The sequence below is a fragment of the Cricetulus griseus genome, chromosome 3, assembly GCF_003668045.3.
Source record: "Cricetulus griseus strain 17A/GY chromosome 3, alternate assembly CriGri-PICRH-1.0, whole genome shotgun sequence".
Lineage (NCBI taxonomy): Eukaryota > Metazoa > Chordata > Mammalia > Rodentia > Cricetidae > Cricetulus > Cricetulus griseus.
The window spans coordinates 208,321,201-208,465,379 of NC_048596.1; the positions used below are offsets into that span (position 1 = coordinate 208,321,201).

At 40.6% G+C, this 144,179-nt stretch overlaps 1 protein-coding gene across 5 annotated transcripts; it reads left to right on the top strand.

The window, feature by feature from the left end:
• The first annotated feature begins 5,738 nt into the window (after positions 1-5,738).
• Positions 5,739-103,962, top strand: Arhgap12 (Rho GTPase activating protein 12). 5 transcript variants are annotated; one of them, XM_027405470.2, is made up of 19 exons: positions 5,739-5,876; positions 22,678-22,714; positions 24,969-25,716; positions 65,497-65,757; positions 69,611-69,751; positions 70,983-71,063; positions 74,086-74,211; positions 78,727-78,801; positions 83,108-83,169; positions 85,114-85,195; positions 89,226-89,327; positions 92,135-92,233; positions 94,940-95,042; positions 96,278-96,394; positions 98,289-98,387; positions 99,972-100,049; positions 100,151-100,285; positions 100,531-100,633; positions 101,557-103,957. In XM_027405470.2, exons 3-19 carry the CDS (start codon positions 25,039-25,041, stop codon positions 101,729-101,731), a joined length of 2,517 nt encoding a protein of 838 aa, XP_027261271.1. In that variant the 5' UTR covers positions 5,739-5,876; positions 22,678-22,714; positions 24,969-25,038; the 3' UTR covers positions 101,732-103,957. The 5 variants fall into 5 exon arrangements, with proteins under 5 accessions (XP_027261271.1, XP_027261272.1, XP_027261273.1 ...); XM_027405471.2 differs by lacking the exon at positions 78,727-78,801; XM_027405472.2 differs by lacking the exon at positions 69,611-69,751.
• Positions 103,963-144,179: the final 40,217 nt, after the last annotated feature.

Consider the following 144,179-nt stretch of genomic DNA (forward strand, 5'->3'; position numbering starts at 1 on the left):
TCAATACAGGGTTTCTCTGTATAGCTCTGGCTGTCTTGGAATTCATTCTATAGACTAGGCTGGTTTTGAACTCAGAGATCCTCTTGCCTCTGCATCTGCCTCTGGGACTAAAGGCATTCAACACTACACCTGGCTGATTACACCTTTTTATTTCCAGTTTTTGTTTGTGTGTAGTACCCAGGGCCATGTGCATCTAGGACAGGACTCTACCAGAACCAACACCCTAGACCAGATCATCAGTGATACTGAGAAATGACAAGGTTATGCTTTCTGTAGCAACAAAGATGACAACATGCATTTTACATTCTAATAGTTTTTTTTCTAATAACTCGAAAACAATTCTAAGCCTGTAAGAAAGAAAATTTCATGATAATGATTTCTCAAGTCAATCCTGTGCACAATGGTAGGGGTGAATTGGTAGTACAAACTCTCACACAATGGAAATCTCACATTGTCAACTCAAAGCAGTCCAGATTCCAACTAGGATAGCTGGCTATATCCTATGCTATGTATTGAAAATCCCCCACAAAATCAAGTTCATATTTGAGCTGAGCAGGAAGCTCTAGGTTTGATCCACCCGAGGAACCCTTCCGTTCCACCAACAAAAGAGTTGAAAAAAAGTTTCTTTGACATTTCCTGTCCTACCATTTGCCCATGTTTGTTTCTGAAACTATTTTCCGGATCTGCTTCTGAGATTCTTGCCCTGTATTCCTCTTATCTCTTTCTCAAACCAAACCAAGGACAACCAACAAAGAGGAAGCTGTGCCCAGATAAGAATGTGCTGATGTGTTATTTTGTTTGGTCCTCCACACATCCCGACATACTGATTAGACATTTAACCATGTGATGTTTGGATGTTTTATCTGCTGGACCAAACAACGAAACTCTCTTAAAGTTTTCTCTTCAAATTGATGCATTGCTGGATATTTACTAGAGCTTCCAGTCAGTGCTGGGCTGAGTAGAAATGGCAAAAGTAGATGTCTTCACTCTGTTTCTGTATAGAGGAAACAAGCCAGACTATTTTTCTCTGAGCTGCAACCCAACTGTGACAAACAGTGACGGCTTACCTGCCATGTGTATAGGCTTAAACAACTTTTGTTGGTTTGTTTGCAAACAGGCTCTCACTGTGTAGCTCTGGCTGTTCTGGAACTTACTAAGTACCTTAGGCTGGCCTCTCACAGAGAAAGAGCCACCTGTTTCTGTCTCCTCAGTGCTGGGATGAAAGGTGTGCTCCATTAAGCCTGGCTTTAAAGCAGCAAAATTTTAATGGCTGTCTAGTGCCTTTATCTGAGATACATGTAAAACTAGAATGAGTTCACTTTTACTACAAAGGGCTAAGCATTGCTTAAAGTTGAAGGCCAATTACTGATTTTCTTTTTCTTTTCTTTTTCTTTTTTCTTTTTTTTTTTGTGTGTGTGTCGTTTCTTTTGAGAAAGGCTGACCTGCAATGCTCCTGCTTCAGCCTCTGAGTGCTAGGATTAAAGGTTAGATTCCTAGACATTGATTTTCTTTTATTAGGCAGCCCAGGCTATGAAGTTTTGGAAACAAAGCTCCATATAGCAGTTTACAAAGCCAATCATGTGAGTAAAAACAGTGATATTTCATAGGAAAATATTAATATTTAAAGAAATGGTATTCTATTAGTTGAGTTACTATAGTACACATAATTATATCTGAGGTTTTTAGAAATAAGCACAATCAAATATGAAACATCTCAGCTAACATAACTTACAGGACATCTGTGGTAACCCATGGAAACAAAAGGCAGTTGATGTTACAAAATGGGTGAGAGAACAGACACACAAAAACACATGGCCTTGGAGTTTTTCCCAAAGTATTTTTTTCTTGACCTTAATTAGCAGACCAAAAAATGGTCTGTGAAATTTTAATTTTAATGTTTACACTAGAGGAGCCAAGCAATTAAAACTTGTTTAAACAAGGTTCTGCTTAAAACACTTCTGATAATTTATAGGGGCTACGATGGTGTACAATGCCAAAGTACTTGCCTTCCTTGCATGGAGTCTTGTGTTCAATCCCCAGGAGTGGGAAAGAAACCAAGAGACCAGAAGTTAAACCAACTCTCTGGCAGGCAGGCAGTTAAGGAGAGGGACCATGGCTAGGTAATAGAGGAGGTGAATTCCCAAGATGGCTCTCTTCTTCCTCAACCTCTTTGTTGGGGTTTCTATTGCTGCAGCTATAAAACATTATGACCAAAAGCAAGCTGGGAGGAAAGGGTTTATTTGGCTTATATTTCCACATCCCAGTCCATTATTGAAGGAAGTCAGGACAGGAACTCAAACAGGGCTGGAACCTGGAGGCGGGATCTGATGCAGAGGCCATGGAGGGGTGCTGCCTACTGGCTTGTTCCTTATGGCTCAGCCTGATTTCTTAAAGAACCCAGGGATGCCACCACCCTTAAAGGACCACTAATTAAGAAGATGCCCTACAGCTGGATCTCATGGAGGCATTTTCTCAATTGAGGCCCCCTCCTCCCTGATGACTCTAGTTTGTGTCAAGTTGACATAAAACTAGCCTGTACAGCCTCCTCTCAGCTTTTGTCTCTCACTAGCTGGCCCTCTCTGTTGATGGAACTCAATAAGTCAAGGCCTGATCAGGACAGAACACACACAATTGGACCCTCAACTATCCAACCTGTTTTGTTAGGGGAGGAGGATTCTTCAGAGGCTGTAAAACCCCCAGGCCTCAAGAAGAGTCTGGAATTTCAGCTTTCTGAGTTCCTTTCTTTGTGTGTCTGCTGTATGCATGTTTCCTTATCCAAATAAATGGCTTCCTTCAACTGCTGGTTATGTTTGCTGTGCTTGAGATTTCTCTGCAGCTACCCACATATCGTTTTTGTTTTTTTTTTTTGTTTTTTTTGTTTTTTTATCTGCCAGAGAAAATGAACCTGATCAAGACCCCTAGACTGTATCATTTCTAGACTGTATTAGAAGGAAGACAAATTTACACATATTAGTTAAGGAACATACCTAGTCTCAAAACTAACTGTAGTTTGTTTTCTGTTTAGTGAGTTAGCCTACCCCAAATAAGTTAATTCATAAACTAGACCATTTCTGCCTTTTCACTTAAAAACTTGAAATCTTAATATTGAACTAGAAAAAATGTTCTCTTTTAGTTAATACACAATATAAAGCAATATCATAATTTAGTGTTCTATTGATGTACACTTATGTTGCAGCCAATCTTTTGCTAGTCTCTACAACAGTACATACATGTTAGTTTTTCATTACTATAACAAAATATAAGAGACAATTAACTTACAAAGAGAAAGGTTTGTTTTTGTTGCCAGTGTTGGAGATCTGAGTCCATTATTGGTTGGTCCTGTGCTTTGACCTTGTGATTAGGCAGCACATCCTGGTTGGAATGTGTGTTGGTGCAAAAAGCTGTTTGTTCTTATATATAGAAATGTGTCTTTCCCAAATTCATATTCATTTGTAATTTTGATCCTTCCAGTTCCTGTTTTGCTCTAGCCTCGCCAAAGTAGCAATGCTACATAGATAGACATTAATGCTTTTCAGTCAGAAATATGCCAAGTAAGTAGGTTTTCCCATTAAAGAGCTAGAAAGAAAGTAGGACAAGTATATTCAGCAATGCAGAGTTAATTTTCACTCAAAAATACACTCAACAAGAATTTCTTTTGAATCTATCCCATGTCAAGAGCTTCTAGGCACTTGAGATATATATACACCCCAACAATTTGAAGTCATATCTCTGCCTGTGTATGGAACTTACACTTGAGTTCTACATTCTGAAATTTTTTGCTGCTTCTTAAGAAGCCAGTTAAATGTCAAAATCCTGAAAAGGATCTGTTGAGACGCTCCACATGGGAGCCAGACATATGCTACAAAGTGTTATTTAAAAACCAACTAGGGGCAATGTTGCCTATGATTCCATCACTCCATCAGGTCCTCTTCCAACAACATACCAACCAGAGAGCTCTTTTTATCTGACTCCATCTGCTGTTGGTAGTGATCAGCATACTGTGGGCACTGTGGTATCATCTGAGATTAGGTTGTGAAATAGGAAGTGGAGTTACAAGCAGATTTGCAAGTGTATGCAAACTGTTCCCTTCTATCTCTTGCAGAAACTAAGGGTGCCCAATTCAGGTTTGGGAGTAGGCAAGACACGGCTATCAGTGCGTTCTTATCAAGGCAGTTTCCTCTTTGCTCGTTGCCCTTGCTTTGGTTTTGGACAGAGATCAAAAGGGGATTCTACAGAAAGTAGTTTCAGAAGCACACAGCATTACTGTGTATGCTGAACAATGGCATATTCTGTATATACTGAACAAGGGCATGGAAGAGGGAACATGTTAGAGACTGGGGGAGACCGGAAACATGATGAAAGCCAATGAAAGGGAATAGCAAATGCAAAGACATAGTAAGTCTTTTATTTTTAAACTCTCATCTTGAGCATCTAAGAGGAGAATTTGTTATAACATTAGCCGGGTTAGATTTAATAAGGATTATGAGACAGTTGTTAGAAACCTTGCCAACATCCCAATGGGGTTTATTTATTATCACTTAACAAACAATTGAGAGTTCAGCTTGTGCTAAGCTAGACATTGCTACATCTTTGTGGATGAAGCCAGAAAAGAGCTATATCCAGAACCTGGCTCTTGAGCCCTAGGCCGCCGGCTTTGCTTTCCCCTCTTCTCTGGTGTTGCTGAAATCTCATCTGGCCATCGTAACAGGCACAACCAACAAGTGGTTAATGAATGATTCCTGAATTCCCAATACTTATTATACTTTTTCAAAGTCTTTCAATTTTAGATCCGGAAGGTTTTAAATCAACACTCTTCACATGATAGTAGAGGTGCAGAAGGTTAAGCGGCACATAATGGCAGAGCCAGGCCTCAGCGGATTTTCATTCTAGCAACTCTCACCACATAATCACTACCCAAACCCTTCACTGTGGGCCACTTCCGGGTTCCACGTTGCCACACTGCAAACTTTGGACGATGACATCCTGGCCCACGGTGATTGCATTCGGCAGGCCCTGTGGGCTCAAAGAGCAGTCATGCCCTGCGTACTGCTCTGCCAGCACTGTGCGCAAGGTTCAGGCCACCACCAGTTCGGCATAGACCTAGTAGCTCAAGACCACCAGAGTTCCATTTCGTGCCAATATAAGTGCCGCACGTTCCCCCAGGGTTGCCAGCCTGTGGACCCGTGATCCAGGGCGCCATTAAGTCCCAGAAGGCAGACTCCCTGCCGCCGTAGCACTTTCCGTTCTCCCGTATTCCCACTACCGTTTTCCCAACACTTCCCACTAGATGTTTACGAAGTGTTGACACCCACTCGGCCGCCGGCTTCCGCGCCCTCCCTAATGCCTGCGCACCCCCCCACAAGCCTGCCTAACCAACCTCCCGGCACCCCGCCCAACTGGAACTCCGCGGCCATCTCTCCCCGCGCGCCCTTTGCTGCCTGGAGCCTGGCGCCCCGCCCACTCCAGCCGTCACGTGAGTCATCTGCGCTTCACAGCACTAACCCCGGGCCCCCACGTCACGTGACCCACACCATTCCTGCCCAACGACAACACCTGCCACGCCCTCACTGTATCACGTGGGTCCTGCGCCCCCGCCCCTTCTAAGGAGACACGCCCCGCCCTCTCAGCGGGCGCCCGGCCCCTGTCCATCACGTGACGAAAGTCACGCCCTCCCCTTAGAGCCCGCCCCGCCCCGCCCCGCCCCCGCGCCGGCGCGCTCCGACGTGCCCTGGAACTTACCCTCCCTCAGAGACCAGCCTGCGGGGACGCCCGGCGGTGGCGGGTGCCGATTGAGCGCTCGTCAGGTAGTCTCTCCGTCGCTCGGCCGCAACGCCGGCGGAGGAGGGAGCTGCCCGTCGCTAGGTCTCCGACCCTTGGTAAGAAGGCCGGGCGCGGGTTCCCGCGGAACGCACAAAGGCGCTCGGGGGCGCGGGCTTTGCCTGCGGAGGGCTGCGCTGGGGAGGGCGGCGGCCGCCTGGCGCACGGGGCGAGCAGGTTTACATGACCCGGGTCTCAGCCTGCGCTCCCGAGCTTCCTGCTTGCGGGCAGCGGGCCCTCGGGAGGGCGGGAGAGCCGGTCCGCCCTCCGCGGCTGCTGCCGGTGGACACACCTGCCTCCTGGGCCGCGGCGGGCACTGTGGACGCGAACGGCGCGCTCTCCCCGGCCCGGAGGAGTGCGTCTGCTGCCCCCGGCTCTGCTCCGAGATTCTCTTCTTCCGAGCCCTTGAATCAAAGAGAAACAACAGACCCCGCTGCCAGCGCGCTGTCTACCTCCCGTCTCGGGCGCTTGTTTTGTCTTTCCGGAAAGGCTGCCCTTGACACGTTGTGTCTTAAGTTACTGCAGACCCTCGCAGACAGAATGGCCACAAGGTGGTCATTAGAGAGAAAGGCACGCCCTTCACTTTCAGAGGCGGGTGATGTTTTCCTTTTTTCTTTTTTTTTTTTTTTCTTTTTAATTTTGCCTGCAGCAGCAGTTTAAAATGCTTTGCAAAGGCGAAAGTTAAATGTTTTTAGTGTATCATTTTTTAAAAAGTTGAATGCCATTCCAAGTGAAATGCCACCACGGGTAAAGGTTTTTAACACTGGTTACAAGGTTGGCCGTGTGTGGTTCAAGTTGACACGCGGAAGTAGATTTTATTGCCCATTTAGGCACACATTCCTAAAGGGAGGTACATTGGAGGAAGGAGCATTAACAAGGAGTCACCTGGGTTCTCATTCAGATTCTGCTGTCCGACTTAACAGAGGTGAGACCTTGGAAGACTCCGAATGTTGCAATGTGAAATTGTTCAGAGTGTCTAGCCTGTAGCAGTGCTTCTTTTGTACTTAAAGGTGAAAAATGGTGGCCTGGAGGTATTTATTTGCTCACGTCCGGTTTTACTTACCTGATCTCTAAGAGGGTGTACTGTGGAATGGATCATCTTTCCGTTTCTCCGCTGCTCTGAGTCTGGCTGCAGGTGCAATATTTTCTATTTTAAAATTGCATTGGAAGCCTTTCAGAACAGCTTTTGGAACCCAAAGCCAGAGGGGTTCGTGAAGGTATGATTTAGCTGTGCCATGGAAGAGTTAGGCCAACAGGGTGTACATAACTTTCCACCTTTTTCAGGTGTTTTTCTGTCCAGGAAACAAAGCATAATGCGCTCTCTCTCTCTCTCTCTCTCTCTCTCTCTCTCTCTCTCTGTGTGTGTGTGTGTGTGTGTGTGTGTGTGTGTGTGTGTGTGTATTTGTGTGTGTGGTCCTTAGTATTTATTGACAATCTCCTGTTCCTTATCAACCATAGGGTTGGAGACTGCTCATTGAGTCATGATTGACGCCACTTGTGTAGATTAGTTGTGGTTATATAATTATCAATCTTTTTTGAATATACTACTCTAGTTGTGAGGCATAAATAAAATATATAAATGTTGCAGAAAAGCTTATTAATTGTAATCATTTGGCTTTTTTAAATCAAAATATTTATCCAATGCTTTTAAAAAATGGCCTGATTAAAAAAATGAGCTTTGTAATTTAGGTCCTAAAAGTGCAAATGACATTACTGGGATTAACGGTAATAATTCTATTTATTTATTTTGAAATAGGGCCTCACTTTATAGCTCTTGCTGGCCTAAAACTCACTATGTAGACCAGGCTGGCTTTGAACTGACAGAGATCTCCCTTCCCCAAGTACTGGGATTAAAGGTGTGCACCCACCATGTCCATCTAAGAACAATAATTTTAAATAGACTAAAGTGAGATAGTGATCTGTAAAGTTACGACCTAGTATTATTTATCTGAGAAAATGGATGTTGCCATTTTGTAATAAACAAAAGAGAAAAGTGAAATTAAATTTCTATCACACTTTGTATTTAACAGTTTCAATCTTAATTAGGGGTGTGTATTACTAGAAGTCAAACCCAGGGCCTTGGCGTACTAGGTGAGTGTTTTCTAATAAAACCAACAACCCAATAAATATTATAATTATAAACACGTTCTATTCTGTAGAATAAGTCAGATGTAGAAATTAATTTTGTAACACAGGGATTCATTGTACTTTAGGTCACCATCAGTTGAAAACCCAAATATTGGACCACCATCTTTGTGATTCCACTTTTCTTTGGTTAACTGGTTTAGTTGTGCCAGAACCGAACCATGTGATTGAGCCTTTGCCTTGTTGCTTTCATAGACCCAGTGAATATCCTGTGGTTTCAATTTGTAGGTGATTTGAACTGAGCCAGCAATGGTGATGCTTCATCTGTTGACAATGCTGTTGACAGTCTGGGGCTTCTCTTACCCTAAAGTACAGGGTGGGGAAAAACTCTTCTAAGAAACCCCAGGTCATATGTGTACTGTTGGCATCCAGACCACCGACAACTGTAGTATCCTAGAAATGCACTGCCAGCTACCCTGTGATTTTAATTTCTAGTACTCATGTTACAAAAAAACCAAGTGTGCAAACTACATGTAACATAATTCTATTTAACCTAGTATATTAAAAATATCATAATTAGCATGAAAATTATTCTCATTTTTTGATTCACTTTCTGATAGAATGTATAGCTTATACTTTTTCTATCCATCTTTCAAATTTTCAGTAGTCACATATCAATAGTGGCTCTTGTGTTATTCTGTATATTGTTGGTTAATCTGGTCTCTTTTTAATTTTATTTATTTTTATTTTACATGCATTGGTGTTTTGCTTGCATATATGTCTGTGTGAGGGTGTTGGATTCACTGGAACTGGAGTTATAGACAGTTGTGACCTGCCATGTTGGTGCTGGGAATTGAACCTAGGTCCTCTGGAAGAGTAGCTACCACTCTTAATCACTGAGCCATCTTTTTAGCCCCTAGTCTGAATTCTTGATAATTCTGTTCTGAGTATGTTTGCAGATTATTGCAACAGCAGCCCTTGGCAACATGTCGATTTTGAAGTGTAGATTTTGGAGCTATAGTTTCATACTGTCACTAAAATTTCTGGAACTGGGACTCAGTACCCTTTAGTTTAAAATGAAATGTCTGTCTGGATGGGATCCTAGATGAGAAAGAAGGGTGGGAGAAGTGGGGAAGCACTAAGGAAATCTGAACGAAGTATGGGCATTGTTATGCATCAATTGATTTTGATTTGTAGACTAAGAAAAGTCTGCCAAGTGTAACATTTAGTGAGCAGATCGGGTCTAAGGCACATGGGAACCTTTCTGAATTATTTTTGTAGTTATTCTTTTTGAAACAAGGTTTTATGTAGCTTAGGCTGACCTTGAACAACTTTATATGTAGTTGAGGGTGACTTCCACCTCCCAAGTGCTGAGATTCTAGGTGTTTTCCATCATACAGTTTACCTTGTGCTGGGAGTGGAACCCCAGGGTCTCTTGTATGCTGAGCAGTTGTTCTACCTAAGCTATATTCCAGCCCTAATTCTATAAATCTTTGTTTTTGTTTTTTTGTTTTGCTATTTTGAGACAGGGGTTCTCTGTGTAACAGTCCTGGCTGTCCTGGAACTCTTATCTGTATTCCAGGCTGGCCTTAAACTCACAGAGATCCTCTTGTTTCTGCCTCCCAAGTGCTGGGACTAAAGATGTGTGACAGCACTGCTACCACCATCACCCAGCTTCTTTTTTTTTTTTCTTTTAGTTCTATAAATCTTAAATTTTTCTAAAATAAAAAAAAAATGTATTTAAAAAAAATAGATGATTCTTCCTGGATGATGCCATTGCTCTGAGTATGAGATTCAGTGCTGTGAGTCACTAATGACTTGCCCTTCTGCAGCTTGGATGGCAGAATGGAATTTGGTATTGAGTATTTTTGCCAGAGGAGATAAAATTTAGGAAGGATTTACTGTATTTACATAAAGCCAGGCGAGATGGCACATGTTTTTAATCCCAGCACTTTAATCCCGAAGAGGTAGGCAGATCTCCGTGAATTCTAGGCCAGCCTGGTCTACAAAGCCAGTTCGAAGACAGCCAGGGCTATTGTACAGAGAAACCCTGTCTTTAACTGTGCAACCCCCCCAAAAAAAAAAAAAAAGATAAGGTACCTGTGCATTTAATTCTCCCAATATGTGGTACATGTTACTAAGCAGCTTGATATGTAGCTGGAAACAGGCTTGGAGAGGTTCAGTGCCTTCTCTTAGGTCACACAGCCAATGAGACAGGGACTAGTTCACTGTATTGTGTTTCTCTGCTCATATCTTTTGCTTCTTAGGTATATCATGATTAATGTGGATACTGTGTATCATGCTTTCATTTACAAAGTTCTCTTTTTTCTCTCTCCCCATCTTTTGAGGTTTGCATTGTTTCCCAAGGAACTGAAATAGCACAGCCTGGTTTTAAACCTTAGGCCTTTAATCTTGACTTATGTGCTTTTTCTCTTCTGCCACATAGAATTTAGCTTTTGTTGTTGTTTGAGACAGGGTTTCTCTTAACTGCCTTGGTTGTCTCAAAAACAAAACAAAACAAAAAACTATGAAGGTGGACCCAAACAAATTGTAGTATAACCTAAAACAAGATGCTTTTGATTTTTTTGAGTTACGGTTTTTAAAAATCAGTTACACAGTTCTTGTTCTTGAGTGTGACTTTTGCATATGACAACATCATGTTGCAGTGATGAGAGATTTTGGACAAGCCAGTGAGAGAGGTAGGACCTAGCTGGAAATTATGAGGCTATTAAGTACATCACCTTCAGGAGGAATTGGTGTATTCTCTTTGCATCTGGCTAGTTTTAGAGAGAGGGTTATTGGTGAGAGAGCTAGCCTGGCTTCTCTTTGTCAAAGCTTTAGCTTTCTGCTTTGTGGTCCCTCCTTCTCCATTGCCCTTTCATTTCTTTGAAGCTTTGTTAAGAGCTCTCACCACAGCCTAGGCAGTGCCAGCACCATATCATTTAAACTCCAGAACCACAAGCTAAGTACCCAGCCTTATGCATTGTCATATGTAAATCTAATAACAGAACTCATTACCATTATCAAGACTGTGAACACATCTACCACTCTCTTACCCCCAAATATCTTCGAGTCCCTTTCCTTTGATCCCTGGCATCAACTCATCTGCTTTCTGTCATTATAAGTTTACATTTCCTAGAATTTTTTTTACAGATGGACTGTCATGCACTGCCTTGGCATTATCTCCATAAAAATTATTTGGGATTTACTCAGTTTGTTGTGGCATTAGTTTATGCCTTTTGTTATTGAATGGCATTCCTTAGGTGGATATATTGCAATCTATCTGTAAACTTATTTACTGGTTGTTGGGCAATCAGCTAAGCAACCTGCTATTGTTAAATGGAAACCGTGCTTTCTTGCTAAATCCCTAAAAGTAGAATCTTTGTCATGTGGTGTAGTTAAAATTTTAAGCACTTGATAAATGTGATCAAGTTTTTTTTTTCTCTCTCTTTTTCTTTCAACCATTTTACATCTTAGCAGCAGTGAGTTCTAGCTGATCCATATTGCCAGAAATATAAGTATGATGTGACTTAGGCATAGTAGATGTGTGGTGGCATTGGTTTTTTAATTTTTCACTTTCCTGATGACTGAAGATGTTGGTTATCTTTTCAGGAGCTTATTCAGCATCTGTAGAACTTTGCATAAGCTTGTTAAAACTATTTTTTTTGTTTTGTTTTGTTTTTTTGGATAGTCTCTCTGAATACCTTTGCGTGGCCTGGAACTTCACTTTGTAGACCACACTGCCTCTGACTGTACAAAGAGCTGTCTGCCTCTGCCTCCCAAGTGCTGGGATTATGTTGAGTTGTCTTCTCGTTAACTTGTAAACTCTCTATTTTCTAGAAGAAGAGTTCTTTGTTGAAATATGTTTTCAGACATCTGTAGCTTGCCTTATTCAAATTTTCAGTGGTGTCTCTTTTTTTAATGTTCAGTGGGAGGTCTCTACAACTACTGTAATGAAAACAACTGTTTCTTGGAGGCATTTTGCCATTGAGAATTATGACCTCTTAAATTGGTAGAATAGATGCTAAACACATGTGAGTTTTAAAATAAATTCTGTACCTGTGAATGACGTCTGGCTATGGGAGCAGCAATCTGTGGAGCATCCTGTAAGTTAGGTGGCATGATGCTGCAAAGGATGAACTATAGATAAAGTCTTGGTGCTACACCAGACAAGAAGTAAAGGGATGCATTAAGCCTATTACTTCACATGAAGCAAAGTGGACATGGCTAGTTTTGAGGGCAGTTAGCACCACCTCCCCAAACTAAGGAGCTCTAGCAAAACATTTTTAATTTTGGTGAAATCCAGTGTGAATTTTTTTTTTTTTTTTTTTTTTTTGGTTGTTGTTCATTAGAAGATACCATTGACAAAGCTGAGTGTGATTGTGCATGTCTGTAATTTCAGTAGTTGAGAGACTAAGGATGTTGAATTTGAGGCCAGATGGGCTACATGATGAGACCCTGTCTCAAAAAAAATAAAACAAAAATAAACCTTTGCCAAACCAATAATCACTAATATCTTCCTGATTATAAGCTTTTAAAAGTCTGTGATTCATTCTGTTTCCTATGAAGTATATGATACAAGAATGCTCTATGAATGTTGAAATTTTACTGTTTGTTGATATTGTCAGACTATGGATATGACTCAGCAGGTAAAGGTATTTACTTTCAAGCCTGACAGCCTAAGTTGGATCCTTAGAACTCCCTCCCCTCGTTATGAACATCCCACACCAGAGTGATATATTTCTAATTAATTTTTTTTTTTTTTTGAGGCAGGGTCTCTCTATATAGCTTTGACTGTCTTGGAACTCATGATGTAGACCAGGCTGACCTCAGAACAACAGAGATCCTCCAAGTGCTGGGATTGAAGGTGTGAACCACCACACACAGTGGTGTATTTCTTAAAAATCAGTGAGCCTATATTGTTGTTATCCCTGAGCAGTAATTACGTAAATGGAGTTTGAGTTTGGTGGTGTACATTGTATGAGTTTGGGCAAATACAAGATTTTGTGTATCCAGTGTTACAATAAAATGCACAGTATTTTCACTAAAAAAATCCCAAGTTTTGGGTACGCCTGCTCATCTTCCCATCTCATAGCCCATGCCAACCCCCAGTTGCCTTTCTTATTTTCACTGTTTCTTTTTTAGGATACTATATAGTTGGAATCATATAGCATATTTCATTTTCATACTGGCTTCTTTTCCTTGATCTCCATGCCTTTTTGTGGCTTAATTGCTCGTGCTAAAATTATTTTGTACTAAATTACTTATGAGGGTGGTCAGCCTGTGCTACATAAGGAGATTGTCTTAGCAAAACAAAACTACACTTCGGGTATTTCAGAGTTTATCCATTTGCCTACTGAAAGGTATCTTAGTTGCTCCTAGGTTGTAGTAGTTATGGACAATATTTGCAGGTTTTTGTGTAGACTTGAGATTTTATCTTCTGTAGGTAAAAATCTAAGCGCTAGCAGGTTAGTGCTTTTAATGCCTTTAATCCCAGTACTTGGGAGGTAGAGACAGGTGGATCTCTGAGTTCCAGGCCATCTTGTTCTACAGAGTAAGTTCTAGGACAGCCAGGGCTACACAAATAAACCCTGTCTCTAAAAACAACAACAACAAAACAAAAACCCAGGAGCACAATTGCTGCAGCATGTTTTAAACCATATATGTTTAGTTTTGAAAGAAATTTCCAGATTGTCTTCAATAGTGGCTGTACCATTTTACATTCCCACCCTGGAAAACTATCCTGGCTGGTACTTGGTGCTGTCAGAGTTCTGGACATTGCTCTTCTAATAAGTATGCAGTAACATCTCATTGTTACTTTAGTTTGCATTTCCTTGATAGCATATGGCATGGATAGTTTGATCCCCCCCCCCCCCCCCCAGGTTTCCCTGTGCAGTGCTTGCTGTCCTGTGTCATGGAGATTCAGCTTTGGTTCTACCAGACCAGCCTCATTCACTTGCTTCAGCATTTCTTAGATGGGGGTAGATGTTGGGATGGGCCAGCTCAAAGCCCTGGATCTGGAATTGGGTGGTAGCTAAGTTGGTCAGCCCATCCACACTTTTATGACAGTCTCACTAGGGCCGCTCTCCCACTTTGCCTTGGTGAAGGGTATAGGGCTGTCTCTCTTGCCCTTGGTAGCTGTCAAGGGGCAGGACTGGCTCTGCTGAGCTCATGCCATCAGGGCCAGCTCTCTCATACCTGCACCACCAGGACCATCTCTCCCATCACTGCCCTGGTGAGGGGTAGGGCCAGCTGTATCACATTGCCTAGGTGAGGTGCAGGGTCTGCTCTCCCAAGTGCTGCAGCTGGTGAGGAAACAGGATCAGCTCTCCTGCCCAGCAAGGAGTGGAGCCAGCTGTCCTACCTCCACACCTCCAGAGCCAGTTGGATGGTGGTATCTTGTTTAGGTTTTAATTTACTTTTTTTTTTTTTTTAAGGAAATTAAATTTGGGTAAAAATTATGAGCGATGGAGTAATTCTTTGTGAACATGTATGTGCACATACATGTGGTGGCCAGAGGTTGACTCGAATGTCTTCATAGTTCTTTACTTTTGTGACAAAGGATTTGTCTGTGACTCCCAGGGATCCTTCTGCATCTACCTCCTCAGTGCTGGAACTACAAGTATATGCCATTGTGTGTGCCTTTTTTATTTGGGTTCTGTGGGACCAAACTCAGGTTCACATGCTTGCATGGAACACAAACTGAGCTATCTCTTCAGTCCACTATTTCCATTTTTTGTTTGTTTTGTTTTTCGAGATAGGATTTCTCTGTGTAACAGTCCTGGCTGTCCTGGAACTCACGTATCAGACTGGCTTCCAACTCACAGATATCTGCCTGCCTTTGCCTGTGTGTGCCATCACCACCCTGCCAGTATTTTCTATTTAAACTTTTTTTGAATTAAAATTTTATATGTATGTGTGTTTTGCCTGCATGTGTTTATGTGCTTGAGGAAGCAGGAAAGTGGTGTCTAATTCCCCGGAACTGGAGTTGCAGCTGGTTGTGAGCCACCATGTAGGTGCTGAGAATCAAGTCCAGGTCCTCTGCAAGAGCAGCCAGTGCTCTTACCTGCTGAGCTCTCTCTCAGTCCCTATGCTCTTACTTGCTGAGCCACCCCTCCAGCCCTATATTTCCTCTCTCTGTCTCCTTTTAAGTTTTATTTATGTGTTTTTTCTTTTTCTTTTTTTTTTTTTTTTACTTCGGAGTTTGGAGACAGGGTTTCTCTGTGTAGCCCAGGCCTCCTGAGTGCTGGGATTGAAGGGGTTAGCCACACTACCTGGTTTATATTTTCCTCTTTAAAAAGATAGAGGACAGAAACCTCTAGGATTTGGAAACAATAGTTTGATCACTTGTGGGCTACTGAAGTTTTACTTTTTAGTTTTCTGAAAGTTTGTGTGCCTACTTTTAAAATATTTTACTTTGAAAACAAGTATGAGGAGTACTTTTATGCTGCACATTCATTACTATTAACTATTTCAAAATGTGTTCCTCATTCCAAACTGAAATTCCATACCCATTCAATAGTAATTCCTTATGGTTTCTCTGCCCCTCGATAATCACCATTCTCCTTTCTGTTTCAATGCATTTGACTACTTAGGTACCTCGTGAAAATGGAATCATGCTGCCCTATTGTAGATTGGCTCTTCCAGAGTGATTCCTCATTGTACTGTGTCAAACATTTTTTTTTTTTTAAATAACTCTGAGTACTCAGTGCTGGAGAGATGGTTCAGAGGTTAAGAGCACTGGATGCTCTTCCAGAAGGTCTGAGTTTGGTTCTCATCAACCACTTGGTAGTGGCACACAACCATCTATAATGAGATCTGATGCCTTCTTTTGGTACGCAGGCATACATGCAGTCATAACACTGTATAAATGATAAATACATGAATCTTAAGAAAAAAAGCTGGGTGGTGGTGATACACCTCTTTTCATCCCAGTACTTGGGAGGTAGAGACAGGTGGATCTCCGTGAGTTTGAGGCCAGCCTGGTCTACAGAGCTAGTTCCAGGACAGATAGGGCTGTTATACAGAGAAACCCTGTCTCGAACCTCCCCCCGCCAAAGGAAAAAGACTGAGTACTCATTGTGAGTGCATACTACATCTTATCTTCTCCAGTGGTTGTGGTATTTGATTTATGTGCACTTCTAGCTACTATAAATCATGCTGCTGTGAGTGTGTGTATACAAATACCAGAGTCACTGTTTTCAGTTCTTTTGGACATTTATCCAGAGTGGAATTGTTGGGTAATGGTAATTGTAATTTTATTTTTGGAGGAGCTATCACACTGTTTTTCCCACTATTTACATTTCTCCCAATAGTGCACAGCACTACTGATCATCCTGCTTCACCACCCAGTTGTTTATATATTAAAAAAAAATAAGGCTATTATGTGTGTGTGGTGGTATGGGGGCATGTGCCAGGGAGCACATGTAGAGGTCAGAGGTGGGTTCCTCTTTTACCATGTGGGTTCTAGAACAGCAGTTCTCATTATATGTCCTGTGTATCAGTTATTTACATTATGATTCATAACAGCAAAATTATCGTTATGAAGTAGCAACAAAATAATTTTTTGGGGGGTCACCACAACATGAGGACAGTATTAAAGGGGTCACAGCATTAGGAAGGATGAAAACACTGACCTATAAGCTTTCCCTGTCCTACTCTTTCCTGGCTTCCCCCAGCTCTGGTAGCTGCTATTCTCTCAACTTCATGTAAGTGACATCATACATTTGTCTTTTTTATGTCTGACTTATTTAATATGTCCTGTGGGTTCTATTCATGTTGTCACAAATGATAGGATTCCATCCTTTTTTCTTTGGCCAGCAACTTCATTGAGTATATACAACATTTTTGTCATTCATCTGTTGGTGGAAACAGGTTGATTCCATTTCTTGGCTGTTGTAAATAGAGCTGTAATAAAAATGGAATTGCAGCTGTTTCTTTAGCATGCTGATTTGAAGAAGTTTTTAATTTTAGTGAAGTCCAGTTTTTTTTCCCTCATGGATTATGAATTTGTTATACGTCAAAATTCATTGCCAAATCCAGGCGTGCATTTCTGTTTTATTTTGAAGCACCCCATGTGTACTCTAAACTTTGCACATGCTGGGTACTGCTGATTATAACTCCAGCCTGTGAACTACAATATTTTCTACATCCTAGTAGCCATTCCCAAGAAAAGTCATTGAGATGGCCCCATTTCTATCATTCATGGCACATAGATCTGCAGATACCCTGTGCAAAGTTTCTTTCTTTCTTTTTTTTTTTAAATTTCAATTAAATTTTTTTTTCTTTTTTTGAGACAGAGTCTCATTGTACCCTGGCTGACCTGGAAATTCACTGTGTAGACCAGGCTGGCCTTTGAGCTCAGAGATCCTTCTGCCTCTGTCTTTTGAGTGCTGGGATTAAATGTTTGGCTTACAGATTTCTTTTTATTAAAATATGCTTACTTCTCCACATGCTTCTTTTGCTGTTTCCTCATTTCTGTTTCAGACTTAAGTCTTGCTTTTGCATTTCCCTCACTGGTTCTCCTTTATTGCCTCCTTTACTATTTTACAGCTATCAGCTTTTTTCCTGTGTGCTAATTTTGCTATTCCTTTACAGCCAAACTGGTTTGTATTTGCCTTTCCTTCTTTACATTGCCTGTTTCATCTCAGAGAAGTATTTTATATTATGTATCAGTTCTTTCATAGAAAGCAGGGATTAGCCAGGTAGTGGTGGTGTACACCTTTATTCCCAGCACTTGGGAGGCAGAGGCAGATAGATCTCTGTGAGTTTGAGGCCAGCCTGGTCTACAGAATGAGTTCCAGGATAGACTCCAAAGCCACACAGAGAAACCTTGTCTTGAAAACCAAAAAAAAAAAAAAAAAAAAAAAAAAGGTTTTTTTATTAAGCCAAAATTTGAAGTGCTTACTAACTGGCTATGGTTATAAATGTACAGCTTAGAAAACTGGTTGGTATCTTCTGCCTGGTACCTCTGTAGATTTTTGTTGTTGTGCTCATTAAGTTTTATTTTATTTATTGGGTGCTTGTTCAGGAATTGTTACTATTTTTTCCCTTTTGTGGTGCTGGGGTACATACAGAAAAGCAAGCATGCTACAACTAAGCTACATCTCCAGTGTTTTTTTTTTTTTGTTTTTTTGTTTTTTTTTTTTTTAAAGAAATATTGATTTACTGTTTGGCAATTTTGTACTTGAATGTATATTCTAGTCACATTTGTCTTCCACTTTCTTATCTCCATCTCACCTCCTAACTCCCCATCTCCAGTTATTTTATTCTTTTTGTTTGTTTTGGGACCTTACTCTTTTTTTTTTTTTGGTTTTTTGGTTTTTTGAGACAGGGTTTCTCTGTGTGGCTTTGGAGCCTATCCTGGCACTCTCTCTGTAGACCAGGCTGGCCTCAAACTCACAGAAATCCACCTGCTGTTGCCTCCTGAGTGCTGGGATTAAAGGCATGTGCCACCAATGCCCAGCTTATGGTGCCATTTAAAAAAATAATTTTAAACAATATTTTTAAAAACTATGTGGAGAACATAGTGCTAAGAATTAATGATTTAGCTCTAATATTTTTAGATTGCTTAATATTTATAAGCTTGAGGCATATTATCATTTTATTGTTCTAAGTACTGGAATATTAGAATTACTGCATGTGATGTGCATACCTGGATTAGTCTTAAATTATAAAACTTTATTTATGGATGTGTTTACTTAAGTTTTTGTTTCTCTTTAAGATTTTATTTTCTGGTTTATTTTGTTTTGGATATATCTAGTAAGATGTAGATGGTTAGAGCAGATGTCCTGGGGGAGGAAGATAACATTTGCTGAGCTGTATAATTTGTGGTAGGCTTCTTAGTAGTTTACATGAGAAAGACAATTAAAAAATAACAGATGGGGGGGGGCAAGGTTATCAGGAGATAAAGTACCATGATAGAAAATTCCGAGTCGAGACTAGAGCAGTAGTAAATGTGACAGGGCTCATCAAATGGCTCAGTTGGGAAAACTTGAGTTTGGGCTACAGAACTCACATAACAAGCCAGGTATAGTGGCATGTGATTTTACAATCTCCCAGCCCTGGAGAGATGGAGACCGGCTGCATCTTTGGGTCTTGCTGGTCAGCCAGCCTGGACTAAATGGTGCATTCCAGACCAGTGAGAGACCCTGTCTCAAAAAACAAAACAAAACAAAGCTAGTGTGGTGACTCACATATTTAATCTTAGGCAGAGGGCGGAGGATCTCCATGAGTTCAAGGCTAACCTGGTCTACATATTGAGTTCCAAGGTAATCAGAGCTACTTAGTGAGAGATTGTCTCAAAACAAAACAAACAAACCCAAATCAAAACAACAACAACAACAAAAATTGCAAGATGGATGGCATCTGAGAATCCCTAAGGTTGGTATGGCAAGGTGGATGGTATACACACACACACACACACACACACACACACACACACACACACACATCCCCACCCCTTCTTACCTTCCACCCCACATACATACAAAAGATGTAAGTAGGTGCTTATGTGTGTGTATGCGTTTGCTAAAACATTAGGGAAAAAATGATTGCAACAAGGAGGGAAGAAGACTGGCAAGAGGCCTGAAAGTCTCATGTAGACATTTAAAAAATTGCTGAGAAAAGCAAGGGGATGTTCAAAGCAGTAGATAAGCAAAAACTGAATGTTCTGGTGATTGGGTGCTTAGCAATTTGTTTGGGATGAACATGGACAGAGGCATGTGGTGATAAGTACTGAATAGATTTCATTTCAGGAGTGTTCTAGTGAGAGAGTTCTCTAGTTAAATAAGCAAAATCCTACCTAAAGTTATCAGAATAAACAGCTTTTGACCTAATCTAAGGAGAAGTGGAAGAAACAAATCCAAATCAAAGTAAGCCTTCATTTTAATATAGCTTGTTCTTACACAAAATAGAATAAATGATTCACACAATTGTGTATAATTTTCACATAAATATTTGTTGTTGTTTTTCGAGACAGGGTTTCTCTGTATTGTTTTGGAGGTTGTCCTGAAACTCACTCTGTAGACCAGGCTGGCCTTGAACTCTTAGAGATCCGCCTCTTGAGTGCTGGGATTAAAGGTTTGAGACAGCAACAAATGGCTTTTTTTTTTTTTTTTCACATAAATCTTTTTATAGCTACCCATGAACATCTTAATCTTTCATTAGTTTATAATAAGACTTTTCTTTCATTTTATCTTATTTTTCTTAGAATTGCTTGTGGTGCATAGTCTGCTATGTAGCTTTTTAGATGTTTGATTTTAGCAATTATCTTAGGGCCTTCCAGTTTCATTACCTACCTCTTACCTGTTTTCACTAATAGTCTATGTGTAGCTTCTATTCCTCATTTCCATTGTGTTGTCTTGCTCATTTCATTCACTTCATCCTCCTTGATATGTGACTCCCTTTCTATGTAGATTATGTCATCCTGCAACCATATTTACCTTGGCTTATCACGTCTCATTGCCTTTATCTAAAACTATAGATTGGATGTCTCATGTTGAACTAGTGAAATCAACTCCCTTGTATAATCCTTCTCTTTCTAACTGATTGTGCCTACTTGTTTTTGTAGTCCTGGGTGGGTACAATGATAAGGCTGGCAGTAAGAGGGAACATGGATTGGTCTGTAATCACTGCTGTTCTCCAGTGCTACAACCTCTCTATACTAGCAGGGAGTCTAATACCATCTGACCAGTCCTGATGTTTCTAAGCTTCAATAACCTTGTGAAAAGTAGCTGCATGTTTCCTTATTCATCTCTGTTTTTAAAGGTACTTTTTATTTTCTATTTTCCTGAGGAAAAGAAAAACCCAAGTCTCCCCAGGATTAAGTACAGTATGCTTCTTTTATCCATAGAAGTGTGGGAATCTGTCATTGGCTGTTTCCCTCGTTGTTGGACCATCAGTGTGTTTACATAGACTTGGATTGTCACTTCATGTGCCTTCTTGATGCAGTGGGTGATGTGGTAAACACATGAGTATGATGGAGCTGCCAGTATTACCTGACATACTGTGTAGGAACTTTGTAAAAAAACAAATATATGTATTAGATAATAGTTTCTAAAATATCAATAAAATACAGTATAAAAACACAACTGTAGCAGCTATTATCAAGTACTATGCTCTGCATATAATTGTTTATACTGTACCTTTTATACTACTGCAACATGGTAGGTGCGTACATCAGTATTACCACAAACATGACTAGTGTGTTACACTAGGTTGTTAGGATGCCATGACAGCAGTTGCCAGCTTCATTGACATCTTAGGGACCACCATTGTATTTGTTGTCTGCTTCTGGTTTTTGTACTGTACATGACTATGATTCAGTATGAACTTTCTGGGTTTATTTTGCATTTTCCAGACAGGGTCTCTCTGTGTAACAGCCCTGGCTGTCCTGGAACTCACTTTGTAGGTCAGACTAGCTTCAGACTCACAGAGATCCACCTGCCTTTGCTTCTCAAGTACTGGGATTTAAGGCGTGTGCCATCACAGACCAGATGGTTTTTTGTTTTGTTTTTAATAATTGTGTGTGTGTGTGTCTGTGTTACTTCTGTTTGTGTGTGGCCATGGGAGCCAGAAGTAGTCATTGGATCTCCTGGAGTTGGAGTTCAAATAGCTGTGAGCCCAGTGTGAGTGCTGGGATCTGAACTCAGGTCCTCTGGAAGAGCAGCAGGTGCTCTTAATTGCTGAGCTATCTCTGCTGCCTCAGGATGAACTTTTGAAAATTTCTGAAAAATTTATGTGGGAGTAAAGCACAGAGTGACCAATACCAGTCATGCATGAAAGCAGATAGTACCACCAGTTCAAAGGTTGGAAGCTCTTTTTACTGTGATGAGCAAATGTGACAGGATAGGGGTGGTGGTGTAGACAGGAAGTAGATTTTGGATGTGGTAAATTTGAGGTACTTCAAACAGTTTTGCTTATAAAAATGTCTATTTTGAGGAATCTCTTCCCTTTTTTTAGTTTTCATGACACTGACTCTTTGAAGAGCTTAGTTCTGTTGTCTAATTGAATGTCTTGCATGAAGTAAAATGTGCTTTAAGAACACAGCACAGGTGATGGTCGTCTGTACTTCAGGTGTGTCTTATTTAGGTAGCCACTGTTGACTGGTAGGTGTGATCATCTGGTTTAAAACTCTTCACTGAGGGGGCTGGAGAGATGGCTCAGAGGTTAAGAGCACTGACTGCTCTTCCAGAGGTCCTGAGTTCAATTCCCAGCAACCACATGGTGGCTCACAGCCATCCGTAATGAGATCTGGTGCCCTCTTCTGATGTGGAAAAATACATGGAAGCAGAATGTTGTATTCATAATAAATAAAATCTTTAAAAAAAAACAAAACTCTTCATTGAAAAGCATTATGATGTCTGTTTCCCTTTCTGTAAAGAGTAAGTAATCTGTGAGAAAATGTGTTAACTTTAAACATAATTATTCTCTATGCCCACTGCATACTGTGAACTGGGAGAGACAATTATCTTAGTAGTTTTACTGAATTGGTTTATCATAAATCAAAAATTTAAAAAAAATTGCTGTTTGTCAGAATAAAAGTAACGGATATTGAGACAGTGATGGCAGCCACCGAAGGTAGTGGCCAAACTGATCTCAGTGGCCCCAGTGGTTTTGTTGTAGCGTGGCATTGAGAAATCATATAATGCTCCGTTGTGTTCCTTATCACTGTCATAAAAATTATGCTTCAGAATTATACACAACATTATGTGCTTAGCCTCCTTTAAGGAATCTTGGCTAGAGATAATAAAAATTTTTTATTTAATTTTATAGGTTTAAATGAAACACCAGATGTTTATAGCCTTGTAAGGTAAGTTTAATTTTTTTGAAACAATGTTACTGTATTTATTAACCCAAGTAACTTGTCTGGAAATACATTGCAGTTACTGAAATTACGTTGATAATTATTTTACTTACTACCTCAGCTTGCTGGCTCTATCTTAAGAGGTGATAGTCCTTAGGAGAGTGATTGTTTTCTATACATAGTGTACAGTAACACCTGCATCTGTGTTCAAACTGTGACCCATCACTTGAGAGCAGGCATGGAATTTCCCACCTGTGCCATGTTTGTGTACAAAATGTTTCAACATTTTAAAATCTTGGATCAGTGGTACTGACTATAAACAGGTGGTTTTTTATAGTGACATTAATCTCTTACAGTGGGAAGGCTGAGGCAGGCAGATCTTGATGAGGCCAACCTGGGCTACATAAGAGAACCTTTATCTAAAAATATCAAAGTGTTAGTGTTGACAGTGTGTTTGTCCTCTATGGACTTTAGAGAAGATCTTGCTTTACTTCATCATAGCTTCTTGTGGTTGCTGGGAATCCCTGATGTTCTGCCAATGTCTGCCTTTGTCTGCATCTGTTTCATTTCCCTCTCTCCTTCTTTCTTTGCTTTCTCCCTTTTTCTCTCTTTTCTCCCTTCCTTCCTTTTTCTTTCTTTTTTTTTAGGTTCAAAGCTGCTTGGCCAATGACTAGGATTTCCTTCCTTTTTCCTTCCTTCCTTTTCCTCCTTCCTTCCTTCCTTCCTTCCTTCCTTCCTTCCTTCCTTCCTTCTTTCCTTCCTTCCTTTCTCTTTCTTTCTTTTTTGAGACAGGTCTTTCATAAATCCAGGCTAACCACAAACTTGCTATGTAGCCTAGGATATGAATGAAAATGAGGACATGGCCATTCTTAGGTATGGTTGAGAAAGATTTTTTTGTAGATAAGAGGGAGAGAGTTTGGCTGGAGACATCTGGAAGGATCCAGACTGAACTTGGCCGTGAGAGAAGAAGAGGGCAAGAGGGCAAGCAAACCAAGAGATGGAGTGGCCAAAATGACAGACTTGTTTACAAATGAGAAACTGGAAGAGAAGGGAATTGAAGCCTAGCCCCTGGGCTGGAGAGGCTTAGGGTATAGGGGTTCAGGTAAGAAGTGCTGGGAAGAACTAGGATACTGAGTGGAATCTAGGCCTTTATGCTTGCTGTTCAAGCACACTACCAACTGAACTACTTCCCTACCCTCCCTTCTCTGTTTCTAAGTGTCTTCTTCCTTTTTAAAGACATGGGAGGGCTTAACAGCTGGAGGGTTGGGGTGAAGGCTTATTGGTAAAGTGCTTGCTATACAAGCCTGAGGGCTAAAGTTCAGATCCCTAGCTCATAGGCAATGCTGATTGGGTGTAATTCCATCATAGGGGAGGTGTAGACAGACTCCTCAGAACTAGCTGGCCAGTCAAACTAGTCCGACCTCTAGGTTTAGCAAGATATCCTGGAGAGTAATAGATACTTTGAGTCTTCACACGGACATGTACCTACATGTGTTCAAACACACACAAACATATGTGTACAAGAACACACATATCTTACAGTAATATAACAAAAAGACACAGACATGTTAGGGTTTTTATTTCTATGAAGACACAGAATGATCATGGCAACTCTAATAAAGGAAAACATTTTATTGGGACTGACTAACAGTTCAGAGGTTTAGTTAATTATTATCATGGAGGGAAGCATTGTGGCACACATGTAGGCATAGTGCTGGAAAGGTAACAGAGTCAGAATCTGAATGGGTAGGCAGCAGGAAGAGGGAGTGAGCCACTGGGCCTGGCTTGAGCTTCTTAAAAGTCAAAGCCTACCCACAGTGACACAGTTCCTCCATTAAGGCCATACCTACTCCAACAAGGCCACATGTTCTAATCCTTTCAAATAATGCCTATGTGCCTATATAGGTGCCATTTTCATTCAAACCACCACAATGACTTTGTCTTATTTGGAAATAATGATCTGTGCAGATGGAAAATTAAGATCACCTTTATAAGTCCTGAGGTGAGGACTTGACTGTACCATCTGTAGGACACAATTTATACCAGTATAGCAGTGCTTACACTTTCCTCTTGGATCATAAATAACTGAAGAATTAGAACGACAATGTCTTAAATGTTGGATGATACATGTGTTATTTTATATGTCTACTTTATAGGGCTAGAGGTTTGAAGGTAATCCTTAAGTGGTATGTATAATTTTTATGAATATCAAATCCATATTACATTAATTTTTTTACTTTATTCTCTTTCTCCTTTTAAGTTAATGCAGCAAGGCACAAGGCATAATGTGGCATACCATCTGTTTTGAGAGTGTGTTTTACTGAGTAAAAATGGCTGAGAGAAGTGGGAAGATTGCTGCAGGACAAGTATATATTGAGGTGGAATATGATTACGAGTATGAAGCAAAGGACAGGAAGATTGTCATCAGACAAGGGGAGCGGTACATCCTGGTGAAGAAGACCAATGATGACTGGTGGCAGGTCAGACTAGATGAGAATTCCAAAGCATTTTATGTGCCCGCACAATATGTCAAGGAGGTCACCCGCAAAGCGCTGATGCCACCTGTGAAGCAGGCAGCTGGACTGCCAAATAATTCTATGAAGACGATACAGAGTATGCATCTCCAGAGATCAACAGAAAATGTGAACAAAATGCCTGAGCTTTCAAGTTTTGGAAAGCCATCTTCATCTGTTCAAGGAACAGGTCTTACTCGTGATGCCAATCAGAATTTTGGGTCCAATTATAATTCAGGCCAGACTCTCAACCTAAGCCTGGACCTGACCCATAATAACGGAAAATTCAACAGTGACTCACATTCTCCCAAAGTTTCCAGCCAGAATAGGACACGCTTGTTTGGTCACTTTCCCGGGCCAGAGTTCTTGGATGTAGAGAAGACTAGTTTCTCTCAGGAGCAGTCTTGTGACTCAGCTGGAGAAGGCTCAGAAAGAACACACCAGGATTCCGAGTCTGGAGACGAGCTTAGCAGCAGCTCCACTGAGCAGATGAGGGTAAGAGAGAAGTTGGGTGAAATGCGAGCTTGCCTCAATAAAAATGGCATTTTAATTAAAACCATAGTGTTAAGAATTGGTTGTTTTGCTTTATGTGTTCAGAACACATGGATTCTATCCTGATTTAGAGAGAAAAAAAAACTGTGAACTAGCTTGTGACATTCACAGAGGATCCCTCTGTAGTATTCCTAATTCTTATATCTCTGTGGGGCTGGAGCTACTTTGGGCATGAGAATGTTTTTCTCCCTGCTGATGTGCATTAGGCAGGAAGCTCTTCCCTTAATGGTGGGTGATGCTTATTTAGTAGAAAATGTATTCTGTTTTCTGGTGGTATTTACTTGGCCTTGTTTCTGGCAACTAAGTGCTCAGGTGTACTACATGAGTGTACGAGGAAAGATGCCACTGGCATATTTGTAGCTAACTTGCTTATTGAAACTTGCTACCCTGGAACACCAAGCAGTTTAGAGCAAATAATCCTTCTTCCAGTCATATGCTTGTGTCTGAAATGTTTCCCCTTGATTGTACTCAATACTGACCCGGAAAGAAATGTGTTCCTGGTTTGGCTTTTGCTTTTTCCCTACCTGGCTTTCTTTTCAGATTGCGTATGCTGGTTATTTTTCAAATGTCATTTTAAAAGCTCATGAATGAAATTGAAATGTCATGCATGTATTTGGGCAATTCTGATTTTTAAGTAAATTTTTATTTCAATTTTAAAATAAATTTAAACATAATTTTTTGGTCTGAAGTTGTGTTGCCTTCTGGGTTGTTGTTTTGTTTGGTTTGGAATGAAGAGAACCTCCCTCTAACTCCCCTTCCTTCCTCCCTCCCTCCCTTCTTTTTTTGGTGCTGTAAACTTAGCCCTAGGTCTTGGGCTTAATAGGAAAGCACTCTGCTGCTGTGCTAAACTCTCCTAACCAGTAATTAGGCAGCTCATAGGTATGGTCCAATTCTATAAGTAGTAACTATTACAGCATTTTTGAGTGGATATAGGAAATGAGAAGATTCTGTAGAGAAACTTCCAGTGTTTGAGATCAAGGCATGAAGTAGCACTATCATTGTCTTCCATGGGCTCTTCAGTTTTAGTATGATACTCTGATATAGAACATACAGGGTTTGCTGAGGCTCGATGTGGTGGTGTATGCCTTTAATCCTAGCACTCATGAGGCAGAGGTATGTAGATCTCTTTAAGTTGAAGCCAGGATGGTCTATATAGCAAGTTCTATACCAGCTAGAGCTACATGGTGAGACCCTGTCTTTAAAATATGCTTATACGTTTACATATGTACATGTGTTTTCTATTCCATCTAATCACAGTCACTGTTTCACGAATAAAATAGAATTTTATATTTATTTTCACAAACAGTCCTGTGTTCTTTTTGTTCTGAAGGTCTTAAGTTCCCTGCACTGGAAGTTGATGGCTCCTGATCTCTTCTGTGTCTTAGCACTGTTTGAAAGTCTTATGAGGAGTTCTTTGGCAGGCCCTTAACTCTCCATGGCAATGGTCTCAAATCTTTTGCATTTTCTTCTTTTTGCTGAATCACTTACACTTTGTTCTGCTCTCATCAGACCACTTTGCCTTATATTTCACAGCAAAAACTAAATCTCCAAACAACACACAAAAAAGTCACAGTATAGAAATAGGGATCAAATTTGCACAGTAGTTAATAATGCTGGCTTCCATTTTAATCTGATTTTAGCATTGGGCAGCTGTGTGATAATTGGGGGAAATTTACTTATTTTGTAATTCTCTGAGTGAACCCTGGGCTTGGTGTATGCTAGGCAAACACCCTACCACTGAGCTATATCCCAAATGTAAGGAAATTTAATTTAGTATTTTGCCTGCATGTATGTATGTACACGTACCATGTGTGTGCCTGGTGCCTGCAGAGGTCAGAATCCAGGAACTGGAGTTAGGGATGGTGGCTAGCCACCATGTGTGTACTGGGAACCAAACCCTGGGTCCTCTGCAAGAGCTCATAATAGAGCTCTCTGGCTCTGAGGGGAAAATTCCTTAACCTGTGTTAAGGAGTAGTCACAGGGATGTTGAGGCACATAGTAAAGGCATTGGTTGTCTGTTGCCACTTAAATACCAAGTTTATCAGCTTAAAACAGAGAACACGCCCTTTCTCTATTTTTGTCAGTACATCAGTGGAAGCTTGGGGTCTCTTGAGGCTACAATCTTAAGCAAGCAAAGCTGAGAGGAGGAATTGCTTGTAATGGTGCCTTGCTCACAATGTTGCTAGTTAAGTCTCCTCATAGCTGTTTGAATACAGCAAGTAGACTTCTCTAGAATGAACAGTCAAGGAGTGAGGAATATGAGTAAAGGTTTTGAGGATTAGAGGGAATACTTTGGCTGACTGTTAACAGATACTCAGTAAATCACACTTGCCACTGTATTGTCATGCCCACTGTTATTCCCACCATCAAATCTGTAAGTACATCTGTATTGGCTGTTGCCTTTCTTCTGGTACAGTGCAAACATTTCTTTTTCTACTAAAGTGTACTTTTTTCATATTTGCTCTTTGTACTTTTCCACCAGCTGCTACAAGATAGGATGTTATTTATTTTCATTGCTTCAGATTCACTGTCAAATTTATTAGAAGAGAGAGAGAGAGAGAGAGAGAGAGAGAGAGAGAGAGAGAGAGAGAGATGTGTGTGTGTGTGTGTGTGTGTGTGTGTGTGTGTGTGTGTGTGTGACCAAACCACATGAATGTTAGAGAACAACTTCAGGGGCTTTGCCTTCCACCTTGTTTTTGAGACATGGCCTATGGTTTGCCACTGCACTGTGTTTTCCAGGCTAGCTAACTGGCCTGTGAACTTATGCAGAGTTCTCCTGTCTCTTGCTCCTATTTTGCTATAGGAGTGTGCTGGCATAATATATATTGCTACAGCATCCAGCTTTTTGTTTCTTTTTTTTCCCAGACAGGGTTTCCTCTGTGTGACAGCCCTGGCTGTCCTGGAACTCGCTCAGGCTGGCTTCGAACTCAAAAGAGATCTGCCTGCCTCTGCCTCCTGAGTGCTGGGATTAAAGGCATGTGTCATTACTTTGGGGGCATTCAGCTTTTTATGTGGGTTCAAAGAATTCAAACTCTGGTCATCAGACTCTCCGGCAGTCAGCATTTTTGCCATCTTCCCCAGAATTTAGATTTGCTCATATTTTCTTCATTTAGTAAAAGTCTTGTAACTCTGCTTTTCCTGTGTTGCACCATTACTCCTTCCTTTACTGTCTGAGCCATCTCCCCACCCCCTCAACACCTCCCATTTAAACAGGAATTTGAGAATTCTTAATAGTCTGGAGTACTAGTCATTTGTCAAGTAAATGGATGGCTTGCAAATATTTTATCCTGTTGTGTACTTTTCTTTTTATCCTTTTGGTTGGGTCTTTCCCAGAACCAGTGTTTCATTTTGATGAACTCCAGTTTATCAGTTCCCTATATGGGTCATGCTTTGTTTCAAGTGTAGGAGGTCATGGCTTAGCAATTTTAGGTATATTTGGAGAAACAGAACCACTAGGGAGGGAGGGAGGGAGGGGTGTGTGTGTGTGTGTGTGTGTGTGTGTGTGTGTGTGTGTGTGTGTGTGTTTCGCGTGTGTTCGAGCGTGCGCACATGTGTACATGTGTCTCTTCATAAATACACACATACACAAGATGGGGCTGTATTTTAAGCAGTTGGCTGCACAAGCATGCAGGCTTGCAAGTTTAGAATCTGGATTTCCTGGCAGGCTGATGCTCCAGGAAAACAAGTGTTGTTGCTGGTGTTTTTGTTGTTGTATCCAAGAATCCATCGCCAAGTCTGAGGTCATGAAGATTTACTCTGTGCCTTCTCCTGACAGTTTTCTAGTTTAGGTTTTAAATCATTTTGAGTTACTTTTTAAGTAAATGTGAAATAAGCACCCACTCCCCCAATCCCCCCCAATAGGGCTTCTTTGTGTAGCCCTGGCTGTCCTGGAACTTGTTTTGTAGACCAGGCTGGCCTCCAATTTCCTTTTAGAAGTGACTGTCTCTAGCCCATCTAGTGCAGTTTGTTTAAAGACACCTGCTCCATCAGGTAGCTTAGCACTCCTTGTTGAAAATCAGTTGACCATAGACTCTGTGGCTTGCTCACGGATATTTAGTGCCTACCTGTTAATTTATACACTCCCTTACACCTGTAGGGACAGTCTCGAGTGCTCTTATTTTGTAGCATTTTAAAATTGTGAAGTGTTAGCCTTCTTTGTTTTTTTTTTCTAAGAGTTGTATCTTTTTTGGTTCCTATAACTTCTCAGTATTAGAATTGGCTTGTCAGTTCCTACAAATAAACTAGTTGGGATCCTGGTAGGGATTATCTTTGAGGCTGTACAACAATTTGGGGAGTGGTATCCATTTTTGCTCCTCTTACTCCCCTCAGGCTGAAATCTTCAGATTTATTGGCTCAAGGAAAGGTTATGCTGGAGGGTGGTTCAATAGGTAAGAATGCACATTGCTCTTGCAGAGGATCTGAGTTCATCATCCCAGAATGATATCAGGTAGCTCATAATCATTTGTAACTCCAGTTCCAGGGGTTGTGACAGCTCTGGCCTCCATGGGCACCTGTACACACATGCACATACCTACACACAGATAAACACATATATAATTAAGATGAAATTTAAAAAGAAAGTATTTCATGTTCATATATAATTTCTTTAGGTACAGAAATCTGTTTTTTTGTTTTGTTTTGGTACTGCTTTCTTTCAAACTTTTTCTTTTTTAGCATGGTTTCTGGAGGGAAGTATAATTCTTGTCTTTGTTCCTCTATAAGGATTTTTTTCTCTGCTGTCCTTCAAGATTTCATTTCATTTTTGGTTTTTATAGCTTGAATATGATATGCTTATGATAGGTTTTTTGGTTCTTATCCTATTTTCAGTTTGGAAAACTTTTATTGGCACATCTTCAAGCAAATTTTACTCCTAGCCATGTTCGGTCTGCTGTTCATACCATCAGAGTCATTTTCTATTTATATTACAGTTTTTTAACTTCTTGAATTTTCATTGTTTGGTAGGATTTTTAAAAATCTGATTATGTTACTCGTGTGTCTTTGCATATTGTCCATTTTTCCGTAACAGCAAAAAACATATTAATAATATCTTAGTTCCCTGTCTTGGTGATTCTAGCATCTGTACTGTTTCCAAGTTTGATTGTGTTACTTGCTTTTGTTACTGTGTTTTGTTGCTTTTCAGCATGCTTTGTATTTATCAAGTAATAGTAACTGAATTGGATAGGCTTATAGTGTGAGGTGTTAGGCTAATTTGGCCAGAAATTGTTCTGTGTTTAATGTTTATTGTATATACTAGACACTTGAAATTCAAGTATTTGTGTTTTGGCTCAGTTGCTTTGGGTATTTTGGGGGGTATTTTTTTTTTTTGTTGTTGTTTTTTGTTTTTTGTTTTTAAAGACAGTCTCAATGTCTGCCCACACTGGCCTCAAACTTACAAGACAAGCCTTTAACTTCCTCCTGCTTCCCTCTCCCAAATGCTAGGATCACAAGTGTGTGTGACACTGTGCCTAGTCTCTTCTAACAGCTCCCCTCATTAGGTACTTGCTTCTTGAGGTCTTTCCTCTGTGGTCCACTGAAGCCCACAGCAGGGGAGGTGTCATTGTATTCCCTAATTCTGTGGTGAAGTCTCAGTCTTACACTGTTTGATATTGGGCTCTGAATATCCCGTGTCTCTTGATTTTATCCTTTACCTTATGGAATACCAGAGCCTCTTCTGAGGGCTTTGAAGTATGGGGACCACTTTGTCCAGGCTGGATAAACTCTGGAGAAGTTTTTTTTTTTCTTTATTAGCAGGACTACCTAGACTTAGATTGCTGGGTCACCTTTTCTCCTCTTATCAGAACCATAGAAATGTTTTTGTTGAATCTTTACTGAAGGAACCTGGTGGTGGCCTTGGAAATAAACCCCACCAAAATCCAGTGTCTCCCACAGTGTGTCCATTAATTCATCATGATTCTGTTAGGTGTTCCAACCAGTTTATAACTCTTATAGTGCTACTAGTTTCTATTTAGTTGCATCTCTTCTGCAACTCTGGATTTACCCTTCCAAATATTGGGGGAGCAGTTTGCCATGAGACGTTGGTTGTCTGATGGGTGCAAGAAATCATGAATTGTTTGATTTTTGGTTTTGTCTTGATGTTAACAGAGTGATGACTTTGACATTTTCTGCAAGTTAGAACTAAAATTGGAAGTCAATAAGATTGTGAGTAAAAAAAAAATTAAATATGTCTGTTGAGCATGGGTATACATGTGGAGGTCAACTGGATTTTTTCCTGCTATTCTTCCAGGGATCAAATTCAGGTAGTCTCTTGTGGCAAGAGCTTATCCACTGAGCCATTTTGCATGTTTGTTGCTGTTTAGCTTATAAATATACAATATATTGGTTGGCTTTTGAACACCAGCCATCCTTCTTAGCTAATGCATGTTCATGATCACAAGAATGGTCTAACTGGTCAATGATCATATGTATAGCTGAAATCCATCTATTAAGCTTTCTTTTGCATTTGTTCTAAAAAGATACTGGTTTGCCTTTTTGTGTGTGTGTGTGTGTGTGCTTGATCAGGATATCAATGAAATGAGTGGGGAAGTATTCCCTCTTTTGTGCTTAGTAAGGGGATGTGTAGTTTTGATAGTGTTTTCCTATGAGTCGCCCTGGGTATCATGTTTGTTTTCTTTTTTTTTTACTTTTTTTTTTTTTTTCTTTTTTTTTGTTTTTTTGAGACAGGGTTTCTGTGCATTGTTTGGAGCCTGTTGCTTTGTAGACCAGGCTGGCCTCAAACTCAGAGATCCACCTACCTCTGCCTCCTGAGTGCTGGGATTAAAGGTGTGCACCACTGATGCCCAGCTTCCATGTTTACTTTCTTTAATAATGTTAGAAACAAAGAGTAGTCTTGATATGTGACAAAGGAACACTGGAAAAAGTAAATGTAGCTTGGCAAGGCAATGTCTTTTTTTGTAAAAAGAGTGCACCAGAACCCATCTGGGCTAGCAAGCACACTTGAAAAGATGTTTTCTTTTTATCCCTGATGTAGGTGGTGACTACAACTCATCCCATTGGTGGAGATTGACTTCACAACCTGATTAAATTGGCTAATCAGTGTGACAGGAAGTTACTTGCTGGGTTAGTTACTTTTCATAGGAAAAAAAAAAACATTTCTAACAGTAGTTATTGGGGTATTAAATTATCAGTTTCGCTTTTGGGCAATTAGGACACTTGAAGGAATTGTTAGGTTTCATTAAAGTTATCACATCCTGGCAGTGTTTTTTTGTTTTTTGTTTTTATTTTCCTGGCAGTGTTCTTTTATTGCCATTTCCCTATGTACAGTGTCTTCATTGATGCTATTTCATTCACCATGTTTGTATTTCGTTTTTCTGTTAGTGTTGGAAGAGGTTTGTCAGTTTTATCAATCTTTTCAAGTAGTGCAGTACTTGTTTCATTGATTTGTTTTATTTTCCTGTGATAAATTTCACTGATTTCTCTTCATTGTTTTGTTTTGTTTTTGAGGCAGGGTTTCTTATAGCCCAGTTTAGCTCTGAACTGTGCTATAAGATGACCTTGAACTCCCAATCCTTCTGAGAAAATTAAGGCATTTCTCACTATGCCTAGCTATGTTGTTTTTCCTTTTCTTTTTTCCTTTCTTCTTTCCTCCCTCCCTCCCTTTCTTCTTTCTTTCTTTTTTGAGACAGGGTTTTTTTCTCTGTGTATCAGCCCCAGCTGTCCTGGAACTCGATTTGTAGATCAGGTTGGTCTCAAATTCACAGAGATTCACCTGCTTCTACCTCTGCATGCTGGCATTAAAGGTGTGTGCCATCATGCCCAGCTACTACTAGTTATGATTCTTTCATTGGTGTGTTCTTATTCTACTCCAGCTTCTTTTTTTTCCAGATTTTTTTTATTTGAATTAGAAACAAGATTGTTTTACATGTCAATCCCAGTTCCTTCTCCCTCCCCTCCTCCCCTACCACTCCCCCCAACTAAAACCCTACCTATTACATATCCTTTCTGCTCCCCAGGGAGGGTGAGGCCTTCCATAGGGGGGTCATCAGAGTCTATCATATCCATTGGGATAGGGCCTAGGCCTACCCCCATGTGTCTTGGCTCAGGGAGTATCCCTCTATGTGGAATGGGCTCCCAAAGTCCACACCTATGCTAGGGATAAGTACTGAACTACTACAGGAGGTCCTGTAGATTTCTGAGGTCTTCTCACTGAAACCCACATTCATGGGGTCAGGATCAGTCCCATGCTGGTTTCCCAGATATCAGTCTGGGAACCAAGAGTTCCCCAATGTTCAGGTCAGCTGTTTCTGTGGGTTTCACCAGTCTGGTCTTGACTCCTTTGCTCATCACTTGTTCTTCTCTGCAACTGGATTCCAGTTCAGTTCAGTGATTAGTTGGGGGTGTCTGCTTCTACTTCCACCAGATGCTGGATGAAGGCTATAGGATGGCATATAAGACAGTCATCAGTCTCATTATCAGGGGAGGGCATTTAAAGTAGCCTCTCCTCTGTTGTTTAGATTGTTAACTAGTGTCATCTTTGTAGATTTCCAGACCTTTCCCTAGTGCCTGATTTCTCTGTAAACCTAAAATATCTCCCTCTATTATGGTATCTCCTTTCTTGTTTTCTTCTATTCTTCCCCCGACTCAAACTTTTTGCTCCCTCATGTCCTCCTCACCCTTCCTCATCTCCGCTTCTCATTCTCCTAGCTCCCTCCCCTCTCTTCCAGTGCTCCCAATTTGCTCAGGAGATCTTGTCCCTTTCCCCTTCCCCCTTCTCCAGGGGACCATGTATATCTCTCTTAGGGTTCTCCCTGTTTACATCTGGTGGTGTGGATTGTAGGCTGGTATTCCTTTACTCTATGTTTAAAATCCATATATTAGTGAGTAGTACATACCATGTTTGTCTTTTTGTGATTGGTTTACCTCGCTCAGAATGGTTTCTTCTAGTTCCATCCATTTTCCTGCAAATTTCAAGATTCCATTTTTTTTTTTTTGTTTTTTTTGTTTTTGTTTTGTTTTTGTTTTTTCTGCTGAGTAGTACTCCATTGTGTAAATGTACCACATTTTCTCTATGCATTCTTCAGTTGAGGGGCATCTAGGTTACTTTCAGGTTCTGGCTATTACAAATTGTGCTGCTATGAACATCGTTGAACAGATGTCCTTGTTGTATGAGTGTGCTTATTTTGGGTATATGCCTAAGAGTGGAATTGCTGGATCTTGTGGTAGATTGATTCCCATTTTCCTGAGGAGTCGCCATACTGATTTCCAAAGTGGCTGTACAAGGTGGCACTCCCACCAGCAGTGGAGGAGTGTTCCTCTTTCTCCACATCCTCTCCAGCATAAACTGTCATTGGTGTTTTTGATTTTAGCCATTCTAACAGGAGTAAGATGGTATCTCAGAGTTGTTTTGATTTGCATTTCCCTGATGGCTAAGGATGTTGAACACTTTCTTATGTGTCTTTCAGCCATTTTAGATTCCTCTATTGAGAATTGTTTATTTAGTTCTGTATCCCACTTTTTAATTGGATTGTTTGGTGTTTTGGAGACTAGCTTCCTGAGTTATTTGTATATTTTGGAAATCAGCCCTCTGTCAGATGTGGGGTTGGTGAATATCTTATCCCAGTCTGTGGGCTGCCATTTTGTCTTGCTGACTGTGTCCTTTGCCTTACAGAAGCTTCTCAGTTTCAGGAGGTCCCATTTATCAATTGTTCATCTCAATGTCTGTGCTACTGGTGTAATGTTCAGGAAGCAGTCTTCTTTACCAATTAATCAAGGGTATATCCCACTTTGTCTTCTAATAGGTTCAGTGTGGCTGGATTTATGTTGAGGTCTTTGATCCATTTGGACTTAAGTTTTGTGCATGGCAATAGACAAGGATCTATCTGCACTCTTCTACATGCCAGCAACCAATTATGCCAGCACCATTTGTTGAAGATGCTTTCTTTATTCCATTGTATAGATTTAGCTTCTTTGTCAAAAATCCGGTGTTTGTAGGTGTGTGGGTTAATATCAGGGTTTTCAATTCGATTCCATTGGTCTACCTGTCTATTTTTGTCCCAATACCAAGCTGTTTTCAGGACTATAGCTCTGTAATTAATAGAGCTTGAAGTTGGGGATGGTGATGCCTCCAGAAGTTCCTTTATTGTAGAGGGTTGTTTTAGCTATCCTGGGTCTTTTGTTTTTCTATATAAAGTTGAGAATTGTTCTTTCATGGTCTATGAAGAATTGTGCTGGGATTTTGATGGGGATTGCATTGAATCTGTAGATTGCTTTTGGCAAGATTGCCATTTTTACTATGTTGATCCTATCTATCTAAGAACATGGGAGATCCTTCCATTTTCTGGTATCTTCTTTAATTTCTTTCTTTAGAGACCCAAAATTCTTATGGTACAGATATTTCACTTTTTTGGTTAGCGTTACCCCAAGGTATTTTATGTTGTTTGTGGCAATTGTAAAGGTGATGTTTCTGAGTTCTTTCTCCACAAATGTATCATCTGTATATAGTAGAGCTACTGATTTTTTTTAGTTAATCTTGTATCCTGCCACTTTGCTGAAGGTGTTTATCAGCTGTAGGAGTTCCCTGGTAGAGTTTTTCGTTCACTTAGCAGACTATCATATCATCTGCAAACAGTGAAAGTTTGACTTCTTCCTTTCCAATTTGTATCCCCTTGATCTCCTTTTGTTGCCTTATTGCTCTAGCTAGAACTTCAAGGACAATATTGAAGAGATATAGAGAGAGTAGACAGCCTTGTCTTGTTCCTGATTTTAGAGGAATAGCCTTGAGTTTCTCTCCATTCAGTTTGATGTTGGCTGTTGGCTTACTGTATATTGTTTTTATTATGTTCAGGTATGTTCCTGTTATTCCTGATCTCTCCAGGACCTTTATCATGAAGGGGTGTTGGATTTCGTCAAAGGCTTTTTCAGCATTTAGTGAGATGATCATGTGTTTTTTCTTCTTCAGTTGGTTTATATGGTGGATTACATTGATAGATTTTAGAATGTTGAACCAACCCTGCGTCCCGGGGATGAAGCCTACTTGATCCTGGTGGATGATTTTTCTGATATGTTCTTGGATTCGGTTTGCCAGTATTTTAGCATCATTGTTCATGAGGGATATTGGTCTGTAGTTCTCTTTGTAAGTTGTGTCTTTGTGTGGCTTGGGTACCAAGGTAATTGTAGCCTCGTAAAAAGAGTTTGGCAATGAACCTTCTGCTTTTATTGTGTGGAACAATTTGAGGAGTATTGGTATTGGCTCTTATTTGAATTTCTGGTAGAATTCTGCACTGAAGCCATCTGGCCCTGCACTTTTTTTTGGTTGGGAGACTTTTGATGACTACTTCTATTTCATTAGGGGTTATAGGTCTATTTAAATTGCTGATCTGTTCTTGATTTAATTTTGGAAAGTGAAATCTATCCAGAAAATTGTCCATTTCTTTTAGATTTTTGAATTTTGAGGAATACAGGTTTTCAAAGTATGACCTGATGATTTTCTGGATTTCCTTTGTGTCTGTTGTTATGTCCCCCTTTTCATTCCTGATTTTATTAATTTGCATGTTCACTCTCTGCAATTTGGTAAGTTTGGATAAAGGTTTGTCTATCTTGTGGATTTTCTCGAAGAACCAATTCTTCATTATATTGATTCTTTGTATTGTTCTCCTAGTTTCCACTTTATTGATTTCAGCCCTCAATTTGATTATTTCCTGGCATCTGCTCCTCCGGGGTGTATTAGCTTCTTTGTGTTCTAGAGCTTTCAGTTGTGCTGTTAATTCTTTAGTATAACTATTCTCCTGTTTCTTCATGTGGGCACTTAGCGCTATGAGCTTCCCTCTTAGCATTGCTTTCAATGTGTCCCATATGTTTGGGTATGTTGTGTCTGAATTCTCATTGAATTCTAGGGAATCTTTAATTTCTTTCTTTCTTCCTTTCTTCCTTCCTTTCTTTCTTTCTTTCTTTCTTTTTTTATTTCTTCCTTGACCCAGTAATTGTGCAGTTGGGTGTTACTTAATTTCTGTGAGTTTGTAAGTTTTCTGCAATTCGTGTTTTTGTTGAATTCTAACTTTAAAGCATGGTGGTCTGATAAGATATAGGGGGTTATTTCAGTTTTTTTTTTGTACCTGTTGAGGTTTTCTATGTTGCCAAGTATGTGGTTGATTTTAGAGAAGGTTCCATGTGGCACTGAGAAGAAGGTATATTCTTTTGTATTTGGATGGAATGTTCTATAGATGTCTGTTAAGCCCAATTGGGCCATAACTTCTATTAGTTCCTTTGTTTCTTTGTTAAGTTTCTGTCTGGTGTTCCTGTCCAGTGGTGAGAGTGGGGTGTTGAAATCTCCCACTATAAGCGTGTGTGGTTTTATGTGTGATTTGAGTTTTAGTAATGTTTCTTTTACAAATGTGGATGCCTTTGTATTTGGGGCATAAATGTTCAGAATTGAGACTTCATCCTGATGGATTTTTCCTGTGATGAGTAGTAAGTGACCTCCTCCATCTCTTTTGATTGATTTTAGTTTAAAGGCCAATTTGTTGGATATTAGGATTGCTACCCCCACTTGTTTCTTGGGTCCATTTGATTGGAAAATCTTTTTCCCAACCTTTAATTCTAAGGGACCGTCTGTCTTTGAAGTTGAGGTGTGTTTCTTGTATGCAGCAGCAGGCTGGATTCTATCTTCTTATCTATTCTGCTAACCTGTGTCTTTTTATAGTCAAGTTAAGACCATTAATATTGAGGGATATTAATGACCATTGATTATTCATTCTTGTTTGTTTTGAATTTGGTGGTGGTGGTGAAATTATGTGTGGTTTTCCATCCCTTTTTCCTTTGGCTGTTGGTAAAGTGGGATTATCTATTGCCTATATTTTTCTGGTTGTAGTTAACTTCCTTGGGTTTCAGTTTTCCTTCCAGAACTTTCTGTAGGGCTGGATTCCTGGATATGTATTGTTTGAATCTGGTTTTGCCATGGAATATCTTGTTTTCTCCATCTATATTGATGGAAAGTTTTGCTGGGTATAATAGTTTGGGCTGGCATCTGTGGTCTCTTAGTGTAGGTAGAATATCTATCCAGGACCTTCTGGCTTTCAGAGTTTCCATGGAAAAGTCAGGTGTAATTCTGATAGGTTTGCCTTTATATGTTACTTGACCTTTTTCCTTTGCTGCCCTTAATATTTTCTCTTTATTCTGTATGTTTGGTTTTGATTACTATGTGGCAAGGAGACCTTTTTATTTTGGTCCAGTCTATTTGGTGTTCTGTAGGCTTCTTCTGTACTTTCATTGGCATGTCTTTCTTTAGGGTGGGAAAGTTTTCTTCTATGATTTTGTTGAATATTTTCTGTGCCTTTGAGTTGGATTTCTTCACCTTCTCATATCCTCTTGGAGGCCCTCTATCATTTTCATGAAGGTGTTTTTAAGGTCATTCTCTTCTGCTTCGTCTGCATTGTGATGTTCAGGTTGCTGGTGCATGGTCCCTAGTCTCTGGTGGTGTCATTTTGGTTTTTCTGTTGTTGAATGTGCTTTTATATTGTCTTCTTCCCATCCTTTCTTCCGGTGGGTGTAGCAGGAGTCTCTTCCTCTCCTGGTGGGCATGGGACCAAGGTTCCCTTCTGGTAGATGCAAACAGTTCCAATATTCTGATGTCTGTCCTCTTCTCGGGGATGGAGACAGGACAGTTACTAGGGCCTTGGCAGTCTCTGGGTGTATTGGATCCCACAGGCCGAGTTCTGTTCCTGTGAGCAGACCCCCAGTGTCAGGTGTCCCTGAGCAGGGCAGGGGAACCCCTTACTACAGTTTCTTGAAGTGGAATCTTAGCTAAGTGGTTTGAAACTTTCCTCATTTCCTAATAAGAGCATTTGTTGCTGTAAGTCTCTCCAACACTGCTTTTGCTTCCTTCAGCAAGTGTGCTGTATTTTGTCTTCATACTGTTGAATTCAGTGCATTTTAAAATTCTTGAGACTTGCTTTTATGCTCATGGGATGCTTGGGGAAGTATTTGTTTAGTTTCCAAGTGTTTGAAGAATCTTTTACTGGTTTATAGTTTGGCTCCTTTGTACTTGGGTAACAATCTGTGATTTAATTCTTTAAAAAGTTGGTTGGGAGTTGTTTAATGTCCAGGATAGGATCTTGGAATATGTTCTATAGACACTAAAATAGTGTATTATGTTGTTGATTTATAATTTTGATGAGACCCCTTAGTTTCATGGCGTTGAGTCTTTTGTAGTCTTGCTGATTTTATGCCTGCTTGCCGAAGAATCCTGTTGGTAGGTGGATCTGTGTTCTCAAGTCCTTCTACTTGGGTTCATACATTTTCAGCATCATTTCCTGTGGTATACTTTGGTGCATACACTTTTCCAGATTGTTATGTTTTCCTGCACATTTGATGTCTTTATACATATTCATAATCTGTTTCTGGCAGTTTTCTTTGCTCTGAGAAACTACTTTGTCTGTTCATATAGAAACATATAGCTAGGCTTTTTAAATTCTCTTTAGTCTAGTCTGCCAATCTTTGTCTTTTACGGGACACAGACTGTTGAAATTGAAGTAATTAATGATAGCTAACCCTTAAGTCTGTCATTTTTCATTTTGTTTTTTGTTTCTTCTTACACTGGCTTTTTCAGAGTTCCCTTTTGGATGCTTTCATTTGTGTAGTTTTTAATGCTCCAAACATTGTGTATACTGGCATGGCTTGTCAGTCTGCTGGTGTCATATTGCCAGTTTGAGTAAATCATGAGTTCATCTTCCCTGGATTTTTTTTATTCTAACATTTGTAACTGTCCTGTCCTAAATACAAGAGAAGCCCTCAGACTGTATTGTTTTTGTTGCAACTACTAAACACAGTCTAGAAACTCTAGAGGTGAACTAAGAATTATTTCCTCCTCTCCCTTCACCTTCCAGGTTCCTCCTTTCATCATTTCCATTTTGCCTAGGGAACCAGCAGGCTTAATTACTCATTTAGGGAAAAGTCTTAGTTTTTAGTCATCTGATTTTTCTCTTATTCCTGAAGTTTTTGATGAATACACAATTCTGGGTAGGTCTTCTTTTAAGTCAGCTCTTAAAAACACTCATACCTTCTGGCTTTTATTGTTTTTGATGAGAAGCTTTCTTTTCTTTTTAAACTTTCTTTTACAAATGAGCCCTGTATCTCCTGTAATTGCTTTCATATTTTTCTTGTTTTTCAGTTTGACTGTGATGATTTTAGAGTGGATCTTTGTGGGTTTATCCTGTTTGTAGTTTGCTCAATTTGTACTTTGCTCTATACCCACCCCCACCCCAAGTGTGGTAAGTTTCTGACATTCTACAATTTTTTTTTTCAGCCCTGTGCTCTTTCACCCTCCCCCCTCCTTTTGGGACTTTGACGATATGAATGAATGTTATGGTTTCATGGGTACTTGAGGCTCTTTATTTTTATCTTCTGCTTTCTTTTTGTTGATGGGATTGGCTAACTATTGTTAATAGTCAGGAAGATCTGGAATTAGATATCAGCCTGGGCTGGTTCTTTCACCAAAAGCAAGTACTTAAGGTGGGGTCTTCATCTTTCCATCACTCTATTCTGATGTTGAACATACTGTATGGTATCTTCTTAATTGCTTCCATGATTTTCAGTTTTAAAGTATCTGTTTCTGTTTCTCTCCATATATATATTGTTCTACTTAGCTTTTTTCCCCTATGATAAAGCGCCAAGATTAAAAGTAACTTGAAGGAAAGGGTTTATTTGGCTTATAGCTTACAGCCCATTTTCAGGGGAAGCCGAGTCAGGAGCTCAGGGCAGGAGCTTAAAGCAGAAACCACAGAGCAATGAGGCTTGCTGGCTTGTTTCCCTGGCTTGCTCAGCTACCCTTCTTATACAGCTCAGGCTTACCTGCCTAGAGGTGGCCCTGCTCATAGTGGTTTGGGCCTTCCTACACCAAGTAGCAATTAAAGAATGCCCCATAGACATGTCCTCAGATTAATCTGATGGAGTTAGTTTCTCAGTCAAGGGTCTCTCTTCCTGGGTGTGTCAAGTAGTCTCATATATTTTCTTTTTATGTCCCCCCATCCCCCTGCCCCCAGATATGGTCATCAAACCCAGGACCTTACAGATTCTCAGCAAACGTGTTTGTCAGTGGGGGGACATTTCCTACCCTTCTAGGTTAGCTGCCTTACTTTGACAGCAGATATTTCCTTATTATTACTGTGGGGCGAAGGAAGTAGTTCTAATGGCCATGTCTTTACTAATTAATACCTGTCAGGTTTTGGCATGCCATGTATTTGGCCATGTGACTTTCATTACTGCTGGTGCTAATAAGAGTTCTGCTCTCCAAAAGGCCTTCTCTGACACTGGTCCAGCAAGGAGTGGGAGGAGCTACTCTTTATGGTCAAGTTGGAAAACTGGTCTGGACATGCATGTGTGCATGTGGTGAAGTAGATGTCTTATTGTTGACCCGAATTGATTATTCTGGTTCCTTCCTCTGCCTTTCTGACACTAGTCTGGCAGTGGTTGAGGTATCTTGTTACAGCCTGGTGAATTATCTACTTAGACATTTTTGGTAAGGTGTAGGTGAGGCTGATTCCTCCTCCTTACTGCCATTTGCCTGGAGTAGAGTGTTTATATGTGCAAGTTTTTATTTAGCTATGAAGACTCTTTTGGTCTCTGCCACATAGGGCAGGGATTTGTTTCAGGGACATTTTGGGTCTACTGTGCCTGTTGGTGTTGCTGACTTCTTCCATTCCAAGTCTTGGATGTGGGAAATCAAGAGTAAATGAAGATGCCTACAGTAGGAAGCAAAAACAAAACAAACAAAAAAAAAATGGCATCTTCAAGATGTTATTCAGAGAGGAAGGCATAGTTGTCCTAATGTGGTTTGTTTAATCTCACTTATTTGGTTTATAAACCAAAATCAGTCAAATGAACAACAAAAAAGGATCATAGACTCTTTTTTTTTTTACTCTCAGATTTCACTAAAATACCACTAAAGTAAGATTTAATTTAAATAGAACCAGCTCGTCATTACATAGAATCCATGAGCACTCTTGTGAAATAATATGGATCTTTTCTTTGCATCTTACTCCCCTCCATTAATATTTTCTATGAACAAAGCAAGAGGTAGTAGAGACAATGGAATGGAATTAAAATATCAACCATTCATATTGACTCAGAGGTGCAGTTTTTAAAGAACAATGAAAAAATTAATGAAAATACTAAAAACATAGCTATTTGATTATTTCCTTTTTAGGCTGCACATCAGTACGTTTACTGTCATATAGGCAAGCATCACTAAAGTACTACTACACATACCTTCAATTTCATATACTTTGATTCTTATTCTTACCAGTGGGCAAGGGCACTTCTACCAAACCTCACAACCTGAATTTGATCCCCAGGACCCACATGGTTGAAGCGCTAGACCCTAAGTTAACCTGTAAGCCTAAGTTAACCTATCTGCCCAAGGACCAGGAAACTTCCTGGGCTTCTGGGAGTTGTTCTTGGAAAATAACAACAAAGCCTCATGGGAAAGTACAGTGGCCAATGGGTTTTGTCCATATAAGCTCCATCAACATGTGTCTGGAGGCCACTCACTTGGCAAGTTTCCAGGTGATGGTCCTGATTAAATTCCATCTTGGTCACTATTCAACACTTTAAATACTTGGTTTAATTTGGCCAAAATGGTGGAACTGGTTTTTCTCTGGTGAATATCAGGATTAATGGAAGGAGAGAACCAATTCCTACAAGTTGTCCTCTGCCCTCCATATGTGCCATGGCACATGGGTATGCTTCCCAGAGCCACACACAAACAAGTGTATTTTAGAAAAAAAAAAAAAAACAAACAAAAATAAATTTAATGCCAGTTCTATTTTCCAGTTATACTTTTTAAAGATGCAAGTCACAAGATGAACCATTCATGGCTGTCTCAAACTAATTATTTCTACTTTTTAAAGAGCCAAGTACAGTCATCATGATTTAATACATTCTAGGCAAGGGGACAAAGGTATAGCTACCCTGCAAGCCACAGAAAATTATGTGCAGCATCAGTTAACCTGGACTCTGCCAGTCAAACATCACCATTTTGAGTGATGTTACTTCAGTTTCTCTACAAAAAGGACATCATAAAACAGAATCTATCAGTCATAATTAAGGGTATAATGTGAAGCTCACTTTGGAACTCAAGTGCTACCTTCTACTTTCTAAAACATTCTGAGTAATTGAAGAGTGTTTAAAACCCTACTAATCCTTTAAAATGATAGAAAAACAGTTCAGGGGGACGTTTACACTCATTCGTGCTTGGTCATTGTGATCTCTAATACCACAGTGTATGCACATTGATAAGTAGTAAATAGAGCTAACATTATACCACTTGGCTTCTCCTGGGCCAGATGAAAAAGTAATTTTGTACATACACCAGATCCCATTTAAACCTAGCAACAAGTAAAAACTTGAGGCTCTGAGATTAAATGGCTTGTCCAAGGTCATATGTCAAAGCAGTACAACAGTCAAAGCCTACATCTGTCCTAACCCAAATTCAGACATCATCCTGTCTTAAATTTAAAAGAAAGGAGATTAAACAGCAGTTACATTTGTGCTGGAAGACAACTGCAATCTACAAACAGGTTGCTTCCTAAGTATGACGATTAGAACTTAAACACCATAAATTAACAACAACTAAAGCAAACCACCTTATCCATACCAGTTTTGGGTCTCCAAACAAACTCATCAAATAGGCCGGGATCTGCTGCAGGAGTGCTACAGAGTAGTACTGAAGTAGCCCTCTCCCTAAAAAACAAAACATAAACAAATTTATATTTTAAATAGACCAAACATTTCCAATTTCAGGAAGAATAAGTATACTTTTTCCTATTTCCCATTAAATTAAATACAACTATAAACTCTGAGATTAACAGATGATACAAACCCACAAATTCTCTGATAGAAGACAGACAAAACAGTGATATGGGAAAAGTTGTTCATCTGACCGATTTTGGTTTATAAATCAACCTAAGTGAGATTAAGCAAACCACATTTAGACAAAACTGTGCCTTCCTCTCTGAATAACATCCTGGAGATGCTGTTTTCTGATTTTGCTTCCTGCTGTAGTCATCTTCTTTTCAAATCTTGCTGCTTAATTAAAACAGGAAAAAACAGTAATTCTTAGATTTTTATTTGGCTGTATATTCAGAAAATTAGAAGACTTGAAACTTCATGAAAACCGTGAACTCCTTTCTTAGGAAATTCACATTTATATCACATTTTACTGTAGTTTCAAGGTGTTCAGAAACCCAAATTAGAGTGGTCTGGAGCAAGTAATTACAGAGTAAAAAACAGCAAAACTTCAAGAAAAGTGAGGCTAGATGAGTAGGTGGAAGAGAGTTTGGGAGTAGAATAAGACAAGCCTGAAATTACATTTATATCTATCTGGAAGGTGAAGCTGACTCAGCTGGGAGGAGTGATCTTATTCCTTTGGCAACACCTCCCCCACCCCAGAAAGATAACAACTGGGGTCTTTCTGAAAGAACCTGTTGATAGTAGGACATAGATACTTTAGCCAGCTCCCCCAGAGCAAAAAGCTTCCTTTATTTGGAGATAGCTCTGTTCCTAAGGCTCCTTCTTTGGATCTAGCACAAAGCTGTGTATTATTTTCTGAGAGAATGCCTGTGTGTGCGTGTTCATACTTATGGTTTTATTAGCTCACAAACCACATGAAAAGCCCACTATGTGCTCTTTTACATCTTCATATTGTGTCAGTGATCCCTGCTTTTATCTTTCCTCAACATTTCCCCCTCCGTCCCTTCTTTCCCCTTTTTTCTTTGGAGACAGGATCTCATAGGTTGTCTCACAGGATAGTGCTTGTTGGCCCTGAACCTGTAATCCTTCTGCCTCCACCTTCCAAGTGCTGGGATTACAGGCATGCACCATCCCCAGTTCATTATCTCTTTGCTGAGACAAACTGGTGTGTTTTATCTTCTAAATTGTACTTGCCCTTTTCCCTTATGATTCCTAGACATAGTTGATTTTTATGTTTGTTTGTTCTCCCACACCCTGCTTTCATATTTGTGTGTTAGTCAGAATGCTTACTCAAGTACTAGAAACTTGTTGATGAGTAGTTTAGGTAAAAGAACTTCCTGGTTTCTGAAAGTGAACTCGAATGGGTTTCTTCACCTGGCCTTAGAAGGATTAGAACAGGGACCTGTACACTGAGAGGATTCTCCAAGCTCTTAGCCATGGCTATCTGTTCATGCTGCTGTTGTTTTGTCCCCATGACCAGAGGCAAATTAGCAGTCTTAGTTCTAATGAAGCAAACCTTGGAGGAGTCTGGCTTGGCTTGACTTGAGGCAATACTTGTACTGTTTTTAATGGCCAGGGGTTTGACTTATGTCCAGGGGCATGGTTGAAGCTGATCAAAACTGCTTAGCTAGAATTTGAAAAGAGTTCTCCCAAAGATACTGTAGATAGGGAGAGGTGCCAGACAGACAAAGTAATACTACACATCCTAGGTCTTCCCACATTATACGTACTCTCTGCTAGGATGGCAATTGGTACCAACTGCTATAAAGGCCAGGGAAGAGTGCAGGCAGGAAGTAAAGTTCCCAGGCTCACTCTAGGTCACATAGGAAATTTTGAAGATACAAGAGTTTTAAGTGATACAAAGTACGAAGAATAAAGTATCTTTGAATGAATATGTACATGTCTGATTCTCCAAGTTATAAAATTTTTGATGGCAAAGATTTTCTTTTTTATCATCACTGTTACAGAATATATCTGTTGTACATTGAAAGCAATGCTCAATTTAAAACAAGAACAAACAACCCATAGGGCTGAGGAAGTGTCTAGTTGTTAAAATTTGTGTTGCAAGCATGAGGACTTGAGCTTGATCCCCAGAACACATGAAAGAAAGCCAAGTGTAGTGGTGCATTTGTAATCTCAGCGCTAGGGAACTGGAGAGAGGTAGATTGCTGGGGCTAGCTGACTAGTATTAGGTTAATGAAAGACTATTTCAAACAAAACAAAAAAACAAGAGGTGAATGGTGCCTGAGTAATGACATCTGAGTTGTTCCCTGGCCTCCAAATACAGGTATTCATGTGTGTACACATATATACCTACATACACAAGCAGGCACATACAAAATACCTTAGTATGGTTTGTGTACAGTTGACATCAAACTTGTGATAGTTTTATGTGCTGACTCAGCTGGTCTGCACTGCCCAGCTATTTTGATTCATTATTATCCTAGATGTTTCTGTGAGGATGTCTCTTGTATGAGAGCAAACTGTAAATTTAGATTTTGAGTAAACCTCCATAATGTTTGGGCATCATCCGTTAGTGGAATGCTTGTATAGAATAAAGACTGATCGGGGCAAGAAGGAATTGTCTGAACTGTGCCTACTCCTATAATCTCTGCATCTCATTCTGCTAGCAGTGCAGCAGATTTTGGGTCTGCTAAGCTTTTGGTTGTGTAAACCAAATCCTTAAAAGGAATCCCCTTCCTGGTTGTGTATGAAACATACACATACACTCCCTGTTTGGTATGTTCCTCTGGAAACTCTAACTAATAAACAGAGTATAGCTGCTGCACACCCTTAAGTTTTTACCACCACTGTTAGGCGCTCAAGAAAGGACCAAAGTTCACATGTAGAATCCTTAGCAGAGCCTTGTGTCCTGGTTGATTATGTGCTATGTTACTTTGGTAGTCTAATGAGCACTCAGGAGGGTGTGAGGTATGCGGGCAATGTCATTAGCAGTGCCGTCAGAACTTTGTCATTGTGGAGAGAGAGCAGATAACCAGAGGAAAGAGAGTGGGAATGGTACCTGTGCAAAAATGTTACTTGGTCATAACAGCACAGTTATTTGCTATGCATTCAGCTACTACATCTAACATTCAGAGTATGGAATCAGTATATTCATTATGTCTTAGAGTTCTTGGATACCTTACAAAGTGATGACATATAAATTTCCTTCACATTCTGATGTATTGGAATAGTCATCGCTTAAACCTACAATTTGAAAAGTCTGAGATGCTATATTTAAAGGTTGGTTAAAGCCAGTGTCAGCTGGAGTTTGAGAAATCTCTCCGGCACATCAGTACTTAGCACATATGTATGTGCATTGTGTGCACATGACATAGATTGTGTGTGGAGGTGAAAGGACAATTTGCAGGAAAGAGGCAGTTTTTTTCCTTCCACCATGTATGGGGTTCTAGGGATTGATCTCATGTTGTCAGACTTTGCAACATATTTATGTGTTGATCCATCTTACTGAGAAAAACTTTAAAAACGTTATTTGAAGGCTGTCCTTTTTCCATCCTGTTTTCTTACCACTTCTCACAAAGACCTGTTTGCTGTGCTGGCTTGTTTACTTCCAGGTCCTCTCTTGTCCTGTGTCAGGCTAATGCTATGCTGTTTGACTTCTGCCTTGACACATGTTGTCACATAGTGTAAAGCCTCTTGCCCCTCTCCCCCATATTTCTTCTCTTTTGGTTATTGAAGTTTGTTACATGATTCTCTATGGATTTTAAGATCTTCTTTTCCTCCCTGGTGTTGAGAAGAATACCACTATTTTGTTAGGGATTGAGCTGAGTCTGATCACTTCGGTAGTTTGGAATTTCTAACATACTAATTTAGTCTGCCAGTCTCTGCACATTGGAGTCTTTTTCTGTTTTCTGTGTTTTCAAGTACTGGGCAGTTCTTGCTGTAGAAGGGCCAAACTTAAGGGGTCTGTCAGTTTGGGGGAGGGACAAAGCTTTAAATATTCAATGTCTAATTTCTTTTTTACTTTTTTGTTTTTTTGAGAGAGGGTCTCATGCAGCCCAGACTAGCTTGTGGACTTCTAATCTTCTTGTAACTTCCAAGGGCCAGGATTGCAGGTGTGCTCCATTAGGCTGCATATGTCCTTTATTCGCTTTTTTTTTTTTTTTTTTGAGACAGGGTTTCTCTGTGTAGCTTTGGAGCCTATCCTGGCACTCGCTCTGGAGACCAGGCTGGCTTCGAACTCACAGAGATCCTCCTGCCTCTGCCTCCTGAGTGCTGGGATTAAAGGTGTGCGCCACCAACGCCTGGCCTTTATTCAGCTCTTATTGATGGCATGTTAGGTTGTTTCCTAGCAGAACACACTTCTGTAGTGTTAATCATCCTGCTTTTACTTTCTATAGCAAAATTAGCTAGAGAGTTCTAACATGGCAGAAAAAATTCAGTCTTTAGAGTTTCTGCCCATAAGAACTCATAGTTTCATGAATTTTAGCCCACTCTATCCAACAGTAGCAAAAATAATGTGCATGGAAACTTTTTTTTTTTTTAATTATGTTATTTTGTATATGCCAGCCGGCATGTATGTCTGTGCACTGTATGCGTGCAGTTCCCTTGGAGTCCAGAAGAGGGCGTCAGATCCCCTGACTGGAGTTAACAGACAGTTGACAGTTGTGATCTGCCTTGTGGGTTGCCAGGAATTGCCAATGCTCTTTTTTGTTTTTGTTTTTAAACTTTTGTTTTGTTTTGTTTTGTTTTTTTTGTTTGTTTGTTTTTTTGTTTGTTTGTTTTTGTTTTTCGAGACAGGGTTTCTCTGTGGCTTTTGGAGGCTGTCCTGGAACTAGCTCTTGTAGACCAGGCTGGTCTCGAACTCACAGAGATCCTCCTGCCTCTGCCTCCCAAGTGCTGGGATTAAAGGCGTGCGCCACCAACGCCTGGCGTTTTTAAACTTCTTTGTTGAATCTTTGGAGGTTTCACATCATGCACCCCAATTCTGTTTACCTCTTGCCAGTGCGCTCTCTCTCTCTCTCTCTCTCTCTCTCTCTCTCTCTCTCTCTCTCTCTCTCTCTCCTCTCACACACACACACACACACACACACACACACACACACACACACACACAGGTATATATTAGTAAATTTGGTTAGTTTGTAATGGATTCACCACACAATGTTACTTTGGAGAAAAACAGTAGACTAAGAACTATCATTTGCCTGATGGAGGGCTGGCTTTTGGTTAGATGGGCTCTGCTGGACATTTTGAGTATAGATGTAGCTGCAGAGCTTAGGTCTGGTCTTTTTATTTCCAGGCAGCAGTTTCTGCACATCTTAGATGCTCTTAAGCTCTAGTTCCCCTGAAAGGAACCTCCCCATGTGGAAACTAACTGATTGCCCAGCTGCTTGTGGTGGGAGGGGCTCCTGTGCCCAGCTGTTCGAGAGACTGTCAGGGTTGCATATTGTCAGAAATGTGTTTGAAACTCATTTTAAAAGAAATTGGTGAGTTTATCTTCGCAGTTAATTTTACAATTTCTCAGTGATTCTTTCAAGTATTCTTTGTGATACTGAGAAGCCAAGAGAATTAATCTTGAATTATTTCTGTCCTTTTACTAAGAACTGGCTAGTGCCTCAACTATGTTGGATGACTATGTTAAGGTGCCAGGAGAACACACTTGCGTAGTGATAATCTTTTAAACGAAGCTAGCTAAAGACTAGAAACATGGTCAGTGGTAATTGCTGGCACCGACACAGGCATGTCAGCCATGTTTTCTAGACAAAGACGGAAGTGCGTTTTGATGAATATGGGAAGTGAGAATGTGCTTCTGGGCACAGGAGAGAATATTTGAGATACAAACTGGCCTGCTTGGTTGCCATGCTTACAGAGAGATCATTGCTTGGTTATTTGAAATATTTATTACTTGTACTGTGTCAGACATGTTTGACATAGGAAAATTAAGGTCTTTTCAAGTCTTTACTAAAAGTCTAGCTGAACCAATGTGAAGTAATACAGTACTAAGGTCTCTGGAGTATTTCTCTGTAGCTTCAGGGAGAGAAGAGTATGTGGTTTCTGTATCCTTGACACTGTGGTGACACCAGTCCTCAGCTCAGTGTGAGTAGTGACTTGTGATAGTCTTGGTTGGTGGGGCAGTGCAGGTAGTGACTAACAGCATCCTGGACTTTGTAATGGTTCTGTAACTTCCTCATAAAGAGGAATACATGCCTGGAGTTTTGATTCAGTTGACAAAACAAGTAAGTCAGATTAGCCTCAGAGTAAATGTTTGATAACATTAACTTATTTATTGGTCTTGATCTGGCTAAGGGAAAAATTTGTTGAAAAGAAAAATTCAAAGTTTTATGAATTTCTCTTTGAGATCTGTAAAAGAAACTTTCTAGCTACTAAGCAAAAACTTTTAAATGTGTAGTTTCTAAGTTAGAATGAATTAATTCATTTTTATAGTATCCAGGATTGAGCCCAGGACCTCACGTGTCAGGCAAGTGTACTACCCAGAAGCTATGCCCCTGGCTCTACTTTTTATTTTTTTCAGTAGAGCTTTGCTAAGCTGCCCAGGTCCAGAACTTGTGGTACTCCTCCTGCCTCAGCTTCTTGAGTAGCTTAGATTATAGGCATGCACCTCTATGTGGAATTCAAACCTTGCAGGCAGCACTAAGATATTCTGTGACATTTTTTGTTTTACTTGATATTTTTTTTTATTATTAAGAATAAAGGGAAAGTAGCTAAACTGTTTTTAGTATTTACTGAGGAAGTAAAACTTCGGTGTGCTAAGCTTCAAATTCAGCTGAAAAGACTCAGATCCATTAGCATATCAAAGTACATGCTGCCCATCAGGTTCTCCCTGCATCCCTCAGCCCTTACCCATTGCAGGGTATGGCTGGCACACTCTGTCCCCTACCCTAAACTTCTCCAGCCCATGGGCTGAGCTACCTTTACCAGGGCTGCCCTTCCCTATATAATCCAGCCATTTTGGTTATCTGGCCCTTGGCCAGTCTCTTGGCCCAAGCTGCTCCTCTTGATGGGCTGCTCCTCTCCTTTCTCCTCTCTCCCTTACCTTTCCCCCTCCCCTCACATGGCCCGTCTCACGGTAATGTCCACTTTGGACTCTCCCAGATGTCCCTGCCTCTGGCTATGCAATCCCTTTTATCTACAGTAAACTTTCTCCTCCTTCCTTTTTTTCTTTCTTTTTTCCATTTAAAGTGAGCATATGAATATAAAAGCTACAGGATTGTGCTTGTATCTGATTGATGGTAATAGGGACCCTGCGGGTTTAGTGGTATTTCATTAAGAACTGTGAGACTGTTGTCTTAAGGAGCTGTCTAGTGGTGTGTATAACAAGATAATGTTAAAGTAGAATTTGCACTCTCTTCCCTATATTTCAGAAAGGTTTAAACCTATCAGAGAAATAGTTTTTCTGTTTGTTTGTTTTTGGAATTCATAATCTATTGGATGATGGGATTATCTGTATGCTCTACCAAGCCTAGCAGGAAGCAAAAGTTTGAACACATAATGTGAACCAAAGGCTTTAAAAGAATTGTTAGATTTTTTTAATCATACATTTGTTAAATATCTTAATGATTTTTTTATTTGGATAGCAAGAGGAAAATCAAATGATTTCAGATTTATTTGAATAATTCATAACATAAATATCTGTTGAATGCCAGCTGGGTATTTTGTGTTTTTTATTTTTATTTTTTTGTGTGACCTGGTTTTCACTGTATAGCTCTAGCTGGCTTTCTCCTAATTGTGATCATCCTGTTCCTACTTCCTAGTTCGAGGCTTACAGTTGTGGACCATCAAGTTTGGGAATAGTATTACGTTTTAGAATTATTTTATGTATAATGAGTGTTTTACCTGCATGTATGTGTGTATGACACATGCCTGCCTAAAGTTCTGTATGGTGCCAGGAAACCGACCTGGGTCCTCTTCAAGGTTAGTAAGTACTCTAACCCTGAGCTATCTCTCCAGATCCAAGATTAGCGTATTTTTTAAGAGACACTGTGTTGAGTAAATGGTGCCCTTGGTAAAGCAGACATCGAGTGGCTCTCTGGTGTACAGTCTGCTACTAGGAAATTCCACAGAGGCAAATGCTGTAATAATTTTTTTTGGGGGGAGTGGGTGTCCCAATTTTTATATCTTAGAAAATATAAAGCAAAATAAAATATCCCAAGTGCAAAACTGCCAAATCGCTGTCACACAGATAGATGGCACCTTAAAAACATCTGCACTAGAAGTCCTCCTGCTGTCACAATTGTATTATGGAGGGAGCTTTGGGAGTTTCACTGTGCAATTCTAAAAGGCAAACTGAAAGTCAGCTGCTCTGTGTAAAAGGCCACCTGAATCAACAATGATTACTTTGTCATTTAAGATATCAGCAAAAGTTACATTTGAATGATGGATTTCTTCATGTCTTCCCTTTAATTCTCTGCATTGTCTAACTTATTTTTCCCATTGTGTTTACATTTCATAATTTAAAGAGGGGAATATTCTTGGTAGCTAATATATCGTTTTTTTCTAGTCATGCAATTGTGGCTTTACATTTCATTAATTATTTTTATTTAGATATCTTGTTAAGATTACCAGATTTTCTTTCATTTATTTTGAATACTAGTGGCAACATCTTAGTGATAAGAATGAGTGTTCCTTTTGCAGAAGACTGGAGTTTGATTCCCAGCACCCACATGGGGCAGTTCACAGTCATCTGTAACTTTGGCTCCAGAGGATCCAGTGTGTCTTCCTTTGTCCTCTGTAGACACCTGTATGCACACGGGCACACACACCGACACAAATAAAATAATTTATTTGAATGATTGCTTTGAGAGATGTCTATGTCATGGCTAGTATTGATGAGCACTCAGAATGTGTACACATAGGACTAGAGCGTTAGGGAAGGAAAACCCGTTGCTTCATTTGTCAGCTAACTTTTCTCCTGTAAAGCTTTGTGTGTGTGTGTGTGTGTGTGTGTGTGTGTGTGTGTGTGTGTGTGTGTGTGTGTGTGTGTGTGTGTGTGCGCGCGCGCGCGCGCGCACACACACGCGCGCGTGTTCTGTCTGCAACTTTTGGTCTCTGTGGGTACACAATTGGTATAAAGACATACAAGCAGACAAAACACCACACACATAAAAGGAATCTCTATACCATGGTGGTAGGACAATTGAGTGGACCTCTAAGCACTTTCAGCATTCCAAAGGAGTATCCTCCCAGGCTTGGACCCTGTCTTGTGGATGGTGTGGCCACATCTACCCTGCCCACCCTGAGCACTGGCAGGAAGAGGTGAGGCCCTAGGGCAGTGAGTGGATCAAACGAGTCAAGGCCCAGAGAAACAGAAGCAGTGGGCTCCCCACAAGACTGGACTCCCAAGTCTGGTGAGGGGGAACCAGCCTAGCCCCAGGGGACAGACTGGACCAGGCCAGGTAACCTCAAAGACAGTACAGACATGATGTTGAGGGTCTTATAAAGTTAGACCTGTTGTTTCTGCAGAGGTCTTTACTGAACTGTTTCTTCCCGGGTGAGGGGACCTGGCCACAGGGCCACAGTCAGGCATCCCCCAGCCTCAGTTTGAATTCAGCACAATAGACTGTCCATGGCCAGCAGAGGAGGAGGGTAAGTTCCAGGAGGGTCACTTCTCTAGGAGAGCATAGTTAAATAGCAGTAGTGCTCAGGCCCAGAGCACCCAGGGCATCCCCCTTGGTATACTTCCCATTAATTGCTGATGATCTTTCTGCAGGTGAATTGCGCACCCAGATGATCATGGCGGCACCTCTTATTAATATATTTTTAATGAGAACTCTTTTAAGTAAGGTGTGATAACTTGCTAGCAGTTTTAAAAGTAAAATCAAACAGGAAGGAATGTGATTTTGTTACAAATTTTTTGTTGCTGTTAGTTTAAAGTAGATGTGCCAACCCAGTAATTGGCACTCACATGGGACTAGTGCCTGCAGTCTTCTGCTGTGTATATCATTTTCATGTGTGTGTGGTCACTGGAGACTGGGAAAACTGGAAACAGAGAAGCAGACTCATTACTGTAAGTGGCACTTTTTTCCTTGAAAAGGAACCAGGTGTTTTATGCCTTTCAGTATTCTTCATTCCGAAGAGCAATGGCAGTCCAAAAGGAAATACTGGGCAAGGAGTACATCTTAGCTGAATTTAAATCTCTGTTCAGGTTTTGCCATTCATGATGTTTGTGTGTTCAAGTACTATGTGTGTGTATGGACATGTAACTCGGGGTGCCTTGGAAAAGGACAGTCTTTAATTTGACTTATGAGATGAGTTCTTAGGCAAATTTGTTAATGAATTGGTACATGTGGTATTCTAAGAAGCCATTTATTCAAGCTTAAAGTGACAGTTTATAAATTCTTTTCCTTAAGCAGTATGATTGAACATGGTTTTGGTTTCAGAATATTCTCATAAAACAAATGAGATACTCTGGACAGAAAAGAAAAGGAATTATGGCATGTATGGCACTTAAAAACATAAGATGATAGATTAGTTTAGGGATTTATAAAATTCTGGGTCTGTCAGAACCCCCAACTTTTAAACTTAGACGTATACATATAGTATGTGTTCAACAAGTAAGTCACAAACCTTTTAGTCCAATTTGTAATTAACTTTTTAAAAAAAGTTTAACAAAATTATAAAAACCCAGAGACAGATATTGGGGTTCAAGCTGAAGATCAGAAGAGCAAAGAAGCCAGCCACTAGAGAGTTCTCACCTTTACCAATGCTTAGACCAAAGGGGGTGATCCCCAGACTGCTTTCAACTTCACTGTATCTCAGATTCACTCAGACTGCACTGCTCTCCACCAGGCCTTAGAATTCTAGACTACTGTACTCTCTCAATGTGGATGGAGACTAATTGCCTAAGACTGACTTTGCTTCTTCCTTATATTCCTCTCTAGTTCTGGGATTAAAGGCGTGAGCTCTGTTATTCTTTTAGACTGATTCACGCTTGTGTAGTTGAGTGGCTTTGAACTCACAGAGATCCATCTGCCTGTTTCCTGAGTCCTGGGATTAAAGGTGTGTGGCACCACTGCCCAGCTTCTATAGCTAACTAGTGTGGCTGGCTTTGCATTCTGATCCTTCAGGCACTCTTTATTAAATCATAAATAATATATCACCAGAATTCCCCCTTTTTTTGTCTAATACAAAAAAAGAAAAGAAGGCTATAACTAACATAAAAACTATATACAATAAGTACAAGTATGTACTCTACACATACACACACAATACAGTAAGTATATCAACAATGTCTAGTCAATTTGTATTTGACAAATTCAGAGAAAGTACTGCATTATCTATTGTATCTTAGTGAGTCCACAGTTTTATACCTAATTCACTTTCTATTCTAATTTGTATTTCTTTTAATATCTCTGAACCTTTTACATTTTACATCTGTTTAGTGAGTTTCTTTTCTGAGTCTAGTAAACGAGGAAGCTATAATTACACTAACTAGTCTTCAACTCCCTCAGAGACCCGAGAAGGAAATAATATTAACCAAGTAAGCAGGAAATGTAAACAAGTGACTTCCAAAAAATGTGAGAAATGACAGAAACTGCTGGCTGCCTGGACACTCACCCAAGGTTCTTCTGTAACATTGGGGCATCCATCTTTGGCCTATAGGCCTAGCATATCTGGCAGATTTTTCTATGAAGCAGGATTTTTGAAGAACTGTCCTGCTTTGTCTTGGCAAGGTTTGCAGTCATTCTCTTTTTTGTTCTGTTGTTTCAATTTGGACAGCATACTGTCAGCAGTTAAGCCAAGGGCACTTTCTTTGCTAGTGGCTACTTTTGCCATAAAGAAAATAAATTCCATGTGGAGTTTCTTTGATGCCTATCATCTCTGAAGTAGATTGCTACTGCCAGAGCAGACATGTCTCATCATAAAAAAAAAGAAAATTTATGTTATTAAAACATCTTAAATGCCATATTCTGTAGATCTCCAATGTGTTTGAAGATGACCTGTCTTTCTAAAATATATCTGTGTTTGACCTTGAAAACATACCTAATGGGTGACTACAAACAAGTTCAATTGTGATAGGTGACTAACCTATCTAATTACTAACCTGCATTTCCTTATTAGCCTATATAGTTGGTAATAATAACTTTCAAGGACTAGAAATTTGTCTTATACTGTTAAATGTATAGGTACAATACATTAAACAAAATTAGAAACGTATGTACAGTATATTTTAACAAAATTAATCTCAAATTTGTATCAATATGCAATATTTGTATGCAATATACAAAAGTCCAGTCCAATGTAAAATATTTAAAACTGGTGGTTGCTTTTTAAAAGATTCAGTAACCTACCTTTTATCTTATATCTATATTCCCCCCTTTTTCTTTTCAGAGTAGATTCAATAATCTATCCTTTTTATCCCATCATATCTGGAGCATTTCTATCTCCAGTGGCTTTATTAAATCATAAATAATATATCACCACAAAATATTTATTTTTATTATGCTTGTTTTGTGTGTGTCAGCATATGTGTTTGTGTGTGTGTGTGTGTGTGTGTGTGTGTGTGTGTGTGTGTGTTAGTGCAGTGTGTGTACAGGTACCCAGGGAGGGCAGAAGAGAGGGTATTGGATCCCCTGGAGCCAGCGTTTACAGGTTGTTGTGAGCCACTGATCCTCTAGAAAGAACAGTGAGTGCTCTTAGCTAGTGAGCCTTTCTCCAGCCCCCACATTAGCTTTTAATCTCTACTTTAGTCATTCTCTGAATGCTGATGATAGAGTTACCATTCAAGTCCCTTGGGAGGGAGATTTGTCATTGTGAATGGCAGGGGACCAGGTCATTGTCAGTTGCTCCACCAGCATAAAATAGCAGCTAAGTCTTGCTACCTCAGCATCATGTCCTTTTGGAGAATTGTGTGTGCTTTGTGGACCAACAAAGACAAACTTGTCTGGATGGATTTTTTATTTTTTTAGCATATCAAGAATTAAATATTACCAATATATATTTGTTTCTTTTTTAAGCTTTATTAACTTTTATGTACATTGATGTTTTGCCTGCATGTATGTGTGAGGATGCCAGATTCCCTAGAACTGGAGTTTCCCATCGTTGTGAGCTGCCATGTGGGTTCTGGGAATCAAACTCAGGTCCTCTGGAGCAGCCAGTGCTCAACCACTGAGTCATCTCATCAGCCCCTGTATTTACTTCTTATAGCCATCACTTTGCTTTTTTTTTTTCTTTCCCTAAATACTCCATGGATCTGGAAAACAGCAGAGGGGAAAATAAAATTCACTAAAGCCTGTTAATTATTTTTGTGTATTGTGTACACATGGCTGTGTGAGGGTGTACCATCGTAGCACTCAATGTGGAGGTCAGAGGATGAACTGATTCAGCATGGATCTGAATTCAGGTGGTCAGGCTTGCTGAACAGGTGCTTTTACGCATGAGCCATCTTCTGGCCCCCAGCTTAAATTTTAAATTTTACTTAATATAAGTTCAATTGTTGGAAAGTTAAGAATTTTGAGTATGTTGCATTTTCAACGGTTAGTTTTATGAAACATATATGTCATAATGAATCTTTAGAATCTAAATTGAAATATGCTGTAAGATGCACACTAAGTTTTAAAAACACAAGTTTAAAAGAAACTGGATATTTGTGTTGAATATGTAAGGAAATGATAATATTTTGGATATACTATATCATAAAATATACCATATAAAATAAGGATAGTATCTATTTCATTTTACCATTTAATGTGGCTACTGAAAAATTTAAAATTTCATACCTGGCTCTTAGTATATTTCTATTTGGGCTGTTTCAGATGCATAAGAAACCTGTGTGAATTCTGATTCTGGAAACAGAGTGGCTCCAAGAGTTTGAGTCAACTTTTTATTTGATTGTATCCAACCCCAGAGATTATGCTATTATAGAAACCAAAGCCCCTGGCAGTTAATATGAAAAGCCCTGGGTGGCAGGACATAGTGCAGCTGTATCCAGTTAGGTGAATAGAAAGGAATGAAAGAAATGCACTCTCCATTGAGCCACATCCCTAGCTTTGTAGTTTTATGCATGGTTTGCTGGGAATGAGACTTCCGGAGGTCAAGATTTCAAGATAGAGGAGAAAATAGCATGGGCTTGCTAATAGGATCTAGAAGGAAGGGGTGCAGAGCAAAGAACAGGGAGCACAGCAGTGGGTGGAGGCAGCAAGAGATGGGAGGGAGTGCTTAAGAGCTTTAACTTCTGTTGTGGATTTGCACTTAGAGTTAAGCACATGAGTAATAAGGAGTATGTTTCTAGAGATTAGCTAATGGTACTAAGAAGATTGGACAAGACAAAGAAATGGCGTCAGTAGACACCTCACTGCAGGCAATTGTAGTCATTCCAGCAAAAGGAAGAGGCCTAGGCTAGGTAGTTACTTTGGGTAGGGTGGAAAGATTTGAAGTAATGTTTTTTTTTGTTTTTTGTTTTTTTGTTTTTTGACACAGGGTTTCTCTGTGTAACAGCCTTAGCTGTCCTGGAACTAGTTCTGTAGACCAGGCTGGCCTCGAACTCACAGAGATCCACCTGCCTCTGCCTCCTGAATGCTTCAATTAAAGGCATGCACCACCACTGCCTGGCTTGAAGTAATGTTTTAATGGGAAAGCAGTAAAACTGTTAAAGAGTCACAAATGAATTCAAACAGACGAAGATATTGCTATGTGTACTGACAAGTGCAGAGTATCAGTATGTCTTCAGACTACTTACCTGTAGCTCAGGAGAGAGATGTGTTGGAGGGAAAGATGTTGGTCTTGCTGAAGAAATGGCAATAGTAAGATTTCCCATGAAGACTGTAAAGATAGGAAGAGGGAATAGATTTTAGACTCTGATTTCCACTGTAACTTTGTGGCATACAGCTTCTTTAGTTGTGTAAAAATAGCTTTCACCTTGGACCTTGCTTCGTGCTTTGAAGATGAAGGGATAAGCCAGGCAAGCTTCTTCTGCCTTAGAGGTGGTTGAGTTCTGGAGGGAAAAGTAGACAAGGAAATCTGGGCTGAGAGTGTTTTGTTAAGCACCCTTACAGTAAGCCACAGAGCAGGGAAGCTGCAGGAAAAGGGTGCTTATGAGAGTGTAAGTAGGAGCGTCCAGTGTGGCCTTGATCTTTTGTTTTTTGTTTTTTTTTTTTAGTTAGCTTCCTAAGTCGAAGCTAACATGGCAGTGGTATGTTGTCACTAACATCTAGGGCTTGCACAGCAGCTTCCAGTGGCTTTAGTTTCTATCATGGCATGTTGACAGTGTTATTAATTTTCATCTGTTACCCAAGGTTAATAGCACATAAATGGCTTCATTAGTGTGTAGGATTTCTAGAAATGAGCGTTTGTTGGGCTTCAGAATTTCTCCTTGGGACCTGTTTGTTTAATGCTTCTTAAATGTTAAATAAGTAAACCATCGAAAGTATAGGTGTTCTGTGCAGAGCCTGGAGCCTTGGTGAGGCTGTGCTTTAAGATAGTGCTTGGATTTATAAGTTTATATTTCAGAATTGTTAAATGGGAGTATTGTACTATCTTTTTTTTTTAACAGCTGCCTTACGTGAAAAACTTTGGAGTTAAATTGATAGGTGATTTTTAGTTGTAAAACTAAAACAGATTTAGCCATGTTTTTTTGTTGGATGTTTAGTAAGTTGTTTTGTCAACCTATGTTCCCTAATAAATGGCCCCATGTTATAATAAAGTTATAGCAAAAAAAAAAAAAGACAAAACTTGGTTAAGTAACTAAATTATAAACGACATACATACACAATTTTGTTTGTTTGCTTTGTTTTTGTTTAGATAGGGTCTCACTATGTAATCCTGACTGTTCTGAAACTCACTATGAGGACTAGGTTGGCCTTGGGGTGGGTATTCCTCTTGACCTTGTGCTGGGCTTATAAGTCTGTGCCATCTTGCCTGGTGCATGCATACGCACACCCCCACCCCTTTTTGTTGCATGAGTTAGAGTTAAAATATAATTTGAATTTAGTTTTGGAGCCTAGTCCTTACCCTCACCCCTCATCATATGATTATTGTTATAGGAATTTATTCTACTCAGTAGGGTATGTCTGCGTTTTAGTAAGGTAAGGGTTTAAGGATTATGCTGAACAGCATATGCTGTTTAATAAATGTGGTATTTCTCCTTGGCTGACTTGGATTTTGCCATTCTCTGAAGTTTATTATAGTATAGTTCTTAAGTTGACGTCAAAGGTAAAAAGACAAATAGTACTTCCTGCATTCAAATAAAACTTCAGACGCAGTTTTAAGTTTAAAGCCACCTTTAGATGTGTTTCCCAGAGTTCCTTCCTGGAGATCCTTTGAATAAAGTGGAACAGGCCAAGTCTTTTTTAAAATACAAAATTGGGTCATGAGCATTGGTACTAGTCCCAGTTCAGTTGTTAATTAATGACAGATATAGCATATAAAATTAACTTTGGTTTTTTGTTCTCCTTTGAAAGGTTGATTTTTTTTTCCTTGCATGAAAAATTCACTCTTGTTTATTGATGACAATGGGCAAGCAAAGTTTTCTTATGTTAGAAAACTAATCTTTGATTCATATATTCTAAGTGTCTGTTAATTCTTGCTTTGATTCCTGTGTAGGAAGAGGCAGCTAGTAGAGTGTAGACTAAAGATTTGTGCTTAAATATTTGCCTTTTAGATCAAGGGGATGAAGTTCACTGGTTGAATTTTATTGGTCTTCTGTACGGCATCGTATATGATAATTTATACATGTAGGCTCTTGATCCTACCACCAGTTTGTAACTCTGTGATCCTGCCCAAAGATTTGAACATCCCTAAGTGACTGACAGAGATACTGCATCAACTGCCCTTAGGAACCTTTAGTTGTTACCGTGTTATTCCTAAATGTTCAGGTCCTTGTGTCCCTGGACTCTGGTTCCTAAACAAGCTCTGGGGTAATCATCCTCATGCTGGTACAGTTAGGAGATAAGATGTCGAGAAATTCTACCCATTTTCACTCAGAGAAAACTGATGTTTGGTTTTTCTTCATGCTTTCCAGTTTTTAGGTGGGACTTATTGCTGTTTTCCTTACCTTCATAATTGTTTTTGCTGTTTTTAATCAATTACATATCGTCTTTTCAAAGCTTATGTGATATTACTAGACAGTATTATTAACCATGCTTGTGTTCTTAGGTATTTAGTTTGATTCTGCTAAGTAACAGTACAGTGAACATCTTTGTTAGGAACAGATTTTTCTGTAACTAAAATTTTTATTTTTGGAAAGGATTATAAAAATATTTCTAGAAGTTTTCTTAAAGGAATTAAAAAAAAAAAAACAAGCTGGGGGTGGCACATGCCTTTAATCCCAGCACTCTAGAGGCAGAGGCAGGCAGATTTCTGTGAGTTTGAGAGTTGAGGCCAGCCTGGTCTACAAAGCTACACAAAGAAACCATCTCTCCAAAAAAAAGGGGGGGGGGGCTGGAGAGATGGCTCATTGGTTTAGAGCACTGGCTACTTTTTCTAGGGGACCTGGGTTTGATTCCTGGGCTTACATGGCAGCTCCAGTCCTGGGGAATCTGACGCCCTCTTCTGCATATATGTAGTATAGACAAACATACATATAAAATAAATAATAATTTTAGCTGGGTGAGGTGGCACATGACTTGAATCCCAACACTTGGGAGGCAGAAGCAGGAGGATCTCTGTGAGTTCAAGGCCAGCCGTTTACAGAGCAAGTTACAGGACAGCCAGGACCACACAGAGAAACCGATTTTGACCCCTCCTCCCCAAATCATTATTTTGACTGTGTGCTCATGTACATGCTGCCTGTGAGCCACTGTGCACATGTGGCGGTCAGAGCACAGTTTTGAGAATTTCTGGGACTTGTTGGCTTCTAGTCTAGCCAATAAAGACTGCCTCAAAGGATTAGGCAAGTGAATAGTGTAGGACACTCAATACCCTCTTCTACCCTTCACACCTAAGTACAGATACATGTACCCTACCTCCACCCACAATGCATACATACCTCACCCCCACAATAAATGAATGAATAACCTTTTTTTTAAAAGAGCAAAAAGTTGAAGATTTAATTAGATTATGAATATGGAGTAAACTGATTAAACAGGGCAGATATTTCTCCTAGAAACTGTGTGTGGGGTATGCCAGTGTGTTATATGAATGTGCACTTGCCTGTGTGAGTCCATGTGAAGACCAGAGGCTGACATTAGAATATCACAGTGAACTGGGAAACTCACTTTGTAGGCTAGCCTTACTTCCAGTCTTTGCAATATGTTGAATGCTGAGTCAGGTGATTTCTGGCCCTGCATGTTAAGGTCTGTGGATTTGGCATTGTGGAGCTCCCCCTTAAGAAGCCCTTTCTTTGGCTTTCCAGTACAGCATTCTGGAAAAAGCCCCTTACTCCTTGTACCCCTCACCCCAGATCCTTTTCCTAGGTCTCGTCTGTTACCAGAGTCACTACTCTTTAAACCATTGCTAGCTTTGAACTTGAATAGCTTGTGCTGTTTTTTCCCTGTCTTCTCAGTTTTCTGGGGTTCTCTTGTATGTGCTCTTAACTTTGACCAGGTGTCTTTGCCCGATTTTGCCCTCAGCTCCCAGTTGATGTATCTAGTTTGAGCATTTCCAGTTGCACATTTATAGTATATTTATAGAATCCAAGGAGCTTCTCCTTTTCCTTCCTCTTGCTATACCATTCTCCATTATGACAGTAATCTATAATTTAAAAATGTAAAGCAAACTATTTCACATAAATGTAACATCTGCATGATAATTTAAACTGGTTATATCTGGACTCTAGCCCCACTTGTGTGTTCCCCCTAATTTTATTGCAGTTCTCATCTTCTTTCTGTGCTGTTGGTGCCCATCTTGCAACTCATCTACTGAGACGGGTGTGGGGAAGGGAGACACTGTCTGTCTCTCTCCTCCTTCTCTTCCCTTTGATAGGGTGGTCCAGACTGAATTTGAACTTGTTGTGTAGCTACAGATAACTTTGAATTCTTGATTCTGCCTCCTCCTCCCCCCAATTTCTGGGATTACAGGCATATACCAAAACAACTATCACACTTGATTTTGTGTTGTGCTGGGAATCAAATCCAGGGCTTTGTGTATGCTAGGCAGGCACTCTCCCATTGAGGTACATCCGATGGTTGCATTCCTTTTAATGTTCTTTCTGGCCTAAAGCTTTGGTAATTCCTACATACCATTTTGGATGGCACCTATGGTAGTTCTTCTTTCTCTTCAAGGGGCCTATGCTGAGAATTGAATTCGCAGATTTGTGGATGTTAGACAAGCACTTTTGATTTACACCATTAGCAACATCAGTGCTTTTAAACACAGCACATAGGGTTGTCTTTATTCTTGTTCTCCTTAGGTCTTCTTGCTACTTCTGTCACACACTTTGTGGGTTGTATGAGTCTGTGACTGGTACCATGCTCTCCCCCACCCCACCCCCCCTTTTTGAGACAGGGTTTCTTCTACCTTGGCTGTCCTGGAACTCACTGTGTAGACCAGGCTGCCCTTAAACTCACAGAGACCCCCCCCACACCCCCGCCCTCTTCCAACTGGGTGCTGGGATTAAGGTAAGACCACAGCCAGCTTCCTGCCATGCTGTTTTCTTCACATGTGTTTCTGCTGCCTCCCAGAGCTCCCTTTTTTAGTGTCTCATCCCAAAGGCTACTCACTCATGCCCAGGGTGCTTCTTTGTGCTCCCACAGTGTGTAGTCTCAGCACTGTCATTCATTTAAATGACTAGTTAGTTTCACTGTTCTTTACTATATGCTGAGATTCTAGAAGACAGAATTTTTATTTGTGTTTGTATGTGATGCTCAGTTCATTTGGAGATATTTCATTCTCAAATAGGGGTACAGCTGAGTATCCTTTTCCTCAAACTAGAAATGATTGCTGTCACTCCTAACCATCTCCAATTCCTTACTTTTGTGTTTATTTGGACATTTTTCATCCAGTAAATTTTGTTATTGACCGAGTACTAATGTTCTAACCATACTACACCCCAAGATTGTGTATTAATTTGTAGAGAATTTCATGCAGTTGAATTTTGGAATTAGGAGCAGGGTTTGTGTCTGTTTAAGTTTCTATGGTGCTGAGAAATGAGTTTGTGGTTTGTGATTCTAAGCACACACTATATACCATTGAGCTTGTCCTTGGAAAAGTTTTCTAAGTAGTCTCATTTGGTTTTAAGATTTGTTTCTAAGTAGTTAATTCTTTGTTTTCCTACTGTGAATGTGTGTTTCTTTTTCCAATTACGTTTTCTAATTGTTTATTGAATTGAGAGTGATTAGATTGTCATGTATCTCACTAGGACTATAAAAATGTAATTTAAAATTGTTTGGGAGCTAGAGAGGTGGCTCAGTGGTTAAAAACATTTGTTTGTGTTCCAGAGGAGTCGTTTGTTGTTCTGTCCTGTGTGTGTTGTGCATCATATCCCCTCCCCCCCCCCCCCCCCACGCGCCCAAAACACGGGGCGGCCCACAACAGATGTAACCCCAGCTTCAGGGAGTCTGATACCTCCTTCTAGCATCATGTAGCATACATTCACATACACAGAACACAGAAATAAATCTTTGCTTAATTATCTAAAATCTTGGAATTTTAGAGCAAAAGGAAACCTTAGTAGCTTAAGTCCATCTTTTCTTTATGGGTTAAATATTTCACTTTTGGATAGATGAAGTGGTCTTACTTAGTGCTGTACAACCTTCTAGTCAGCAGATCTTGAATAGAGCCTACAGCTGTCAGTTAATTGACTATTGCTTTTAAGGAGGGAATCTGTCAGACACACTTTGGATTCTGTGTGAAGCTACTTACATTTTCAATCTGCCTGAGATTATTAAATCATAGCATTTGTGTCCATGTTTTTATATATTTTCCTTTAACATTTCTTGGTCATTTTCTTGTGTTGTTTTGAAATACTAACTTGCTCATTTATTGCTGACAATTAGACCATGAGCGTTCTGGACAAAGGTTGTATCAGAGAGCTACACCCTCAGCTCTTGATATTTTCCCCACGTTTTGAAATACATTAGTATAGTTATTTATATAAGTCTCTTAATGTCATTTCAATTTGTAAATGGCATGACATTTTAAACATGAGCTTTAAATTTTATTTTACAGGCAACCACACCCCCTAGTCAAGGAAGACCAGACTCTCCAGTCTATGCTAACCTGCAGGAACTGAAAATATCACAGTCAGCTCTCCCTCCACTTCCTGGGAGCCCAGCAATTCAAGTTAATGGAGAATGGGAAACTCACAAAGACAGTTCAGGCCGTTGCTACTACTATAACCGTGCAACCCAGGAGCGAACCTGGAAACCACCCCGATGGGCTCGGGATACTGGCACAAACCGAGATTTCCAGAGCCCAGGAGAGCTAGAGGTATGAGTAAATCATAGCCAACCAGTAAGGCACCCAGTTTTTTCTTCATTATTGAGATATGTAAGAAAGGGCTTGTTTTCTTGGTGTCAGTATGGTAGAGCAATTTATCTCTAGATACCAAGTATTTTCTCAAGCTTCTTTCTAACCTCTAACTGTTGTGCAGATGCTGGATTTAAAGAGCACTTGCTGCTTCTTGGGCTGGGTTAGAACTGTCCTTAGCCCTCTCTTCTCTTTACTGCATCAGGAGGCACAAGCACAGCAGATGTGGGCACTTGATGCTTCCAGCACTTGGGGCATGGGGCCTGAAAATCAGTGTCAAGGCCAGTCCTGGCTTCATAGCAAGTTTGAGGCTGGCCCATCTCAATAGCTCCCTCACCACCAAAAGGATGCTTATTTCATAAATCAATAAAAAAGAAAGAATGTAGGTGGCTAGACCTAGCCAGAGAAGTAAAAACAAAGATACTTAACTTGCCAAAGCAGTCACCTTCTTTTCTTTGTTAGTTTTCTGCCGATGTCAAATTCCTTCAAGTTTTTCTGTCAGTCGGATACAAGGTGACCTTTTAATTCTGGTTAAGGGAAGTAATGATAATTCCCTTGCTGTGGTTGGGTTAGTCAAGTGAGATAATTCCCTTACAACCCTTTTCTCCTAGAGTTAGATGACTGTTCTTTCTCCTGCTTTCCTCTCCATTGCTACAGGTGCTTAGGGAGACTTGACATTTTAATGAAGTACTCTGCTTTTGTAACTTAGGAGTGTAGGTAAAAGGTGGGTAGGCTTGGTGGGATGCAGTGAAGTCCTGTCATTTTGAGCTGGGTCACCCACAGAACATCAAGTCTCACAGGAAGCAGCTAGCTCCACAGATAAGTTCAGAGCTGCAGCAAGGAGCTGGGTCACCTGTCCTGCATTTAGCAGGATTTAAGAGCTTTGTAGCTAGTCTTCCTCTTCTTGTCCTACTTTTCAGTTGGCTATTCATAGTTCTCTTTGATGGTGACTTGCACTTTTAATGTTCACGAATGAGAATAAAAATAGAAAAACCATAGCAAAAATGTTCATCTATACTGAGAAAGTTAGGAAACTTTTGTCTGGATTACAGCGCTAGAAAGATTTTTTTGAAAATAAACCATCTTATATATCAATAGTGAAATCTTTATAATTATTAAGGAAAGGTTAAATTAGAGATTAATAGAACAATTTAGATATACACAGGAAATTTCTATGTATTTCTTAGCTTTCTAATTATGTAAATGAATGTCTATCAGGTCTCAACTTACACTTTCGGCACAGCAGTGATATTTTCAGTTTCTGGAGCACATCTTTTTATCACTTCTCTAGAAAGGTGCACATGGAGGAAAAAATGAGACCGTGTGTCTGAAAATGTCCTGTTCTGCTTTTGTATTTAATTAATCAAAGGCTTGAGTATAGAATTATAGGTTGGAAATGATTTTCTCTCACAATTACAAAGTGTTTTAAACTTCACTTGAATTGGCTATCTGGGTCAATTGTTTGTCTCCTGTTAGACCTGTTGCGTCTTTCCATGTGGATAGATTGGTCTCTATAGAAGTTTGCAGCTATTCTGCCTACAACATGGGGGCTTCCAGGGCATCAGGTCAGCATTCAATCCTCAGATGCTTCCTTAGTTTATGTATTCATGTCTTGACTGTGCTTTGCTTTGCAGCTGAGGATCTTATTGATTGCCCCCCCCCCCACACACACACACACACAGGGGTGGTGTGGTGGGTGGTGGTGGTGGTGTGGTGGTGGTGGTGGTGGTGGTGGTGTGGTGGTGTGGTGGAGGTAGAGGAGGAAGAGGAGGAGGAGGAGGAGGAGGAAGAGGAGGAGGAAGAGGAGGAGGAGGAGGACAGGCATGAAGCAAGGGATTCTGGCACCTTTAGCCCTCTTGTCTTTGGTACCCTGACCTTCACATCCCCCTTTTTCCCTTTGTTCTAATGCTGTTGGTTTCTGAGCCATCCCCAAATCCTGTCAAGTAAGTTTATTGTTCTCCTCTGCCCCTACTCCCTGTCTGCTAGTTTAGACTCTGCTCTCTTCTGCATGGCTAGTTGGGCGTTTGATCTGCAGACTCTGCTCTCCCTGTTCTTGTGGGTTTTCTATTGTTTTAGACAAAATTCCCTACAGTTATTTTTGTAAAATTTGAAAGGAAGTAAGTGGTCACACCTCTCTGTCTTACCTTAGAGCAGTGGTTATCAGCCTTCCTAATAGGTCCTTTAATGCAGTTCCTCATGTTGTGGGGACCCCCAACCATAAAATTGTTTTCAACCCTAACACCATTTTTGTTGCTATTTCATAGGTGTAATTTGCTACTGTTATGAATCATAATGTAAATATCTGATAGGCAGGATAGCTAATATGTGACCCCAAAGGGTTGAGAACCACAGCTTTAGAAGCTTATCTGGTGGTTTTCTTAGAACAATGGTTCTTACCTGGTGACACTGCTTTGCAGAAAAATGTGCTTTCCAGGACCTTGGCGGTATTTGTAGACTGATTATCACAATGAGGGGAGTACTACTGCGTTAGAGGCCAGAGGTGCTGCTACTATCTAACAGCACACGACAGCTACTCACAGCAAAAGGTTATCTGGCCTGAGGATGGCAATGCTGCTACCACTGCTGCCCTGGACATCCCGTGCCTGCTTGACCACAGTCTAACCTTCATTAGTCCCCCTGACCCCTTAAAGCCAGCTGTTATGTATGCTGTTGTTACTGCATATTTTATTTCTGTTGGAGCTTCTCTATTGTGTATTATAGCTCAACAACTAATCCTCAATTTTATTTTTTCCCTCAAATTTCTTCTGATTTTATACATGCTGTTAAATTTCCTTGTGAGCTTTTCTTAGTGAAGAATCTTTTAATTTTTGGGGGGTATCTGGAAGTGTGTGTGTGTGTGTGTGTGTGTGTGTGTGTGTTTATTGGCGTTATGTTTAGCAGACACAGTATTGAATTACTTTTATTTAAATGACTAGTTCCAATTTGGCTGTTGACTTGGTTCTCTTTGGTTTGGTTTGCTAATTCATTATTCTCATGTTTTCTGATGGTTGATGCTGAAAACTCAGCTGCCATTTGGTCCTAGAAAGAGTAGTCTGTCTTTTCTTGCTAGTTGCTCAGAAGATTTGCTTTTCTGTAATATCACTAGGATGTAAATGGTGAAGATGTCGTTGTTAATCACCTTTCTGTTCTGATACCACACTGCAGAAAACCAAGTCAAAGGAGGGAGGGTTTGTTTGGGCTCGTATTTTCAGTCTGGTCAGTTGGATCCATTGTTTCTGGCCGTTGTGGTCAGGAGACTATCATAGTAGGAAGACATAGAGCAAGAAAGCTGCTCACCTCAAGACAGCTGCTAGGGAAGAGAGAGGCAAGTGATGGGAGACAGAGAGAGCAAGGAGCCAGGGACAAGATACACCCTTCCAAAGCAATTACTGCCTGTTCCCTGTTTGCTCGAGCCAGCTCTACCCTTTAATAGCTCATTCAGCCTTAACCCAGGCATGGCTATATCAAATCTGCATGGTTAGCATCCTCTTAGTGGCACCAAAAGCTGAGAACCAAGCCTTTCACATGTAAAAGCCTTTGAGGCTGTTCTGTGTCTAAACTTTAACTTTTTATTTTCTGTCAGGGCTTTTTCCAGGATTGCATTAATACGATCAAATAACTAACCACTATTAATTTTACCTCCCTACTTATGATATAATAAAGACAATTTATTTTCAAAGTTAAATATTTGAATATTAGTATCTTCAAGATATCCTAGTAATTTTAGTCAAGTAAATTCAGTCATTTTAGATTCTCACTTACTGCATATTTGTATTGAAAGAAGAAAAATCCTTGTGTTTCTGACTGTTTATAGCCTTTTTCATCAGAAGAAAACTACCACAGCAGTTGTTACAGCCAGTCAGATAGTCAGTGTGGTTCTCCTCCAAGGGGTTGGTCAGAAGAGTTGGATGAACGTGGGCATACCTTATATACCAGTGACTATACTAAGGAAAAGGTACTTTTCTTTTTCTTCTTTTTCTCACCTAGTATACCTTGGCAGAATCCTCTTATGAGATGATTGTGTACGAGTTTAATAGCAATAAAATAAACTCATAAGCTGGTACGGAGGTACATGTTTATAATCCAGCATTTGGGAGGCAGAGTCGGAGGTGGGGGTTGTTTGAGGTTAGTCTGGATTAATCAGCAAGGCGCTCTCTGTAAAAAATCTCATGGGAAGCATTCCTTATGGTAATTTTACAATGGAGTACTTAGTAATACTACTGATTCATGGTTTTGTTTGTTGTGGCTGGGGATGGGACTTCACACATAATATGCAAATACTCTGCCATTGAGCTACACTTTGATTCCTGATTCCCGGTTTAAATGGACTACAGCAATGGTGATTTTGTGGTACTGATAACCCATTCAGATGGATCTTTGAGGGAAGGCCTGCTCTCATTTGCTTAGGCTTCTTCAATAAAAATATTTCTGTATATTTCTCGTAGGAAAAGTTGAGGTTTTTTTAAAATGATTTTTCTCAACCTGCTGTTATTACACACTCTCACACTGCTTATATTCCGTTTTCCATTAGGACCAAATTTGTGTAAAACAAAAACCATGAATCTAGTATTTCGTGATTAGTTTATGAACGAATCTCAATTTTTTTTATTATCTGTGAAGTCATTTTAAATAACTGGTTTGCTAGTTAAGGGTAGAGGGTAGACAAATAACCCTCTTCCTTGCATAGAAGTAGTGGTTTTTACCTCTATAGAAACAAAGATTATATATTCATCCCAGTAGTAGTTGTTGCCCCTTCATGTCCCATATTATATTGTGTGCAGTTTTCTTGTTGCTGTTTAAAGTGCATTGAGCACAGTGCACTGGCTGAAGGAAAGAAAAAGGAATTGTGTGAAATAAAGCATAATATTAATGTCTCAAACCTGCTTTCAGGATGGGTTGCACCCTATACTAGCAGATGTGTCTCATGTTTCTTATTATGTTGTTAAGTGATACTTGAATTACTACCTGACATTTGAGGAAAGAGAAATTGATACTAATATTGGTATTACATTCATGGAATTTAAGTGTAGTTTATTCATGTGATAAGTTTGTTGAGTTCATTTGTGTACTTGTTAGTATGTTGCAAGTAGGATGAAATTCCTGAGAAGAATATCTAATAACTCTTACAGTAGCCATTTAAAGTAGCCTTTATTTAAATTAAATAAAAACCTGTTGTGTTTTTGTAGTGGCTCAAGCATGTTGATGATCAAGGTAGACAGTATTACTACAGTGCAGATGGATCTCGGTCAGAATGGGAATTGCCAAAGGTAAGAAGCTTAATGTTGACCTTATGTGCATAATGAATGTCTGAAAACAGTTGCACTAGACCCCTAGACCAAGCTCATCTACCCCTCCATCCATCCATCCATCCATCCATCCATCCATCCATCCATCCTTCCTTCCTTCCTTCCTTCCTTCCTTCCATCCAATCTAATTAATTAATTAAGTGTGTGAGTGTGTGTGTGTGTGTGTGTGTGTGTGTGTGTTTAGCTCAGGTTTGGCTGCAGCTCCTTGTGTAGACTAGGGTAGATTTAAACTTACTTTATAAATTCATTCTTAGCTTTCTTTTATTCACTACAAAGCAGTTGAGTTCTGTGATTCCTTAACATTGTTGGAGATGCATATTTATTACTTCCTCATCCTGGCTATTCTCACTCAGGAAATCTTTTGATTTAGCTTGAAACTGGTCTCTTATTATCCTGGAAATAAGAATTCTACTTAGTGCCAGTAGTGCTACCCTGTGTCTAGTTGTCTGAGGTTCTTACATGGAATTGGCATTGTATTTGGTTCTTCTCAGAAGAAAGGATAGTGATGTTATTCAAAATCATTGTCAGTGAAGGTGTAATATAAGTGAATCAGTCCCCTCCCTCTCTCCCTCCCCCCCTCCTTTTCTCCCTCTCCATCTCTTCCCCCCTCTCATTTGACACTGCCAGGTCAAATTGATGAACATAGGGTGCAGTGCAGAGTGTCACATTTTGCTGCAGTATTATAAACTGGTATTAATGCCAGGCATGTCCTTGGTAGTACAAAGGCAAGACTCTGCAGTATATCATGTGTGTAACGTGTTATAACATAGGTAAAAACATTCAAGATGGATTTTAAAAAAATTTATGTGTGTATGCCTGCTTGTCTACATGTGCATCATGTTGTGAGTGAGCATTGCCTGTGGAGGTGAGAAGAGGGCATTGGATCCCTGCGATTACAGGCCATGGCATGCTCCTTCAAATGGGTACTGGGATGATGAACACCAAGTTCATCATGTAGTATAGTTAAGGAGGAAGGAGAGACATGGTGTCTGCAAGTTGTATTCAGAAGGCATCAAGTGTGATTTCCTCATGCTGTGTTTCTTTAGAAAAATCACTAGAAGCAAATATCTTATGTTAAAATGGTAAAACTCAGTGCTAGGTTCTTTTTTTATTGATTTTTTAATGTGCATTGGTATTTTATATGTGTCTGTATGAGGGAGTCAGATCCCCAGAAACTGGAGTTACAGATAGTTGTGAGCAGCCATTTGGGTCCTGAGAATTGAACCTGGGTCCTCTGGAAGAGCAGCCAGTGCTCCTAACCGCTGAGCCATCCCTCCAGCCCACTAGGTTATTATTATAGTCTATTTTTCTATATCTGTTTAAAATAAGGCACAGTAAGATTTTAGTTCAGATTTTAAATTTTTTTATGGGAATTAGAAATATGTTAAAGTTTGGTCATCTTTTTAAACTAAGGGTGTTTAAGTTGTGGGGTTTGTCTTGTATTTTTCTTTGATTATATGTACTTTATCATCATCTAACATTTTGTTGTGCTTTTTTTGCTCCTGTGACTATTCTGTATCTAGTAAATTGTGAGCACATTTAAAATTATGACTATTTTCATATTTTACATTATCTTTGTTGCCACATGAAAAGGCTTTCCTAAATTGTAATAATAACAAGCTCAAAAGCTAGGCAGGATCCCATGAAATTTTATATACAAGCTTACACACAAACACACAGTGATTGCTAGTGATGATTGTATTTCAGTCCTGTGTAACAAACAGTTGGGTCTCTTTACATTTGAAATGTCTGGCATAGGACATTGGTGGTCCTTCAGCATCATCATTGTTTAGTCTAGAAATGATAATCTGAAGATTGCTGTTTGTCAGAAAATGCTGAATTGGAAACAAACACCTGTATGTTTTAACTTCTTTGCCCAATTTCAGTGTGGAGAAAGAGTAACAGCTGTGATAGATGGCTTGTATGTATTCACTTTGGAGAGTCAAAAAATGACATACTGTGCAGAGAAAACATGTACCAAATATAATTGTTGAAATTATAACCAAAGTCATTAAAGCCTAAGGTTTGCTGGACTATTTTTAAGGCTTCCCTCAGTTCCAGGAAAAGAATGCACCTGTTTAGAAGTTGATTGCTGTTGTTATTTCATTACAACTTAAAGCATTTAAAAGTTGCCTATATACAGTAGCACAACTCTCAAAGCTTTATAGTTCTCCATATTTCTGTATGATCTACTTAACATTCCAGATTCCTCCATGGTTTATACTGTGCTGATAACACATTAATTTCACATGACTTTTTTTTTTTTTTTTTTTTTTTTTTTTGGCAGCAATTGCCTGTCCTGTTTTTCCTGCACAGTTGGTATGTTCAGACGTAGTGTTCTGAACCCGTATTAGTTTAGGAAAACAGTAGTATGTCTAGCCTTAAGTGAAACAAAGACAAACCCCTAAACTACTAAATGTAAAAACTGTGTGTGAAAAACAAAAAACAAACGAGCAAAAAACCTACTTAAACCTTATAACTATGGTAGTGTTTAGGAAGAACCAGATGTTTCTACTTCATTTACTCTTAGAACAACTCTGAGGTGACAGATCTGCTCTGTCTTTTTTACAACTGAGGAACAGTTTATAGGAAGTAAATATTTTATAAAAGATAACTTCAGCTGAGTATATCCAACTGTAGAATCTAGAATCTCGCCGGGCGTTGGTGGCGCACGCCTTTAATCCCAGCACTCGTGAGGCAGAGGCAGGAGGATCTCTGTGAGTTTGAGATCAGCCTGGTCTACAAGAGCTAGTTCCAGGACAGTCTCCAAAGCCACAGAGAAACCCTGCCTTGAGAAAACAAAACAAAACAAAACAAAACAAAAAATCTCAGTCACGTCACAAGGCTGCTCACTAAGAAAACTGAGAGTGGACAATTCTTAGTGGTGTTCACTTGAATATTGCCTAGTGATCATGTGTCATTAGGAGTCATTGTAGATTTCACGTTTGTATCTCTTCCTTATGAGGTGTATCTTGTTTTCTAGTATAATGCATCATCTCAGCAGCAAAGAGAAATAATTAAAAGTAGGAGCTTGGACAGGCGGCTGCAAGAACCAATAGTGTTAACCAAGTGGAGACATAGCACCATAGTGTTGGACACCAATGACAAGGTAAGAGCTTAGAAATTGTGTTGAGAATTCTGGCAAGTGTTTTGGGGGAATTATATTTATTGTTTACAATGAGTTCTAGCCATTTGTACTAATGTTTATGTAATATTTTGCTGTTAAATACATTTCTTGGCTAAAATATTGACTTCCTTTGAGTACAAGTTAATGTTTTATTTTTCCACCATTTTACACATACATGTATAATGTACTTTGGTTATATCACCCCCTCACTAGCCTTTCTTACGCTGTTCTCACTGAACCTCTTCTCAACAAATCTTCCTACTTTCATTTGTTTGCTTTTACAGCCTGCTACATTTAATAGGGTTTCCTGAATGAGCTTGGGTGATATTTATTTGGGCAAGGGCAACTTACCAATGGCTACACCACTGAGGACTCTGAGAACTCCCCACTCCCAGCTATTAACTGCCCATAGTCCCTCAGGGGCCGGTGAGAGCTCATGAGTCCCTTCCTGTGTGTGTTGGAATTTTGAGCTGCCTAGTCTTATCCAGGTCTTATGCAGGCAGTCACTGTTGCTTTGAGTGTATGGATACAGCAGCCACTTCATATCCAGAAGTTCCATAGCCCTTCTCCCTGTCCTCTAGCTCCTAGTTCTTTCTATCCTCTTTTCTCTGATAATCCCTGAGCCTTGGAGGCGGGTACAGATACACCATTTAGGGCAGGACACTCAATAGTCATTTAATTCTTGCAGGAAAGTTAGTGTTTTTTGTCTACATGCACTGTGAAAATACTTTCTTCTTAATTAAATGTATTTAGTGTCAGCTTATTATGTAGTAGTTTTTGGCTTATAGTTTTGTTTTTTTTTTCCAAATTTTGTACAGTAGACCGACTTTTTGGGGACCCACTGATATCTGATGTATGTACTTGACACATTTGAGCTAGTGTATGTGTGTCTGTATATATGAGTGTGTGTATACTGATACTACACTACATATAAACTCATATCTTATACTATATTTACACATACTCTTATACTATTTTAAAGCCACATTTGCTGTTGTTTATCTCCAGGAAGGTTGATAATAGTAAAGATTTCATTTTCTCTGTCCCAGGAAAGGCTGGGATCTTACTTGCTTTATTTTTCCACACAGTATTGCTTTTATCATTCTGAGAAGTGACGCTCTTTGTTTCTAATAGGGAATGAATTTTGATGCAGGTTTCAGAAAGGGTGATTTTTTTTCCTCCTCCCCCTCCTCCTCCTCTTCTTGCTCCTCCTCCTCCTCCTCCTCTTCCTTTTTCCTCTTCTTCCTCCTCCTCCTCTTTCTCCTCCACCACCTCCACCACCTCCCATTCAGGGCATGGTGGACATTTACTGTGCATTTGTAGATCATCAGTCATACCCCTGTTAGAAGGTGATGGGGATGATAACATTCTAAAATTAAATATTACTTTTAAAAGATCTTTGTCATTGGGACTCCTTTCTCTTGTAGCATACATGATTAACTGGTTTTCCACAGTTTTGCTCCTTTTCATTCTTTTGAAGCAGGATCTTTCTATGAAGCATAAGCTAACTTGGAACTTGGTGACTATCTTAGTAACTTTTGTATTTCTGTGAAGGGCCACCATGATGTAGGCCACCTTACAAAAGAAAACATTTAATTTAGGGGATCATGATTAAGAGAGCTATATTTCATGGTCATCATGCTGGGGAGCATGGCAGTAAGCAGTAAGCAGGCAGCCATGGTGTTGGAGCAGTAGCTGAGAACTTAAAACTGATCCACAAACACAGGGGTGGGGGGAAGAGAGAGAGAAGGAGTGGGAAGGGACCTACTGGCAATAATACACCTCTTCCAGTGAGGCCACACCTCCTAATCTTCCCAAATACTTCCACCAACTGGAGTCAAGCATTCAAATATCTGAGTTCATGAGGGCCATTCTCCTTCAAGATGCTGCAGTGACCCTCCTGCCTTTGCATCCTAGGAGTATAGATATATCACTATGCCTGACTAAAATGGACTTTGTTGGTACTTTCCCCCCATGTTTGGCTACTTTCAGTCTTAAATCCTTTTTAAACAATTGATTTCATTCAGTTCAAAAAAAGATGTTTTGTTAGTGCAATTAAGTGTAAATTAGTCTTTGTATATAAAACAAGGTAGATTTATAAAGTGGTATATACACTTTTCATATTTATAATATGAACTTACAGAACAATTATGAAAGTAGACCAATTTCTGGCTTTTATTTTCAAGAATATTTTATCACTAAATGTAGAAGTCGAGAAGACACACTAAATGATGTTTTAGAATCAGTGTTATTGAAGATATATGTGAAAATATTGAGATTAGCCTAGGTAAGGAAGATTTCCTAGAGTTATTTAATGGAAAATACCACCAACTCCGGGAATTGGATTATATTTCTGGGTATACAGAAAACTCTTTGGCAAAAGCTGTTTTTGAGCTACCTCCACTACCTCTTTCAGTGAGAATAAAATGAATATTTTGGTGAGGTATACTTAGAGTTCCTTTTTTTCAAGTATCCCATCATATTCGAGGGTGAGTGTGCACACATACACACATTTCTGTGAGATTCAGCTTTAATCCGATCCTTGAAGTCACCTTCACTGAGTGTTACTTCATGTCCTTTTCATCTAGTTGCCCTCAGGTGGCAGCAATGTGACTGACTGTCCTGAGAACAGACGTTTACTTATTTTTAGTAGAAATCTCTCTCTTCCAGTTTGCCCTTTGAAATAGTTTCACAGCTAATTGATTCATCAAGTAAATATTTCCATTTCTTTCTATCGTCTAAATATGCCTTCTTAAAATAGGGCAGTCTTTGAGGTTATGAAAAAGTGACTGCCCCAAAACAAACTTATACATAATGGGTATATATACCTTAAATTGAATAAAATCCAGTATTGTGTGGCAAGTGTTGTTACAGCATGGATCCTAGTTCAATAACCTTGAAAGGGGAGGTAGCTGTGGGTGTGTCTATGTTTATTACATCCAAGTGGATTTCCTTGTTTCTGCTTACGTATGGCTCTTACTAAATAAAACTGTTCATAACCTGGGTGGTCCCAGCACTTGGTAGGCAGAGGCAGGTGGATCTCTGTGAGTTTGAGGTCTGCCTGGTTTACAGAGTAAGTTCCAGGATAGGCTCTAAATCTACATAGAGAAACCATGTCATGAAAAACCAACCAACCAAACAAACAAACAAAAACCCCACAAAAACCTGTTCATGGATGTAAAAGATATATGTATACATATATACTTACAGAGGTACATAAATGGATACTTGCTTCTTTAGTTATAATTATGTATTCATTACTATTCTTATTTGTGGATTTTATGTATGTAGGACCTATATTGCTCTTATTCAATTGCTTTGTAGTTGGTGGATCATTAATCTACTTTCTCAGGCTGTTTTAATTCATGTAGAAGTCATATGACTGAAGTCAGAAAAATTACTCAAATGAGGTTGAACTGAAGTTTGGATAAACCTAGTTTGTTTTTCTAGAGTTTATGGATAGGATTTTAACGTTTTGTCTATCAGTGGTGTCAGTTTTGGTTGTTTAGTTGTGAGATTGTCCTTTCAAAGGTTTCCCTGTAAGTCTTGATTGCTGTGTAGTTTCTGTGTGTATAAATTATACCTATACTGAGTGCAAACTGAAGATGTTTTTCCCAGTGAATGACTGTGGAGATCAGTGGCATTGTTACTTACATTCCTAGGTTTGTTGAATCTTCTAGCTTCATAAGTATAGACATTGGGATGAACAAATGTGAGGTGACTATTCAAGGGCATTGTTTGATTGGATTGGAAATTAGTAAGCAGTATTGGCAGGACTTTCTTACTCTCTTTTCCTCAAATTATTCAAAGCATCTAGGAGAATGAAGAAAATTTAAATACAAAGTAGGTGCTGGAACAAAAAGAAGTTCTTTTCAGTCTTATCCTTTATAAGAAATACTACTGTCTTTTAGTTTTGACCAAACGGACTGTTTATAGAACCCCTTGCTCATTTGTGCTAATGATATTCTTGTAAACTTAAACATGAAAACATTCCCCTAGTGTATCACTAATCTTTAAATGTTGAATTTCTATGGCATATATTTTTATCTTTGTATCTAATTATTAGAGAGTAACTATAAATTCTTTGAGATATGGATATCAATTAAATTTATTTTCTCATTGCTTTAGACTAAAAATTCCATTGTGTCAATTACATATAATTCTTGTGAATGTTTCTAGTATAGCCCTCAATAATCATGTCTATCATACTAATAGCATGTTGTACTGTGACTATAATGTAAGTAATTTTAAATAGGGTTAATTAAAAGTGATAATGCTATTTTAGTCAACATAGTTGTTATAAAACATGCCATAGTTTGTAAACTTCTAATAAAATCTATAGTTTTCAGCTCAGTGCCATCATACTTTTAGAGCTGAACTAGAATAACAAAGAAATGGTTTCCTTTGTTTCCCTTGCTAAGCTCTCCCACTGTGAATACAGGGTGAAACAGACATGGTTAAAATAGAGTAACGTTTTTCATTACTTATTTCTTGTAGGAGTCTCCAACTACCACAAAAAACTGCTTACCTGAAAATGAGTCTTCTCCTACCTCATCAAAGCATCAAGATCCAGTTAGTATATTAGAAACATGCAAAATAAATAGCCTAGCCTTTTCAATGATTTTCAGTAAATTAATTTTTAAAAAATATAATGTTGAAATATTTCTTGTGCCTCTGTTAAATTTTATTGGGAATTTGAGAAAAAATACAATTAAAACAATTTTAAGAATCAAAATTTTAATTTGTTTTAAAGCCCCCTTTGTGCAAAATATGGTATTAATTTTTGCCATATTTCTAAGTGGCAAATTTATACTTGGATTTTCAAAACAAAAATTTCTAATCCTGGCAGTGGTGGTGCAGGCCTTTAATCCTGGCACTCCGGAAGTAGGGGCAGGTGGATCTCTCTGAGTTCAAGGCCAGCCTGGTCTACAGAGCAAGTTCCAGGACAGGCAGGGCTACACAGAGAAATCCCGTCTCAAAAACCAAAAATAAACAACAGATATTTTCCAGAGAATATTGCAATTATACTTCACTTTCTTTCCCAGGCCAGCAGTCTAAAGGTAAGATGTATGCCTTCCTGTGCAGCAGCATGGCTGCCCTTGTGCATCTGTGATATGGAAGGCCTTGTTGGTGTGGCCAGAGAACACTGGCAGCTTCTCTTCTAACAGTGTAGCCTGGTCTCAACCTGGTGCTCACACTCTCTTGCTCTTCCTGTCACACTGATCTGCTGTTGGCCTGCACCGCTGTCCCTTATTGGGTTACTATTAACATTTTTAAGGACAGGACAGCAAGACTATGCACTTGGACTGCTGCTGACTTTGTCCCTAGCTCATGCTTTTGTCCTCTTCTCCCATACTACAGGACACCCTCAGCCTTTCCTCTGCCAAGGAGACTCTCCCACACTTCTGCCTGGTAGCCTGTGCATATCTACCAGACTGAAGTTCAAACCGCTTCCTAAGGGCATGTAGGCCAATCCCCTAGGCTAGCTGAGTTTTCCTTGTGATACTCTTTATAGCATGAGTTCTGTTTACTTATTTCATAAAACCAAGAGCAGTACTGGTACCCATTGTGATCAGCTGTCTTCCCCACCAAGGAGTACCATTGGCAGAGCCAGGAATACCCATTCTTACTGTACAGCCACAAAGTCGCTGCTCAGCAAATACTTGCTGAATTAATAAATGCAACTTTAACATTTTCAAAAGACAAACTTTGATTGTCACTATTTGATGGAATTATGTCGGACTTGCATTTACTAGTCAGACTTCAGATTCTGTACAGGCCTGGGTTTTCAGACATGCCTCAGTTCTTCCTGATCACTCCTGACCTTTGTTTTCCCTTTTCCACATATAAATGTGGAAATACATGCATGTTTTGAAATTTTTATTCTCTTATATTTTGTGGCTCCCATCACATTGTACATACTTTCTTTTAACTTATTAGGACTAAATAAGCTAAGAGATAATGATGGGTTGTAAAAGCAGAACATTCTCTTTAAACCTGTTTTTAAATATAGGTAATATACAGTTCACAGAAACCTCCTCATAGACTATGTTTTAATGAAAAGGAATTTCTAAGTAATTGTAGAAACATGAGTTTGTAAATCTACATACAGTTTCAAAGCATTGTTTGCTAATTTTCCCTGTCCATTTGACATCCATTAAACTGTCCTGGATGCAGAGTGCCCTCTGATGGCCACCACAGGAACTGCCTCATCAGTATGCCTTCTGTTTGCAGCCTTTCCTTTAACACAGAACAGCTGTGTTGATTCTGCCAGGACTACTCTGTTTCTACATAAACAGGGTGTTGCTTTCCTTCTCTGTGCGCCTCTTCTGCTCTCTTGCCTCCCACTGAGACTGTTATCCCTTTGACCTTTCTTCCCTGGTGTCTACTTTCAAGGCCCCTCCTTTGCCTGCCCTGCTTCTAAATCGTACCTGTGTCTTTTCATTCATATTTAGGGGCTGCAAAGCTATTTCCCCCTCCCTCTATGTGAATTAAAATCTTGGTGTAAATGAAGGTATGGATTTAGAAGGTTTTCTAAGAATGTGACATTAAAACAGATTCTGTTTGATGCCTAGCTGTTAAACTTGGCGCTTTCCCCAGTATCCTCCATTTCCCCTGTGTGCCATCCCTGTCCCTTCATGTCTTGTGTCTCTCTGGAATTTAGCCTCTTTCTCATTATCCGTGTTAATAGATGGGTGTAGCGCCTCTCTTCTTGACACTTGTCTGCCTTTCTATGTGATTGGCGGACCCTGGCATGTACTCTTTGCTTTTTATTTTTACCTCCTGTCTCCATCTTGTTGACTACTCAGGGGTCAGTTCCTCTAGGAAGCTGTTCCAATTCTGTCCTTTCTCTTCCAGGGCAAAGAATTCTGGGTTGAGATAGGTGTCCATTTCTCATAGCACTTAACATACTGTGTGGTGGTGATTGGTTTGGTGTGCTTTCTATACATTCGGATGTAGCAAGTTTTGTTCTTTTATATTCAAAGGAGAGTGCTTAATACTTAGAGCATCAGTACTTCTGTCCTACTCCCTCCCGGACAAGATTTGGTGGAGGCTCTGACTCTTTTTGAACAGTGCCTAAACAAATGCAGCTTTTTGTTTGTTTGTTTGTTTGTTTGTTTTGTTTCTAGTCTTATCCATCTGTTGACTCTGGTAAGAATCCCTGATTTTTGTTTCTTCCCATTCCTGCATGCACTGTCTGTCACTACTGCTGTTCATTTTTCCTCTTTATTTTGATACTTGTATCTCTGTCCTGCTGCTGCTGCTTTTGTGCTCCTCAAACTGTGGCTTTAAAAAGTATCTCAAAGTCTCACTTCTGTCAGTTCATATTAAGTGGCCGGTTCAGAGGGATTAATGTTGTTGCTCTCATTCTTTGCAAATTTCTTCCTGTATCTGATGAAAGGACAATAAATTCAGAAAGCTCTTATGTAATGTCTTACACATACTTAAAATTGAATTTATATAATATCTTATAAATACTTAAAATTGTGCCATTGACGTTTTTTGTTGAAAGGCAAAAGGGTTCTTATCAAATTTGCATATTTGAGGTCAAACAGAGCTATGATTTGTAAAATGATGGCAGTAAAATTATGAATATGTCATTTCCAAGTTTTCAATATGCCAAAAATAAGAGTTAATACAATTTCAGCTAGAGATGCAAGCAAAGTTTCAAACATTATCTTGTAAACATTGAGAATTCAATATTTTGTTATTTGTCATACAAAAGATTTATTTTTTTCTCATTCAAATACCTAGAGATAATTTGCTGAGGAATCAGTCAATTAGAAATAAATTTTAGGGCTAGAGAGATGGCTCAGTGGTGAGGATTGCTTGCTGCTCTTGCAGAGGACCTGAGTTTGGTTCTCATCATTCATATCAGACAGCTCACACTGTGATTCCAGTGCCAAGGGATCTGACACCCACTTCTGGCTTCTGCTGGCATCTGCACTTGGGAGCACAGACCCACAAACAGACACAAATGCATCTGCATAATTAGAAATAAAACAAATATTTTTTAAAAAAATTCTGAATTTATTTTCCTTGTATATGTGTTTCAGTTGAGTTATAATTGCTTGTTGTCTCATATACATATTATTTGGAGTGTTGGTAATTACAGTAGCCACCAGCACATTTTGATTAATCCCATTTATATAGGAAGCTAACACAATGACAAAGTATTACTTCATTTTTATTTGCAAGACTTTAAAAATAACATCAACTAGTGATGGTTAATGATAAAGCTTGTGTCATTTGTTCTTTTTTAACATCAGCTGGCAAATAAATCTAGTATTTGGTAGTAAGCTTAATGAAGCACATACTGGCATTTCTTTATATCACATTAAACTGTATGTAGCATACTAGGTACTTTTGAGTAATTTATCAGTCACTTCCTTTGTTCTGACTTGCCATTATTAGGTTCTGACAAGATTAGTACATTATTTTTCATATGTTAATTTTTGTACTATTTATCATATATCACATGACATTCTTTGAACAGGAAGATGTAAGCTTTTTTTTTCCTGGTGAAACTTAATTGCTAGCAAAGCTACCATGACTTAGGAGAAAAAGTTGTTTTGCCAGATGTGGTTGGGCTACTACCTGTGAATGGTTAAGGAGGAGAAGGAATTCAAGGCTAGGTTTGGGTTTAAGGCAAGGTCCAGGCCAGCTTGGGCTGCAGGAGTCCTTAACTATAAATTACTGACAATAATGTTAGAAAAATGTGAGGATGATTAAAGTGCTTTAATAATAGGTGTGTAAATACACTAACTGATCTTTTAAGTTTTTGGACTGCACGGCCATTTGGAGTCCACTGATTATTACAATTTGGACATTATTGTCTATATGAATTCTACATTAAAAGTATCACTTTGTTCCATAGGGTCAGGAGAAATATGGATTGTTAAATGTAACAAAAATTACTGAAAATGGGAAAAAGGTTCGGTAAGTATGAACTCTTACTGATAAAACTGTTTAGAGGCAATTTCAATCATGTATTTTCTGTAAAATATTTTATTAACATCTTTAAAAATAATATTCAGAAACAAGAGCCACAAGCCAGTCCCACCCGTCTTTTTTTTTTTTTTTTGTATGGGTGGTGGGTATTTGAACTTGGGCCTCCATATTTACAAAACAAGCACTTCTACCCACTGAACCATTTATATACTTTGCAAAATGCTTAGTGTGATATTGTGTACAACAGCAAAACCGTAAGCATGCCAAATGTCTGCCAACAGCAGGCCTAGTTACATTCTTGCAGATAATGATTAACTTACTAGTGATTAGCTATCCTGCAGCAGCACATGCCGTGCCGGCTCTGATGCAGTAAAGTAGAGCCATCTCCAAGATGAATGTGAAAATGCATGTTTAGTAATGTCATCTATGAACATGCAAACATCCACATGTGAATCCTTTCTGGAGGAAAGCACTACTGCTCAGGGGACCTGAGAGGGGAACACAGCTAGTGGAGGCTTTCCTACAGTACTCAGTGTAGCTTTGTTTGTTATTATGTACCACCACTAACTGTTGGGTGAAGGGAAAAATGTCAAAAGAAAGCAAATGTGTATTCAGGATCCTCTTGTTTTTGAATATTATTTTTAAAAGATTAAATCTAGGTCCTTTGCAAAAGCAAAAAATGATTTTAACCACAGAATTATTTCCTCAGCTTCCAGTGGGCAGTGTGTTTAAAAGAGCCATATGTAGAGCTAGCTAGATGGCTCAGCAGGTGAAGGTGCTTGCTGTCCAAGTCTGGCAACTTCAGCTGGACTCCTAGAAGTGGAAGCAGAGAGCCACCTTCAGAGATATCCTCTGACTCCCACATGCACAAGCACACACAATAGTAATACATAACATTTAAAAAAGAAGACCCATATACATGAAATGCCTAATTCTGGTTGCCTTTGGAATGTGGATTGGAAGAGAAATGGGAGCCTTTTCTGGTACACCAGTGGTTCTCAACCTTCCTAATGCTGTGACCCTTTAATTCAATTCCTCATGTTGTGGTGACACCCCCCGCCCCCCCCCCCCGCCCCCCCCCCGCCATAAAATTTTCGTTGCCACTGTTAAGCATTATAATATAAATATCTGTCTTTTCCCATGGTCTTAGGCAATCTTTGTGTAGAGGGTCATTCAACCACCAAAGGGGCACCACGCATAGGTTGAGAACCACTGCATTACACATTTTAACAATGTACAAATGGAGGCTAGAGAATTGTGGTAATCTTTTCTTTATAGTATGTGGGTCCAAGGGATTGAACTCAGGTCATCAAGCTTAGCAAGTATGTTTACCTCACTAGGCTGTCTTTTTTTTTTTTTTTTTTTTTCCAAGACAGGTTTCTCTGTATTGCTTTGGAGCCTGTCCTGGAACTTGCTCTGTAGATCAGGCTGGCCTCAAACTCACAGAGATCCGTCTGCCTCTGCCTCCATAGTGCTGGGATTAAAGGTGTGCACCACCAACGCTTGGCCTCCTTTACACATTTTTATATTCAGAGTTTTTACATATATGTGTTGCCTTTGTAATTTAGTAATTGTTAAAAATCTCATCTTAGTGAGCAATCAGTAATTATATACTTTTAATGTGTCTAGTATACTGCCTGTCATTTCAAGTATGTTTCATCTGTATGATTTTAAAATAAATTAATGTTCTTAATCACATTGTGCTAGATTAGTTCTATGTAAAAACAAATGGTGTTTTGGTTATAGTTATTTTGATTATTTACTATATGTCAGATCGAGGCACTAAAATGACTGGATGTCATCAGAATCCTATATCTACTGTAAATAGTTCAAGTACTAATCACTAAATTGTGGATAGCGGTGACAAATGCTAAGTAGGTCTTGCTTTCTAATGTTTGATTGATAGTTTGCTTTTCATCTGTATAATTGCAGAAAGAACTGGTTGTCTTCTTGGGCAGTGTTGCAGGGTTCATCTTTACTTTTTACCAAGACTCAAGGAAGTAGTACAAGCTGGGTAAGTAGTTCTCTGTGGACATGTTATACACTTATGTGAGTGTATAATATTTGAATGTCAAGGGTCTGAATTTCTAAAGTCCTTGAAGTAAAGCACATGTGCATATAAAAATAAAAGACATTTTCCTAAATATGCCCTTTGACTTGCAGGAGACTATTAGAAAAGTCTGGCTGGCTGTGTTAAAATCAGCAGTTGGCTTTATCCTTGAACCAATAGCTTGCAACTTCAGCATTATAGAATATTGACTTCTTTTCATGATGTGAAAACCTTTTTGTGTTCATAAATATTACTTCAGATACTTATTTAGAAAATGGGTAGTCATATGATGGGTCTACCTTTGCTTGTCTGACCCTTTATAAATAGGAGGTGACTCAGATGCCCATGTCTGTGTAATGCCACGCAGCTTTTAGGAGACAAAGAAATGGGGCTTTCATTGCAGGCTGTTGACACTTTTTATTTTGGTGTTTTATTACTATTGTTACACAGTTACATACAGTGCTATTAAGTAGTGACATAAATTGCTAGTGTTGAATGCTGGCATGTGTTGCCTCTTCTAAATGCAAAGGATTATGTGTGTCTTATCTCTCTACTCCAAGACAGCCATTTCTGTTGTCCATTTTTCCCCATCATAGATGAGAAATCAAGGTACCAAACATTGAAGTAACTTTAAGACTTTAAAATACTAAGTGAAAAATCTGAGTTTATTTAGAACACTGAAATTGGCTCTGAGTATTTATAGAACTCTCAGTAATTGCAATTAAAGTATCAGTATTCAAATAAAATAAAATGTAAAATTGAAATTATCCTAACTGTATGTGGTCTGTTTTATATCTGACACTAACCAGCATTTTCTTACAAATACTGTTTTTTTTTTTTTCAAATTAGTGTAGGACCAGCTTTTTGTTTTCTGTGTTTGTGATGCAGCTGTTTAGAGCCGTGCCAAACCTGCTAAGCTACAAAGTGCCTGAGCGTGTTATTCTCAGCTACTCTGATAATGTACTCTAAAAGTCCAAATCAGTTGTTCACCAATGTGAGCATTCTAGAGTATTTCTTCTTTTTGTGCCTCACTAACCCTTGAAATTATTCTCTGTTCAGTGGGTATAGTGAAAATGACTTAGGGTACACATTCATATCAAAAGATGGAAATACTGGTTTGATGTGTCTTTCTTGAAGTAGATAATTATGTCTTCTTTTCCCACTGAAATAAAGTGTGTGGTACTTTTTGTGTTGATGCGCTTCTGAAGAATTGTGTAATTACTTCTTTGTACTTGTGGCTCAACTTGAATTAGAAACTGAAGAGAATGAATGAATGTATGAATGAAAAGAAATGGAGAAGCAGTTAAGATTAATAAGTGCTAACACAGTACCTGAGACAAAGCTGCATAGCATTCATTTATTTGATAGTTAGTGAAGCTTAACTATTGAAGGCTGTAGTAGGTAAGATACAAGTAGACAGGCCTGTGAAGTGAAGGAGGTCATTTAGATCAGTGTGTTTGTATATGATTAAAGTTTTTCTTTTTTTAATTTTTGAGAGTTAGGGAGGGAGAGGGAGAGAGGTGGGGGGCATGAACATGTGGGTGCCATGATTTGAATGTGGCACCAGAGGACTACTTTGTAGAATTGGTTACCAGGCTTGTGCTGAAATGCCACTGAGCCATCTTATCAACCCTGTATATGATTTTTTTAAAAATGAAAACTGTTTTGGAAATTGACAGATGTCAGGTAAACACAACAGCACACAGTCATTCATGGAATACTTGTATTTTGTGTGAAGTTTTTGCTGCAGACCACTTTTACACAGTTCAGAATTTGTTATTAACATGTGTTAATACTGACAAATGCAGATGTGGGGGGCCTTTTTGTTTGTCACCTGACTGACTACTGTACTGCAGTCGTGAAATACAGCTCAGCTCAGAATTCACTGGGCTAGCCAGTTTTGAAATTGTAGGATTATTAATGAGATTTTCATTTGGGAGATTTATTTTTCTTAAATGAAGTTTTATTAATGTAATGGTCAGATAGATACAATTCACATACTAAGAGAATAAAAACAAAGTGACCCAGGAAGTACAAGTAATTTAAATAAGGAACATATATATGAGTCAGTATAATGAATTTTACAAAAACTTCATAAACAGAAAGGTTTGGGAAGACATGCAAGACACCATAGGATTACTGGACATGATCTGAAAGAATTCTAGTTTTGTTTCTCTGCTCAGTCAGCAAGTAGTGTGATCATGGGTAAAATGTGTTCCCTTTCTGCAGTGGAGTCACTCCTCCCTGAGAGGAGATTCTGAGACTAGAAAGGGCCCAGAAGACAGAGACAGAAGTGAAAACAGTTTCTGAGTGTCTTTCAGAAGGAGCTGTGCTGGAGCCCAGCTCTGTCTGAGCCATCTCCATTTTCCCATTGCTGTATTACAGTTGAGTGTGAGGTGTATGTAGAGGGGTTGCACTGTAAGATAAGTATAGGTCCTTAAAAGTTATAACCACTCTGCAATCCCAAGAAATCACTGGAAGAGACAGGCTCTCAAACATCTCACTCATCCAGACTCATGCTTACCCACACTATTTACATTTCTTCTCTTTAAATCATCATGCTCTTAATTTTTTTTCCCAAAGAATAGTTAGTTTGGTAAATGAAATACATGCATTCCACGTGCAATTGAGAAAGCTACATACATACACACAAATAATAGACTCCCCACAAATATCAGTAGTTACTGAAGCATTCTTTTAAAAACTGTTTTTTGTCTCTGTGGTGGGGAAGAGAAAGGGAAGTAGGGGAACCTGGGGAGGAGACTGACTGTGTGGATGTAGGTGCATATGGAGGGCAGAGGACAGCTTTCAGGATTTGTCCTTCAACCATGTCAGTTCTGGGGACCGAACTCTGGTCATCAGGCCTACACAGCCAACACCTTTATTCACTGAGCCATCTCATAGCCCACGAACCATTCTTTTGTACTTTTAAAATTCCCCCAAATTGAACTGTTTTATGACATGCATTTCTGTTGTGACTGTCCTGTGAACTAAGGTGTTTAGCAGATGACTGGCAGAAGAAAAATGAAATGGTTGAAATCTAGTCATTTTTTAAGTGTAAAACTGCTAAGTAGAGTACTGCTGTTACAGTGTAGGTTATCTACCACAGTGGTGATGGGTGTGATTCCAACAAGTATAAACTGACATGACAACATTTTAGCAAATGACACTTCCTATGTAAGTTCAGGAAATATCTGTAAGTCTTATAAAGGTTTAACATATCAAACCATTGTAGTACCATAGGAATACTCCTCTCTTATTCTTATGAAGCAGACTGAGTAGGAATTTTAAGTTGTCAGAGGCATACCAACAGAATAAGTATGTATTTAATGCAGTTTTCTTTCTGCTAATCCCTTTCTTGTGTCGTCAACAAGCCATAATAAATAGCTAAGTGCTTTTCCCTTAACTACCCATGCTACCTGTTTTCCTGTTCTTTTCAGAGCTCTCATCATGTTGCTAGAAGCTTTTTAGCATTTGACTTATAATTTCTAGCAAAGGCTGAGTAAAATGATGCTGCTTATGGTTTTGTATTTTTGAAAGCCTTTAGTTATTGGCAACATAAATAGTTGATAAGGAAGTGAGTTTTGAAAGCACAAAACAGGATTAGAGGCTGTTTCTTAGAAAATGTGCTCGACATCTGCTTGTGACTTACATGTGTGAGAGTCTGTTATTGCCTTTAAAACATAATCATTTATATAGCCACATATGGTCTAGCATAAGTTCAAGAAATAGAACTGTGAAGCTGTGGTATACCTGTGTCTGCCTGTTTACAAATAATAGCGTTACCCAATTTTCTTCTCTAGAAGTTACTTATGATCTTAGATTGGAGCTGAGGGAGTTTAAAGGCTCATCAGATTTAGATATGCTTGAAAATTTTTAAGTGTGAAGAGAAGGATTTAAGATAATCTGTTTATTATATATGTTAGTCTTTTTTTTAATACATATATGTATGCATGCATATCACATAGTCTTTTCTCTTTTTTCTAAAATGAAGTTTGGCAGTAATCAGTCCAAACCAGAATTCACAGTGGATCTGAAGGGGGCAACCATTGAGATGGCATCAAAAGACAAATCCAGCAAGAAGAATGTATTTGAGGTAATACATTGTTTCCTGAATAATTCATATTGTTGGCTTTAGTATGCAGATATTTTGTTTAGTCCTTTGTTGTTATAATCTTGTAAGAACTCAACTTTCTCTCTCTCTCTCTCTCTCTCTCTCTCTCTCTCTCTCTCTCTCTCTCTCTGTGTGTGTGTGTGTTGTGTGTGTGTGTGTGTGTGTGAGAGAGAGAGAGAGAGAGAGAGAGAGAGAGAGAGAGAGAGAGAGAGAGAGAGAGAGAAATCAGCTTCATTTGAGATGAGAGAGAGAGAGAGAGAGAGAGAGAGAGAGAGAAATCAGCTTCATTTGCATGTTACAGGAAATGAGGGTTACAAGCCTTTGTTTCACAGATTTTCTTTTTACTAGCAGTAACTAAAGGATGTGATTCCCTAATATTAGAAAAATAACTTTAGGGAAGTATTTCTTGGAGAGGGGGTGTGTGTGTGTGTGTGTGTGTGTGTGTGTGTGTGTGTGTGTGTGTCTCATGCCTTCTTAGTGTTGCTGGGAAGTATTTCTTGGAGAGTGTGTGTGTGTGTGTGTGTGTGTGTGTGTGTGTGTGTGTGTCTCATGCCTTCTTAGTGTTGCTGTGGTCCTAGTACTATTCTACAGAAATGAAGTCCCTCTTCCTTGTTGCTCCAAACCTTCCATTGCAGATCATGGTCTTGTATCAGTTATTTATCACTATATAACAATCCACTCTAAATCTGAGCAGCTTTGCAAAAAGCCCTTCAAGCTTGCTGTAGTTAGTCTGGAATGAGAGGATGGCTGGCTGTTCTGCTCTCACCTGGGACTGTTCATGAGGACCATTCAGATGGAGTGGGTAGTTTGAGCTGACCTCGTTTCCCCACATGTCCTGTATTGGCTATAGCTAATGGACAGGCTTCCTTCTCCCTAAGGCCTCTCTTTTTTTTTTAAGAAAGCTAACACAGGCTTCTTCACATGCAGTCAGGGTTCCAGCAGGGTGAGATGACAAGGCTTCACAAGGCCTAGTCTCGGAAGTCAAATTACCTGCAATGTGCTCTGTTATAGCACAGGTCAGAAATCTAGCTCACATTCAGGGCCCTGGATAATAAGAGTTCACCTGGGACAGGAAGCAGCGAAGTTCCATTGTAGAAGGCTGTAGGAATTTTTGAGATGTTTCTTTAAGCTATCTTGTAGTTCCCTGTCCTTTATAGCCTGGTATCTGAGGCCTGTTGTACATTGTAGGCTAGGCACTTTGGCTACATCAGTGCTTTCCAAGGAGAAGACATACATAATTATTACTCTTCATTGTCATGCATTGGGTCATGAGTAGTAACTCACACCAATCTCTGCTTCTCAAATGCAGTTTATCTCTAAGACTCAAGACAAATGGTACAACAATGACTTGATACTTAAAAAATATATATAAAACCTTAAATTTTTATTTTAGTGTACTTTGCCTTTAACGTCACTTGTAAATTATTGTTGATTAATCTGTAGGTTATTAATGTGGTAACTTTGTTTTGCTTTTAAGGAAGTGTTTTAACTCTGATTAGGAACCCCCTCCCAGTCTGTAGCAGCATACATTCAATACGGGGGGGGGGGGGGGTGTGTAGGTGAAGGGTGGCTTGTCCACCTATCTGGAAAGATGCATGAAAGGATGTCATCACTTCCTGAATCATTTTTCATTAGCTGGTTTCTGAATGAGAAAAGGATCCATGATCAAATGCATTTTATAAATAGTCTATTTTATCCCTATTTCAGATAGTTTCAGTGTTCTCTAGACTGTCAAGCTCTTGCAAACTCTTAAAGGAGAGTGTTTTGTTATAACCCAACGCTTCCCAAGTTAATATTTCATCACATTTTAGGCTTAGTTTTTGAGGAATAGTTTTATTAAATATTACTGGGGAAATGATTCTCAGAACATTGGGGAAATTGCCAAATGTTACTCTAGGAAAACAAACTCAGTTACTAGCTAGGAAATGTGAGGGTATTTTCACAGTTTGCCGAGCTTTCATTGAAGTGTAAAACATTTAGACCAGAGAGATTTAAGTTGGTTTTGGGTTTCATGTAAAATAACAGATATCCATCCATACTTAAGTCATGATTGGACAGTTAGTACTGTTCTGCTCAGAAGGGATGTGAAGGTTGATGAGCTAGCTTAGCAGGTAAAGCCACTTGCTGCCAAGTCTGATGGCTTGAGTTCAATTTCTGGGACTGGCACAGTAGAGGAACAAACTAGTTGCCTCTCACCTCCATATTCAGCCATGGTACACATGTGAACACAGGCGCGCGCGCGCGCGCGCACACATAAATGAATTAAATTAATAGATGTATAAAAATTTTAAAGGGATGTGACGTTATTGTCGTTTGTGCCTTGTCTTCAGACTCAGTCGTCATTGTCTGTTCAGCAGGAAATACTAAAAATGTAACATTTATTTAGTCTTCTTTTCTGTATTTGTGTTCATAACCAGACCAACAAAATTCTCAGGCTATGAAAAAAATTCTTAAGCTGTGTGAAATACCACAGACTTTTATTTCTTTACAAATGTTTCAGTTTTAATTGTAAATGCATTGCTTTGGTACTTGTGTTTATTTTTAAATGATAAACTATACTATTTGAGGATCCTGAATTACTAGATTAGATTTTTACTCAGAATTTATTACAAAAATCAGCCTCATGCACTATAAAATAATTAGACTGGCATTTCTAGATGTGTTGGTACTACTGTTGCTATCAGTATGAGGCCTAGTGCACTGGAGACTGCAAGCTTTGAAGTGCATGTTTTCATGTATTGTGTTGAAAGCACTGACACGTTCTTCCCTCACCCTTCTTTTCTCTAAAGCTGAAAACTCGGCAAGGAACAGAACTGCTAATTCAGTCTGACAATGATGCTGTTATTAATGATTGGTTCAAAGTTCTTAGTAGTACTATCAATAACCAGGTATGTATTCGATTTAAGTAAAATTTTTATTGCAGAGCCAGGTGTGGCAGCACATGCCATCAATCCTAGTATTTGGGAGGCAGAAGCAGGTGAGTCTCTGAATTTGAGGCTACCCTGGTCTATGTAGAGAGTTCCAGGACAGCCAGAGCTACATTGTGAGACCCTTTGTCAGTGTTCTTTAATTGCAGAGCTGTTTTTCTGGTTTTCTAATGCTTTATTGTATATGCACATTTCAGTTTACAGATGGAAAGACTGCAAGTGTGCATGTATGTGCTAACCCATGTGGGGAAGGCAAAGGTCACCTTATCAGTCTGTTAGTGATGCGATTAAACATTCTCACTTACAGTGTTTGTGGCCAATAGATTTGCAGCAGTGTTTAGATTAGGTGTTGGTTCATGAAGAAGGGACTGACAGCGCTTAGTGCATAGTACTTGCTCAGTTCTGGAATGTGTTGAAAGGGATACTGTTTGATGGAAAGAGGCCAGAGGTCAAGTGTTGAAGTGTGTGCAGCAGTAGCCTCATCACTGTTTCTAGTGGCACCTTGTCTACGTTTCTGTTCCTTTTCTTCTGAAGGCATTTATTGTTCCCGCATCGGGCTGCCAAGAACTCTGTGTTCCCTGCATTCTTTTTTTGTTTTTGTTTTTCCAGTCAGGGTTTCTCTGTGTAACAGCCCTGGCTGTCCTGGAACTAGCTCTGCAGACCAGGTGGCCTAGAACTCACAGAGATCCACCTGCCTCTACTCCCGAGTACTGGAATTAAGGCGTGCACCACCACCGCATGGCCTATTCCCTGCATTCTTAACCATTCACTTTACATTGCAGGTCGTCTAGCTGAGAGAAATGAAAGATAACACTTATTAAGGGAAATGTTAGATTTTCTAGCAAGTAGATCATGAACTTTATATAATGTAATATTGTAGAATGTATAATATTTTTACTTTTATATCTTTCCATTTATCTCTGAAACCATGACTGACTTATTTTAATACTAAAGTAAAAACTTCTACATCATTTTCTTAATTTAAAATATTGATCTTTTTTTGTCTGTCTCTGGGTTTGCTATGCTTGTTTTTTTTGGTAGTATGGATCAGTCTAGGGTCTTGTGTATGCTGGGCAAGCACTCTTCCATTGAGTTCACCCCTAAATTCTAATTGTTTTTGGTAGCTAGTGGTTCATTCTTAGAAGCCTCCTATGGCTTTCATTAAAATCCAGCAACTCGAGCCCTGTCTCCATCTATTCAGGTGTTCCCTTTTCTCTAGCCCATGTAGGGTTTCAGCTGTAACCACAGGACGTGCATTCTTGCATTTAATAAGTACCTGAATGCTTGTGTACTAGCAGCAAGCAGTACTATAACAACTCTCTCTGCAGAAGTTACAGTCAAAGACAGTAACCAAAGAGGGATAACTGCACGCAGTAGTGTGTGATGTACTGTCATGATGAGGGAGTGTAACGCACTATAAAAACATTAAGAAGGGTTAGTCTAGGGAAGGCACTGCAGAGCAGTGCTGTGTGTTTTTGCTTTGTATTTGAGGTCTCCAGAAACAGGGAATGAGACAAGTGAAGGAGGAAGAACATATTATTTGCTGTGAACTGTGAAAGTACCTACTGTTTTCATAGTGTCAGAAAATAAAGAAGAGCCAAATGCAACTTGTTCTTGAAATCCTAGCACTTGGAGTAAGGCAGGAAGACTGCTGTGAGTGCAAGCCCAGCTTTGGAGGAAGCTGATCTTACGAAACAGTTACAGAATGTTACTGAGATGTAAAGATGTGCTTTTTAAAAATGATTTCTAGACTGGAGAATTTTCTCATTAAAATTCCAAGTAGTTTTTTCTGGTAGCATTTGAATTTGAGAAACTTATTCTAAAATTCCTTTAGCGATAAAAAGGGCTAAAAATATGTAAGACTTACTTGAAGAAGGAAGTGTAAAGACCTGCTGTATTGCATATTAGGGCTTGAACCCCGTATAAAACAATGGAACTTCATGTTTAAGCAAGGGTAGACATATAGATCTGTGGAGTGGAGTAAAGTGCCAGATACAGCATTGTGCAACATTAAGGAAGAATATGCTTTTTAGTAAACAGTACTGGTGCAGCTGGGTATCTAGGAAGAAAAGGGAGCCCTTCCTTATATCATAATCAAAAACAAATCCAATGGAGTAGACCTCAGTGAGAAGGGTGAGACCAAGTCCTTAGCTTTGGGAATTGAGTCCACTTTCTCACACTGTACGAGTTACCTTGGTGAGGCTGTAGGAGAGTTCTGGGTGCTTTTCAGCACTTAACATCTGTGACCATTGAGTCTGTTTTACAGTGTTGTTTCCACAGTGCAATAATGTGCTCTTAAACTGTTGTCACAGGCAGCAAGGCTGTCATGTCCAGAAGTGTAAGTCTGACCCTTTTGTGCAGAAAGTAGCTGCTTTGTCTTTTATCGCCCAACTTCCTAATTGCTGTTTGTGCCACCCATACATAATGTCAAATGAGGCAATTGTACCTAGCATTCTGTGAGTTAACACCTGTAGTTCTCTTTCAGAAGTGAAAGTTAATGTCATTAAAGGAAAACAGACTTTTAAAGACTGATCAGATACCTAAGTCATAGTTTTATATATTGTTTCCTAAAATCACTGGTAAGGGTCAGTTACAGCTTGTTTTGAAATTTATGCTGTTCAGCTCCAGCCATACTAGAAGTGTGTTTGAAAAACCTCTCACCAACAGGCAGCGGAGGCTGATGAAGCAGCTGATGAGGAGGCACCAGATTCACCGGGGGTAGAAAAGCAGGATAAAGAAAAGGACCAGAAGGATCTTAAAAAACTTCGCTGTAAGCTGTTCCCTCATTTGCTGGTGGTATCTCCTAGGTTTTAAATAAATCCCTGAATAAAAATGCGGTCTCTGGTATTAGAAAAGTGACAGGGCTAAGTACTATCTTGTTAGTTCATTGTTGTTTTTATCCAGTATGCATCCCTATGATATAGTACTAAGGTGTGATACTTCAAGAGAAAACAGAGCACACTTCTCTTGAGGCCTTTAGGAAGCTGGACTTTGTGAAGTTAAAAATAAATGTTTTGGTATAGAATCTTAGGCATTTGGAAGTTCATAGTCAAGGGATAATCGTTCCACTCCTACCCCAGGCACCAAGTAGCCTACTGCTTATGCACACAGCCGTGCGCTCAGATCTCCAGATCACATAGACAGACAGGAGCAGAGCTAAGCCAGCAGTTTTTAGAAGGATAGTTTTGAATGCAGAAGTATATTATTGATGTTGGCCATTAGCTGTGACTCCATACCTTTTCCAATTTATTTTAAATAATTCACATGCTTAACTAAGGATTTTCTGGCCTCCTAATTAAATTATTAGAAAGTCAATTCTGCTTTTGTTTTCCAACAATATAATGAAGATTTTACACACACCACCACCACCACCACCACTGTGACACAGCAATGTTCAAACAAAGTTTTATGATTTTATTTTTTAAGGGGCTCTTTGTGGTCCAGGCTGTCTTTAAGCTCCCTGTAACGGCAAGACTGGCAAGACTGTCCTTGATTACAGGCATATGTCACCAAGTCTGCCTTAAAATTTTTATTCTTGATTGATGTAGTCTTTGCTCTTAATGTTCTCCAAGCATGATTATTTTTAACAAGTGTAATTAAAAGACTTTCGTGATTGAAAGTAGTATAGAACAGGCTCTGTGCTCCACTCTTACGTCACAGCACAGGCAGTGATAAAAGCACTAGATACAAATATGTGGACTTTTTAGACTCATAAGCAGTTCACTAGGAACTTTGGTTTATGTTGTGAATTTTGTATGCGTGGTCATTTTACCTTCTGATATTGATGGAAGAGTAAAGTCATTTGTTAAGATCTTGACTCATACCAAAGGACATACAGGTATAGTCTGCTTTCAGTGATAAAAATGATATTGCTTAAAATTAGAGTAACCATTTCTGCTGTACTATTTATTTATTTGACCATGGGCCGATATGTTTTGAGTCATCTGTGGAAAAAATGTTTACTAGAAAAGTTTCCTGAAACACCTAATATCTGTTTGTCTGAAGCAATGAAAGGATCCAGCATAGATTCTTCAGAGCAGAAGAAAACTAAGAAAAACTTGAAGAAGTTTCTTACCCGACGCCCCACATTACAAGCTGTTCGTGAGAAAGGTTATATCAAAGGTATGTACAAGAAGTGGTTTTTACAGTAATGAATGTTAGCTGAGTCAGAAATAAGGTGTTGGAAGTTAAAATTGAACATTTCTAACATTTTCATTTTTTTATTCATTAAGTTTTCAACTACACAGATGAAAGGCATTTGATAATTAGCATTGATTTTTTTTTAAAATGCACCTGTAAAGTGTAGGTAAATCATAGAGCCAGGCATAAATCTCAGACTACATTTTTTGAAGCCCATAATCAGAGAAGGACAGATGAAATGCGTGTTGGGCATTCGTGTTCTTAGATGTCTCGGCACATTCTGGTTCTGCATCGCAAAGATCAGAAGTTAGATGTGTGGCAGACAACCATTAACAGTATAAGAACAAACAGAACAAATAGCTCTGTTCCTGATTGTTTGCTTTTAGCTCTAATTTAAGGTAATTTTAAAATTAGTAAAATTTGTTTTTCCTGATTGTGTGTTTCTTAATTCATTTATGATCACCATAATGCACCAACAAATAGGAAAAGTGTTCCTTAAAAGCACATATGTCTGCAGATACCTGCAGTTCTTAGAATTGTGTTTAACACTGAAGGTTAAAATTTTGAATTTGTGACTCTAACCAATGGCATTTATTCAGAAATAAAGGTGAAGGTTATATAATATGCACATATGAGTCTGTTTATGAAGTTTGTAATAGGGACCCTCACTGGAAATCTGTTTACAAAGCATCTTCGCAGTTAAAAAGCAAAGGTGAGTACCATTAAGGACGGATATTAGACTTGTAGAATATAGAAGAATTACTGATTCACTTTAGCAACTGTACCCAGGTATGGTGGTATACTCCATATTCCCATTGCTTGGTGAAAGCATAAAGAACAGAAGTTCAAGGTCACTCTCAGCTGTGTAACTCCAAATGGGTTGAGACCCTGTCTCAAAAAACAAGCAAACAAAACCAGAAAAATGTGGCTGAAGAGATGAGTGCTGTGTACTGCTTCTGCAGAGGACCACTGTTTTGTTCCCAGCACCCATACTACTGAGCTTACAACCTTCTAGAACTCCAGCTCCAGGCCAAGCACTCCAGCACATGAGTCTGTGGGCACCATATCTATTCAAACCACCATACAATCTTAGGGGTTATAGATAAGTACTAATGGATAAAGCATGTAGGTTGGTTTGTTGTTTGGAGCCTTCAGAAAAATGACAGAAGTCATAGAAACAACTGTTAATTTGTTTACCAGACTTTTTCACTAAGAAATATTGAGTTGTCACCTTGTGGAGTTATCACTTCAGACGTTTTGTTATCCTGAATACTTAGCACATACACACAGTGTCTAAACTGTTAGTTTCAAAGATTAATAGAACAGCTTTTGAAACATATTTTGTGAAATCGGGTGTCAGCACAAGAAGAACACATAGTTTGTTTTAATGGTTTTTAAATTATTTGGGTACTTTCTAAATGCTGTGCATGAGCCTAGGAGCCTCGAGCACCTGTTGCTGTTAAGAACTACAAGGTTCTTGCCCTCAGGGATTACTGGAGTGGCAGGCAGACAGGGTAATGTGAACATGATGAATACTGTGAGCCTTTCCCAGGAATCCAGTAGAAAGTGATTGGAATGGTTGTCTTAGGAAAGGATAGTCTGATTTTTCTAAGGAGGTGATTTTTTGCCTGAGACCAGGGGTGAAGAAAGGGAACCATATTTAGGGATAGCGCTCTCTGCAGGAGGAATAAAAATACAAAGCCTTCTCAGCAAGAGTGAGAGAATTAGAGAAACTGTAAGAATATCTAATCTTACAGTTATTTGGGAAGATTGATATGAGGTTGAAGGAGGCACATGTATGCGCGCTGAAGGACTTAGTTGTTTTCTGAACTGACATTTAGCGAGGTGATTCATTTAAAAAATAAATGTCTTTCAGATCAGGTATTTGGATGTAATCTTGCCAGTCTGTGTCAGAGAGAGAATGGGACAGTGCCAAAATTTGTGAAGTTATGCATTGAGCACGTCGAAGAACATGGTAAGAGAATGCTTCCAAGTGTTGTTTTTCACATTAAGCAAAACAGCTCTTTTGTTTCAGATCAAAATCCCTTGGGCTGGACCAGCAAGATGGCTCAGCTGGTAAAGTGCTAGCCACCAGGCCTGAAGACCCGAGAGAGAGAAAAAGGACCATTTTCTACAAGGTGTCCTTTGACCTTCACACAAGTTCTTACTATGGCATCCATTGCAATTCAGTAGATAAGTGTAATAAAAGCTCTTACAAGTTTTTATGATTTTTGAGTGAGGCAACCAGAAGTTCCTTATGGTTCTGAAATTTATGAAAAGAACTGAAGTTTTTTGTGTGCAAAAGTATTACATAATTTTACCTGTTTCAAATTAAGGCCTTCAGACGTCATTCAGTGTTTGGTATGTCACTATGGTATCAGCCCAAGCCATTTGGAGTTGCCAGGGCTTAAGTGAAAACAGAGGTGACTGCAGCTAAGTTGAGGGACTGATATGCTGGTGTGAGTGCTCTAGGGATGCTTCTGTTCCCACTACAGGAGAAGAAATGCTGGTGTTAGCATAGAAAGGAGAACTCAGCTCTAAAGCGTTGGAATGCATACATCCTGAGAGTGGGACAAATTAATTGTGTTATTTACTTTTAACATATAATTATGCAAGCTCCTTCTGTCTTATGACTGACAGTGCATTGATTATCATCACAGCATCTGTGTGTATTAGAAGCATCCAGCACAGTTAGCAGCTTATGTTACTTCATTTGTAACTTGTGCCAGCTTCAGGTCTTTTGCCCATTGACTGTCAGCATGACAGTCAAGGCTTCATGCTGTTTACTTGCTTTATTTGAGGCTAAATAATTAATAGCACATTAGAAATGTGCTTTGTGAGTTGGAGGGTTAGCTCAGCTGTTAAAGGCTAGGCTCACAACCAAAAATATTAGAAATGTGCTTTGTCAGTATGTACAGCTTTGTTATTTAATGAATACTTATTTTTTAAGGTTTAATTATGTGAATTTCAAATAATTCTGGCCATACCTGAGATAATAAATATCACATGATATGTTCTCTACAGAACCACTAGTTACTAGCTTTTGATAAGTCTACCATAAGCAATTGGTATGATGGACACTGTTAAGAGAGTGCCAGTTTCTTCAGTAAATGCATTTACATTTAAAATCATGTACAAAAAATGGATGGGTTGGTTTTTATCTTTACTTTTAAAACTAGCCTCAGTTTATCTCAGATGTTCACATTTTGAGTTTTGTGAGATGTTCTTCATGAGTAAAGGTACAGTGTATCCAATAAACAGTAGACTTTCTGCTGTTTATTAAACAGAATTCCAAGTAAATCACCACTCCATTCTCCTGCCAAGAGTCTCAGAAGCCATTTAGAAAGAGAGAGAATTTGCCCATTTGATTTTCAGCTAAGGCTAAGAATAAGAATTCTGAAGCTGTGTGCAGTGTGTGGCAGCCAAAGCAAAGGATTGCTTGTGCTCAGGATTTTGAAGCCAGCCTGGTCAACATGTAAAATCTACAAATGGATACATTTATGCATCTTTAGAAGCAACAATGATTTTCTTTCAAACATGAAATATTATTTCCTCGTAGGTTTAGATGTTGATGGTATCTACAGAGTAAGCGGCAACCTTGCAGTGATTCAGAAGCTGAGATTTGCCGTCAATCACGGTATGAGAGCACACTCTACTGCCATGTCCAACAGCACTGCCCATAACTTTAAGAACTGGTTCAAAGCAATTTTAAACATGTCTTATCCTACTGTTTTTCAGATGAGAAACTGGATTTGAATGACAGTAAATGGGAAGACATTCATGTTGTCACTGGAGCACTCAAAATGTTTTTTCGAGAATTACCAGAACCCCTTTTTACATTTAACCATTTCAATGATTTTGTTAATGCAATTAGTAAGTATGTTGTTGTACTCAGTTTTTGTTTTTTGTGTTTTCCTTAATACTGAAAATTGTCTTACAAATTAGCTATTGCATTGTTTGGTCTTTTTAAACAAGTTTTTTCAATGGGTTGTGTAACTCAAGATTTTAGGTGTGACCACCAGATGTCACTGTGTATTACCAAACACTAGCTTCCAAACTATTATTGCCTTGCATTCCATAAGAATTTGCTGCAAAGTGTCTGCTTATTACTTTTTCAGAACAAGACCCGAGGCAGCGTGTCACTGCCGTTAAGGACCTAATCAGACAGTTGCCAAAGCCAAATCAAGATACAATGCAGATTCTGTTTAGACATCTCAAAAGGTAAGCTACCTGGTAGGAAGTGTGGGAAAGGACAGTGAAGAGCCTGTGGGACAGGGTCATCCAGACCCTATTCTGTTCCTAGATGTGTCACTTGCTGTCTTTTTAAGTTATTAAAAGAAGCTCATCTCATAGCATTTATTTCTTTTAATAAAATGCTTTAGTGTGAAGACTTTGTTAAAGTTTGTATTTTATGTAAAGTGTTGTTATAAGGCTATCACACAGTAGGTCTTCTGACAAGACTGAAGTTAACATGAAGATGTGGTGGCTTAAGTGAGACATGCTACATTACTTTAAAACAGAACTTTCATGGCTCTAGATTACTACTGCATAGCTATTTCAGTAAATTATTTTGTTCATCTTTGGAACATTAAAATACTGAAGTAAGGCTGTCAAATGGCTCCACATGTAAAGGCATGTATGTTCAGTTTCTAGGACCCACATGATAGAAGATATTCTCTTCCACATGTGCACGCTGATGCATGCATTCGTGTAAACACACACACACACACACACACACACACACACACACACACACACACACACACACACAAATATGAAAATAATAAAATACTGAAGTACCAATCAGAGACAGTTTTAAATAATATTAAATTGAAAGTTGTAATTTCTATTCCCTGATGAAATTCCCCCACCCCCACCCGGGGTAGAGGACAGATCACTGTTAACTGAATTATAACACACATTTAAGTCTGTATCCTATTGCCACAGTTTGTATAGTGCTGACCTTTCAGCTGTTAATTGAAGAGACTGGCTCCATATAGTAGCCAGACTGAAGTGACTTGGTTAAACTCTGCCCATGGCACCCTAGCAAAGTCAGTGCTCTCTTTATAAATGCTGACTCTGAGGTTTGTAATACAAATTCAGAGTTTTCCTGTTTCTTAAACAAGTTTGTTTTCTCTCCCTAGGGTTATAGAAAATGGAGAAAAAAACCGAATGACCTATCAGAGTATAGCAATTGTTTTTGGCCCCACTCTGCTGAAACCAGAAAGGGAAACTGGAAATATAGCAGTTCATACTGTGTACCAAAACCAGATTGTAGAGCTGATCCTCCTGGAATTAAGCACTATCTTTGGACGCTGACTCTCATTAAAAACGACCTGTGGAATAGAAGCTGGATCCCAGAGATTTCAAGTCTTATACATGGTGTGTTTCGTGTTTGGACCAAGCAGTGACTCTGGTTTTGCACTTTTCCGAGGGTCAGAGAAGAAGAGGAAAGTGAAGATGCCAGCGGGGCCCTCATTTGCTGCTTTGTTGCAAGCAAACAGCAAGCTATGACTGTGTAATTTTGGATTCATTTTATCCTGGATGCTTGCGTTTCATACTCTCAATACCAGTAAAAACCAAAACTCAGAATTGTAACCAGTCACATACACTGGATAACTGGGTAAGGAAAACTATGTGGGTCCCCTGTGTTGTCACCCTTGCTGTCCCCAAACTGGATGATGTTGATCCCTTCTCAAGCTCTGTGAGTCTTTACTTGGTACAATGATAGTCACTGTCAGTTATTTCAAAAAGTGCTCTCGGGCGTTTAAAACAAATGAAGTTGATCCATTTGAGATCTGTGTACTGCCTTTTTCAGGGTTTCTGCATGAGTGGCAGTCCTAAGTGCTGAAGCTCATGACTCAGATAGAGTCCCTGGGTGAAGGTTTGCTGTCTAATTTACTGTCTCACAGCAACCTTGCTGGATACCTTAGTTGTTTGTTGGGACAGCACACTGACAGTACTTAAACACTGTGATATACTGGAGTTCTGGTTAGTCTAAATCAAATCAGGGTATTTGGTACCTGTCTTGCTGTACTGAATTATAGCTAACAATCCTGATTATATTTAGTGCCATATTGAGTTCTTGGTATGACCCTGTGGAAATGTTGTTTGATGTAAATAAGGATTTAATATAATTTAGCTTATGTATATACCTGTGTTGTATAGGTTCAGAGTACATCTAACCCAATGTTTCTAATCATGACATTGGTAAACGTTTCCATGAATATTAGGCTTCCTCCAGAAATAGGCCATTATTTGGGAAAGTTAAACCATGCACTTTTAGGTTTTAATTACATTCACTGGCAGATCACTGCAATGAGAATGGTACTGGGAAATGCTGAATAGACTTGCTAAATAGTGAACACACTACAAGAGGAGCTTTTTAGGTTATTTAATATGTACAGAAGACATTAGAAAAATCATTATAGAATTCTAACCCCCACTTGAATGGTGGAAACCTGTGTAAATTAGGTGGATGTTGGATAGAAAATGACACTGCGAAATTTGAGTATTTTCTTTTTACATTACTAATGTAGATTGATTTGTATAATAAAACAGGGTTTGGAAGGTTTTGTTACAGGGAGGCATGGTCTGTTGGAGATTTTTAAATGTATTTTTCTAGATTAACTGCTGTATATGAAATGTCTAATCTAATAAAGGAAACTATAATATGCTTACAGGTTTTTTTTCCCTTTGGAGATGTGCATTTTGGTTCTTAATTTTTTTTGTAGTTGTTTTTATTTACTGGCATACTTTTATACCTCATTTTAGAAAATCAACCAAATCCATGTTTCCTATGGCAGATACTTTTCTCACTCCTGTCTTTTCTGTTCTTTCTATGGCAACAGCTCCTTGACACCACACATTTCTTCATCAGTGTTTGCAAAGAAATGATGTGTGACCATGATTCTTTTTCCTAGGATTGCATTTATAATTTCCACATTGCCTTCCTGGGGAATAGTTTACGTACGTACGTGTGTGTGTGTGTGTGTGTGTGTGTGTGTGTGTGTGTGTGTGTGTGTGTGATCTGTGCAGAACCTTTCTCCTAAGTCTTGTGGCTAAGGTATTGTCTGTGCTGTAATCTTCTTAAATACATAGCAGACTAAGCTGCTTGTCAGTGGACGCAGATTGCTTTGGGTGGGGAGAAGTTCCGGAGCAGCACTTGTAGAACTGCAGATGCCGTTAATAATGCAGTGTGCTTTAGGGCTCTTGTGTCTTGACTATGTACCAGGAAACCAGTTAGACTCAAGTCTGTGATCTGTGGTGTTCTTTCTCTTGGTGGTCATGAACATGTCAAAGGGTGAAAATTGTCTCGTGTTTGTTTCAAAGTACATGTGTGTATACAGAGTCTTTAATGTTGTATTGGTCTACCACTAATAATTGTATTGTAATAGTGTATTACAATGAGATCAGTGTCTTGTGTTTTCATCCTTTGTGAAGTAAAAGTTATCAATTGTTTTTGTAATAACAAACCAGTAATATTTTCCTGTCTTGATAACTTGATTTTTTTTAGCAGAAAATATATTAAAAGCTAAAAATAAATATTATTAGTAGAATTTCATTTACTAACAGATCTTTCTTCAAAATATCACAAAAGTGACAATTGAAAGAAAAACTGTATTCACTATTAAAATTCTGGTTGGAAAAAAATGTTTTGCATCAATGAGATATTTTACTTCTTACTCTGAAGAATATGAAATAGCTCTGAAAAAGTTGTTTTAGATAGGAGTGAATCTAATTTTTTCTTTTGTGAAGACTACAAATAAAATCATGAGTTCAGCCAAACTTTAAACTTAATGGCCAATAGGCTATGTTCATACAGATACATCCACACATAAGTATGTGTAGAGCTACTGCCCGTGGGAAGTGAAACTCACCAAAATAGTATTGGCTGATGCCTGGAGACCTGTGACTATTTGAATGTCTGCACTTGCAACTTTGAAAGCTGCAATATTGGATAGTAAGTCTGTAGCAGCAGAAAAAATCACTCCGTACTTGTGCCAGCTAGTGAGAGACACGCTAATGTAAACATGAGATTTCCTAGTAACACCAACTGCTCAGACATTTGTATAGGAACGCACAGCAGTGTCGGGAAGACAGAGGACAACCTGCAGTCACAGGTCTAGGAAAATCCCATGGTGCAATACTGCACTTGGACAGACGTTTGAAAGTGCTTAGAAAATAGGATTTTGTGTAGTTCACTTTGTGTCTAAACCCTAGCCTCAGGCCTGATTTGATGCTCCTCATTTGGGAAAGGCATCCCCAGTGTGTGACTAGAAAAGGTGTTTTAATATTCCTGCTGTTCAGTTTGTGTTACAGTAGTGTTGGAAATGGAGCACATTGTTTTTGGGTTTTTTTTTTTTTAACATTTTTCTAGTACAACTAATAGTTGTGCTAGAATAATAAATGTGACTTTTAGTTTGAAATAAAATATAAGCAAATGGGTACAGAAAACCAGCAGACTCACAACAATGGTATATTGAAGTCTCCTGGAGATCCATGAGCTGTACAGGTTTAGCCAAGCCAGAAAGGGGAGGCACAGGATGCCTGATGAGATGGTCTCTAACTGTCCGGGCAAGTGAGTCTCCTGAAGAATCCCAATGAGTTTTCTTCATGCAGTTCTGTAGACCAAGGGTGGCGGTGAGTATATTCAGCTTGATTGCACTTTCACACATTAGCCTCTGTGGGTCTGGCACTTGAACGAACCCTTTGATTTCCTTCTTTGCTGTCCTTCTCTCATGGCACCATGTGAGCAGAGGCACTTTCACAGAGCTCACACACAGCACTTGCAGAACAAGGTAACAATTGGACAAACCACTGCAATACACACTTGGCCAAGTCTGAGTTCTTTTCCCTCCTGAACTCTCGCTTGATTTTACTTCCTGCCAGTACACTCAGATAAGCTTGCTTTTTGGTAAAGATGTTTAATTACTGATGCTGGTAGCCAGCTCTTTCAAGTAGTTCTGATACTTGTGGCTCATGGCAAGTGGCACTGAAACTTGTCCTGAGCCTTACACTGTCGATGAACCCCATAGACATCAGAATGACACTGGATGCTGAGCAGCTGTTGCAAAGCCCTTTCCAGGTCAAGTTGTGACTCAGTGACCTGGAGGTTCTGCATAACATTCAAGGCCTTTTATCCCTTTGGGGCATTTTGGACATTCACATTTAGGTTAGAGCAATGGGAAACTCGGTCTTTTTAACTGATAAATGAAAAGCTAGTAGGAGCCTTTATAGTCATGGGGGATTTGTCTCCTTGTTTTAACAGATGAATTAACAGGCCTGGATTGCTTATGAATGCTCCAAATTACAAGCATACTCATCAACTAAAGCCTGAGGTTGAAAGGAACTAGTTCCTCCCGCCCCCTGCTGCCCCATAATAAAAAACCCTATTAAATATATTCATAAATTCTGGGCTGTTTGATCAAAGTTATTTTTATTAACATTTTATATGTTATATTTTGATTATTTTTTCTGTTTCAGATTCTCCCTGCTTCCCTACACACCATTATCTCTCATTATCTCAAACCATTATCTCAAAACTTCATTATCTCTCAAAAAAAGCAAAAAATGAAAAATGAAAAAACAACTAATAAGACAGAAAAAATGACAAAACAAAATGGAAAAAAAACCACAAAACAGGCAAAAATACCACATGGGGTTCATTTTGTGTTGGCCAACTACTGAGCATGGAAGTGAGCTTGATATGTCCAGTGAGACTCCACTGGAGAAAACTGGTTCTCCCGTTGCCAGTTAATATCAATTGCAGATAGCTTCTTAGGAAGGGGTGGGAACCTGTGTCTACTCCCTCTACCCCCATTTCAGTGCTGGGACACCATCTGGCTTGAACATGTATAGGTCTTATTTAGGCTGCCACTGTCTCTGAGGTAATCTATGTATCTGCCCTATTGTGTCTGTAAGACACTTGAAGTCACCCACCACCTCTGGCTTTAAAATCTTTTCCTCCTCCTTTTCTGCCCTGAGGCAGGGATCCCGAGCCCTGAGGGGAGGGGTTTGATGAAGACATCCCCTTTAGGATGGAGTGCTCCAAGGTTTCTCACTCTCTACATTGTCCAGTTGTTGGTCTCTTGATTTGCTTCTATTGGAAGGAGCAGCTTCTGGAATGAGGGTCGAGCAGTGCACTGAACTGTGGGTATAGCAGCAAGTCATTAGGCATCTTACTGCTATAAGGAACTACTTCTGATTAACTGTTAACATGATCAATTTGAGTTAGGTTGTGCCTCATTCATAAATGATCCACTTTGGGGGATACCTGAGGCCTTGGATAGTACCAAACTATTTATCTCTATATTTATCCACTCATCCATTTACATACATTTGTTTCTTATGTATAGGCTCTGTATTTATGGATTCAGCTAACCAGTGATCAAAAATATCCAGCATAGCAAATATTTTTATGTAAGTGATCAAGAAGACTTAAATTATATGGGAGCATGCATAGACTCAGTACTGTAATATAGTAACTGCTACAGCATTAAGGGATCAGGCTTCTGTGGATTTTAGCATCTGCTAGGGAAGAGTCTTAGAACTGAGAGATGGAGGCACTGATTTTTCCAGTATAGCCTGCAGCACTGCCACACCCAACCAGCACATATCTGTCTTTTTGTATACTCACACTCTGGGGCCATCATTAAGTAAAAGAAGTTAACTTGAAAGCAAACACTGGTACCCCTACACTGCAGTTTATCTAATAGCCCCAGATAACTGCCAAACAAAAGGATGGATTGTGTCTCAGGTGGGATAGAGAGATTTATCTTTCTACTCAGAACAGTGAACAAACTTAAAAACTGTTTTTTGGATTTTCCATTTAATAATTTAGAACTGCCACTATACAGTTTGTCATGAGAAGTTGTAGTCATAGGAAGAAATTTCAGGAAGGGGGGATTATTGTAGGGCACATTCTAGATCAATACTACCATTTTGGAGGTGTAACTTGTTTCATTTTGTGGTCTTATTGTCAGGCTAAGGTAATTTTATGTGACATTAAAATTTTATTCTTTTACACATTATGGCCATTATGTGGATGGCTTCTGCTATCTCTTCATTCTGGCTGCATAGAAAATGAGCCTGAATCTCCCTCCCTCTGTCCCTCTCCTCCTTCCCCTCCCTCCTCCCTTCACTCCTCCATCCCTCCTCTTCTCTTCCCTGGCAAATAATGACTTGAGTGTTCCGTTTGTATCCATTAGTGTCCCTGGACAGACCATTGTGTCTTTAGTGTGTGTGCACTTTCAGTTAGTTCCGTATAACAGAGTTGTCCAAAGATTGTAGGTGTCAACCACATGTGAAAGTTCTTTGTGGTAAAACACAGTGAAGGTTTGCTATTTTAAGCAGGTAACTGCATGGCTGAACATTCATAGTGTGCAGCCAGTGCCTCTCCATCTTCACGTCACTCTACTGATACTAGTACCCTTATTGAACAGTAACACCCAACTCCACCTCAAGCCCTTGGCCCATACATTTTTGTTTTCTGTCTTCGAAATTGTAACTAATTCATCTAAATGCAACCATACAGTATTTACCTTTTTATGACTGGCTTGTTCATTTCCTCGTGTCTTTAAGGTACTTTCATTTATAACATATTATGGGGTTCCCATTCTTTTTCAGGCTGAATGACATTTTTTTACTTGTCTATCAGTAGGCAAGGTGGTTTCCACATTTTGGTTGCAGTGGGTAATGTTAGAAGACAGTATGGATAACTATCTCTTTAAGGCTCATTTCAGCACTTGGTGGGAAGCAGAAGCAGGAGGATAGCTGTGAATCAGTGGCCAAGCCTGTTCTACAGGGTAAGAACCAGCCTTGGGGGCTGGAGAGATGGCTCAGAGGTTAAGAGCACCAACTCCTCTTCCAGAGGTCCTGAGTTCAATTCCCAGTAACCACATGGTGGCTCACAACCATTCGTTATGAGATCTGGTGCCTTCTTCTGGTGTGCAGATATACATGAAAGCAGAGTGTTGTATACATAATAAATAAATAAAATCTTAAAAAAATAGCCTTGTGAGGCCCTGACTGACAACAGCAGCAAAAAAGACTCTTAGCAGTGATATAGAATTTGACACAAAAGATGACAAAATAAGACAAATTGAACTTCATGACATTTTGTGTTTAAATGAAATAAAAAAAAGAGGGGGAATCCACAAAGAAGGATAGTATATTTACAATCATATTTGGTAAAAAATTGAGATGCAAAACTAAAACTAAAGAAAAATCCAATTCGAAACAAGCAAAGGACTTGATTGTTTCCCCCCCAAATGTATGTGTCTGGTCCAAGAAGTCAGTTTGGAAGGAGATTTCAGCCTTACACCCATAGGGTGGCTGCTCACAGGAAGATAGGTGTAAGGATGTGGAGAGCTGGAACACTTGCACCAGTTAGCAGTCCCCTGTCGAGGATGTAAAGCCACTGTCCTTTCAGACCTGTTCTCAATAACTCCTGTAGTCATAGTAACCTCATTTCAGATGCCCAGTAGTAACATCTTGTGGCCAGCATTATCTCATCCTCAGAGAATATTCCAGAAGATTGATTGTGAAGAATAATTACAAATCAATTTTTGCCACGTTCTTAGATACAAGAAATAAGGCATAGAATGTTTGGTCATTTCCTAAGACACTGGAGGTTAATGTTAGGGAGGGAAGACAGTTTAAATAGAGGGTTTCTAAGCCTGAGACAGCCTGGGCCTGTGTATTGGGGCTACCAGAGTGGGCAGAATGTGCTGTGATTTCCAGTTACAGCTTCATCGAAATTGGGTTTTTAAAAAGTCACATTGAAATTGTCTTAAAAAAAAAAAAAAACAAACTCATTCTCAGGGGGTGCGATGGCCTGCACTGTGAGAACTTTCTCAGAAGCCACGTTACAAACGTATATTCAAATATTAGGAATTTCTACTTCAGTGGGAAAGAGTTTCTAAATCCTTATTTTAGGAATGCTGAAGAACCAGTGAGAGCCTTGGGCTCCGGAGCTGCTTCACTCCACCCTCTGCAGACTGCAGGGCGCACTGGAGATTGCAGGGAGGTCTCTGGGTGCCTGACATCCAGGCGTGAACCAAAGAACATTATAGGTATGCTCAAAACAAATCACTGGGCTGCACATGATTGCACCAGCTGCTTGCTGAAGTGTGGATTACAACTTCACAGGAAGAGCCCCCAGAACAGGTGGGCAATTAGTATTTTTGTTTTTCACCAAATTACTATTTGGTTTAAGAGTGCAGGCCATTCCCCCCCCCCAGACGTAATACTCATGCATAGTTAACATACAATGTTCTAGTTGAAGCAACAGCTATGGACGTGTTTCTAACCCTGTTCTAAAGGTTTTCTATGAGTAAAGTTCTTTACGTTCTGGGAAGGGAGTGTGGTTCCCTCCAATCCCGAGTGTTGTGTTTCATTGCAGACTGAGATCGAGGGAATTCGGCTTTGCCCTCTAGAGCAGTGGACTCAGCCCTGCTTCTCATCAAGAGTACAGGGATGTGAAACGGTGTTGTCTTCTCCCTTCCTACTCTGTTCAGTTGTTCCTTTCAACAGTTGAGTTGCTCCCCCTGGAGGCTGTGGCAGGACTTCCTGAAGACTGCTTAAAGTGTCCAGTTTTTCCTGGAGAAGTTCGACTCAAGTGACAAAGGCATGGCTGGAGGTGTCAAAAAAGCCAACACCACCATGCTGAGACAGAAACTAGATCATTTCTGTTAAGCAAGAATCCTAGCATCCTTCTGTAATAATTCTATGTGTTCTGTGAATCCTGCCCTCGGTTAAAGAACCCATCTAAAGGAACATCCCTGATACACAGTTACTGACCTATAGTTACATCCTGACCCACTATTAGTGAAGCTGGTCTCCTGAGCATTGCCCGTGACAATGGCTGGACATCCTTAACCATCAAACTGTTTTTGTCAATCCTGCTAGCATGTCCCATTGCCATCAAGTTCCACAAAACAAACAAAGAGGTGGCTCTTTTAAGCTGTGTGTCCAGAAACGCCCTGGGAAGAGTGTAAACAACCTACTAGGGAGTCCTCCCTTACTCACGGAACAAACTGTGTGCATTTGTTTGATGTACAGTGTTGCGCTGTCCTCTGGGGCTTCAGTCATGACCAGAACAAATACCGCTGCTCACGCATTCACAGCAGAAATTGATGATGGCTGCTGCATCTCTGACATACTCAAGATGACCAATCGTAGTAGCCTTTTAAAAGTCCCTCAGGCCACGCCTGGCGGTCCATTCCTTTAAATGATGAACGGCAACTTTGCAGAGCTCCGGGATAAAGCTGTGTGCCTGAAGAAAATGTGCTGAAAGCGAGTAAAAGAGCAGGACGCAGGCTGATGTGGATCAGAGTGGGAAAGATGCCACCGAAAGTAAGCTGCAGAATGTTTCAACGTAGTGCACAGACAGCACCAGAATAAACCCTGAAGGTGACAGGAACCTGGCTCTCATCTCAATACTTCGGGGAAACTAATTTTGCATAAAAATAAGCAAAAATAGTATCAAGGTCACATCCATAAGTAGAACGGAGAGCAGAATAGCATGTCTGTGGGGGATTCAAACACATCAGAAACACCCAGGAAACTGTAGCTCACTATAGCAGAACAATGGCACAAAATATCTAAGATCAGAAATGGGCCAGTAAGATGGCTCAGTGGGTGGAAACATCCACCACTAAGCCTGATAGCCAGTTTAATCCCTAGGACCCACTTAGCGGAAGGACCAACTCCTACAAGTTGTCCACTGACCTAATATGCACCATGGCATAATAAAATATATTAAAAAGAATTAGAAAGATTAAGAGAACTCGGAAAAGATTTAGAGATAAAATTCAGAATTGCTGAGTAGAAAAATAAGAGCAGGTACAATGATGCTTCAAAGAGAAGTGGCAAAGGAAATATTACAAACAAAACAGTTCCAGGGGCCACACTTAGAGGTGCTCAGAGTGGTCCAGCGTTTGGCAGGCTGTCATAGGTTTCCTAGATACATCTTCTAATGAAACTTTGTTGTTCCAAATCTCTGGTCATAGGATTGTTTACCTTTATGCCAAGGTTGAGAAAGCACCAAAGTCCACCTGTGGCGTACGCACAGGCAGACTGCAAGGGTTCCATGCGATGAAACCTAAAGTCCTTATGAAATTGTCTAAAACAAGAAAAACTCTCAGCAGGGCCTATGGTGGTTCAGTGTGTGCTAACTGTGTCCATGGCAGAATCAAGAGTGCTTCCTTTGTGAGGAACAGAAATCATCTCAAAAGTATTGAAGACATAAGCATAGAGTCAGAAAGTGAAATATTACGATTTTAAAGTAATAACAGAAAAATGTGTTTTCTTCTAAAGATTAAAAGATGACATTGAAGGTAATATCAAAGAGGATTATGTAAAAACCAATGCAAGCAAAAGAAATGTTAAAACTTATTTTTCAAATACATTTTCCTGAAATTGTAAAAGTAATGTTTTAAAGAATACTACCAACTTTGACCTCAGGAATCAAGTGCCAAGATCTATTATAGGAAAATTACTGGACTGAAGAAATAGAAGCAAAACTTGTAGCCATTTATTTGAAAGGAACACTTGATAGCCAAACTCCGTGTTAGAGCAGTAGATTATTTTTTTCTCTTTCTTTTTTTTTCTTTTTTGTTTTATTTGAGTTACAAACACGATTGAATTACATGACAATCCCAGTTCCCTTCTCCCTCCCCTCCTCCACTATCACCCTCCCAACTAAAACCCTACCTATCACATATCCTTTCTTCTAATCTACACCTGACTCAACAGTTGATAGCCAAACTACGTGTTAGAACAGTGTGTTATTTTAAACATAATATTTTTATCAATTCTTTGAGAATTTCCCATCATACACCCCAATCCCATCCATTGCCCACTCCCCTCTAGCCACTTTCACCCTTATAGCTTCCCCCCAAAGGAAAACTTAAAAAGAAATAATAAAAATAAAAAATTAAGTATCAAGTAAAAACAATCAAAAAACAAAACTAAGCAAACAAAACCCACTTTGTTCCTCCATCTTTCCTACCTCCCCATTGCCTCTTCATTTGTCTCAGTGGCACTGGGAGATGCAGTGTATCGTGCAGTATATCCTGGGTCCAAACAGCTTTACTTGCAATGTTCATTGTGTAATGTCTTGTTGGCCAGGTTCAAGGCCTCTGGCTGGTGGTATGCCCTCAATGCTGACTCTTACTCCTTGAATCTCCTCTCCAATAGCCTGCTATTGTTCTGGTCATGGAGATCCTGTGGCTATGGTTCTGAAGGCCCATCTCTTCAAGCACTCCAGCAGGTCAAAAATGGGTAGTTGTTGGGGAGTACTAATTCAAAGCCCTGGATGTGTGCCTAGGTGGTAACTGAGTTCATCAGTCCAGTCTGCTGGGACCACCCCCTTCAAGTGGGGGGCAAAGTCAGTTCTCCCACGCCTGTGGTGAGGTTGGGCTTAGCTTTCCCAAGTAGAGGGGTCAGCTCTCCTATGAGAGGCAGGACCAGTGTGTGTGTAGAGTCGGGGGCTGGGATAAGCTCCCTGGTGATGGGGGCAAAGCTCGTCATGGCCCTTGTCCTTCAACACATGGTTCAACACATGGTTTGCATGGGCCCCTGTGTTGATAGACAGCAACACAGACCTTGGCTGCATCAGGACCACAGACCTAAATGTGGCCATCAGCAGCATCTTGGGCCTGGTTGTCACCATGGTTCTGGGTGGCAGGGCAGGCCTCTCATATGCTAATGGGTCCAGTAGTAGTGTAGACCCAGGCTCCAACGTGGCCTCAGGAGGGCAGTTGCACTGCCTTCAATGGTAACAGAAGCCACAGACGTCAACTTGACCGTGAGCATTAGATTTTTTTAGATAATGCTTTAAACCATGTGAAACACAAGGGTATTTACAGAGAAAGACAGGCAAGGATTTTCTACCCAGAAAAATTCAATTTCAAGGGCATAGAGTTGCTTCTGACATTTAAAAAGATGCTCTTCAAATGAGCCCCACTTTAAAACAGTCTCAGAACTAGCACACCAAACAAACACCGTAACAACATCTACCTAAGAAATGATTAAGCCAGACCTGGCAGGGCATACCTGTAGGGAGGGTGTGGGGGAGGGCCACAAGTTTGAAGCCACCCACAGCCATATAACAAGAGTCTATCCAGAAAAATCACACACACACACACACACACACACACACACACACACACACACACACACACCTACCTGATGGTTGATATATAAGCTTCCCATCACTACAGTGAAATAGAGAGGCAACAAGATCATGAAAAGGTTTATTCTGGCTCAGGATTCTGGGAGTTCTAGTCCATCATCTGGAAGTACCTTTGGGACTCTGGCAAGGGGCAAACCACTCACAAAACCAAGCAGTAGATAGGACTCCTCAGTCTCCTTCAGGCGGACTAGTCACATAAGCATCTCTGCTAGGTCCCTCTCCTACCCCGAAGCATCACCCTGAGGACCAGCCTTCATACACTGTCAGTGGAGGGTACTCATCCAAATTGTAACCCTTGAGCATGATATATTTAAATGCTTATAGAAATAATAATGAGGGAGCGGCTATGCTATATACTGTCACAGAAATGAAAATTTTTTGTACTGTTTTTACAATGAATACATGATCTTTTAAATGTTTTCAGCAGCATATTGGTGTATTCTTTCTGGTGTATATGCAATATGAAATTGAGCAGGTGTGTTCATGTGGGACAGTTGGGTTTTATCCAAATTCTCAGAGTGGAATAAAGGAGTTGGAGCAGTCCAGTTAACAAAACTCCAAAACTCTGAAATTTCAATTGGCAGTCACAGTAGGTAGGATCCCTAAGCCATATTATGTATGGAAAAGAACACAGTAATTTATTAACTGTGCCCACCAAAGAGGGAGAGTCCCTAGCACCTGCATTTTGAAATCCACTTCTCATTAAATGACAGCACAGCTATGGACAGAAAGCTGATTCCAGGTGTGGGGCAAGAAGTATACAGATGATCCTGCAAGGTCTTGTCACAGCAAATAACCTGCTGAATGTGACAAGGTTTTTGTCAAGAGCATTATGATGGCAGCTTGAATACCACTGAGCAAAAGTGGGATAGTTTCAGCTTCAGTAATAACTGTTCCTATGCTTAAATGCAAAACTTAATTTAAAACTAGGTTGGTTACCTTGGGATGGTGAGAGAGAATCTTGTCATCTTGTAAGAAAAGGGAGAAAATCCAATTTGTTCTACCCACAGTATACTAGAGACCAATGGTAGATGAGGGGAGGTACCAACTAATGATGGACAAAGAAGTGAGAAAATACCAGGTATTCAGTTACGGCCTATTGAACTAATATGCTGCAAGAAATTGCAATTGTTATCAGTCAGAGATAACTATTGTATATGTGTCCTGGTGGAAGAAAGCAAGACCTCTTTGATTTTATCACACAAAAAGTGGGCCTTGAGATTGGGTCAGGGTCTGAATTCAGCTCCCAGCAAACCCAGAGGACAGAGGACCATATCATGAGCCCATGTCAGAGATATCCAGACTGTGGAAACTGTAGGAAAAGAATGTATGGAGAATAACATGATAACTTTGTGTATTTTTTTTTCTCATTTGAGACTTAGGCATGGTTTAGGAACAAAGTCAATGGCCAAAACTTAGTTATTTGGCATTTTGTTACATTTCCTTATTATCTGTACTCGTCTATTGTTATTTTCTTGAGACAGAGTCTAACTAAGTAGCTTTGGCTGACCTGGAACACTCTATGTAGACCAGGCTGGCCTCAAACTCACAGAGATCAACTTGCCTTTGCCTCTCCAGTGCTGGGCTCAAAGACATTTGACACCTTGTCCAGCTTATCTGCACTTTGAGGGCATACTGTATGTGCTGGAACTCCTCCACAATGTGTATACCCCACATGGTTCCCCTAATCAGTGTGTAGTGACATCATGGTGGCATTTAGACAACTTGGATTCATGGATTGCTTGCTTGATTTGTCAAAACAGCAATGGAAGGAGTGTTGATGCTGATGAGTGTTGAAAACATGCCTGTCTGGTTCACACTGTGAGCAGCACAAAAACTGACAAAATATTCTTCTAGTACTCAAAAGCGATGACCTCATTCAGCAGAGAAAGACAGATCACCCACAAGTGAAGTGCTGACACATGCCTTAATTGTCCTCCTTTGTTTTCTTGGGGATGCAAATGAAATATCTGCCAACATGCATGCCAGATTACACTCATTAATCAGTTGTAACTGTGGGATGGCTGCAGGTACAAGAATTTTTGGGAAAAGTCAATAAAAACACCGAGAATAAATTGTTCATGTGGAATTTGCCATAAAGAGTGTTATAAATAAAACATGCATCACTAAATTCATTTAACTTATGTGTGGGTATTTTTTGCTAGTTATTAAACAGCACATTTCTGGAAATGTAAATGTTAGTAATAAATGTTAGCTGCTTTTGCTACTAGCAAGGTAATAATGGAATTATCACAGCCACAGAGTAGCAAGCTAGCACAGGGACATGGAGCTTTGTTACATTGAAGCATGATAGGTACACAATGCCACCCACTTAGTGGGAGGACTGGGGTCTGTTTACTTAGTGTGAACTATACAACATACTCTGATATAATTCATGGAGTCAAGTGCCTTCTCATTCATCCTGACAAAAAGGAGAGGCTTGAAATCAAGTCCCACCCTGTTGATAGCCATCAGAAGGTAGCAGCTATGTGGTTACTTTTAACAGTGTTAGTGTAGGCGTGGAAATGAGGTAACATGGGAAGCCAGGATCCCTTTACTCTGAAGTTCATAGCAAATGAAATACGGTGCTAGATTGAGCCAGCCATGTGGAGCTTGACTTCAGCAAACTCAGAGACCTGAGAGTTTCAAAGCAAATCATCTCTTGGGAATATGTTTAGGAGGCGATATTACAAATACACTTTTAATGAGAACAGAAGGAGGAGAGTAACTAAATAAAGAGGTGCGCCTGTCTGGGAAGCTCTCTGACAAATGCAGGTGACAAACAAGGACTAAAGTTGTCCATTTGGAGCACATCATCAAAATGCCCACACAACAGCATGGCTTTATGATGATATTAGAAATTCTTCATGAAGGTCAAGAAAGAGCTCGTCAGTAGAAGGCACTTCTGAACTATATCCAGAATCCCAGCAAGCAGTGCTGGATAAAATAAGACAGAGATGGATCCCAGAGCGAAGGAAAGCCATGGAAAGAAGCCAGAAGTTCTGATGGCTCATCTCCAGACCTGACTGACTCTGGTGCCCTTCTGCCTCTTGAAGAACCTGCTGACAGAAACCCAAAACATGTCTGTGATGCTAGCGGTAGGAGTGGGAGGAGCATTCACAAGCGTCACTTTAGGAAGGAACATCCTGGAGCATGATGTTGGGCACATATAATCCTTAGGGAAGTTGAAGCAGCATGTTTATGAGTTTGAGGCCAGCCTGGACTGCATAGTAAGGCCCTGAAGGAAAAAAAAAAGTTTGAAAAATATTGCAATCGACAAAACCTTGTATGAAATTGCACCCAATGTCTTAGATAACACTTAGCCTCTGGTACTTCTTGGTGAATTAGCTGCCATAAATATCGATAAATGGCTTGGTGGGAGCTGTGCAGATGTTAATGGAGCTGACTCTTCTGCCGTGTTGCACACGGTACAGCAACTCTGGAGAGATGAACACTCACTGAACCCACACCAACCAGTGGAATCCAGTGTAAGAAGATAAATGAATGGAGGTAGATTTTAATTTGCAAGTAAAGTATGGAAGCTTCTACTTGCCATGTTCTTGTGTAGTGTCAAAGAATGCTGCCTGAGATTATCAGGAAAAATGATTTAAACACTCCTTTCTCTAGCTATGGGAGGTTCAAGTGCCCGAGACAATCAGAGCAACATACAAATGCTGAAATAGACATGACAACCCCTTGCTCTTGTTGGTCCAATTATTAATGAAATTTACGAAAGTAAATTCATAAATTTATAAAAATAATAGCTATGTTGTCTTTGAAAATATGCTTATTTTCATAAGACAAGACATGAAATAGATTTAAAGCTCTATGTCTTTGCTTTTAATGTGACGAACAGCAACAGATAAAATCCAGAGAAGCCATCTTCATTCTGTGCAGTCTCAGTGTAACCCAGATGACACTGAGTGTGCAGCATCCCTGTCTCAGCCTCCCAAGAGCTGGAATCATAGGTGTGAACTTCATGGTGTGAATAGTAGCATTTTTTTCTCTTCATGGTGTAACTGGAAGTTTGTCTCTGTCTTGCCTGGTTCCACTGGACTGGTTTCTCTCCCACACGCTGGTCTCTGCAGCCGCTTATTAAATAATCACTCAGAGGTTAATATTAAATATAATTGCTTGGCTGATGGCTCAGGCATATTACTGACTAGCTTTACATATAAATTAACCCATTTTTATTAATCTGTGTACCACTATGTGGCTATGGCTTACTAGTAATTTTCTGGCATGTTGCTTCTACAGTGTCTACCTGGCATGTCTCTGATTCTACCTTCTTTCTCTTCATATCTTTATTTGGATTTCTTGCCTGGCTCTATTATGCTTGGCCATTGGCCAAATCACCTTTACTTAGCAACCAATAAAAGCAACACATATTTGCAGCATACAGGAGGACATTCCACATCACCTCCCCTTTTCTGTATAATTCAAAAGGAAGGTTTTAATTTTACATCATAAAATTATGTATAATAAAACAGGTATCAAGCAAGAATTACAGTGTTGGGCATCAAATGTAGGCAAATCCATGAGAGCCTATTTAAAGGGGTATCAAGGATTTATTAGGATACACTCATGAACACACAACAAGGTGAAGACCTTGTGGTCTTCCATTCTGCCTTGGGTGAATGGAACCAGCAGTCCAGTCTCCAACCACCACAAGAGACAGCAAGCAACCACCCCTCTCTTTCCTTTTAAGAGGTCAGGTCCTAAGCAAAAAGACAGTCCAAGGTCATGGGCAGTGTAAAAGGAGTTCCACAATAACCAAATTGAGAGCACTCAGGTTGGCATCCGCAATACATCCCCCAAGAGACTCTCACCCCCTGTCTCTAGTTCTCCTTGGTCTAGAACGAGAATGACCCTTATTCACCAGCACTCTGCAGAGGGTCAAGATACCTTGTTTCATGGGGAAACCTTGTTTGTCATTCCCACCACTGATTCGGACCACACAACCCTCCCACTCTTTGCCAGAGCATCGGCAGCTAATTCTTCTCGTAGAAAGTACGATACTGTGGTCATTGTCCCCTGCAGTGAGTTTCTGACCGCTGGTGGCTGGAAAGAGAAACTCAGCTACATCTTGATGCAGCTGATGCCTAGGAGGTCCCATGAAAAAGAACTGAATTTTTTTTTATCAATTGATTTTTCTTAGCATATTGTCTCATTTGTCTTAATTTTTACATAGCTGATTTTAAAATTATTTTCATTTTGTGCATATGAAGTACATGCCTGTTGCCTATGGAATCAAAAAGCGGGCATTGGACTCCCAGAAACTGGAGTTACAGATGGTTGTGAGCTGCCATGTGGATGCTGAGAACAAAACCCAAGTCTTACAGGAGCAGAAAGTGCTCTGAACTGCCCCAAATAAGCTTTTTTTTCCTGAAGTGATCATGATGCCACTGACTTGAGATGAAACATTTATCATATACTGAATTCTGAACATATGTTGCCTTTGGATATTTTCTTCATGCCATTGGTCTATCAGTTCATGTGTACCTGTTGAAATTTGTGGTATAGTTTTCCTAACCTGCTTTCCCCTTCCCTATTATCTCTCATTTCAACAACTCCCTTGGTTTACTTGCTCATATTTTCATATGAATTTTGGATACCACACAGGTCAGCTTCCCCTTGTATACTTGCCTTGCACGGAGGAACATGTGTCTCAGCCTGTGCTTTCCTGCCAGCTCTGCCACCAGCTAAGATGGTTATGATCAGGGCTGCATGAAGCTGTGCTGTGCAGAGGGAAATGTTTTCCTGCCTCATGCAATGTGATACAAGATGTAGGAACTGAGTAATCTGCTCTTGGTGTCATTGTGTATAAATATTGCTTTGTTTATGTTATGGTAGCAGAGGGTGAAATTAGAAGAATACAGTATTTATTATTATTACTGTTAATTATTATTACTCTCGAGTTCATTGTAATTCAATTGGAAAAGTTCCACCAACTTCATAAGGAGCCTGCTTCTTGAGATGGTTTCATGTTGTCTTACTTAACTAGTAGCCTGCCTACCAGGTAGTTATTGTCTAGACTGAGAGATGGCTTTGCTTTCATAGGTCCATGAGTGAGCATGGGGAAAGAGGGAGGGAGGGAGGAAGGGAGAGAGAGAGAGAGAGAGAGAGAGAGAGAGAGAGAGAGAGAGAGACAGACACAGAGAGAGACAGAGAGAGAGACAGAGAGAGACAGAGACAGAGACAGAGAGACAGAGACAGAGACAAGAGACAGAGACAGAGACAGAGAGACAGAGACAGAAACAGAGAGAGAGAGAGAGATCCTCAGTAGATATTATTGTGGTATGTCCCAATAAACACATTGTAGCCTGACAATACCCAATACACCTGTTAAGTATCACAGCACAGTAGCACAGCCTTGCATGCCTCCAAAGTGCTCAGAATACATGAGCCTATGGCAGAGCAAAGCCACCTGGCGCACAACGTCTGTTGAACCATAAGGTTCTGGATACCCCATGTGGTTGTTTGCAGACTACCCCGAAAGAGAAGCATGGGATGGTTGTCGGGGTTCACTTTTGCTCATCAGAAAGTGAAGAATTTTGATTGGCAGCTTTGTAAGTTGAGGACCACCAGGAAAGGTGCAATTACAGTATTACTTCAGGATTCAAAGGTATAATTTCACCTAAACTGTTCTCACTTTGGATGAGCTGTAAAATTAAGTGTAGCTTAGTGGCTTGAGTACAGTACTGGGGAGCTGAGTAATTTTCTTTCAGTGAGTAGTAAAAAGGACAAATGAGGGGTCCACAGTCCAGTCCACTGCAGCAGCACCCCTACTCCAGTCAGCTTTATTATTATCAATACTACTGTTCCCATTGTTTCCAATGTGTGTGCATGCACTCACTCACACACACGCTCACACTACAATGTGCATGTAGAAATTGGAGGACAAAAAGACAAACATGGTATGCACTCACTCATATATGGATTTTAGACATAGAGCAAAGGATCACCAGCCTACAATCCACCCTGACACAGAAGCTAGGAAACAAGGAGGACTCTAAGAGAGACATACATGGTACCCCCAGAGAAGGGGAAACAGACAAGATCTCCTGAGCAAATTGGGAGCATGGGGGAAGGGGGAGGGAGCTATGAGAATGAGAAGGGGAGAAGAGGAGGGGTGAGGAGGACATGAGGGAGCAGGAAGGTGGAATTGGGGGAAGAATAGAGGAGAGCAAGATAAGAGATACCATAATAAAGGAAGCCATTATAGGTTTAAAGAGAAACCAGGCACGAGGGAAATGTCCAGAGATCTACAAGGATGACATCAGCTAACCATCTAAGCAACAGTGGAGAGGCTGCCTTAAATACCCTCCCCTGATAATGAGATTGAAGACTAACTTATATGCCATCCTAGAGCCTTCATCCAGCAGCTGATGGAAGTAGAAGCAGACACCCACAGCTAATCACTGAACTGAACAGGAATTCAATTGCAGAGGAGTGTTGAGCAAAGGGTTCAAGTCCAGGCTGGTGAAACCCACAGAAACAGCTGACCTGAACAAGGGGCTTTTGGTTCCCAGACTGATAGCTGGGAAATGAGCATGGAACTGATCCAGACCCCGTGAATGTGGGTGTCAGTGAGGAGGCCTCAGAAATCTATGGGGCCTCTTGTAGTAGATCAGTACTTATCCCTAGTATAGGAATGGACTTTGGGAGCCCATTCCACATAGAGGGATACTCCCCCATCCTGGACACATGGGGGAAGGTCTAGGCCCTATCCCAAAGGATATGATAGACTCTGAAGACCCCCATGGAAGGCCTTACCGTCCCTGGGGAGCAGAAGTGGTATGAAATAGGTAGGGGGTTAGTGGGGGGCAGGGAAGGAGGGGAGGGAGAGGGAACTGGGATTGACATGTAAAACAATCTTGTTTCTAATTTAAATAAAAAATTGAGGGAAAAAAAAAAGAAAAAAAGAAATTGGAGGGCAACTCACCAAAGCCATTTCTTTCCTTCAACCACATAGGTTCCGAGGATGGAACTCAGGTCCTCAGGCTTGATGGCGAGTGTCTTTACCTGATGAGTCATCTCACCAGCCCTGCTTCCATTTTTGTTACACCACCCCCCTCATAGGTTCTTCTCTGAGGTAGGTTGAGCCAGGACTAACCTTCTTAGGCTTCAGGATGTAATTGAACTTCACAGAGGGTCTGAAAGACCCTCCCTGCTGATATCAGACTGTGTGGACCTCTTGGGCCCCTCCCTATTCTCCAGCTTCTTCATAAAATGGTTTGACCAAAAATTAAAAAAAAAAGTGTAATTGAAGTTTAATGATCTAGTTCCCAACTGTGATAGCCAGCTTTACTATGGGTCATAATAGGACTTACAAAGAGAAAAGGTGATCTTGACTCACAATTTTGAAGGTCACAGTCAGTGGTAAGTAGGCCTACTGTCTTTGGGTGTGTGAGGCAGCATACCCGCAGTGGAGCAAAGCTGCTCAACTGTGTGGCAGCCACGAAGAGAAAGCACTGGAGAAAAAACTCACGGGCCCTAATACCCTTGAGAAGACACCCCAGATTCCTCTGACAGACCCTCCTTAAGTTTTTACAATCTCCCAATAGTGCCAAGTTGGGTCCATTCTGTTAGTATGTGGTCAATAATTATCCAATCCACAGGTCCATTTCCCTGATGGAATTGTGTTGTTTCAATTATTACCTTTTCACTTCTAGGAAAACGCCATCTTGGAATAAGGTGCTTTTCTTGGTAGCTGCTTAAAATGAAACACAGTGACTGCATTTGATGCATAAGAAATCTAAAAGATTTTTTCCTCCAAAAGTTGTACTTATTTATTCTTTCAGAATAGATATTGAAAATAAAAACTTCCAATCTGAAAAAAAATATTTGAGGGCTAGGGAGACAGCTCGATAAAGTGCTGGCTACACAAGAACGTGGACCTTAGCACCCACTGAAGAAAAGAAGAAGCATCTGTGTGTGGTGGCATTCAATAGCTGGCAGGTAGAAATGGGCAAATCCTGGATCTAATCAGTGAGCCTATTGAGAACTCTCTCAAAGCCTCGGTGGATGGCTCCTGAGGAATGGTGCCTAACGTTCTCTGGTCTCTCCTGTGTGTGTATACAGCCGCATGCACCATTGCCCATCCCCACACAAAACATCTGTCTCTGAGCTTTATTGCAATTGGTGCCTCTTCATAAATTCAACTTCTGAGGGCAAAGGGACATATTTAAACTCCTTTTCCATCATCTTTGGGTGGATTACATCTGGGTCTAGAGCACTTGAGGCTTTTCATGTTGACATGGGATTTTTCTTTTTCCTTTTCTTTTTTTCAGAGTTGTAATCTCACCATGTAGCTCTGGCTGTCCGGGAACTCACTATGTAGACCAGCTGGCCAGAAACTCACTTGGGAAGCCTGCCTTGGTCTCCTGAGTGCTGGGATTAAAGTTGTGTGCCACTCTGCCCAGCTAACGTAGCATTTTCAATGACACGATCCTGTGTAGTTCTGGGTTGGCATAACCAGCACAGAGCTGTTACCTTAGTTAAAATGCCTACATTTTGCCCAACACCTCCCCCCCCACCCCAGCAATGCAGTGACGTGGTGTCATTATTGTCATTAAGAAGATACATACTGTCTTAGGGTTTCTATTGCTGTGATAAAACACCATGACCAAAGGGAAGAAAGGGTTCATTCCAGCTTCATAGTCATAAATGGAGGGGAATCAGGGCAGGAACTCAAGTCAGGGACCTGGAGGCAGGAACTGAAACAGAGATCACAGAGGAACACTGCTTACAGGCTTGCTCCTCATGGCTTCCTCAGCCTGCCTTCTTATATACCCCAGGACCACCTGCCCCAGGGTGGCACCATCCACAGTGGGTTGGATTGCCCCATATCAATCACTAATTAAGAAAACACCCCACAAGCTTCTGATAAGCCAATCTTATGGAGGCATTTTCTCAGTTGTGGTTCCCTCTTCCCAGGTTGGTCTAGCTTGTGTGTTAAATCGACAAAAAGATGGACCAAAGCATACACTGTCGAGCTTGCTTAAAACTTTGGTAATACTGTTTTTATTATTGGTCTGCTTAAACTTTTTCTATTAGATAACGGTATATTTTGTTGAGAATAATTGTGCTGTCAGGTAAAGGAAAATAATCATTAAATACTGATGCTATCTTCTTCTTGACTTGTCTAATTTCCCTGGTTCATAACGCACTGGGGCTCGGCTGATGAAATCAAGCAGGAATGCTAAATTACCTGTCAGATTCATTTGTCTGCTCTGCTCATTATCTTTGGTGCAAATACCCTGAGATGACTGCATACGTGTGTCTGCTTCTGCGTGTGTGCATGTGCGTGCGTGTGTGTGTGTGTGTGTGTGTGTGTGTGTGTGTGTGTGTGTGCATGAATATGTGTGTGTATGTATCTGTTTTAATTTTTAGCAATGTAAAGTAGTACCTGGAAATACCTTTGTAGAAGGAAACATGGTATATATAGCCCAAGGCTGGCCATGCATAACTAAGTTCCACATTCAAAACTTAACCAAGTTTGGTTCTTCTAGCTTTGATGGTTTCTTCTGATTGTCACTGTTTTTCTTTTTTCTTCGCTCCTTCCTTCCTTCCTTCCTTCCTTCCTTCCTTCCTTCCTTCCTTCCTTCCTTCCTTCCTTCCTAGATAGGGTTTCTCTGTGTAACCTTGGCTGTCCTGGAACTCACTCTGTAGTCCAGGATGGCTTTGAACTCATAGAGATCTGCTTGCCCTTGCCTCCTGAGTGCAATGTTTTCCTTAAGGAATTCTACAGATATGCACGAACACATTACCAGGCTAGGTACCAAACACAAGGTTTCCCCTGTTTTTTACACAGTTGAAATTGAAAACTGTATTGTAAAATGTACTTCAAGGCTTTCTAAAGGACAAAATGAAACTAAATCAACTCCATGATAACTAATGTTCTTTTTTAAAGCTTAGGGAACAGTGCCTTTGGATGCAGAGCAAATGACAAACATTTTAAAAAGCTTTTGTTTTAAGATTATTCAGCTTGAAATTATATCCAGTTTTCTGTTAAGGAGACACAAGGCCTGATGCCATCAACTTATAAAGAGATTGGGATTATGTTTTCTTTTCTGAGGTTTCAGACAATGGTCAGGTAGAGTCCTGTTCTGGGGGTCTGTGTGGAAGCATTTTCCATAGCAACAAACCTGAGGTGGCAGCCAGTTCATCTCATGGAGCGGAGAAAGGGGAAGCTTGGAATCATGGAATTGTGGACCCTTCACCACAATTAGCTTTTGGGCCACCTTCTGTTTCATTGATGTCTCTGTACTTGTAAGGAAGGCGGAATCATCACAAGTGCTTGTAGAATTCTGAATGGCTCAGGAGATAAGAGTACCAGCTGCAGGCTGGAGAGACGTTTCAGCGGTTAAGAGCACCGGGTGTTCTTCCAGAGGTCCTGAGTTCAATTCCCAGCAACCACACGGTGGCTCACAACCATCCATTACGAGATCTGGTGCCCTCTTCTGGTGTGCAGATATACATGGAAGCAGAATGTTGCATACATAATAAATAAATAAAATCTAAAAAAAAAAAAAAAGAGTATCAGCTGCTCCTGCAGAGGACGTGGGTTTGAACCTGCCCACTTCCCCATCTCTAAATGAGACAGTATGGCTCTCTCCTCCTATGCAGCTCCCCTTCTCCAGCAGCTTGCCTGCAATGCTGTTTTTAATTTCTCAGACTTCGATAAAATAGTCTGAATGTGTTTTAAGATTCTCTTTTCTATGAGACTAAGCACTTGCAAAAGTCCTGGTGACATGTGCAGTGGCTCCACTTTCTCTGGCTAGCCAAGTCCACCTCTTAAAGGGTCCTCCCTTTCTCAGCATGCACACTGGGGACTTCCCAGCATGCACACTGGGGACCAAGCGTCTTACCTAGGGGCTTTTGGGGCACAGTTCAGATCCAAGCTAATGGAAGCTGAGGTTTTTGGGTTTTTTTTTGTTTTTTTTTTTTTTTTGTTTTTTTTTGTTTTTGTTTTTTTTTTTTTCGAGACAGGGTTCCTCTGTGTAGCTTTGGAGCCTATCCTGGCACTCTCTCTGGAGACCAGGCTGGCCTCGAAATCACAGAGATCTGCCTGCCTCTCCCTTCCCAGTGCTGGGATTAAAGGCGTGCGCCACCAACGCCCGGCGGCTGAGATGTGTTTTTAAAACCTTCCCTTTAGCATCAGCTTGTTCCTGCCTGACCTTTTCATATTGGAGGACCCTTGCCCCGAGTCCATCCATCATGTAAGGTAAGAGTGAAGACATTGTGAAATAAAGCAGATCACCGGCAAGATGTGCAGTCGCCAAATTTGTGGGAGAAGCACCATGAGGTGATGGGTCAGGATGCACTGTGATCTGGGCACTGTTTAACTGCATGTGTCCCAGGGACCATTGCGGCTGAAGCCTTGATTTTGCAGATGTTGCTACTGGGAAGTGGCAGAACGCTTGAGAATGAGGTCTGGTGGGCAGTCCTTCAGTCCTTGGGGCTGTGTCCTTCCATGGGACTTGTTTTTCTCTCTGCCCCAGTTGAAGAGGGACCTCGAGTCCTCATAGGAAATGTTCTATACAGCAGTATGGTATGTAGGAGAGTCAAATGTGAGGTTCTATTACATGCTTTTTTTTTCTTTATTGTAAAAACAGAAATGCCTATTATACCATATTTTAGGGATATCTTCTCAAACATTCCACACATGTTTGGTCCCTATTGGCTGGATGATGGTGCCAGCTCCAGAGCTTCTTTATGGCAAAGAAAAGGTTCACTGCAAATTATTAAAAATGACCCAGCACTGTCTTCTTCTGGCTCTATCTCCAATAGCCTGACAAGTGCTACAGCCTCTATAACCTTCCCTGAGTGTAAAAGGAGCAAATGAAAAGGCTGAACCTAGGGACTATTCTTGGTAAGCCTCCCTGGAAGGCCATTCCAAGAATACTATACTCCTTTTAAATTATTTTCTCGAACATGTTCCAAACCTTCACATATGATCTTTTTCTCTCCTCCCAATCTGGATGCCAAGGTTCCCTGGCTATCTTTTTAGACAGTCTGGAGGGAGTGCTCTTTGCACCGAGAACTAACTGAATCATTTGGATAAACATTTCAAGTAGCACAGCATTGGGGCACAAAGTTATCTTTCCTTGTTTAAAGACTGCGAGTATGTGAAGATCAAGTCTGACTGAAAATGGGTCGAAGATAAAAGTAGGTAACATTTAAGTTAAATCTAGCTACACTTTTGAAGCCAAACAGATGGAATTTACAACAAACCTCATTGTTTTCCTCAATAAGTACATCTGACCACACTGGCATTGCTGTGGCAGCAAGTTTAGAACCCGAGGTGACAGCTGGAGAAGAGTATCTTCTGGATTTACAAAGTAGATTGCTGAAAATTAATAGACGTAATAATTTGGAGCAAGAAGAAGAAAGCATGGGATAATTATTTTCTGTGTCTTTTAAAAATGAGTTATTTTAATTTTGTGCACATTGGTGTTTTGCCTGCATGCATGTCTGTGTGATGTTGTCCAATCCCCTGCAACTGGAGTTACACAGCTGGGAGCTGCCATATGGGTGCTGGGAACTGAACCCTGGACTAGCGGAAGAGCAGCTAATGCTCTTAACCACTGAGCCATCTCTCCAGCCCCCTATTTTCTGTGTCTTAACCCACAGTAAATCAATTACTGAAAGCCTCAGGCATGGAAGCCTGTCCTACCACCTGTTGAAGCAAGAACTAAAAAAAAAAAAAAAAAAAAAAAAAAAAAAAAAAAAAAAAGAACAAGTGACTCACTACCTGGAGCTTCTTTCCATAATGTGCCACCATCTGTCCTCACCACAGGCAATTACAAGTTAGGCTGCCCAGTCTTGGATTTTGTACCTCCCAAACTGTGAACTAAAGATCTCTTTCTTAGAAAGGAATTTCATCTCAGTAACTCAAACTGACTAAGATGGGACACTGTAGACTGGCTTTCTCTACCAAATCCAGGTTCTTGCCAAATTACCTTCGTAGCTGTGCTCTGGTGAACTCTGAATTTCTCCTGGGTATTTTGGGAGGGCCAGATAGAAGAGGACCTCTGCGGCACAATGCCCTGGCCTCAGGGAGGTCTTGGGTGGAGTGGCACACCAGGGTGGATGCAGCTGCAGGGTGTGTTGGTAGCCAGGTGGTGTACACCGGTAATCCTGGCACTTGGGAGGCTGAGAGAGGAGGACTGTGAGTTCAAGGCCAGCTGGGCTACATGGTAACATCCTGTCTGGATAGCTAAGTAAGTAAATAAGTAAATGTGTGGGTGCTGAGGCAGATGGAATATGTGCAGATTCCACAGCTGAAGCAAATTGCTTGCGTTTTTAAAAGATTTATTCAAAGAACTGAAGAAACTAAACAGCAAGAAAACAAACAACTCAGTTTTTTTTTTTTTTTTTTAAATGACCTTTGGGATGGAGCAGAAAGTTCTTAAAAGAAGAAATGTAAGTGACTAATAAACATATAAAAAAAAAACATATCCAACACCTTTAGCTACTAGGGAAATACAAATGAAATTACCTTTGAGATTCTGTTCTGTCCTAGTCAGAATGGCTTTTCTCAAGAAAATAACTAACAACAAATCCTGGTGAGGAGTCAGGGAAAGGATTGTGGGAGTACTGATTGTGGGCGTGTGAACTGTGCAGCCACTATGGCAGTCAGTGTGGAGGTTCCTCAAAAAAGATAAAAATAAAGCTACCATGAGCCAGCTATGGTACTCCTGGGCAAATACCCAAAGGACTTCATGTTTTCCTAGGGAGACTGACACACGCATAGTCACTGCGGCTCCATTCACAACAGATAGGAAATACAATCAATGTAGACATCTATCAAGTGGTAAGTGGATGGTGGAAGCATGGCACACACACAATGGAATTTTATTCAACTATAAAAAGAATGAAATGGCCAGGCGTTGGTGGCGCACGCCTTTAATCCCAGCACTCGAGAGGCAGAGGCAGGCAGATCTCTGTGAGTTCGAGGCCAGCCTGGGCTCCAGAGAGAGTGCCAGGACAGGCTCCAAAGCTACACAGAAAAGCCCTGTCTCAAAAAAAAAAAAAAACCCAAAAAATGAAATGATAAATTTTACAGGCAAATGGACCTAGGAAATATTCTGTCCAATGAAGTAACCAAGGCCCAGGAAGACAAACACCACATGTTCTCTCCCCTGTATGGATCCCAGCTTCAAACGTCTAAACATTGATATCTGTGTTTCTCTGGGGCTTCTGCAGAGGTCAGGGAACTAGAAAGGGGGAGGAGAAGAGGCCTTAATGGGAAAGAAGGTGTAGACTGCATGTGACTGAAAGTGTGAAATAGACCCTGGGAATCAAAGGTTGAATTGAGGGAAGCGGGAAAGGGGAGAACAGGAGGTGAGGAGTGCGTTGACTAAAACCGAGGAATGAAAAAGCCATCTAGAAACCCACTACTTTGTAATCTGATTTAAACATATAATGTCTACAGGTGCAATAGTGGCATGACCATTATGGGGGGTGACCAACTACTTTCTATTTGGGTTTGAAGCCTGCTCTACAGGAGAGAAGTTTAGCCTAGTACTGTAAACCTGGTTGGAAGCCCATGGCTGAGGAGATCACAGGCTTTGTGTGTGTGTGTGTGTGTGTGTGTGTGTGTGTGTGTGTGTGTGTGTTGCTTTGCTAAATGGGCATGTTGTCAAACTATCTTATAAATATTTGCTCTTCTACCCATAGATGGTTCTGCTCTCAACCTTGGTCAGAGGAGCTCCTCTCTGTAGTAGGAAGCAGTTATTGCAGACTCGTATCTGGTCAAGGTGCTGAGAACAAGTGACTGTTGAGTGCTCAGTCCTAAGCAGGACATCTGTGTCACCTACTCCAAGGCTTATGAGTTCTCTCAAAAAGGGAGGCATGTAAGCGCTGGATCATGGGAAGGAAGGGGTTAAATACTGTCCTTTGGATGTGATGAGGCCATAGCACTCATGAACTATCATAGCAGCTGTGGTTGCTAGCACCAGACCTTCAAAGGTCAAGCCAGCCCGAGTCCTAGCACTGGTGGGAGAGAGACCCAAGAGGCTCTAGCCTAACTGAGGAGCTATTGGTGACTGATTGCTGCCGGGGCAGGAGTCTCCTTTTTTGTGTGAGCGGCAGTAATTGAACTCAATGTAAAGAGGGCATGAAGGTAGGAGAGTGATGTGTTATGGGGGCAGACAGGCAGTAGGAGGGGGGAGTTGTAAATAGATATGATTAAGATATGTTATATACAAATTGTCAAAGAATAAACAAAAGTATCTTTAAAAAATTCACATATACTTATCCACCAAAAAAAAAAAAAAAAAAAAAAAAGGAAAAAGCTATGATGAACTTAAAACTAGGTGGGGAAAGGTTTTATATTTTTTTTCATGACTGATTCATGTGAATAAAAATGTAGTTGATAATGAAAGTATAAACCCCTAAGTGAAGCTCCGTGACTTCAGAGTGGCCATTCTGGCTGTATAGAAGCTCACTCAGATGCATAGAGTTTGGAAATAGCTTCCCCAATGTAGCTGTGCCATGTTTTTATTATTTACTTATTTATTTTTAAAGATTTTATTTATTTATTATGTATTCAGTCTATACAGTCTTCTGCCTGCATGCCAGCAGAGGGCACCAGATCTCATTCAAGGTGGTTGTGAGCCACCATGTGGTTCCTAGGAATTGAACTCAGGACCTCTGGAAGAACAGTCACTGCTCTTAACCGCTGAGCCATCTCTCTAGCCCCATGTTTTTATGTTTTAGTTGATAAAAATAAAGTGATTTTGGGGGCTGGAGAGATGGCTCAGAGCTTGAGAACACTAACTACTCTTCCAGAGGTCCTGAGTTCAATTCCCAGCAACCACATGGTAGCTCACAAGCATCTGTAATGAGATATGGTGCCCTCTTCTACTGTGCAGGCATACATGGAGGCAGAATGTTGTAAACATAATAAATAAATAAATTTAAAAAAATAAAGTGATTTTTCTTTTAAACTAAAAAATTAACAATTAAAAATGATCTATATACATGTCTGTATGGTTACTCACACAGAGATCAGAGGAGGGCATTGGAAACCTGAAACACTCTTAGCTGGTGAGCCAACTCTTTAGCTACCAAGTTTCTCAAACTTTAAGGACTTGTATTTCTTCATATGTAGCATATAGATAGAAATACCTCTTCACAAGTTTAAGAATAAGGATTAGTGAGGTACTATATTCAAAAGACTCTGCATAAGTTCCTGGTTTAGAGTAAGTACCCAGTATGACCAAACTATTTAGCAAAATTACTGCAGCTACAATCTTAAAATAAAATTCCATACTTTGTGTGTGGGTGCCTTTGTCTGTGCATAGGCAATGTGGAGGCTAGTGATCCATGTCCAGTGCCTTTCTAAATGGCTTTCCACCTTAGTTTTTTGAGATAGGGTCTCTCCCTGAAGCTAGAGCTGATTGATTCAGCTAGAGTGACTAGCCAGTGAGCTCCAGGGAGCCTCCTGTCTCTGCCTCCTCACTGCTGGGGTTACAGCACACACCACTGTGCCTGGCTTTTTAAAATGGGTTCTGTGGATCCAACCTCAGGTCCTCAGAGGTATACAGCAAGTACTCTAACAGACGGCACCATCTTTCCAGTCTCCGAATCTCATTCCTTTATCGTGGGTTTTATTTGATCCACCAGTTGGAGTGTGTCTTTTAATTTCCTTATATAACTAAATTTCTGAACATTCAAGTGCCAGGCTAAGGCACAAGGTAATTGATAAGGCTGGGACACACCCAAGTCTCATCCGCTGAAGTGGATGAAGTTTTGATAAATTCTTAGGAGTGTTACCAGATATATTTCCGGATATTAGCAGGTGGGGTGATACAGCTCAGTGAAGAACAGAGATATTAATTAGATGTTCCTCACCAATAAAAGCAGAATTAAAAATAAATTCAAGCCCTCTGAAGCTGAAGGCGTAGGTCTTTAATGTTGTATTTTCAAGGGGACAAGGCTAATACTTGGGGTCAGAGCAGGCATTCTTGAGGAAATACTGCTGTGGCTAAAGTCAAAAGGATGGGTTCGGGAAGATGAAGATGGTCTCAGATGGTGCAGAGGCCCAAGGGGAAGCCCCGAGTCAAGAGACAGCTGTTTCCTGGAAGTGAGAAAAAACCACAAGGCAGAGGACAGGACAGGCAGAGTGGTGGGAATGAAGGTGGACAGGGTGGCCGTGGCTGGTATTTATAAACTCTGTGTTTGCCAAGTGAACTTGACCAGGCTGGGGCCACCTTGCCCTCACCACACAGGGTGTGTCCAGGGATGTCCTTCCTTTTCCCTTGCCATTTCCCCTGTAACCTGCATGTGTGTGTTTCAGCTGGGCTCCATGCCTTCATCTCTGTCTCTGTGCTTAGAGAGAATTAAACATGTGATTCCTGCCTCTACCTTAAACCCTCAGGACAAACCTTCTGAGTTCCCTCCCACTTCTTGGCCTCTTACTGGGGAGCTGCTCCCTGGTCAGCCTAGCAATGCCCCTAAAGAGTTTTTTTTTTATTCTCTCCAGTTTCCATTTCTTTGCAGGAGGCAGTATGCTCTAAAAGTATGACATACCACTGCAGAAATCAAACAGTCTCTGAGCGGTGTGCTGCTGTGTTCAGCCTAAGGAGGCCTTTTTTAGCCCAGAGGCAGAATACACACACACACACACACACACACACACACACACACACACACACACACACAGAGAGAGAGAGAGAGAGAGAGAGAGAGAGAGAGAGAGAGAGAGATTTGTGTATTTCCCTTGGGAGGAATTCAGTAGAAGAACTTTCTTAGTGTAATAAGTGTATACAACATAAACTTTTAGACAATTTTAAGTGTACATTTCCATGACATTATTACATAGGTTCATGATATTGTGCATCATATCTATTCTGCTCTAGATTTTTTTTTTTCAAGATAGAGTTTCTCTGTATAGCCCTGGATGTCCTGGAACTCACTGTGTAGATCAGACTGGCCTCGAACTCAGAGATCCACCTGCCTCTGCCTCCGACATGCTGGGATTACAGGCGTGTGCAGCCACTACCTCCCTGTATGGAAACTCTGCCCAGTAGATTCTAACTCCTCACTCAACCTCTGCAGCTCTTGACTCCCTCGCTATATGCATCAGTGATACGGCCACTGCAGGTACCTTGTTTAAGAAGACTAGACATTTCCCTTTCCTGTCTGCTGATTGTTTCAGTCAACATCAGGTGTTCCAGTCCCATCTATGATGCGGCATGTTCAAACCCTCATTCCATTTTCTCCCTCATCTATATTCTTTTGTGTGCACAGACCACATTTTCTCCATTTACGTGCTTACCAATGGGCTGGGTCTGTCTGTTGAGTGCTAATACTGTCGTGGATACCGGTGGGCATGTGTGTTTGAGTCCCTGCTTTCAGTTCTTTCCGGGGGGAGGCCGCATACCTCATAGTGGACTTGTCAGTATCCTTTGAAATCATCCTTTCTGACACACACACTTCAGGCCCCTGGCCTTTCCCAGCTTAGGTCCTTGCTATGGTGTCAGTCTAAAGTGAACCCAAAGGTCAGTGTAGCAAAAGTGTATTCTCTGGAGTGCTGCTATTGGGAGGTGGTGGGAACTTTGGAGGGTGGAGCCTAGTGAGAGGACTTCCTGTAACACGAGTTCTAATTGGGTTTAACGATAAAAACCCAAGTCAGGTATTAGGGGGTAAAAGCTGAAAGACCAGAGAGGCAGAGCAGCCACTAGAGCGCTCAGCTCTACGAGATCCTCAGAATGAAAAGAAACAGAGTTCCTGTCTCAGCCTACCACTCAGCAATCTCACTTCCTGTTTGTCTGTACAGACCTCCAGACCTCTATGGTTAGCTAGTGGCTAGCTCCGCCCTCTGATCTTCAGGCAAGCTTTATTTGTTATACAAACAAGATATCACCACACTTCTGGTCTTCTGGGGTGTGACCTGGAAGGGGAAGGAGGTAATAAGATACTCTTTTCCCCATCCATAAGGGGAACAGTTTTGCTCCACTACTATGCGCAGCCTCATTATAGATGGGAAGTGATGGTGCCAACTGATTCTGAGCTGGGACCCCTAGAAGAACAAACTAGAAGAGCCTTTCTTTTTACAGGTTAATTAGCTCAGGCATTTGTTATGGTGCTGGAAAGTTGACAGACATATCCTGAAAGAGAGAGAGTGGCTCTCTGTGTGCTGCTTTAATGAACCAGTGAGCTCTGAGACCTGGAGTCTTGGCTTCTGTGCATCTCCAGGGGGTCCAGCAGCATGTGTGTTATCAGCTAGGCAAATCTGGCTCCACTCCTTGGGGACCTGGCAAAGTGTGTCACCCCTGCAGACATAGCAAGCAGTACCCAGGCTCTGCACACAGGTGCAAAGTTCCCTTTAAGAGACAAGCCCCGCCCACTCCCACTCTCTCCTGCTGTTTCTCTGAGGAGGCAGGTCTCTCTCTTCTCTCTCTGTCTCTCTTTCTTTCTTTTGTCTCTCCCCTCTCCCTTCTCTTCTCTTACACTCTTCCCTTCCCCACCATGGGATCCACCAAGGTCCCACTTGTGCTACATATTATAACAATGTGGCCTGTGTCTGCATCTAGCACTGTGCACTCTTTACAGCCAGGCTTTGAGGGGCCATACTCCCCTAATCTAGGATTGAGTAACTTGAAAATATAGGGAGGCCGACAGGCCCACAACTTTTGGATAAACATGTTCTGGGGCCCTGCTGGTGGGAGAAAAAGCCCATCAGGCTGTGATCTCAAGAGGCCAGCCCTTTGTTTCAGGTCCTAAGGTGAAGAAAAAGCCAGAACTATGCCACCTTTAGTATCTATCTCTGTCCCCTCTCCTTGTCCTGTCAGGAATCTAACATGGGCCATCTCACTGGCCCATGTTTAACCTTTCAGTGGCATTTGTACATTCATGTGGACATGCCCCTTCCTGTGGTTTGGAAAATACTGCCATTAATTGCCAAAACAGATTTTGCCTTTCTAAATACCAAATGAAATGATGTTTACCTTCAGGAGGCAGACTGCCCTGGAGCCTGTGAGTCCAGGAATTTGCAGTGTTACAGACAAAGCAAACAGGAGGGAGGCAGACACTGGCTGCAGCAGAGCAGAGCTCAGGCCACAGGGAGCCCTGTGCCCCAGTGTTCTCTCCCCCTACCCTCTTCTCCTCCCTTTGCATCTACAGAACTGGAAGCAATTCCTCAGAGATTCTTGCCTCTTCTCCGAGGTATCAGCATGCCCTGTATGCCTGCAGAACCAAGCACTCCAAGAACAGTTCTCATTGATTCTTCCACCTTTTGTCTGCAGCAGATGATGGGGTAGGTGCAAAGCAAAGCTAGAGCTGGAGCTGGACACTTGCTTTGATATTTTTTATATATCTTTTCCCCACCAAGCATTGTTGTTCTAAGCTCTGAACTTGTGAAGCTTTGTTTTCTTGTCATTTCAGAGAGGGGAGATTTCAGATACACAGTAGATACTGGCCTGGGTTATGCTCAGCTTAGGCATCAGGACGGCCATTGGGAGATGTAGTTTCTGCCCTCAGTTTTGCCGTGAACTAGAGGCAATGGTGATTTCTAGAAATTCAGCCTCCTGCAGGGCTTGGTGGCACAAGCTTTAAAACACAACGCTGAAGAGGGTGAGGTAGGAGGAGCTGGGGTATGAGCCACTGTGGGCTACACATACAGACCCTGCCTAAAAATCAAAACAATGCAAGAGCAAAGAAGAAAGAAAAAAGAAGAAAATAAGAGGAAGATTAGGAAGGAAGATGAGAGGAACAGGGATAAGGAGAGGAAGAGGGATGTAAGGGGAGAGACGGGAGGAGGGGACGGAGGTAAGTGTGTGTGGGGGTGCCAGTTACTCTCTCTAGGAAGCATGTCAGTGTGGCAGCTAAACTACAAGGACAGAAGGAGGCTGGCCCTGTGCCCCATTTTATAGATGAGCCCATCTCAGCTCTCAGCCAGGTGAGTTGATCTGGCGCTATCTTGCCCTGAGGAAACCACTCCATGTCTCTCCCCCAGCTTCAGGGACACTGGGGCTGGGGCTGGGGCTGCTACACCCCTTTGAGACCCAAGAAGAAGCAGTGAGCCCAAGTGGGGTATCCTGGGGCTCTGGAAGGGAAGGGGTCTGATCCCTGGAGGTCCCGCCTCACACCCAAGCCTCACAGGCTTGCTGGGGGTGGCATCTTCAGGGCAGCCAGACCCTTTTCTTTCTGCTTTTCCTTTATCCAAGCCTTGGTACGAGGATCCATGGTTTGCAGGAGTCTTCCTGAAGAGGGCCTGTTGTTGATTTACAAGGCATGCCTCCTGTGTGCATAACTTAGCAGGATCTGTCACCTTCAATGGGCCCCCACACAGCTGCTGCACAGCAGCAGCTGCCTCCCTGGCTTTGTTTGGTCTCAGCTTTCCTCTTACCCTGCAGCCGTGGGGCCCTGTCTACTCCCAGCACCTTGATTAGTGCTGACTGTCTCTCGCCCACCCACTGCTTTGGATGGCCCATGAATATACAGTGTCTTACACACAGTTTAGATTAGCAATAGAGGGCCAGGGCTGTCCATCAACAGTGAGTTGCGGGTGGCAGCATTAGCTCTTAGAAATCACAATCAACTCTCCAGGTGGCCTTTTAAGTTTGTGTGGGGCTTTCCTACTCATCCATAAAGCAGGCCCCAGTGCTGGCGAGAGCACAAAATGCCTGTTTGGCCTTTAAGGGTCCCAAATTAGAAGCACAATTCTCCTGAGGCTGGTGGGACTCTGGCTCCACAAACACCCATACACACACTCAAACTACCTCTCTCCCTCACACACTACTCACACAAACATGTACAAATACATTCTCTCTCTCTCTCTCTCTCTCTCTCTCTCTCTCTCTCTCTCTCTCTCTCACACACACACACACACACACCCCTCATACTCTTACTCACCTACCCCTGTTTCTTGCTCATTACAGGCTGCCTTGGAATATCAGGCCTTGTCTGCCCCTGTACCCCGATGATGTCAGGGTGGACCCCTGCCTGGTACTTAGTTACCTGAGGGCCCAAATCCAATAGCATTCCTCGGGAGACAGAACAAGGGATTCATTTGAGTCCCGTTTTCACTACTTCCTGGTCACAAGACCTTGAGAAAATGAGCGCCCCACCCCCCATTTATGTGTATGGGTATTCTGCCTGCGTGTCTCTGTATGTGTACACATATACAATATATATGTAAATATATAAATATATATATAAACACATGTAGTAGAAGAGGGAATCATTTCCCTGCAACAGGATTTGCAGGTGGCTGGGCATCAACCTGTGGATGCTTGGAATGAAACCCAAGTCCTCCCCAAGTGTCCTTAACCCGGAGCTACTTCTCTTGTCCCCCAAAATGATTTCCTAACTGATGGGGGATTTCCTTATGTATATATGTTTCTCTGTTGAGAAACTCTTGATGAATAAAACACTGTTGTACAATAAGGCAGGAAAACTGATGGGACTAGGAGACAAGGAGAATTCTGGGAAAGGTAGGCAGACAGAGCCCAGGAGGATGGGTAGGACACGCCAGGCGTTCTCTGGTAAGATAAGGCCATGTAGCAATACATAGATTAATAGAAATGGGTTAATAATTAAGACAGAGCTAGCCAATAAGAAGTCTTAGTCACCAGCCAACAGTTTATAATTAATATAACGTCTGTGTGTTTATTTGGGGCTCAAGAGCCTCAGGACCAGGCTGGTGGGAAAGAAAATCCAGCAACCCCTAACTCCTGAATTCAATTTCCTCATCTAGAAAAACGAGATGGAAGAGTACACCTTAGTAGGGATGACTGGAGGATTGTGGGAAAGAATGTGGGTGATAAGCTGATCCCGATGTCCCTTTTCAGTCTCAAAACTTGCAGCTAAAGAAAAAAAAATATTATTGTCTTTGACTCAAAGCTTCAGCCTAGGAAGGAGATATTCTTGAGGCTCACACATGTTGCGTGAGCCCAGCGTTGATCTTAGTGGTGGGACCACAATCCCTCAGATTTTATCTGCAGGGAAGTTTTGTGTAGCAATTCCTCAGATTAAACATTCCATCTTGGAGAGAAGGGCCTTAGACACAGGATGTTCTAAAGGGAGATGGCACATTCCATCCTCCTGGGGAAAATCCTTAAGCTCAGGAAGTAAGCCCCTCAGAGGCTTCAGGAAGTTCCTGGAACTGAAGAGGTTCCCTAGCCCACTTCCTCCCTAAGCATATGTAAACAGCAAGGCCTGCTGGGAGACACTCTAATTCAGGCTCATCTGAGACGAGACTAGCGGCTGAAAGAAGCCGAGACCAGCCCAACTGCCTGGAAGAAGAGCTGTAGTGCTGCCTGCACATTATGGGGCGTTAGCCGCCAAAGACATCCTAGTACCAGGGAAGCCTGGGAAAGCCTAAGAACTCGGGGGTGAGTGGGAGCACTCCGGGGTCCAGCTCTGGTGAGCCGTCACCCATGCTGGCATGGGCTTTGGTGATACAGCTGTCTTTGAGTCATTTCTGTTCCTGTAGATAGTCCTTCACTCATACTCCTGTAAGTAGCACCAATAAAACCCATTGGTCGCCAAGGTAGACTTTGGTGGTGCCTGTACTTTGTCCATTGTTGAGTCTCCATCTGGGGTGCATAGACGTTTGTTCCCATCTTCCCAGGAATAGTGCCACAACAAGAGAAGTCTGGGGCAGGTGGCTTGGTGGGCTACTCAGGGCTTCCCACTCACCCCCGAGTTCTTAGGCTTTCTCAGGCTTTCCTGGTACTGGGATGCCTTGGGCGGCTAACGCCCCAGGGGCGACTGCAGAAGGGGATGTGGCACTCTGGTTGACTACCTACCAAGTTGATGGTCAACGTCACCTCAGTGGTCTGCCCTGGGCTCCTGTGAGTACTTAAAAAACCTGCTAAAAGAGAAAGAGAGGCCATGTCCTCCGAGAGTATTGTCAAGAGGTCAAAGAAAGCTTGCATTCAGAGGACGACTGGGAAGTTGAGAGCCAGCGGGTGGAGGGCTGAGGAACAATGTGTCTGGGGTCATAGCTGTGACTGGTGCTCAGAGTTCCCCAGGCTCTAAATGATTGCACTCCAATTTACAGTGTGAAGAGCAACTTTCTCCTCCTGACAGGAGGGCCCAACCCTTGACGGCTGGCACAGCAGAAGAGGATTGGAGCTCATGAGCATCCCTCACAAGGACAATGTTATGGTAACCCAGCTGACAGCCTTTCCTAGTCTGCCGGCAAGTTTGTCTTCTGGTTTGTAGTATACTATCCGATCCCTATTTAGTTGGCAACAAAGAGACCACATTCAGGTTTGAGTCTGAAGGTCTCCCACAGGTTCCAGTTTTGAACCATTGTCCCCAGCTGGGGGCGATAGGCTGCTGCTTAGCTCACAGGAGAGGGTGAACCAGTTAGGCCTCCTTAACTTAGACTAAAACTGTCAGCTAAAGAAACTTATTTTCATTATAAAGTATTTATACTCAAACATTTTGCTGTATCAAGAGAAAATGGACTAACACAGGGTGGCACAAGTGATGGTCAGGATGAATTATTCTTAGGCAAACATTTTCTTGTTTTTGTTTCTCGAAACAGGGTTTCTCTGTGTAGCCCTAGCTGTCCTGCAACTCTGTAAACTGGGCTGACCTCAAACTCACAGAGATCTGCCTGCCTCTGCCTCCCAAGTGCTGGGATCAAAGGCGTGCGCCCCACACCCAGCTCCAGGCAAACATTTTTATTTGCCTCCTTCCACTCATGAGTTTGAACTACTGTGACATTTTGTGAGGGTTACTAGTTTGGCGAATATAATCCTTTTTATTCAAATTCCCAGATCCCTAGATCACATGGAAAAATATGGGGAGAACTTGAATATATTTTTTTGTAAGAAAATATTGTGATGACAATTCTTGGCTATCAACTTGACTACAACTATTAACTGAAACTCCAAAATGGAGGGGTGTAGGCAGTAATCCTGTTTCGAGGTACTGCTGACCACGCCTGCTTGGGTGTGGTCAGAGTGATGTAGCAAGGGTTTAAGTGTCAGAGAGGCACGCACTCGGCCCTCTTTTGTCTCTCCCGCCTGGCTGAGCAGACATCTGCGGGTCCCTCCGGCTCCAGCTCCGGTGTAAACCTGGTCACTGGCCCTTGCGTGACCACTATCCCTTTAATAAACTACCTGCTGGCAATCTAATTCTGACTCCATTGTGTTCAGCATTAGAGGGGCATAGCTGTGAGGGAGTTTTGCTTAATCTGAAGTGGGAAGATCCACTTTTAATGTGGACCCCTGAGGTGGGAAGACACACCTCTCATCTGGGCCTCACCTTCTGCTGGAAGTCTGTATAAGAACATGGAAGAAGGAAGCTGTAGGTTCTTATGCCTACAAGGAGTGGACTTGCTAAGAGTGGTGAGAACACACAGGTGCACTCCTTCACTGGCGTGGGAGCCTACTTCTTCAGGATTCTGGCATATACTGAAGACCAGCTGAAGCATCCAGCCTCGTGGACTGAGCAACTACTAGATTCTTGTATGTTCCACTTATTAGTCATTGTTGGATTAGCTGGACCACAGTCTGTAAGTCAGTCTAATAAATCACACGTATGTACATATATATCTATATGTGTGTGTGTGCAGATATAGATATTCATTCTATAAGTGCTGTTATCCTAGAGAACCCTGACTAATACATTAATGATATGCCTAGAAAGAAGTTACTGAACATCTCCAGAAGCAAATATTAGGATCCACAGTGTGAAGTGGAGATCTCCCCATAGTGTGATGAAAGTACATATTTCTAGCACAACTAAGTTATGACATCTGGTATATTTTGTTAAAACAAATGAAACTTTCTCTTTTTAAAAGATCAATCCATTTTTTAGTTTTATGTGCATGGGTGTTTTGCCTGTGTGTGTGTGTGTGTGTGTATATGTGTGTGTGTGTGTGTGTGTGTGTGTGTGTATGTCTGTACACCACGTGTGTGCCTGATACCCAGGGAGGCCCAGAAGAGGCCATTGGATCCCCTGGAACTGGAGTTACAGACAATTGTGAACTACTATGTGGGTGCTGGGAATTGAACCCAGATCCTCTGGAAGAGCTCTTATACACTGAGCCATCTCTCTAGCCCCAAACCACCAGATGGGGACCAAGGGGACTTAAGACACAAGCTTGTAGGGACCATTCCAGATTTCAAACCATTGCTCATATCCACCACCAGCAGCAGAGACAGAATGTCCCCCAGCTCTTGGTTTTGTTTTAAACTGACTTTCCCCACTGGTTTGCCTGACTGGGAGCAGTGGTCCCCCAGGGGCTCTGAAGAATAGGGCTTTAATCAGAAGCAGCATGGCCACAGGTGATGGCCATAGGAGCAGTCTTTGGCCCTTCCTCTCTGAGACTAAACTGTGGAGACTCAGGTGGTGGGCCCTCTGGTTGTGTGATGGTGGTCTTGCAGGGTGGGGTAGGGAAGTGACCATCTGTTTAGAGGTGGGGTGGGAGGGCTGCGAGCCGACTCTGGCTGTCTGTGGGTGGGTGATTGTTCATGAACTGCTGTCTCAGGATCAAAGGAAAGTGGGAAGAGCCTCCTCCTCCGCCATGTGGGAAACATTTGTCTCCACTGGAAACCTTCGGAAGAAGGAAAACAAGACCTTGTGGAAGGCCTTCCCATTCTGAACAAGTTCTGTGGCTGCTTTGGTCAGCATTTGCTGAGAAAAAAAATCGGGCATCCTCCACTCAGGAAAGCCAGACTTCAGCAGCAGCAGAGGCTCCCAGCCCTACCCAGGTCTCTGTTTTGCTCCACTAAAGAAAGCACATTGCTATTAATTATCCATTTAGCATGTGTTTCTGTGTGTTGTTGTTGGAGTTGTTGCCCTTTAAATGACAGCACTCTTTCAGAATTACTTTTTGTTTGTTTTAAAGACCGCCAGAGGAACTCACAGGAACCAGCCCAAATCACTCCCCCACCCCGGCAACACAGTCTCACTGGCAGCCTTGGCTAGTCCTGATCCAGTTTCCTCTGCCTCCTGAGTGTTAAAGGTATGTGCCACCACATCTAATCCAAATCTTAGTCTTTTAAGGTGGCAATTAAATTCTCCACCTAGGAGTTGCTCCTTTCTACCATTTGTTATTCTTCTTGTTGAGCTTGTGACACATGCCCTGGAATTGCGCATGCTCAGGAATTCACCTCCACAGATGATAGATCTATCTGTTCTCTAAGAGTACGTCTTGAGTTTCCCCAACAGAAGCCCTTTGCTTTGTTTAGGAAGGTGCCATTTTGGGAAATCTCTCTAGGCTCTCTTACTCTTTTTTTCTCCTTTTTTTATTAGAAAGAAAATTATTTAACATGTCAATCCCAGGTCCCTCTCCCTCCCCTCCTTCCCTGCACCCCCAACTAATGCCCTACCTATCCCATATCCTTTCTGCTCCCCAGGGAGGGTGAGGCCTTCCATGGGGGGGGGTCTTCAAAGTCTGTCATATTCTTGGGGATAGGGCCCAGGCCAACCCCCTTGTGTCTAGGCTCAGGGAGTATCCCTCCCTTTCTTACTCTTTACCTCTGGTGACAATTAGTGGTACTGTATTATCAACAAACCAACCTTTGTCCATTGTCTTTGGTGTCCAAGCAGCATGGTGGTGGTCAAGGGGCATGGTGGGAATATAGGGACAGTAATTTGGTCAAAAGGCCATTTTGGTGCTGCTTCCGACTACACTGGCATACACAATCCTACTTCTGTGCAGGATGGGACACTGGGGTCAGGTGGGATGGACAGGGGATCTGCCTTCACTGCAGTCTCTCACCCTACAGGAGCCCCTCAACTTGTCCACTTCATTTTTCTCCTTGTTGAGCCTCCAATGACACCCAAGACTGAAGAACTGTGGGAAGATATGCAGGCCCAGGGGAGAGTGAGGGATTCTGTCCTCCATCAGGTTACAGGATTTGGAGAGACTGTAGGTGGTTATCTCAGGCCATCACAACAACAAATACGAATGGGTTAATGCAGATTGCTAGCTGTAGCTCAGGGAGATGTGAAGAGGGTTCTGAGTTAGTCCTTTCTGTGATTGACAGGTGGGCAGAACTTGGGTTAGAATCCAGCCCACCACTTTGCAGGTGTAGAAAGCCAATTTTATTCATTCATCCAGATTCATTCTAATAGGTCATAAGATTGGCCTTGACAAGATTGACATTGAAGGCCAAAGATCAATTATGCCCCAGGCTAGACTGGGTGAGATACCTCCTGGGACAGATGAAAGTCCAGAAGAGAATGTGTCCTCCAGCCCAGTAAGGGGCCTCTCCAACTCCTGTCCTAAGAGACCCCTGTTGGTCATGCTTGTGATTGGCTAACACTATATTGACTAACTTTATGTTTCCAAGTTTAAAATTACTGTGCTTAAGAGAACTATAAAATAGAAATGGGATTCCAAAGAGTTAATTTTTGTAACTGCCTACTCTTGTACAACTTTAACAAAAGCGCTGTTTCTGCTTCTGTAAACAAAAGCTTGCTTTGCCAGAGATGACCTCCCGCGGTTATAGACAGAAATGTAACTTTGTTTGTCTTAGTTAAGGTTGGGGCAACTAAACACCATGACCAAAAAGCAAGTTGGGGAGCAAAGGGTTTATTCAGTTTACACTTCTATATCACAGTTCATCACCAGAAAAATCAGGACAGGAGTTCAAACAGGGTAGGAACGTGGAGACCAGAGCTGATGCAGAGGCTGTGGGGGGACGCTGCTTAGTGGCTTGCTCTACATAGATTGCTCAGCCTGCTTTTCTACAGAACCCAGGACCTCCAGCCCAGGAATGGCACCACCCACAGTGGGCTGGGCCCCTCCTTCATTGATCTCTAATTAAGAAAATGCCTTGCAGCTGGATTTTGTGGAGGCATTTTCTCAATTGAGGTTCCTTCCTCTCTGACGACTCTAGCTTGTGTCACGTTGACATAAAACCAGCCAGTACAATGTTCTTGGCCTTTAAAAGCCCCTGACTGAGGAGGCTGGGTACTACCTTGGGGAATCCTGAGTCCTAGTTGTAGACCAGGTGCCAGCATATAAATTAAAGCCTCTTTTTGGTTAAACTTTATTAATGGTCAGACTGATGGAGAACCCCAGACCCATAACACTTGGGGGCTCATCTGGGATTTGGGTGTTCATCCAGATCCACCTTCTTTTTCTGGCCAGCCTTGGAACTCTGGAGGCTCCTGGTGTACTAGGAGCTGAGAAATTGGATGCCCCAGTGTTTGGAGCTAGGGGCAGGTTCTCAATACCTAGACTGTGAGAAAAGAGGCATCAGGAAAACTTCTGGAAGTGTAGGTAAGGTTCCTGCCTGTCTGTAGTGTGCATTTTGGAACTCCTGGAAAAGCTAGACATACCCTTAATTCCCAAGTCAGAGGGACCACTGGGACACTGCTGGCCTTTGTTGGAAAGGCTGTTGGATGCTTGAGGGAAGGTGGTCACCAAATGTTTGTTTTTGTCTGGTTCTCCCTGACTGTGTGAGTGTTCTCTCTTTTTAAGTTACTGTTTGATGGATCTGTGTTTTCTGGTGTGTCCCTATGTTTGTTGTAGATGTGGGAGCCAGGAGCCAGATTGTAGTGAAGGAATAGGCACAGCTGCTATGCGCACAAGATTCTTGTTGGCTGATGCATCTCTCAGCTCCCTCCTGCAGGATC

What these genes read in the sequence shown, in the direction of transcription:
- Arhgap12 (XM_027405470.2), top strand. Translation starts at nt 25,039, where the DNA reads ATGGCTGAGAGAAGTGGGAAGATTGCTGCAGGACAAGTATATATTGAG. An exon ending in CATCAAAGCATCAAGATCCA is followed by an intron (nt 78,802 to 83,107) that starts GTTAGTATATTA and finishes TTTGTTCCATAG; the next exon opens with GGTCAGGAGAAATATGGATT. An exon ending in GTAGTACTATCAATAACCAG is followed by an intron (nt 92,234 to 94,939) that starts GTATGTATTCGA and finishes TCTCACCAACAG; the next exon opens with GCAGCGGAGGCTGATGAAGC.